The sequence below is a fragment of the Pagrus pagrus genome, assembly GCF_965226575.1.
Source record: "Pagrus pagrus genome assembly, chromosome: 12".
In the NCBI taxonomy this organism is placed as follows: Eukaryota; Metazoa; Chordata; class Actinopteri; order Spariformes; family Sparidae; genus Pagrus; species Pagrus pagrus.
The window spans coordinates 21,104,591-21,248,769 of record NC_140196.1 but is presented as its reverse complement, the minus strand read 5'-3'; the positions used below and the strand labels follow the sequence as shown (position 1 = coordinate 21,248,769).

General features: G+C 41.3%; 4 protein-coding genes and 1 long non-coding RNA gene across 14 annotated transcripts in view; 3 read left to right on the top strand and 2 right to left on the bottom strand.

Annotated features, from left to right (window-relative positions):
• Positions 1 to 10,309, bottom strand: part of rgs11 (regulator of G protein signaling 11) — an 11,245-nt gene extending 936 nt beyond the window's left edge. The window contains exons 1-16 of the mRNA XM_084369174.1: positions 10,221 to 10,309; positions 9,335 to 9,517; positions 8,957 to 9,053; positions 8,690 to 8,740; positions 7,743 to 7,849; positions 6,905 to 6,956; positions 6,562 to 6,620; positions 6,292 to 6,368; positions 6,126 to 6,207; positions 4,489 to 4,557; positions 3,957 to 3,980; positions 3,791 to 3,852; positions 3,428 to 3,541; positions 3,133 to 3,248; positions 1,758 to 1,845; positions 1,535 to 1,673 (exon numbers count right to left, since the gene is read on the bottom strand). Coding sequence (XP_084225300.1) covers positions 1,535 to 1,673; positions 1,758 to 1,845; positions 3,133 to 3,248; positions 3,428 to 3,541; positions 3,791 to 3,852; positions 3,957 to 3,980; positions 4,489 to 4,557; positions 6,126 to 6,207; positions 6,292 to 6,368; positions 6,562 to 6,620; positions 6,905 to 6,956; positions 7,743 to 7,849; positions 8,690 to 8,740; positions 8,957 to 9,053; positions 9,335 to 9,397 — 1,200 coding nt within the window. The 5' untranslated portion in view covers positions 9,398 to 9,517; positions 10,221 to 10,309. The remainder of the gene's footprint in view (positions 1 to 1,534; positions 1,674 to 1,757; positions 1,846 to 3,132; positions 3,249 to 3,427; positions 3,542 to 3,790; positions 3,853 to 3,956; positions 3,981 to 4,488; positions 4,558 to 6,125; positions 6,208 to 6,291; positions 6,369 to 6,561; positions 6,621 to 6,904; positions 6,957 to 7,742; positions 7,850 to 8,689; positions 8,741 to 8,956; positions 9,054 to 9,334; positions 9,518 to 10,220) is intronic.
• Positions 10,310 to 10,382: 73 nt separating this feature from the next.
• ints15 (integrator complex subunit 15) lies at positions 10,383 to 16,014 on the top strand. Its single transcript, XM_084369175.1, has 8 exons — positions 10,383 to 10,482; positions 11,059 to 11,259; positions 11,356 to 11,577; positions 12,027 to 12,192; positions 12,310 to 12,587; positions 12,701 to 12,938; positions 14,102 to 14,141; positions 15,567 to 16,014. Exons 2-8 carry the CDS (start codon positions 11,065 to 11,067, stop codon positions 15,817 to 15,819), a joined length of 1,392 nt encoding a protein of 463 aa, XP_084225301.1. The 5' UTR covers positions 10,383 to 10,482; positions 11,059 to 11,064; the 3' UTR covers positions 15,820 to 16,014.
• A 7,466-nt stretch (positions 16,015 to 23,480) lies between these two features.
• On the top strand, positions 23,481 to 41,711 carry LOC311266832 (transferrin receptor protein 1-like). Its single transcript, XM_084369423.1, has 17 exons — positions 23,481 to 23,626; positions 30,536 to 30,585; positions 31,879 to 32,116; positions 32,825 to 33,008; positions 33,160 to 33,505; positions 33,659 to 33,754; positions 34,932 to 35,071; positions 35,233 to 35,384; positions 35,474 to 35,593; positions 35,772 to 35,857; positions 35,983 to 36,046; positions 36,508 to 36,575; positions 36,722 to 36,789; positions 37,007 to 37,100; positions 37,252 to 37,473; positions 37,698 to 37,856; positions 39,020 to 41,711. Exons 2-17 carry the CDS (start codon positions 30,553 to 30,555, stop codon positions 39,263 to 39,265), a joined length of 2,316 nt encoding a protein of 771 aa, XP_084225549.1. The 5' UTR covers positions 23,481 to 23,626; positions 30,536 to 30,552; the 3' UTR covers positions 39,266 to 41,711.
• Positions 41,712 to 44,139: 2,428 nt separating this feature from the next.
• On the top strand, positions 44,140 to 109,224 carry tnk2b (tyrosine kinase, non-receptor, 2b). 10 transcript variants are annotated; one of them, XM_084369865.1, is made up of 20 exons: positions 44,140 to 44,361; positions 54,521 to 54,727; positions 71,720 to 71,935; positions 87,244 to 87,421; positions 89,003 to 89,073; positions 92,844 to 93,113; positions 93,374 to 93,526; positions 94,062 to 94,225; positions 95,334 to 95,453; positions 95,883 to 96,009; positions 96,144 to 96,290; positions 96,619 to 96,713; positions 96,987 to 97,181; positions 97,475 to 97,566; positions 98,179 to 98,223; positions 98,593 to 99,032; positions 99,255 to 100,469; positions 102,184 to 102,279; positions 104,890 to 105,020; positions 105,620 to 109,224. In XM_084369865.1, exons 3-20 carry the CDS (start codon positions 71,855 to 71,857, stop codon positions 105,624 to 105,626), a joined length of 3,627 nt encoding a protein of 1,208 aa, XP_084225991.1. In that variant the 5' UTR covers positions 44,140 to 44,361; positions 54,521 to 54,727; positions 71,720 to 71,854; the 3' UTR covers positions 105,627 to 109,224. The 10 variants fall into 10 exon arrangements, with proteins under 10 accessions (XP_084225991.1, XP_084225988.1, XP_084225990.1 ...); XM_084369862.1 differs by having other exon boundaries at positions 98,179 to 98,301; XM_084369864.1 differs by having other exon boundaries at positions 92,844 to 93,116.
• A 2,514-nt stretch (positions 109,225 to 111,738) lies between these two features.
• LOC311266416 lies at positions 111,739 to 143,849 on the bottom strand. Its single transcript, XR_014623708.1, has 3 exons — positions 143,186 to 143,849; positions 112,204 to 112,367; positions 111,739 to 111,956 (listed from the first exon to the last, which is right to left on the bottom strand). It is a non-coding gene; the product is annotated as an uncharacterized lncRNA (long non-coding RNA).
• Between the last annotated feature and the right edge of the window lie 330 nt (positions 143,850 to 144,179).

Below are 144,179 nucleotides of genomic sequence, written 5' to 3'. Positions count from 1 at the left end.
AACCCCAATAACTGTGGGTTAACATTAAAGTACCTATGAAGTCAAAATAGCTTTTTTCACATATATCTTGCTCCCTATCTCACCTACACACCAGTATCAGGCCCAACAGTGGCAAAAAAAGCTGTTTTGATGGTATTTTAGAGTTCCTGGAAAATCATTAAAAATGTTGATGACTCATCCTGCACTCAGGGGCCTTATATTCATTTTTCATCCAATAAACGCTTTCTTTATTTTATGACGCTGCCATGGATGTATAAAAAGAAGAACGCTCCAGACGAGCGTGTTGCTTGGGACTGGATCTCACCAATTACTGTACAAAAACACTTTATTCAGTCATTTTTCAGGTCATGTTTCATGGAGAAAATATTTTTCTGGTTTTCCCTCAGGCTGCTGGACAGATAGCTTTACTTGTTGCTCAAGTAGCTGCTAACAAACTGATAACCAGCAGCTTCTCAATGAACAGCTCCAGACTGGGACTGTAAGCGGCCTCCGAGAATGATGATGGAGGCCCGTTGGAGTACCAAGGTGATTTATGGAGTTTCCTGGTAGACAGATACCAGTAGCTTTGTTGCTAAAGTAAGCACTAACTGCTGCTAAATGTAGTTTGCTGCCATCAGCTCCATAAACGGTCCTTGCTGACTCAGCCCCTTTTTGCCAGAAAACCACCTTGGTACTGCATTCCCTTCCCTTCCCTTCCCTTCAAACTAGCCTCCATCTTTTCGGAGGCGGAGTTTTAACGTCCTGGTCCGACCGTATTCACTGAGAGCTGCCAGTGCATGGAGAGAGAGAGCGTCAGAGACTCAGCGGTTAGGGGATGGGGTGGGGCATTCTGTGCTATTAGCTACTGCCTGTTTTTACAGGAAACACGCAACTATGCCAAAGCAACTAGCATTCTATGAGCCGTTTCATGGGGAAAAGTTGCCATTTTGATGTGTCTGCTTTAGTTTTTGGTTAACATATGAATAAATTCTCCCTAAAACTGATAGACATGGGGCAATGACCAAATAAAAGGTGCTCGGTTTGCACTGTATATGAGGAATCTTGGGAATCATAAGATTAGAAAAGCACATTATATGTGGCGTCCCTCTAGGGTCAATACTAAGCCCACTGCTGTTCACAAAATTGCAAAACACAATTCAAGTTAACATAATTACGCTGATGACACACAGTTATACCTGAAAGCTAAACTCTCTTTGATCACTTAACAAATGCATCATAGACACAAACAACTGGACCACAACTTCCTGCTGAAAGAAAAAATATCTTGTTATTGGTGCAAAAAACATCTTTGGAAAGTACCGCACAGGTTCGCTTTCGTGTTTCCTTGAGTCTGACTTTTCTCTTCCAGAGCCACATCACCAACATCACAAAAACATCCTTATATCATCTTAAAATCTCATCTCATACTGATGAAGACATGCTTTCATTTCTTGACAGTTGGATTTTTGAACTTCTCTCCCACTGATTGGCCTAAAAAAAACATTAGAAATAATAGAAATAATTAGCTATAATGCAAAGTATAATGGGTTCAGACCTTCTTCATGAGAAAGTAGATGTGCATTTGTGCATCGTCCATGACAAATCGATGCGGGTGTCTGATCCCATCGAGGGTTTTATCCATTGTCTTACTGTCGATGTTGACCCAACGAGCTGCTCCAGGAGCCAGGAAATTTCTGAGTCACACACAGAAGAGTGGATGTCATCTGACAGTAGATATAAGTATGTATTTTTGCATGTTTTTGTGCTTGTACACTCACTTGTAGATATCCTCCACTTTCTCTATGATCCTGGAACTTTCTCCGTGTCTAACATCCTCACAGGCCTGCCAGAAACACAGGTTCTCCGCTGGCAGAGAGATGGACAGTGAGGTGAACGAAACAACAATGATGCAGGAAAAAGTGACACATAATTTGGCCTCTGTGGATAACCTTGGCCTCTGGCAGTATTTCATTTATCTGCATAGAGCAACAAACGAATCCCGTCTTATGCCTTTAACCTTCCTCTACTGTATATCTCACTCTTAAATTTTTCCTGGACTTACCTCTCTCCTGTTTACTCTTCATCCTGATCTACTCTTTCCATCCTCACAAATAACACTGTCATGAAATTAATCTTCTTTTCCACTACCTCAATCCTTCCATCTCTCACCGCTGGGATTGGAAAATGTCATGTGGGAAGATAATTATAATATATTAATGTGAATAACAATTAAAATTTATTTTCCTCCATTTATTATTGCAATAAGCCTCTCCATATGAGACCTTAGGCCTCCTCTTAGACAAAGCTTGGAAAAAGGTGCCCCTTCCCTTTAGTTTGGTGTATCTGATATTGCCTTGTTGGTGTTGTTTCTAGAACATTATAATCAATGTTGTTCCAGGATCATCACTGCCACTGACCAATCACGCTGTGATAATTCATAGCTGTGCGACGGGTGCTAGTGGTGTTCCTGGAACATGAAAATTAATTTCACTCGTGGACCATTATTTGGCAAGCCGTCATGGCTGAGTGAGTTAAATATAAGACTCTTATTCAGGAGACCGGGTTTCTCATTTATCCCGTTTGGAGCATTTCATTGTACTGTTCACGTCACTTTGACTCTAGTTCACTTTTTATTTTCCGTGTCTTAAAATGTCTAAAAAATACTTGGTCAGATTTAGAAAAACATGGTCTGGATTAAAATAATCACAACGTTAAACACATGTTTGAAAGGATAACTTCTCTCATGAGCATATTTTTCCAGTCTTTTTCCCCCCAAGGTGCTAATTTATGACATCACAAAAACATGTCTAGTCAGTTTCAATGATGGTCCAGGATTAACACTGATTATGATGTTCCAGGAACACAAACAATGGCGATATCAGAACACTTGCTTAATTTCCCTTAAATCCCAGATACCTTTGTGATCACGATTACATTATTTCATTCGATAGATACTCCACAATTGGACCTAGATAGCCTTATACTGCTGTTTGACATAACTTCAGACTGAAAAAAGGTCTGTCCTAATGCATTCATTATATTTCTGACTCTGGGGAAGTGCTAAATCAAACACAGGCTCGGCTATTCTACGTGATCTCCTTTTGGAGTGCATACACAGGCGTATGCAAGTGCATTCCTGTCACTCTTCCTTACCACTAAACTCTTTCTCCAGGTAGGTCATGAACTCTCGCCTCCCCATGGAGTCTTCGAGGAGCTCCATGAAGCTGAAGCTCCAACGTTCCACTCGGAGACGTGTCGGTGTCGGCACCCTGCTCACAGAAACACACCAATGACACACATCCAGCCACATTCAGATGGCAAACTACTGTCACTTGACATCACTGACATGTCAATAGATGCTTCAGAAGCAAAACCAGCTAAACCACATTACAATATGGTGGTCTGTAGGTTGGACCTGTACGGTGTGTGTATATGTATATTCTCTCACACTTCTGCATTCATTGTCCAGTGTGCAGTGTCATCAGAGATCCAGGGGTTACTGGGGAGGCAGCCTTGCATGATGGGATCGTGGTTCAGGTACTGCTCGCTGTATTTCACAAAACTGCACATCCACACATCCACAAATGCAGCGGCATGCACACACACAGGAAGACACACACGGTATTATTGTATTAGTGCTGCAGATCATGAGAGTTAATGGCCAGTAATTCCAACTTCCCTCAGGAAGAATCCATTAGTGGCTCTTACAGTGGACACACTAAGCCTTATATATGAGACGTAGAGTTCGGGTCAGGCAACATCAAGTCCATTAGTCCTTGTGTATGTGTGTGTGTGTGTGTGTGTGCCCTACCCTTCTAGACAGATGGATGACTTTACACGGTTTCTTCCAAGGGCCCTTCTACTGGTTTCAATCTGTAAACAAAGGCACAAAGAACACGTAAACACACCCAAAGTGAGGTATAATATACACTCAATGTACTTAAAGTGAGAGTTTACAAGTCATATATGATGTTTACCTCATTTTTGTAGTAGTCACTGTTCTAAATCTGTGAAGAGAAACACATCGTCATCACTTAAATTCACAGTGACTGGGTTATTATACATTTATATATTCAATTCAATAGCAGGCAGCTTCCCTGTGTCTATGAGTTCACCCACAATCAGTGTCTATGAGTAATGAATTATGACAAATGAAGAATGTTGATTATTTACTGGTCATAACAATATGTAATTAATTATCATCACAGATGGATGTTTCTCTTGACTGCTGCTAATTAGCCATAATTTCCATGTGGCACAGAGGAAATGGGGAACATGTCATGTCAGCACCTCACATTTTTACCCTCTGTTTATATTTATAAAAACATTGTAACACAATGTAATTGTCCATAGTATAGCACAGCTCGCTTAGAGACTTACTTTGAAACATTCCCATCAGCAAGAAAGAGAGAAAGCAATCAAACAAGGAGAGAAGAACGTGTTATCACATTTTTCAGAGGGGAGTAAACAGTAAAACAGGAAGTAAATAAATGTGATAATGCCACTGACCAGTGTAACTCGTGCACTGAAGTTATTTGGTCTGTCTAGACCCACGTCCAACACATTATGCACCCCAGGCTGAAAAAAATACACATACACACTCTAATGACCATGTACAGTAAAGCATGTTTGTGTGTGTGTGTGTGTGTGTGTGTGTGTGTGTGTGTCTCTGATGACGATATGTGCGAGTGAGCACTTATCCTTCCTTGAGCTTTCCACTCCACTAGCTCTGACTTTTACTCTCCAGTTTCTCTTTCTTTTTCTCCATGCCCTCGTCCCTAATTCATAAGAGGCAAGACAAGATGGAGTCTCTCCTTCAAACCCTTGTCCTCTGCCTTCCCCGCCCCTCTCCCCCACAGCACATGTACACTTCCCATCATCCCTCTCCTCCTTCCCTTCCCCCCACCCCCACTTTATCTTCCTCTTGTTCCTTCTCTCTGTCTGTCTCTGTCTAAGAATCAGATGGATGCAGTGGTGTGCAGGCAACATAAAGAAAGTAGAATGTAATTTTTTTTCTCTCTCTCCGTTTCTCTTCCTCTCTCTCTCACTCACTGTCCCTCTCTCTCTCTCTCTCTTGCCCCTGTTGTCAGCTGAGGCTTTTACCAGATGGGTTGAATATTTTATGTTGGCTGCAGAAGGGACTGTGAGTGAACATTAGTGGGACCTCTGACTGTTTTTAATATTCTATATTCTTTATTTTTATAGTTGTGTAGTATGGTTAAACAAAGTATAGAACAGACATCTATTGCATGTCTGTCCATCCTGGGAGATTCCCCCTCTTACTAAGGGTCTAAAGACAGAGGATGCCGTTCACTGTACAAATTGTAAAGCCCACTGAGGCAATGTGATTGTGATTTTTTAATGCATAAATACATTTGATTTGATTTGATTTTAGAATAGCATAGCTTAGATCTACATAGTATTGTATAATATAGTGTGGAGCAATATGGTATAGTATCATAAAATAGTATATTTTAATCTACCACAGTAGAGAACGTGTAGCGAACACTGTGTAGAGTGATGTAGTATAGTAAAGCATGGCATACTATGGTATAGCATAGCATAGTATAGTATAGCATTTGAAGTATAATATAACATAGCATAGTATAGTATTGTATAGTATTGTATAGTATGGCATAACATAGTGTAGTATAGCATAGCATAGGATAGTATACTATCGCATAGCGTATTAAAATATAGCATAGCATAGCATAGTATAATGTACTATGCTATAATTTCTTAGTATATAGAATACTGTAGCATAGTATAGCATAGTATATCATAGCATAGTATAGCATAGCATAGCATAGCATAGTATAGTATATTCTTATACATCACAGTACAGAACAGTATAGTGTAGAGTTATATAGTATATTATAGCATATTGTAGTGAAGCATAAAGTACTGTATAGTTAGATAAGTGTTGTGTAGTCTAGCATAGTATACTTTGGTCAAGTATAGCACAGCATAGTAGAAAGTAATGTTTAGTACTGTAATACTGTTGTGCAGTATAGTATATAATAGTATAGTGTAGAGTATAGTATAGTATAGCATAGTATTGCATAGAGTAGTGTAGTGTAGTGTCGTGTAGTATAATACACAGCCTAATGCATTACAGTGGAGTACAGTAATAACAGTGAACGTACCGGGGGTCTGTTGATGAGCCAGTAAGCCTGCTCCTGACACTCTAAGACAATGCGGTCAGCCTTCCTCCTCTGTTTGGATGCTCTAAACATAAATCACACTGTAAGTTTGTGTGTTTGTGTGCGTCTTTGTGTGTAATGGTGCATGTGAGTGTATGTGTGTGTGTACCTGAGTTGCTCTCTGGCTTGCATGACCACAAAGTCCCAGGTGTGGTTGATTCTCTTGTGCAACACACTGTACCTCTCCTAAAGAGGAAGAGAAAAAAATAACGAGCTGAATAAGAAAAAAAAAAAAGAAATCACAGAGAGGAAAGAGGAGTGGAATGTTTGAAAGGTACTGATACTGCAGACCTTTCACCCTGGAGTCACTACTGCATAATTCATGACATGCACTCACTTTTCTGCCTTACTTACACACACAGACACACACTTCCCTCACCTTTTCATATTCCATGAGTTCTCCTTGTTTTCTTATGTTCTTTTTAGCCAAATAGATTGCTGTTGGGAAAACAAAAAGAGTAAAGATAGAAATGAAAATAAGAGATTTGTGCCATGATCTATTTATTTTGTTTTGCCCAAAGCTCATCTAAATGCTAATGGGGTTCCTTGTAAGAGGAAATGGAAGCATTTTTGGTAGTTTGTCACACTTTATAGTGTGTTACTGAGTGGAAAACGGTTGTTTTTCCTTACACTTAAATATAAAATATATAAAGTAGATTTACTCATTTTCCTTCACCTCACTGAGCTCCCCTCTTACCCCTTCAGTTTGTGTTTGGCATTACCATAGTCCAGCTCTGAGGCAGGCCACCGGGTGCTTGTCCAGAAGTAAGGAGTCTGAGAAAAAACAAGTGACACTTTTATGACATTTGTGATGGAGGTTAATAGTGCGGGGGGTGATGATAAAGTGGCAGCGGAGAGAGGCAGATGGATGGGGGATTAGGAAGTGGGCTAATGGACTGAGAGGGAGAAAGGGAGATAGACAGTGGTGGAGAGAAGGTGGTGGTTTAGTAAAAAGTGCTAAAGGATGGCAATATAAGGAGAATGAGAGGGGATGTCATCCCCCTTGTTGGCAAAATGACCAAAATGCTACCTCTCTGTCCCCCTTGTGGCAGACCAGGTGAAGAATATGTTGGTCTAGTTGGTCTGACTGAGGTTTGTGCAAGTTAGATTTTGGGATAAGGACAGCAAAGCATCCATGATTTCCTCTATTTTTGCACGATTTCTTCTTGATTTTTCACCTCTGCCTCTTCGCAAGTTCCATTTGCATGTTTTTATCAGATATATTCATGAAAGTGGCAATATTATCAAGAGTGCTGTCCTGAATCTGAGCCCTTTTTGAACAACGAATACAGACTACCTCCACCTGGCAGTATGGAGAGGTATTTGCCCTCACACAGGCACAGAACGTACAAGCTACTTAGCCATCAACTGGATCCTTTCTGGTGTGTTCAAGTGCAGCTTTTTGGCCGACACAGGTGACGTGAGGCGACACAAAACTCGGACTTCGTCACCACTAGTTCTTTGATGTTGGTTTAGAGTGTCTGGGCTCTCAGGGTCTCATTCGGCTATCCCTTCTATTAAAAAAGGGGAAACATACTGAATGGGGGATGATCGACTTACCTGGAAGCGGTAGGGTGACTCATCAGGCCGTAGCACAAGAGATCTTGGCTCCTTGAGGGGGTATATATACCCGTATTTCACCAGCATGCCACCAACGTGCAGCGCCTCTGTTAAAAACACCACAGAAGAAACTACTCATGAAGACTGTTTCAGCTTCTTTAGGGGATTGTCAGGGCTGTAAACTTTGAGAAGGTCATCTAGGACTTCATTCAACCTTACACACATTATATTACCATACATGTTTTCGATGTATATTCATAATCATTTGTGGTGAATGATAAGCTACCCTAAGTGAGAGCAAATTGTATTAATTGGCCAAAGGATATAAAATGAGTATGAATTGCGGTGGACCTAATTCTTCATACATTTTTTATCAAACGCCTGCACCCTGTCTGCAACCTCTCTCAAATCAAGGCTCAGTTCCAGTGATGAAATGCATCATCAATCTTCAGTCTCTTCTCATTTGTTAAAGAGCCCTACTTTTATGACTGACAGCTACCAAAAAAAGCTGTGCGATGCATTTTAATCAGCCTTTACCACCCTCTCTCTCTCTCTCTCTCTGTCTCTCTCTCCCTCCCTTGCTGACTGACTCCACTCTCTCTTACTTCAGCCTGCTCTTAGACTTCTACTTTTTTTTTTCCAACCTCTAATTTAGTTCAGGTACGGTAAAATCTCCTGAGGTGAGATCCTCCACAGGGAGGCTAATCAAACCCAGATGATCGGGTGAGTTAATCACACTCGGATCCTCTGGGGCTCACCCCGTTCCTGTTTACTGGAAACAGCCACCCCGACAATACACACATATCACTAGCACGTCAGCTTGAGAGAAAACACCATATCCTGGCAACGCGCTAGCAACGACACACAACAAGCCAGTCACCCTGAAACAGAGAATCACAGCAAATATTCTCGTCATCACACCGAAAATGTACTTATCAGCCACTTACCCTCCTCACAGATATTGTATTTCTGGATCAACCACTCGATGATGTCGCGGCCTGAAGAAAAAATAAAGAGACGGAGAGGAAGGAGTCAAGAAAGGAGGACAAACTTCCTCCCTCTGCTCTGCAAAGCACACAGTATTCTCCAAAAATCACTGCTGCATTATGCATGACCACTGGGACAAACATAAGCTGCAGTGTGCCTGTTCGCACATGCACATACACACCGATGCTGATGCACACTGACATAAGGAGTCACACGGACATACACACCTGTCATGGCGTGTGGGATGACAGTGATGAGGAGCCTCTGGTTTCTCATCTTCATGCCCATGTCAGGGTCCTGCATGGCCACGATCACTTTCTCCATCTGACACACACACACGCACACACACACACACACACACACAGAGTGACACACCGAGCATGCAGACACCCATACACAATAAACAATAAAACAACAAAAACAAATGCATGAATCGGAAATGGAGAAATAAAATGCAGATATTAAATGTTGCACCCCTTCATAACTTGTTCCCATCCTGCCTCCCGCTCACATCGCATGTTCTCAGATTCACACAGGCTTATAACTACAGTGAAACATATCAGATTATGAAATAAACCAACACAGACAGAATTATACTGTCTTACCTTTCGAAAGCATGTCATTTGCTCCCGGTGCCAGCCTCCTTTAGCCAGGGTGTTGATGGTCATCTTGCGGGATGCTTGGGATCACTCGACGGGACAGCAAAGTGCAACACCGAAGTGGTGCCGGGAGCGCGCGGCAGAGAGAGAGTGCACCATCAGGCGGTCCGCTGCCCGGCGGGCACGCCCCTGTGTAGATAAGAAGGGATTACAGTGTGCCACAGTCATTTTCAATATGATATTATAGTTTCTGAAAACAACAACTCCTGTACGTGCTGCATGTTTACATCAGATGCATTTAGAGGCACAATTGTGTGAATTAGTCGACTGTATACGAAATATGACAAGGTTGACTGTTAAATGAGGCATTTTTGTGTCATGATACAAAATGTAAATACAGGTTTGTATCACAATGACACTTAAAAGTCAAGTGCGTAGGCTAACGGTCAGCCAGCAGGGCTAGTCACATACAAGACTACACACCAGCTGCTTCACCGCAAACTCTTAGCTAGTTTTGTGTAAACTTCACAAAAACAAATCCAGGTGTAAATATATAAGCCCGATAAACAGGAATGTAAATGAAAGTAAACTAAGGGACAATAACAAAAGTCCTAATTTCGACGGTAAAATAGGCTAATTTACAATATATTCTCCAAATGGAATAAGTAATATTAACCCTTTTAATAAACAAATAAACGTTTTTTTCCTTTCATGTAATTCTAAGATATGAAAAAGGTCCGTTTTAAATGAGCTAATAGGCTAAATTGTAAATATCTAAATTTTCTAACAGAAATTAAGAGGCCACATTGTTTTTCCTTCAATGTAATTCTGTATGAAGATATTTTTGTTAAATATTTGAAAAATACGGCTTTGTTGGGTAAAGTTGACTTACAGCAACTTGAGTTCCACCGCTTTTTTGTTTGTTTAAGTTTTTTGCCGCTAGCATAAATGTATGCTAGCAAACAATGAAAGGAGTCTTTGTTGACATAATCAAACAGCACATGCACCGACTTCGCTACGACAATGGCAGTAGTTGTATCCCACGCAGGCTTCCGTAGAAGCAGGAAGTGGATCCGTCGTCGTTTAGAGACCATTCACTACTCTCATCATCGGCTAATTTGTATCAAGAGTATATCAAGAGCTGTATTTCACAGGTAAGAGCTTCACTAGATGTATATTTTCTCTTAGAAAGGCTGCTCCGATGATGACTAAGGCACGTGAGATTCGTCGCAGTATAGTAAATAGTCTTCTAGCTAACCTTGCTAACATTAGCTGTAGCAGGATGGAGGAGACCGACTGACTGTGGAGCTGCTCCACTTGAAAAGTGTGGAGTAACAGCTGTGACCTACAGTTTGAAACAGTTATATAAAAAAGTAGCGGTAAACTGTACGTTGTTGTTACTATTGTTGTATCAGAGTTCATTCTACAGCTGTATTTCTTCTTTGTTATAGGGACAAGCGAACATATGCTGAGATTCAGTGCATTGTTGTGACATATTTAGGTGCACTTAGTTTATTGAAGTTTTTCTCTGCAGCATATCATACATCTCCGACAAATTACTTCAAGACTATGTCTACAACATCATGTCCATGTTGCATTTATTGAATTTTGAAAACAAAAGTTAACTAATTTACAGTTAAATCACCTATTTTGTAACATGTCACTCTTGAACACTCAACACCTTTTGCTTGTAATCCATAAGTTTGCTGTATGGGTATTGATCTTTATAGGTGGTGATGGGTGACATCCGTCAGTCGTTGCTGCCTCGCGATGTGCTGAGTGCAGCCAAGGAGCTGCTGTACCACCTGGACATCTACATCTGTAACCTGGTGCAGTCGGGGAGGCAGCCTCCTCAGGTCGACTCCAAAACCCTGGAGCTGGTGGAGGAGTTCATTCTGCATGCACCCAAAGACAGAAACACCCCAGCCAGGGTAAACAGCATGACCCTGAAATGCTTTTAAACCAATATACAGAATATAAGCACATGAATGTGGACAGCCGATAAATTGTCTTTCTTTCTCCTTCAGAGGATGAGTGCCCTCCAGGAGCTCCAGCTGTTGGAGATCATGTGCAGCTGTTTCCAGGAACAGAGCCGCGATACTGTACGTCAGCTGATGTTCTCGGCCCTCTTCAGTCTCCAAGGCAACCAGGCAGACGAAAGTCGCATGGCACTGTTGGGCAAGCTCGTCTCTATGGCTATTGCTGTGGGCAGGGTCCCTATCTTGGAATGCGCAGCTACCTGGTTACAGGTGAGGATTCAAACAGATGTGCATCCAGATGTGTGTTTTTATGTTCCTGTTCAGGCTGACTTTAATACCCTATGTACACCTGGCGTCAAAATGCAATGTTTATCCAGACATGGTGTCCAGATAACTATGGATACCTGTTAATGCAAGGTGTATGGTGATCTAAACTGCCTGACACATCTGGAGGTTGTTCGGTTCACAATGTGTTCGGATCTTTGGTCGGTGTAAATGCAATCTGTAAAAACACGCTGGCAGTCATCCACAGCATAACAGTGATACCGATATGTTTATAGCTAAAATGAAATAAAGTTTGTTGTTGAAATTTAGAGAGTGTAAGATTAATTGAGAACTTCTGTGTGATGTATTTCAACTCCTTAGTGCTTCTCTCCATGTGTGGATTTGTGTTTGTGTATTACTGAACATCTGCCTCTGGGTGTGTTTGTGTCCTGCAGAGAACACACCGTGTGTACTGTGTGCGCCTGGCTCAGGTGCTGGTAGACGACTACTGTAGTATGGTGCCAGGCTCGGTGCCCACCCTGCAGAACATCCACAGCGCCAGTCCACGCTTCTGCTGCCAGTTCATCACTGCTGTCACCACGCTCTATGACCTCACCTCAGGTAGGTGGTGGGATTACACAAAGATCCAAAAACATCTATAAAGTGTGAATTGAAACATTTAATTTGGGCAAAAAATCCTCATAGACAAGTTGAAAATCTTTGTCCATGTCTTTTTAGAGGAGCTCACGCCTCCTTCAGAACTCCTTCAGATGATTGTGTCGTGGATCCAAGATGACCCTCGTCTAGTTCTAATCACCTTCCTGAACACGCCCCTCTCTGGCAGCCAGCCAATCAGCTCACTCGATGTCACACCTTTAGGAGGTTTGGTACGCTGGTGTGTCAAAGCGCCGCTGGCCTACAGGAGAGACAAAAAGCTGCCGATGATCAATGGCACTTCTGAGAGCGAGACAGAGGTTGGGCCTCTGTTCTCTGCTCTCCATCTGAGTGTCCTACAGGTGTGTGCTATGTTTGCTTACATCATACATTTACATTCAGGATACAAAACACATCCGAGACGAAGATAACAAAGCTATTTTCCCCTGTTGTTGTCAATCTTCTTCCACATCAGGTCTTCATGCTTTTACCAAACATATTAAATGAGAAGGGGCTGTTTGGTCGCCTGGCACTCCTCCAGATGGAGTCCCTGGCAACACTGACCTCTGACCTCTCCAGGCTGTTGGACCAGGCCGACAAGCACACACACACGTCATCTGCCGACACACAGGCTCTGTCCCAGCTGACCCTGGACCGGCTTGCACAGGCCTTGCAGGTGGCCATGGCCAATGGAGCCCTGCTCTGCGCGAGAGGTAAGAGTGAAAAAGTGAAAGGCTGGAAAGATAAGAGCGATGCAGAAGTAGAGGCTAGAAAAGTGGATGGAGGAGAGGAATTGGATTTACATTTTAGGTAAAATTCCTGCTTTGTCATGGATTTACGCAAGTCCTCAGTAGCTTTGCTAATCTTTGTACAAGGGGGACTTGAGGTTGAGTTTAGTTTAAAAAAATAAAAATAAATAGGCATTCAAAACAGAACCAATATGCTTGAAGATATACATTTTACTTCCTGTTAGTATTTTCTTGAATGAAAGCTAAAGCTTTTCCAATTTTAAAAGGGAGAAATCAGTTTTTCACATAAGCTTCAACATTTCCACGTTTTGTTTTAGACCTGCAAAGAACAGCAACTTGTGAAACGTTACAGATTTGAGGTGCACTATGCAGTTCTGGGGAAGAAATTTTAAGGCACACTCACTCTAGGCAATCTGTACCGTGCCCAAGTATGTTTGACCCCCAAAGTCCAGTTTGTTTGACTAGTGTGAGCGCTCCGTACTCTGCTCAAGCACAGGACATTTTCTTAGCCCTGGCATGATTGGAAGAGTTATCAAGGTTATCATGCACGGGTACGCAACGTGGACGCATATGTACAAGAGGTAACCGTGCTCAAGGCCCAGTTGGGGCCGGAGCAATGTCAATGGAGGCCAGCGGGGGAGACTGGGGAGGAAGGACAATCATGCTTCAGCATGGTACGGAGTGAGTGCGCCCTTATTTGGAAGAGAAAAATGATCTTCATTGAGTGAATCTAAAAAAACTAAATTAACAAACTCTCTTTGTTTTCATGACTGAACTAAACAAACTGACCTTAAAGGACAACACCGTTTTCATACTTTGTTTATTTGTGGCAGACCCCGCCACCTTTCTAGCTTCAAACAGTGTTCTGGGGACCTCATTTTCCTCCGAGAACAGCTTGTTTATTCAGATATGGAAAAAAAAAAAAATTTTTGAGTTTGTATTATTACCTCACTAATGTTGTAAATATTAAAATTCTGAGTTTGAATTTCTTCTTCAAAACTACATAGTGCCCCTTTAATTGATGACTAAATAACTGATTACTTTGTTTGATTGCTTGTCACATGGATTGTCTCATGATGCTGTGGTGTGATGTTTGGTGCTTATTTAATGCCGCTTCATCTCTACAGAGGACCTGAGAGCCATCTGTTCCCGCCTCCCACACAACAAGTAAGAACTGTTTATTTTCCTTTACCTTGTCACAATTTCCAAAGCCTACATGGTTTCAGCTGGAACTATTTCATTCATTCAACCGTTATTCAAATCTTGAAGAACCACTGAGGCCGTGCCCTGGTTTTCAATCATGTGAGAGTCCACTTAAAACTGAATAAGCACAACAGGAGAACACGGTTAAAAATAGTTGCATTCAGGAGCAGAGTAGTTTGATCATGGTTTTAAACTGACCTGCAGGTAAATTGTGAGAAAAATTGAAGCAATAGTTAACCCAAAAACCAAGATTCAGTCATTGCTACTACTACAGCTGCTACTCACCCCCATGCCCATGGAAAGTTAGGTGAAGATTCACAGTACACAAAACATTTCTGGAGCTTTACAGCACAAGAGATTATCCCGCATTTAGCCTAAAACTTTCACACCCTGTCTGTCTGTGTGTGCAGCACAAGAAGAAAAAACACTAAAATGCGGTTTTCCCAAATGCAGGACTTTTTTTTTTGTAAACTCACCAGATAGTTTACAGATAAAAATAAAACCATTTTAGTTTAACACTGCAACTTTCATTCAAATACAGATTGAATTCCTGTAATTTAAGTTGGGGAAATGAAAGGTTGAGACATATCTGATGACATACGAGGCTCTTTGTCCTTTAAACATAGTGCTGTACTCACCCTGTTGTATACTGAATGTGCTGACAAGACATGCGCCTTTTCTACCAACACGAAACTGGTTCTGTTTCACTTCACTCAACTAATTTTGAACTGTTCCGAGCATTGTGACTAAAAATAAATTGGTTTGGAGCCCAAATAGTTGGTGCTGAGCGGGAACCAAAAAAAACAGCAGGTCATCCATTATCTGAAGCAAGATGCCCTCCGTTGATGACGCAGGTTTTGAGCAGGACCATTCTTATCAATGATGCGTCATCCTTGATAAGAATGGTCCTGTTCAAAACTGTTGGAAACACCTGCTGGTTTGTTAGATAGCAGCAAGTTTGCAAGATTCTTGAATGGAGCCAGTTCAAGAACCAGAGCCAATGAGGTGGTCGATTTTAAAACCTCCACATTGCTGTAGTGAGCACACTGGCAAAGGTTGTCGCACAGTCAGGTTGATCCCACAAAGGCCTACTTTTGTTTACGTTTAGTTAATGTAAAGTATATATCACTATAAAAACACACATTCTGAATTATTTTACTTGCATAAAGAGGCGTGTTTAAGAACAGTAATCCAGTATTGAAGCTCAAAAAAATCATAATCAGACTACAACTGTGCAGATGCTCACTGATAAAAGAATCTCTAGTTGAACCTAAGTGTAGTTTTGTTGGGGCCTTTGTATTTTGGATGTGTCTCAGATTGTTGTTGAGACGTGCACAACATTTGCTTAAACATTTCTCTTTCCTCCTCTTCATCTCTTTCCATCTCCAGTTTGCTCCAGCTGGTGTTGTCAGGCCCGGTGATGTACTACAACAACATCCACACGCCTCCGCTGGCCTTCAGCCCGCACGCGGCTCACTCGCCCATCGCCTCGCACCCCCCACACCCAGCACACCCAGCACACCCTGCACACCCTGCACATGCCCCACACACACCTCTGGCCGCCCACCCATCCTCTCACCCTCAGTACCCCGCTCAGCCTTTCATGACGGGGATGCCGTTCCCCTTCAGACCCAGCCACTAAAGGAAACTCATTCGCAGATGTGAAGCTGTGTGTGTGCGTGTGTGTGTGTGTGTGGATGTTGGTCAATGAGGTTTGTTGTCTGCGTGTTGGAGTGTGTGAGTGATGTATTATGTATTATGGTGTTAATAAGCAGATTTTTCTGTGCAGCAGACTGTGAGGCTAACATGTCTGTCCAATAAATATTTTTTTATCTCACTCCGGGTGTTGTTCTCTGTACTGACCACATGTGGTCACTGTCATCCTACTCCCAGCTGCACACACAGCCTTCAAATGTCACAGGTACAAATTTCAGGGCTTTATTTGGAAACTGGCATGGATAGAGAACTCTGCCACAGGCTTAAGTATGCTTAATGCAAATTATTATGTGCTCTGCTCTATTTTTACACTATGAACAAGAGATAAAGATCTGTTTAATGTGGAAAAATTATGCTTGCGTGGGTAGAAACAGAATATTCATTAGTGCTCTTAACCAAACTGCTTGTTACAATCAGCACCATGAATGACAGTTAAAGTTAGAAAATAAAGTGGAACAGGGAGATACAGAAAAAGGCCTAGCATGATTTGAGCCATGTGCGTGCAGGTACACCCACTGCCACGAGGCTACATGACTCATACTGAAAACAAAAGCATTAAATAAATATCTAAAGGTAGACTGTTTGCCTCTGTACAAACCAACGTGTGTTGTTATATAACCAAAGATGTCAGAGCCAAGCCCTGTGTGCATAAGCTTGGCCCCTGTTATTGGAAAGATAGCATATCGTTCGTCAGCAGCACACCAGAAGATGCTTGACCCTCCCTGGGACCCTGTCTGTCTTCATCCAGGATGAGAATTGCATCATCCATAGTAGTCGTCAGAGCGTCATTCATGGCCGCCTTTTACTTTATATTTATCTATTTAAGTACACTGCACAAAGGTTTAAAACAAGTAGGCACTGGAGATTTAGAAAGGCTATTTGGGAATCCACAGGTTTTTTTTTAACCTTTAACTACTTCCTCATAATCTTTTATGCATCTCTGCGCGTGCTGAGAAGGAAATAAAGATTCTGAGAGATGCCTTTGTTGGCTTTCACATGCTATTGTTCTCATTAAAGATCATCACTTCCTTCTTGTTTTACTAGAAGTGTCTCAGGATGGTGCAGCTGTAAATGCTTAAAGTAGAACTGTGCCAAGATCATCTCAGATCAACATCTACATGCCGTACCATCTTTGGATTCCAGCTGTCACTTCACTTTGTTTCAGCTACTGTTTAAGGCTGATTGTTCACACACTGTAGATTGTACTGTCCATGGTGTCCCCCCCTGCAGAGCTCATGGGTGGGACAGCGATAAAGATATCTGTTCCGGGACAGAGATGTGCTACTGTTAGGTTGACGGAGGGTGACAGGAGATAATATTCGAATGAAGAAGGCAGGATCGAAGAGCGAGTGTGTTCATACTGAAGAGTGTGTGAGGTTTGGTCCTAGAAATCATACAGGAGCTGCCAGTGGTGGAATGTAACTAAGTACATTCACTCAGTTACAGATTACAACATTTAAGGTACCTACACTCTACCTGAGTGTTTCCATTTTATCATCTCAGAGGCAAATATCATACCTTTAACTGAATGTTAAAGCTGAAGCTAATTAATCCATTTGAAAACCTTGTTGGATTAGCTGGAAAATGAATTGTCACAAAGCTGAATACAGGCCTGTGTTTCTGAAAGGAAGTTGCCTTTATGATTCTCAGAGATACGTGGTTTTTCTCAGGACAGCCACGCTACAAACATCTGATGATCTTATAGAATATGATCAAACTGCTGTAGATCAAACTAGCCAACAGTATACAAAGCAGTTAAATGAGCTCAACATTAAAGGTGCTATATGTAAGTTTACTCTCTGTCTCCACCTGTTATTTGCACTCTTGACACACAATCTAGCTTGTGCACCCACTTCCGATAGAATGCCTGCTAAGTGAAGTGTAGTAATCTGAAGTGAAGGTTTCGGCTTTAAAAGGTTGTAGATAACATCTTTCAAATCAATTTGGGATCTCAGGGCTTCCTGCAACACTGTTTTGCTGCAGAGCTTCAGACAGTTTCGTGTTTGTGGACATTGAAACTTCACCCGACTTCTCATCCACATGGGGGTGAGAAGATAATGACTGATTTTTAATGTGACAGTAATATCAATCCAAAAGCATCAAATATAATAGTAACACACTGACAGGGACCATTTTACTGCACAATTAGTACTTTTTTCTACTTTAAGTACTTGCATTCTTCTATTCAAGTGAGCTTTTTTAATGCAAGACTTTTATTAGCTTTTCACAGTGTGGTTCTTTCACCTCAAAATGATCTTTGACTTTCAACCTAATATATCTGGAAACTGTATGAACAGACGTGGCTCTGACAGCGTGAACACAGTTCACAGTACCTCCTTTTGTCTTCTGCACCTTGTAAATGATTTTGCCAGAGCACCATGACACCATATGTGCAGACAACAACCGGTTTTGTCTGCACAGTTACATGGAGTTCTAAGTGGGGTTCAGTAGAAAACTTGGATTGGGTTGGTCCACGTCGCCCTTGCAGGTGTGTGTTGTGGTTGTCTGTCTGGATTAGCAGCTGCAGAAACATGGTTTCCTGTGGCAACCCCCCCTCCACCCCCACCCCCCCAAAATAACAACCTCTGAAGGCCAAACACCAAACCAGAGTCACAAGAACTCTTCAAGCCAACCATAAACCAGATGGGTGAAGTTGGATTTTGAGTCACTCTGAATTGAGCCCATGAATATCTGCTCTGCTCTGGCATTTATCAGATGAATGTCACAGTGAGGTTTTAAGCTTCAAGTTCAAAGCCCTGAAACAGATTAATGCTTGAAATAACATGAAGCAGAAATAGAGACGAGTGCAAAACGGATTTTCACTCACTCCTTCCCCTCTTTATTGTGATTTTGCATAGCTACAGCACAGGTGTCCAGTGGTTCATCTTTACACTTCCTCATCATCAACACAAGAGCAGGAAACAGTCTAAAAGTACCTGCAGTTTCAGAATCAACTGAGCACATGATGATCCAAAAGTATAATTCAATTTTGCAAATGAGAAGACACGAAAAAGACAAAGAATAAAAACACATTTATTTCACCTGACTGCTTTGATTCATGTAAATATGCGAATATGTACAGTATACAGCATGAGGTATCATTAACAGGCTTGTTTTGTCAGATCCTACAATGTAAGACTCTAAAAGATTATAGGTCCAGCTGTGGTCGACGTAGAGACTGGCCTCATTTACTTTTCTCAAAGAAAGGATCACCACTGCTGAGTTTACATCCTGGAAAGCCTGATCTCATAATTGACTTCACCTAAACAAAAAGATCTCTGAGTGTTAGCTGTTTTCTGAGAGGACATAAAACAGTTTTTAAATGGGATTTAGCAGCATTATGGGAAACGGAAGATGTTTTTCTCTCATACGGTCCTGACCGCCCTGCGTCTTTTGGTGTAATCAGTCATGGTTCATGACGTGTGTTTATGTGTTTTGCAAAGGAACAACTCTGCCTCTTACAGAGACTTAAAAAGGCCCATTCCTCTGGCTTGGTTCTTACATGGTCCAGGACGGGAAGGCTCTGCAGCAGGTGAGTGAAATCGCCCAGAACATCACTGGTACCCATCTACTGAGCATCAGTGATATCGGTGAGTTGAGGTGCCTACACAGACCCTAAAGGATTTTAAAAGACAACACCCACCCCAGCCACACTCTGTTCACCTTGCTGCCATCTGGCAAAAGATATGGAATTATCCACTGTCACACCACCAGACTGCTACTCCTCAGGCTGTGAGACTCCTCAATTCATCCTCCGCACTCCACATATATGACTTATTATTTAGTCATCCATTTATATAATCTTAATTAGTTAGTAGCATAAAGGAAAAACTAATATTTCATTGCACAACCTTGTATTGTATAATAACCAGTAGTGGATGTTTGAGGGGCAGGGGAAAAAATAAATAAAAAGGGCACCCGTTGTATGTTGTGGGGCGACAGTGTGTAGAAAGAGAGGACACTAGATCATGTTTTAATTTGCAAGTCCACCAGTGATAATGACTAATGAATAAATCTTGTATCTTGAACAAGAAGTAGGCACATGCTAACATGCTAATACTAAAAAGGCTAAAATGCTAATGTTCAGCAGGTAATATTTAAAACGTCACACATTTGCTAATTAGCACTAAACACAATTCACAGGGGCGGCTAGTGGGAATGTAAACATGTAATGTAAATAACAATAAACCAAAGTCTTGGGCTAACCGAAAATTAATCTGATGATGGTGTTAGAGGAAAAATCTTGGCTTTTCTCAAGTCTGTACAACTTACCCTATATAGACTTTGCTGTAAAGATATTTCACTCTAAAATGAAAATGTAAATCTCAAAGTGGCGCTAGCTTGAGGATCATAAAATGTATTAGGATACATCACATGTTGTGCTAATCACTAGTAGATAACAAGCTTTTTTACCGATACTGGTTCCCTAAGAGTGGCCAAATCCATTCTGCTATTATACAACTCAGGAGGAAGTGAAGATGTTAATAGTTAACAATATAATCTCTTATCTAACGTCTCTTTGTCAGAGTGAGATAAGTCTAATTAGTCGGTTAACTGTTAACATTCTGGCTTCCTCCTGAGCTGTATAATGGCAGAATGGATTTAGCCTCTCTTGTGTCATTACTTCAGAGAGCCAGTATCACTCATCTAGCCACCACTTAAATATTTCATTTGATTTGTGCTTCTGCTTTGGACTACACTTAATGTTTCATTGCTTATATATATATATATATATATATATATATATATTGTGAATTATACACATTATGAAAATGACTCACTAAAGAGGAAGAGAAGGGAGCTAAACTGTTGCATGAGGTGTTTCTAAATCATTTGGTCTTGCAGCCTCCTGAGTCTGTGTGTGCATATCGAAGGCGACATACTGTGTTTCTTAGTACATTCTTAAAAAAGGCCACAAATTTCCAGTTAAAGTTCATGACCACCTTCACCTTGCATTTCTATTATCTTTTTAAGAAAACATTTCCTCTTCTGTTTTTGCACAGTTGGAGTATTGTTACAGTGTCCTGAGTGGCAGCTACAGATATTGTGGAAATCTGTTGGCTTGCTGTGCTGCTCACCTCTCACACATTTACCCCAGTTAACAATTCAGCCAAACAACAGGTTGGGGCATTATTACATGTTGCTCAACAGCAGCATGATCTCGTTGGTGTCAAGTAATGATCACACAGAAAATAAGAGACAGTGAAATCTGCAGACAGTCTCTATGGTGACTTTACATTCTTGGCCTGCGACCACATGAAACTACAACAACGACTCGCTGTGAAAAATGCTGTTGAACTTTAAGAGCTCTAAATCGATGCCGCCGTTTCTAAGAGAGGACAGAAATGAATTCCCATCACGTCCACTGTTTTGTTTAGCAGGAGATATACAGTAGCTTTATAAGTGAATCTTGGGAAACAAACCTGCATGTTCTTGGACTTTAATGTGGTTTTCGTTGAATATAGAAAATATAGGTCTTCTGAGTCACATCGGCCCCCACCTGAAATGTCAAAGCAATGATAGAAAGTGACCCGCAATGTGGGAAAAGTATGCTGTGGGAAAATTATTAAAAGGTGAGCTCACACCCCCCAATGACTGGTTTGCACAAATTACACGTTAGCAGCCTGGCACTGGGCATAAACATGTGATTACTGCAGATACCCAAAAGAGCAATTACAGGGTCAGTTACACAACCTTACTAAGGCTGTTTTGGTTAAATAATCAATAATTAAGAGTGCTGGTAAATAAATGGAATTGCAAAACCAGCTATTAAAAAAACTAAAAGGAACCAGCTGTTTACAAAGATTTACTAATAATTTACCACCACTGGCGACAGCTTTGCCCCTACCCACCGCAGATGCCCAATCACAGGGCTGTAGATTTGTCAACCCTGTCTGTATGAACAAAACATTAGTTTAATAATAACCAAACTATCAATATTGTCTCAATTTGAAGCTGTTGGAATAAGAGTTTTGTTTTTCTGTTATGTAGAGGCAAATCAAACGACCTCTGTCTTTGCAGTAAGTTACCAGTGTTGGCTTCAGCAGGTTTCAAAGTCTTGTACTTAAAGCCTCAGTTGTATAATACTGCATTACTTCTGCATAGTAGAAGAAGTGAGTTGGAATGTTCCCAGACAACTTAACTGGAAAAAATATGTGCGTCTGACTTAGTCAGCACACTGGTGACCAAACTAAATAGGCCTGCACTTCCTTTCCATTCCTAGAGCTGATATTTTCACAGCTGCAGCACAAAGAAAACACTATTTTGCACAGACTGTGGGGTCTGAAACATTAACATTCGTAGGCACACTGGTGTTACGTTTGTTCACATTTCAAGGCCAGCAGCAGATGGAAGTCGCCGATTTGTCTGTGACACACTGGGGGTCATTTAAGGTAATCCATGACTGACATGAACCGGAGGATTCTTCCTAAAACAAATAATGGTAACATGAATGTTAAAAAAATAACTGAAATTATTAACAGAATGTGAAGACACAACATTTAAGACGTTACAGTATGTCGAAGACGTCTTTGTATTGTATTGCAGAGATATCTATGAAAGTTAGCATGCTAACCAGCTAGTCCCGAGCTAGTTAACCTCAAGTGGCGATAGTCTAGTAGTAAAAGAGTCCGCTAATACGGCAGCTGGCTTCAAGGTTAACTGGGTTTACTAGCTAACGCCAGCTACAGTTTGCAGCAGTTAGCGGATACTTTGTTGATATGTCACCCTCTATTTTTTTGGAGTATGAATTTGACAGGTGGTCAATTCTTACATAGTGCACCTTTAATGGTTATTTCAGTGTTAACAAACACCATTTATTAAGCAATTGTTTATTGTAAATTTGAATGTAATCCTTTACAATTGCTTAATAAATGGGTTTTAAAGCATTTCCTTGTTTGTTCAAATAACTATTAACTAAAGTTTAATTAACATTACAATTACCATCTATTCATGATGGTGCTTATAAAGTGTTACCATCTCAGTATTTATTACTTTGTGATTGATTTAATGTATCCCTCTTGGTATAGCTATAATATTTGTGTAGGCCTGGTAGACAATTATTCCTATGGCCACATTGAAATAAAGGTGTCAAATAAATGTAGTGCAGTCCAAAGTGCAATATTTTCCTAAGAAATGTAGTTCACTAGAGGTATTCAGTTGTATAAAATGGAGATTCTTGTAAATAGTACCTTGAAATTGTTGTTCAAAGTAAACTGTTAGTTGTGAAAGTAAACTGTTAATTATGACTCATTTCCAGAGAAAAGATAGCCCACACGGGTACTTTCCACCACTGACAGTGACCTTATTTCATTCCTTTGTGATGTATGTTTTATCTCACATACAGAGCAGTGCAGTTTTAATCAAAACGTTGCTGCTATAGTTTAGCTAAGTATAATGTCCTTACAATAGCTTACCTTCTCATTTAAATGAATGCAGACACCTATGCTCAGTCACAAAAAGGCACGTGTAGCCCTCGCCCACAACCACTAGGACAGACATGATCTCGCGATGATTCGATTTCATTTGGCGCGAATAGGCGAGACCAGGGTGCAAGGGAAGTGACGTTGAGCTACGTCGTCTACGCTGGCTCGTAGCCAATCCGATAGAAGCAGCATGGTCAAGGGCACCCGGCTGAACGAGAGCAGATAACAAGGAAACAGCAGGGAGAGGTACCTCGTGTCAAGGGCTGTCACTGAAGAAGTGAGTCGGTTTGAGCCGTGTCGAAGAGAAAGGTGAGCGTTTTATCCAAACGGCTAGTACAGTCAGCATGGCTCAGTCTGAGCCGGAGAGGCGTTTAAGATTATTGTACTGTAGTGACTACTTCAAAGCGTGCTCTGTGGACGGATATAGAGACTGAGGGAGTGTGCTAATAAATGCCAAATGTATTATATTGAATACACTGCTTTTGTGTAACTTAAACTTCGGTTACCGTTATGGGTGAACTGCTAACGTTGTCTTGCCCGAGCACGTTTAGCGACGCATACGGGAGCCGAGGCGGATACGCCACCTGTCACTTGTTTTACACATTTCCTCATGAGGTGATAGGAATCACTATTCACTTTGTACGCTGTCACGCTGCCAACGAGGGCGCCATAACGAGTGCAGGCTGCAGTCACGTCCAGCCTGTCCTGCCTGATCTTGGCTGAGTGGAGTGCTCTCTGTGCTGGTGTTAAACACAGCTAGCTTCCCTTGGGTGACCCTTCTGCCCAGGGGTAACCGTGTCACTAGGTAGACATTACACTGTCCCTGTTTACTGACCTTGACAGGCAGCAATGGGCTGCTGCATAGATAAGTTATCTTTACTACTATATTTATGGTTATAACCTCCAGTCTAGACAGCTTTCAATGAACCCAGCTTGCTTTTCTACATTTAAGTGCTAAAAGGCGATTTGAAGGCAGTTATGTTAACACATGGGCAGGACAGGAACTGGATATGGTTATGGATGAGTTGGCCCTAAGGCAGTTCAGTGTGGTGTTAGTCATAACTGAAACATTAAACACACTGTTCAGACTAGCAGCAGGTGAACTTCGCGAGCTCTTTATTTTCCCGAGAAAAGCAATTAGTCATCATCTGTTATTGCATTTTGTGTTATTTAGTGTTGGGTGATGGGATGATCTGAGATCTGCTTGCAGTTTTAGTAGTGTCTGTAGTAGTGTAAGTTATTTGAATTGAAATTTGAATTTAATGTTGATAAGCCTCTGCCATAAATACATGCACACACCACGGTGCCACCTGGTGGGCCCCTGTCTATAAGGATATAATCCTCTCTGGCGAAAGTGACCACCAGGACCTGTTATAGTAAAAAGAAAAAGTCTTATTATAGCTGACAAGAGGTCATTGTTTCTCCTCTGCATAGACTTGAACTGCATCTTGTGTTGCTGCTCGTGTCTATAATACAGAATGTGCTGCTGTTATCAGGATACTTGTGCAGACCTTAAAAAAAAAAAATGAAAGAAAGTGGGATTTGCCTTTTCTCACTGTTCCACCTCATTTTTTCCCATGAGCTACTTGGAGCTTTTCCCCCAGTGTGACTCTCACATGATTTGCCACTGCAACAATGACTCCTACGCACCCCTGACCCCTCTCCCCTTCTCCTCTCCTGCTCCCCCTACCGTTGTCCTCTTTTTCTCAGTCTCTTTTCCCTCGAGTATGATTGCTAGAAATCTTTAAGACTAGATCCAATTCTGTTGTAGTGTTTCTCATTTTGTAATGTTGCTGATAGCCGGGGATTGTGGCCAAAGAAGATTTCAATTTAAATTCCTAGATAAAGAAAATGATCAAGGTCTAAATTCAACTATATCAAGTGTAGTTGTGGATGAATGTATTTAAAGTAAAGAGCTAATTAGATATATGATTAACTTTCATATGTTTGGGCAGTGCACCACAGTCTAGTGGGTTTCAAAGTATCAATGTATTGATAATGATTTGGTGGTTTTCCGTAGAATATTTTTTAACATAGAATATCTGTAGCAACATCTATGAATACCATGAATTGGAGATTGTCTCTCTGCATCTGCAGTTTCTCGAATCATTTAACATAATCTCATCCATTTGGTATCTGAACTAGGGTGCATATTATGCTCCCAAAAAAAAAATTTCATTATTTCTTAATGTCTTCACTTCCTTATGCGCTCTGCATGTTTCCAGTTAAGGTTCAGCCACTAGTTGGACAGGATTTTCCCTTAATTGCATGGTATTTAGATGTGTAACTGACTCCAGGAACACCTTCAAAGCTCTGACTGGAACAGGAAGACTTTTTTGAAATCGGTAAAATCACTTCATACCATTTTATGGAATGTGATGATGAATTGTTCTTTCATGAGTTGAAGTGCTTCTACGTTGCTAGATTAGCCGGCAGTTTGTCTTTCGCAACAATTAGGAGCCTGATCATTTTCTGATTGTAGAGCCCTTTTAGAAGCTTGGACTAGGTCTTGAGCACCATAATGATTGAAAATATGTTAGTATTGTTATGGCTGATGTATTTAAGGTTGCTTTCTAGTAATAATTTTCTAATGTTTAAAATACATAGCCACATTTTACTGCTTACAGTAGAATATGTGAAGAATAAGTGCATGTTCGCACCTGTCCTGTTGGACCGATTACTTCAGTGAATGCGTGCGATTGATTCAGTTATTGCATGAGGAAAGGGCCTTTTTACCTCCAATGTCTTCATCCTCTCCCAATACTTCTCAACTGAGTTCACAATAGTGCTGTTGTAATGTTACAACAGCACCTCTTTCCACAACTCCTGTAACCTGTTTATGAAGCAATAGTTCCTTTTCTTTCAAAGGGATTAGCTCAGTTACTAAGAACACTGTGAGTAAGCTACCTTTGCCACATTTTACCTGGGAATCAGAGGAATTCACGCGTCACACACTGACAGTGATATTTAATCCATCTGCAGGACCATGCAGTCCTTGAGGATGATCTTGAATAGTGCTTTGCGATAAAATATGACCTGGTAACAGGTGAAACTGGCAGGCTGTTCCACACATTTAACTTTTTGGGCCTTGACTTCATGTGCTCGGTGTGCAGATGACCTCCGCCCAACAGTGTCTTGTTGAAGCTCAGGGGACCATGCTATTCTGTCCTCATCTAGCATGACTAACAGGTCATGCCTGTGAGTGCAGTTCTCGGAAGGGCGTGTCTCAAGTTCACTCTTACTATCTCTTGCAGACACGTGTCTAAAAATTATTCAATGTAGATGCAAGTCGTGCTTTGGCGCACAGAGACCCCAAACTCTACAAGCATATGAAACCTTCAAGGACATTGTCACAAGCCGGCTCAAAGGTTGCAACGCATGCTACACATAGCACATGCTATCATATTTTAGTGGAGGTGTTAGAGTAGTATTTGTAGTTGTCTGCTTGTTATGTAAGTATGCGTTCTTAATTTGTGTTCTGTTTTTTTTTTGTATTCAATAGCCACAGTAGTGATCGACCAATACATTTCAGAGTTTATTCCGATTATTAGTAATCAAGAAGACTGATGTACATTTGCAGGAAAAACAAAAATCTTAAAAGCAAAATTAAGACAAATCATTGTTGGAATGTAACTACATGAATTTACTCAAGTACTGTACTTGAATACAATTTTGAGATACTTGTACTTGAGTATTTCCAGTCCTGTTGAGTGTTTCCTATTTCTGTCACTTAATACACACTTTGACTCACAAACACACTAAAATCTATTCTGAGGCAAATGATATCACTGGTAAAGGAAATGTAAGGTAACTATTTAGTAATCCCTGAGAATTAACGTGCAACCCCCAGGTTGAGATTGAATAGTTTAAGATACCCTGATAGTTTTGTGGGTGCGATATTGAGTGAGATCATAGGTCAGTGATACTGCATAAAAGCCAAAGAAGTGCATTTTAAATTAGATTTTATTGGCAAGCAAATAAAAAAAATAAAAAAGCACACATTCAGATAATCGAAAAAATGCTGAATATCAGATCCTACAATGGGTCGACCCCTAATCCATAGGTCTCTTAACTGAAAGAGTAGCTAATCTGCTTAAAGTATTAAGGCCCGGTATGTTTGGTATGTAAGATTATTGCCATATCTCTGCCCACCTTTAGAGAGCATTAGTTTTACAAAGCAGCTAAGCCTGGTCTAATTCAATTTTTTAACATCCATATTTGTCAAGTGTCTTCAGGTTGTGTTTGCAAAATGGGCTATGAGTAAGAAAAGCGTGAGGTGACTCATTTTAAAGAACAGTTTAGTTTATTACCTGTAGGTCTAATGCACTGTGTTTTTAGAGGGTTGTATCAGCCCTTCAGGTTATAAAGTCAATGAAGTCCTTGGGTTGTCTAAGGCCAAGCCATGTGCTAAAGTTAGCTGTGCTTCATAATGCCTCTAATAGTCAAAGTGTTTGAGCTAAATTAATGTATGGCTGGCTTCCAATATGTCTGAACCCTCGTGCTTTATTCAAATGCACTTGAAGTACAAGGCTAGGCTTTTTATCTATGCACTCTTGGACGCATGCTGTTGGAGTGAAGCAAGGCCATGCTTTGGAGCTGCAAATTAGGGCAGGCCTGTCTGCCTGCTGGTTTCTGTCCCCCTGGCATTTGCCCACAGCTCTCCTCACGCAATGTCCAGTTTGGGATCTCCCTCCAGTGAAGCTTGTAAATTGAGCCTGTAGGGGTCATTAAGAGTTTTTCCTCTGTTGTCTAGCAGCGCAGCACACACCACAACTCCAGGCAAGCTCAAAGTCTTTTTGTCTTTTTATTTTCAGTTACTGCTGTTTGATTACTTTGTAAACACTGAACAGGCAGTTACAGAATATATTGAACGGATGGTGCGGAAAGTAAAGTGAGCTAAAACTGACCATGTTTGGGATTAAACCTATTGTCAACAGATCTGTGTGTTTTTCAGTCCAAAGTTCAGTCAGTGTGGTAATGGTTTAACCCCTGAAGCCATATACCTCTCACTTGAAATTTGATTAGAAGCTGTTGGATTACCTCAGTGCTTGATAAGACGAGGTTGTTGAGAAGCTTTGGTCTGTTTATTCTTCTCTGAAGGTCAGACAGGGTAGGAGAGGTCATGGGGACTCGTTCAGTCAAATCATCCTGTCTGCTTAGTTAAGACTCGCTTTGCTTATGGCTTAAGAAGTTCTTTGGTTCAAGGTGCAACTGGGTCAAGTGCTGCTAGCTCTTCATGGATATACCTTTTAATTAGATGCTTTCACTGTCATATGGTTACCTACAAAAGTAATGTGCAAAGGCTTTGATAGCATAGGTCTCCTTTGGTTTACATTAGTGAAAATGATTACTGCACGTGAGAGTTTGGAAATAGCTTAGCAAGTCGTTGTGCTGCAAGCACTGATAACCCTGTCCAACGCATATATATTTGCTTTGATGGAGGTATCCTGCCATCCATGCCAATTTATGAAGAAATTCTTTGATCTGGACAACCCAGGAGACTTGGTGGCCTACGTTGAAGTATTTAATGAAGCTTGCTTGAGGAGAAATGGCGAGACAGTACATGTAGTGTAATGCCACAGCAGTTCTGAAAGACACTTCCCTGTCCCTAGGTATTTAACCCTCCTCTATGAAGTGCCATTATAGTTAAAAATGTATTTTTAAAAAGTGAGTTGCTCCATGCGAACAAAGAAATGGAGACAAGGAAAAACGGCACAATTCTCTAACCTGTTTATACGGCTTATTGTTGTCTGTAGTGATGGGCTGTTAACTAGAAGACAGCCTTGCTCCAACCCCATTGTGTTTTCTACATGTACATTGTTCAGTGTCTATTGTTGTAGAAACCTGGTGTACCTTTGTACTGCCTCTATTTTTAACACCCGTTTGTATGAGCCGAATTTGAACAAAAAACCATTGTGCTTTTAATAGTGAAAAAGGAAGTGATGCCTCTTATTTTTATTTAGCAGTTGTTGTTCGTTGGGTGACTTCTCACAGGGAAATACATTACACTGGAGTAGAATAGTTGCAATGTTGTTTTTGCAGACCAGAATTACATTTGCAGTGGAGAAGAGCTCAGCTTTTTTAAGTGAATATATGGCAAGCCAGATTGGTCAAAACTAGAGCTGCCACAATTGGTTATCAATAAGTCAATCGAAACAATTAATTGACAACTCTGACAACTACTAAACCATAGCTGAATGAAGTTAAAAATAATAATTGCATTGTATATGTTTGTTAATCATTGAATAGTATTGTGAATCAGGCTATATAGTCGGTTGGATTCATGAAATTGTCACTGGTGTTACACAAAGGCAATCCATAGCCAGCTTTCAAAAACAGCAGCAGAGGGCCATAAGATGACTGCAGTGTCCAAGTGTCAAATATCAGTGAATCAATAAAAATTTCACTGAGTGGTCAGAAATCCTATACTGTCACACTGTCTCCCTCATATATTAATGTGTATTTATAATGGAGATTATGCTTCTTTTGATATGTTTGATAAGATGTATCAGAAGTGTACAGAAAAGCGTCATGATATGAAAGCAAAAAGGTTATTGTGTTAAATGCATCAAGAGATGCTTGACCCATCTGACCTTCCATAGCTAAAGCACCTTACTGAGAAGGCCTCTCCCCTGAGGACGATCACATGCATGGCTCTTATTCCACTAGTGGTGCTTTTCATTATTCAAGAAAATATACAGAAGAGTTGCATTTCAGGTCCTGTTCCTCTGTTAAATTAAAAACTTGCTTTGTTTGGCTCGCCTATTGCATCAAAGCTAGTGGGAATCTAGTTATTCTGTAATTGTATTCTTCTGGCAATGGAGTTCACACGGAGGCATGGAGTCTGTTTTGACCTGTACTGGACACTGGTCTTTTGTGCCCAGAAACAGTGCTGCCTTTCTAGTTAGCAGCGGAGGAAACCCCGTGGATGTTTTGACAAGAGGTGGGACGTGTTCTGTGGACACCCCAATATTCCCAGAAGTGAAACAGTAACACACTGTTCAGAAATGAAACCTTGAAATATGTTATAATCCATCTAAAAGCTTGTCTGTTGAGTATAAACTACTCATCACTTATTGGACTTGAAATGTGGCGGTTCATAAAAAGAAAAAGTATTGTATTTATAACCACTCTGTCTTCATGGGATGATGACAAACGGTGAAAAAGACAACCATCAATCTTTAGGCCTAATGTGTCCTTGTTTTTTTCCCTTTTTAGACTCCTGTGAAGCAGCAATGGACCAGGCAAGGTCAACGATATCCAAAATTGTGAGTATTGTAACTAAATATTGCAACCTAAATCCTTAAATAGCAGGCTTTGCTGTGAGGAATTATCCTCCTGTCATTACCACTTCAGAAAAGAGTGTGATGATTACTATCTGTGTTCCATAATTGAATGTTTTTCTTCTCATGTTGAAAACAAATACCTATTACTTGTCATTTAATTTCATCAACACCATGCTGAGTGATTATTAGGCAGAAGAACCTGAGTAGAATATTTTTAGTGCAGTTATTTTTCTAATCACGTTGAAATAAGAGACTACAACTTATTGTTGTTAAATCACTGAATGCAGTGTGCATTTTTAGCCACTAGAGGTTATTACACTTTAATGTTAAGTTTAATCACATTCGCTCACTAACTTCCTCTCTCGCTGACCTATCATCTGGTGTTTACCCAGAAGGTCTTATAGTGTTTTATGAAACTGAAGCAGTGTGCAAAGACAAAGCTGCATATCATACACTCGGTGCTTAACCTTTAACGAAGATAAAGGCACATCTCAGAAAGCAACTATTGTAAGTTTGTTTGATTTATATACTTTTTCACATTCTTTTTTAATGCATATTATTTATTAATATGAAATTTGATTGTATTGGCATATGATGAGGCTGTGCCTTTCTAGATTGTGTGCTTTGTTGGAACCAGTAGTCCTTTTGCCAGTTGTATGGTCTTATCACACTAGTGTACTTATTTAATTTAGGATAAGTTACATTTGCTACTTTGTTTGAACACTGACAGAGAGGGGGTTTCGAAAGGACAGTTGATCATAGAAGTGAAACGAAACTGATCACTTTGGTTCCTAAAAGTTTCAACAAACTTCTTTTCTGTGGGGTGTCTTCCCAAAGCTCTTAGGCCTTTTAAAGATGGTAAGTGGTCCAGGGGTCCACCAGGGGTACTTAACATAAATTACATAAACTACATAAATTTAAGTGTGAGTTAAAAGAATAAAGCAGACGAAGTGGGGGTTTCCATAACCCGTTAGCCCTAAAAGGTGGTCTTTATTACTGATCAAGTAAGCATTAGAAAGGATTTATTAACTGTAGTAATCTCTAAAGTATGGCTTAATAAAAAGGGGTACAAAAACTGTAATGTAAAGCATTTAAAAATGAACTTTCATGCATTCACATCCACAATTCCTTATTCTGTGTAATCTCAAGCAAGTCATAACTTTACAAAAATTCCATTGATTCCATTTTTTGTCCTGCTTTAATAGGTTCCAAAAATAGATGTTCTTAACTAAAAAAATGATCCTTTTCTTTTTCTGCATTGTTCTGTCAATACAGTTTAATGGGGAGCCACACTCCTACACTCGTTTCAACCTGACCCAGAACATGGAAGGCGATAACAGCCAGGTGGAGATGAAGCTGTCATCCGACATGGATGAGGAGGTTGGAGGAAATGGCGTGGGTGACCACCTCAATCACAACTCCAACCGTAAACCCTACGTGGCTCAGAAGCTCGGACGCACCCCCAAGAATCTCTGCTTCATGGCAGCCGCCACCCTCCTAATCTTCATCATCGGTAAGAGGGGGTCGTTGAATGGAAAAGCTGGCTTTGTATTAAGTCTGCATCACGCAGACTTAATACAAAGGGATCAATCTTAGGACCACTACTTCTTGATCTGTATTTGTGGGCTTTTTATTAGTATGTCTTTCCCCACGTACCTTAGATGTATTTTAGATAAGTAACAGATCAACCAAGATAAAACTGAAACATTTGTAACAGCTTCTGAAAAAGAGAAACTGAATTCTGTAAAACTTTCCACTAGCCATGAAAGAAACCTTGTGTTTCTTATGAAATTATCTTAAAGGCTCATGTGGTTAATTGTCACCACCTCTTCCTTTTTATAGAATCATTTTCCCTTTTTTATTTATTTTTTCATGACCAGAATTATAGTTCCACTTTTATCCGAGGGTCCGATGGCGTAGATTGTGGGGTTTTCCGACACTGTGCGTGCGTGCGTGTGCACACACTCTTGGTTCTAGGCACTGTAATTATAATCTAGTAGCCATGCATAGTAGAAGTATCTCGGGTGCTGTCAGGTATGCATACTGTACGGCACAGTCTTTGTCACTTGATGGTATAGCATTTCAAAATGCTGATTGTGTGTTTCAGGCTGTAACTTGATGCCTTTTAGTCCTTGGTTGTGTCCCCTCTACCTCTCTGTCAGTGCAATTGTTCCTCTATGCCTCTGGTTATTCCTCATTTAAAAACCACTGCTAATTTCAGGGTACTTGATTGGCTTCCTGGTTCATCGCAAGAAGGATTTGGCTCCAAACTGTGCAGCCTCCGTGAGCACTATTCAAGGACCTGTTGTCCACGAGACAGGCGCTGCCCCCATCATGGACTGGGACGATGTGAAGAAGCTCTTCGCTGGAAAACTCTCTCCCTCTCAATTTGAATCTGTGTTCAGGTCAGTTTTAACCCCAAACAGAAGCTGCAGTAAGGCATTTCTTTCCAAAATGACAAGTCTTGGAAAATATTCAAGTGTGTTTTATTTTTATTACAAAAGTGAGTCAATTTCTCCTGTTTCTTGCCTCCCTTTTATTTCCCCCCTACCATAGTGATTTTGCCATGGCCGAGCACCGAGCTGGTTCACCAGGTGATAAAGCTCTGGCTAACAAAGTGATCAATAAGTTTAAAACGTACGGCATGGACACCTGGAGTGATGAGCATTTTGTGAAGGTTCAGGACCCCCCGGCTTCTGGCTACAACACATTCGTTTTCAAGGGGAATGAGCAGCGTCCTACAGGATTCCTGTCCTACAGTGCAACTGGAAAAGTGAATGGTACTGTCTTGTACGCATACTACGGGGAGGAAAATGACTTGAGACTGCTGCGGGACAAGAGTATCAACCTGACTGGCAGGGTCCTGCTGGTCAGAGCTGGTAGAATCAGCTTTGCTGAGAAGGTGGGTAGTTTCAGTAAGGATCCCAGCATAAACTGAATATTACTGTTGCATTTCTTCAAGTATGTGACTTCTTACAAATTCTTTTGTTATTAACAGTAATTGAGAAGTGATTTCCCTGACTCTTTTTTTTTTCTTTTTGCTTTTCTCTTACAGGTAGCCAATGCTGCCAAAATGAATGCTGCTGCTGTGTTGATCTACCCAGACCCCTCTGATTACACTTTTGAAAGCAACACTGAGCTTTATGGACATGTGAGTGTGGACTGTTTAGAGGCATAATGCTGGAACACTAGGTCGACATTTAGTTTGTGCAGTGTACTGATGAGCTGTTCAACCAACAAAATTATCTTAATCCACAATGGGCTTCAACCAAAAATGGGTGGGGCTAACTGGAAGGTGTTAATTTAAGCCTGAAATTGATATGGTTTGATCGGAAGTTGCTATATTTATTAATTATGATACTATTCCAGAAACAGCCAAAACTGCCATCTTTGTTCCCCTTAAGACAAAGGTAACTATGACAAAACACAGTAAACTTTGTTTCAGTGCTGCACTGTACCTCCAGACTACAGGGCAGCTTTCTTTCCTCAGGCTGTGAGAACCCTCAATACATCCTTACAGTCCTTAGTACATTATATGTACCTGATATTTGTTTCAGACGAGTACTTGCTCACCCCTATTATTAAAGCAGTATGTAAGAATTGACTACCTGTTGAATTCATACTGCCAACAAATAGGTTCAGCATATCACCAGAATAACTGCTAACTGTATAACTGTTGCTTAGTTAGCAGTGCAGCTAGCTGAAGTTCCAGTGGAGTGTTGGTGTTTACACTCCTTGCACAGGAGCTTTGACATAATGTATAAACTGTTGTGTCTTCACATTCTGTTGATGATTCTGTTGTATGTTTTTGAATGTTTTAAACTTCTTCATATTGCACTTTTTTTAAATACATCAAACAACTTTAAAGGTACCTTGGAGGAAGTTGTTGGTACCATGGAGGAATTTATTGTTGAGTAGTTCCCTGTTTGGTTCGTTTTGTTCTTGTTAAGCCTGCATAGGACAAACAAATTCCTGCAGATAGTTAAACGTTTTTCTGTCTGCGGTGGTGGTAATGTGTGCCCAGGAATCTAGCAGTGCGACAGCGAAAATTAGGCAAGAGGAAGACTGCTAGCTGTTGAAAACATGGGGTTAAACAATGCAGGTCTTCATAAAAGAAAAAAAACTTTGCAAGTGTTTTATGAGTAAGAAAATGTGTTCAGCATATATGCTACTAACTTAGACTTTAAACTGAGCTTGAGGGTGAGGCTGCAGGGAGGAAATGCACAGGAACACAAACACATTCCAAATGTCACCGTTGAATCAACGCTCTTCTGCAAATGTTGTAAAACTTCATCTTTGAATCTTACCCTCCCGTTTGTTTCCCATAGGTCCACATGGGTTCAGGGGATCCCTACACCCCAGGCTTCCCCTCCTTCAACCACACCCAGTTTCCACCTGTCAAGTCTTCAGGCCTGCCAAAAATCTTGGCTCAGACCATCACAGCAGCCATGGGTGCCAACATGCTGAGGTAAGGCTCACAGACGCTGCAGATCAACTGAAACACTGCAGATTATGACAAACTAATGGCCTTTTCTGTCACTTTCAAATCTTCCTCTTGCACTGCGATTGTCTACAGTTGGCTTTGTAGTAGCTCACATAGTGTTGATGTGTATTGTCTGCATCCCACAGGGAGCTGGGGGGTCAGAATATCCCAGAAGGTTGGGAAGGAATCAACAGACTGGGAGACGAGAACGATCTTATAACTTTGGAAGTCAACAACGTTCTCGCTGAGAAGGAGATACATAATGTCTTTGGGGTCATTAAAGGCTTTGTGGATGCAGGTACAACAAAATGTTTGTTACACAAGAGACACTGCGAGCAACTCGTGGTGAAAAGAATATGAGTGAATGGCTTTCTCGTTTTATTTTAGATCGATATGTGGTCATCGGTGCCCAGAGGGATGCTTGGGGTCCAGGTTTTGCTTCGTCCACTGTCGGCACCAGCATCCTTGTCGAGCTGGCCCGGTCTATCTCTGACATGGTGAAGAACGGTGAGTCTAAGGTGGCAGCTGATGATTAGTTTTAAATACAAATTGACAAAAGTAATAATGAAGTCATTATATAGTCATTGGACGCAAAAGGTTGTGGTAACAGGGTATGCTCAGTCTTCTCTATTTAGTGAGGGCACTGCTCTTTTTTGTTAAAATGCATTTGTCATCCCCTTGTCAGATGGATTCAAACCAAGGAGAAGCATTGTGTTTGCCAGCTGGAGCGCTGGAGAATATGGGAGTGTTGGCGCCACCGAGTGGCTGGAGGTGAGAGTAGCACAATGAAGTTTATGCTCTGTTTACACGCTGCTGTTTAAGAAAAACCCAGATAGGAAAACTTTGGTTTCAGCACTCTTCCTTAATTTTGTTAATGTACCTTTTTGTTTATCCAGGGTTATCTTACTTCTCTGAACATGAAGGCCTTCTCCTACATCGACCTGGATGGAGTTGTTGGAGGTATTTACTTCAGGTTTCATGCAAAACTCTAAATCAGGCTCTTAAATATTTAATATTTTTATGTCTACTAGGCCTGTCACTACTTTTTCTTGGACAACATATCGCATTTTAAGAACATTTTATGACACTGATGTAATGATAATATGATAGCATAACAATGCCAGCACATCATGTCAAAGAGCAATGAACTTTTAATTCTTAATAGTCAGATAGTTACGCAAGTCAATCCGCTTTGTGTTCTTTCTTTTTGTAAACCTACTATATTTTATTTTACACACACATACACCATCACCTGCGTACTGCCATAAAGTTTCTCCAGTCTTTATAATCCTAGGCATCATGTTAGCTAAAATGTTGGTGACATGCTTCTGTAAACGGACGGCATGTTAGCATAACAACTAATGCCTTAATATGGCATTATGTGATTTTCATAATAACTCAATAGAAATCTTCTTTTGCAGGTCAAAGTGGATTTAAAGTCGCAGCCAGTCCGATGATGCATAGCCTGATCGAGGGCGCTCTGAAGAAGGTAAATCCACAGCTGGGGGACTCAGTCAGTCAGACTTTAAAGCACATTTAATACAAACCTGCAGTGTTGTCATAAGTAAAATGCTAGAAAAGGCATGTTTGTGAAAGTTACAGTGTAACGTACATATACAATTGTCTTCTCCTTAGGTGAGGACCCTCAACAAAGCTCTCTCTCTCTCTGATCAGTTTGGAAAGAACGACTGGGAATCAACTATGTAAGTCTGACCGGGCTGTTGTGTCTAGTCTGTGTGTATACGTCACCATGACAACCAAGCTTTTCTCCCCAGTATCACAGCCACAGCTGGAATCTATAGGATAGCTGTTACTTTCATGTTTGGCGAAAGCTCACAACCTAATCTTGTCTTCCCAAATATTTACCTCCGGTGAGGAAAACGCAGCTAAAGCTCCATCTTTTATGCGTTTGTTTTCCAGGTTGGAGGATCTGAAGATGGATAACGCTGCGTATCCTTTCCTCGCCTTCTCTGGCATCCCCTCAGTCTCCTTTAGGTTCACCCCTGGTATTTCAGTAAGTAATCTCGTTGTATTTTCAATAACATAAATCTTTATTCGAGCCAGTATTCATAACCCAGGACAACGATGTACATTGAGCCATTAAAGCTCGTTTCATCCTGGGACCATCCTTCCTCTCTGTAACACACCTCGGTTTTCCTTCTCAGGAGTACTCGTACTTTGGCACAATGTTGGACACGCGGGAGAAGCTAAACTTTGCCACGTCCAGTAATGTTGCGCGACTGGCTGAAGTAGCATCCCAGTTCGCAGGTCACATAGCACTGAGGCTGGTCCACGATCACGTACTGTTGATGAACCTGACGAAGTACAACGACAGGATCCGTACCCAGGTGTACCACATCAACAGGAGAGTGAAGGACGTGAAGAGGGTGAGTTTCCAGTGTTTTTCGCGCTGATTCGGATTGACTGTGGCAGTGTTAGGTTTGTTTCCTCGGAACCTGCATGTTCATGAAGTGTACAGCTTACCTGTGTTCAATAGATTTGTCCATGTTTTTGTCTAATTTCTGCTTTGAGTTTGTAACCCAGATGTTCTGAGAAGAGTTGTTTATTCAGAACACTTATTGACCTCTGTGGATTCTATTTTTGCTTCCAGATGCAGCCCCAGCTGCTTCCCAGTGACCTGACTATGCAGTGGTTGTTCTCGGCCACCGGTGAGTACGGCCGCGCTGCTCGGCAGCTGGCAGAAGACGTCAAGAACAGCAACCTGGAAGACATCGAGATGTGCCGCATCATTAATGACCGCATCATGACGGTAAGTCCGCCTCAACTTTGCACATTTTTGAGATGATTTATTGATGCACATTCTGTGGTTCTGCACTCCAGTTGAACTCTAAGTATCCCAGAATTGTAGTGGTATGAATCTTTAGCAATCTCAAGATTCAATGCAATTATTGGGTGTTGGCTTTGATCCACAGTTGATTCTCATTTCGAAATGATTCTTGATTCTTATTTTCCATTGCTCACTCTAGCATACTGTGTGCCAAACAGGTGTTCTCTATCCATTGAAATACAATATGAAACGCAGCTGGAGATTAAAATAAAATGATCCACATCCTTTTCATTTTCAAAGTTAACAGCCTTAATGAATGAAAGAATTAATTTGAAAGCATCTTACAGTCATGCCTCTATGTGAATAACAGAATGAGGGGGTCGAGTTTTAAAAACAAATAATTTACTTCTGTCAGCCAATCTCTGTGAATGATGCCCTTTTACATTTAAGGAGTTTGGTCTGACGATTTCAGAGAAGAGCAAGTCAGGATTTTGGTTGGAATGCACTAAATAAAATTTCAGTTTTTATTTAAGCTTTTACAAAAATCTGCTAAGATTAATACGACACAAAAGTTCAATGAACAAGTTACAAAATGTCACGTCCATGCTTTTCTATCCAGAGCCTTGAAGCTTCTCTCATCTCCAAGTGCTAATTGGTGAACCAAGTATATTCGGTTCACCAATTAAAACATCATCAGCCTAATTCTCATCTTGTTTTGCGTCTCACATCACAATTCATAGAATTCTTGAAGATGAGAGCAGATTAGTCATATACAGATAACCACAGCTCACTGTGCAGGAAGGAAACCACACACTTCCTGTGGTTCTCCTTCTATGTCTAATGTTTCAAAAATGAAACATTACATAATTTATAAGAGAGGTAAGTTTGTCAGTGTGTGACTTAGCCAGAGATAAAGATGGACATCTCAACAGATGTGTTTAGTCTCATCAGAATGCACTTGAAGTAGCCTTTCTGGCTTTGTAAATTAACAGCAGGTTGCACTTTATTAAGTTCCAAAGGGCACCTTTAAATATCTCACTTTTTTTAAACCAGAGTTAGTTTAAGAAAAAACTCACTTTATCTGAATCATCAAAGCAAAACAGATAGCAAATTTACTTCTTTCCATCATCATCTTGTTTCTTTAGGTGGAAAGGAACTTCCTGTCTCCCTACGTGTCCCCCAAAGAGAGTCCTTTCCGCCACATCCTGCTGGGCTCGGGCCCTCACACTCTCAAGGCTCTGTCCAGCCACCTCGACGCCCTCCGAGCCGTCAACTCTGAGGGAGATGCCAACCTGTTCCGCAACCAGTTCGCCCTGGCCACCTGGACCATTCAGGGCTGTGCCAACTCACTAGCAGGGGACATCTGGTCTTTGTCTTTAAAGGAAAACTAAATAGTAATTTTCCCCCTTCTCCCATGTTCATGATTTGGCCCTCTTATCACAACCGGCAGTATGAAAACCAGTAGGCTGTGGTGATTAACCAGAAGTCACCGTTGCAGTTTTTAATTATTTTTTTTTTTTTTTGAGGAGATGATGAAAGTGGAGCTGTTTCTAAACATATACCAACATCGGTCATCACCTTCAATCAATCAAGTCCCCTCATCTCTTTTCTTTCAGAAATTCTCCATAAAGCCAAACATTCACGATAATATGTACTTAAACCTTCTGCCTTAACAAAAAGAAAGTTTAAAAGGTCATTCTCTTTTATTCCCACTTGATAAGAGAACTGATTGAATAGTTTTAACATGTGGTACATACCACATCTTGAATACCTTGGTGCTAGAAACGACTACCTTCAAACAGCCATGCTATGTGGCAGCACTACTTAATTACCCTATGACTGAGTTGAATGTAGTGAAAGTGATGCTTTTTCAGCACAGTATCAGGTCATTATTACAGAGAATGCTGTGTCCGCCAGCTCAGATTAACACATCACAAAAGGCCAGTATATGAGGTGTTAAGCTGACGACTTTGCATTTGTGTACCAGAATTATTACAAATTGGAACTGGTGGTGTTTCCGCTGCTGCTGGAGCCTAATGTTCAAACCTGAGCTGTTTACGTTGGTAGCTATAATTTTATACTGTGCTGAAATCAGCTGCTCAACTCATTGTCAGATATTCAGGAGTTGCTGAAAATGACTCGGGCTACATTAATCTTATAAGAAAGGTCCTAATTACACGCAACAAAAATACAAAACAAAACTGAAGAAGTTAATGATCTGACTCGTCCACTTCCTGACATGTGAGCAAATCTCTGTTGGCCTTTCGAAAACCGAGGGAGAACGTCTCCAACCATGTGGCACTGAAACAAACCGTACGTCTATTTATTGTGTTATTTATTTATCAGTGGCAGGGTTCACTATAAATAGTTTTTTTATTGCCTTTTATAAAAAAAATGTATAATTATCGGGAGCAGTGCCTTCCATAATTATGACAGTTATACTGTCGAAATGACAAAAGCAGCATCTGCTTATAGAAGTGTACACGGACCGACGGCTGGTGCTGAACACAGAACACATCAGTCAAACCACACAACTCTGAAGTCGTTCTTTTTCTACTTAACTGACACTGGATTGGTCTTTGAGCGAAGACCATTTCACATATCACACCTTGGAAAATGTTCCCAGAACACCTGTGTCAGCAGCGGTCCCTTGGTCCATGCACACTCCTCGTCCTGAAGCAATTATCGGGAGCAGTGTCTTCCATAATGTGAAACAAGAAGAAGGTAGTTTTTGCCTACCAGTGTGTGTCCGTATCGGAGGCAGTGCCCTCCATATTTCACTGTAGGAGTGGTTGTTTTTATTATCGGGAACAGTGTTTCCCATAATGTGTAAATATACAGTACATTGCTGCACCATGCACATGTTGTCTGCATCTTTTTGACCCTTCTATGACGTTTCCATGCTGATATATCCTCTGTAGTTTCCTCTGAGGCCTGCAGACATCTGAACGATAGGGATGAGCTTTAACATCAGCTCTGAGAAATGAGGTGAAGAAGCTGCAGGTCTGGGTTTCTTTTGAGCTGTTTGTCATTTTAATCAAACACTGATAATGTGTTGTCTTTTCTTTGGGCTTCATATGGAACTGATGTTGGCAGTCTTTTGCTTTAAAGAAAAAAGAAAAGTCACAAACATGTTTGGGACCACTGGTTACAGCAGCGTGGTCCAGGATTTCCAGTGAAGACCACCACTCTGCAAAATGTTTTAATGAAAGTACATTCTGCTTTCTATTTCGATGTGTTCATTCATTCTTAAAGAGATTTTCTTGTGCCTTTTTTTTGTTTCATGGCTGCTTCATAGAGCTGAGTTTGTATGTGCAGTACAGTGCTGAAAGAGGTTTCAGATGTATATTTGGCTTGTTTTTAGTTGTAATGTTTCTGATCTGTTAGAACCTGAAGTTACTGGTTCAAAAGTAATGTAATGCTACAATACCCTGTAGAAGAAGTTACCACAAGATGAAAATTGTTAAAAAAATCTGGTCACCTGTTTTCAATATTTTTGTTACGAAAAACCTCCTGATGTTACGCCTCAGTGGAGTGAATTTTAGCCTTGCATGAGCGATCGAACCGATCTGTTGAGCTATAATGAGGCCGGAGATGGAAGACGCTTTTCTGATATTGGCATCTTGCCAAGAACTCGCAAAAATCTGTCTTTACTGATTGGACGTAGACGAAGTAAATGACCAGCAAAATTGGTCGTTTCGAAATTCTGACAATGTGGATAACCAATGTGTTTGGAAATTGTTAAAAAAAAAAAAAACTATGTATTTTTTTCTCAAACTGTACACATGTTTGCTTAGCTTTACATTTTTTGTTGCTGCAATAAACAATCACATCACAGCTGCTGAGTCGTGGTATGATTATTATTTCCCAGTATCTGCATTTTGCTTTTAGAATGACATGACTTTAGGTTATAAATAATAATCGATGTGGAGGGTTGTTGTATTCTATAACACTAAATGAAAGGCTCATATGGAAAATAAGTCATTTAGTCACATGTTACAAGTGACAGTTCTATTACTCTCCAAGCAATAATCTGTCACATTGGAGCATTACTGCTGCATAAGATGATTTATTTATTTATTTTTTACATCTGGATGTGTAAATAATGTCTAAATTCAACTGGATGTTCTGTGCAGTTTGGCACTTTTTCACATTCACCTCCTGAGGGGGGAAAAAATAAATTCTCAGTTATAGAAGTGTGACAACATAACTAGTTATGAGGCCAGTCATGGTTCAATATGCAACTTCCTCAAGTGTGAAGTGTGAAGCCTCCAGTGCACATACAGTGAGACAGGACCTTTCAGTGAAGGAGACATCTTTTATCTTTTCTTCTAAACAACTGAAGTAGATGGGGACAACAACAGAAAAAAAAAAACCAGCTCTGTTGTTATCCAAGTCAGCGAAAACCCTTGAAAAGACATTATTTACACCCTTTTGGAAGCCGAAATCTGCTCTGGGAGACTTGGGATTGTGATGGACGAGTTGTAAGAGGCTATTTTATATTTATTTTTCGGCTGCTCAGGAGAATGCTGCAACACTGTTTTTCTGTGAATGTTTTTTTGAGTACGAGACTTCAACTGACTTTCCATCTGCATGGGGGTGAGTTGATAATTCCTGAATTAAATTTTTGGGTGAATTTGTCCTTTAAGTGTCATAATACACATGCAGGGAGCACTTTTAATATCCCTTCCTATCTTCCACCTGTGATACCAGCGAAGACCCCTCTATTAAAGGACAGACACAGTCCAGAGTTGTTGTGACAACCTTTGACCAGATGAGGGAGGCAAAGTAAATAATATGTTTTATTTAATTCTGAGCTTCCCAACTGAAGTCTTATAACAAAAAGTGGTATTCATGAAGTGAACTGGAGGCGGCTCTAAACTCTCAAAACTCTAAAAGGGATTTCTAGAGAATTATTTATCATAGAATCTCATCACTTGTTTTAATTTAGCTTAAACTTGAGTAATAACTTTAAGATTTTAGTCTTTTTTGGATACTTTACTGCTTGTGATTGAAACAATAACCATTATTTTAAATCAAATGTCTGAGTACATGTTCCAAACCAAAGCACTAAACTTGTCTGTAGGTGCTGTGGTCACCAAGTGTGGTAATATTGCAGCATGTTCCTTTAAGAGTGGGCTGACAGCCTGAATGTGTAGCAGAGAGATGAGAAAAACAAAGAGCTCTCACTTCGCTAGTGATTTATGTTGCAGCACATCATCGCCAAGAGTGGTGGAGGAAATGCAGAGGGCAGTCATAGATTAAATGAAATGAGAAGAAACATATGAACATCGAATCGAAATAAATGTTGAATATATCAGTGTTAACAGCTGAACACTCGTAGTCTATGGAGTCACCAGTCCACGATGACGAACTGACGCATCTGTTAAGTGTTTGCTTACAGATGTTTTAATACAAAAAGTGCATAAACCACATGATTAAAATGGTCATTTGTTATGTTGTGTCGCTTGTGGATCAAATTATAATAAAAAATACATGATTCCCCTTTTTACTGGGCCCCCCATGAACCCCCTCAAACACCCCTTTTCCCTTTTAAGTGCTGGTTTTGGGCTGGTGCTAGTGCTGGCTCAAAGTCGGTTCAACATGTGAACCTTTAAAGAACCGGTTTGCTTTTCCACAGGCACGAGAGCCACTGTAGAGCCACATCATTCACTCACTGTAAACGTCTCCAACGCACTGTCAGGAACAGCTATGGAACAAATATGCCTACACTGACTCTTTACAAGTGCTGCTCCTGACTTTGCAGTCCTACATTGCCATCAGTGGATTAATCAGAACACACTGGTTTTTAAAAATGGCGGTCATAAGCAGTTTTAGTTGGTTTTCTTGGTCACAATAACCATGACATAAGCAGTTCTTTGTTCAAGACCATCAAAGTGTTGGTGCCACTCCAGATCCAGAGTAGGCCCTGGCTCCGAACCGGCACCTGAACCACCTTGGTTGAAATGTGGTAACAGAGGTCCCCTGACCCCACCTTGAGAACCACTTCAGTAAAATACACAAAGCAAGGACGCTTTTACACCGTTTTTTATTAATTACGCTCAGATATGTCACAATAAAAGTTAAATAAAAGCTAAGGAATCAAGCCAAGTAAATAATCTAACTAACTACAGGAACAAGCGCACAGACAAAAACCCGGTTCGTTTTCCCTGGAGTGATCCATCCTCAGACACACAGACGATCTTCGCGCAGTACAAAGACAGCAGAGACGTGACGTCAGCCGCCACACAGCTCAAACCACCGCCGTATGTTTTTTTTTGGACCGGGCTGCTGCGCAAAGTGAACCATTCAGCACGGACTGCGCCAAACTTCACTCACTTTTTTTCGGTCTCATTTCACGCCACGGTCGCGGCTCTTGGACGCGGTACAGTTGTCAGGACTTGTGGACTTGTAGCCGGTTTGTTGGAGAAGCCAAAACCCGCCGGAACAGGAGGTGACAGCTAGTGACAGGAGCTGAGATTGACAGGTAGGAGCTCTCGCTGCACACACGACTGGAGGCTAACACACAGCGAGCTGCACTTTTATTATTAATGCTCGTTTCAAAGAGTTAGCCCTGCAGTTTAAAAGCTAGCTAACAATTCACTGACCGCACTGTAAAAAAAGTTAAAAATACAATGAAACAAAGGATGACTTTGTGGTGGTCCTCCATCATGAGACTGAAATAAATCAATAATACTGCGCAGGTGTCCTGATGAAATAAGCTAGTTTCAAAACGCGGGTGTTTAAAGCACTTTAACATTGTACACCGACTTGTCCTCTCATTCTGTTATTAATTTTTATGTAATTATAAGGTTCAGTGGATTTAATGGGTCAACCACTCACATGAATAGCAAGACACACACGTTTCCCCCTCAAACTGAATGGTGGAGGAGACGTCTAAACATCTCATACATGAAAAACACAGAGAAGAGGGGAACAACACTGAGCACTTTCTACCTGGGTGTCAATAAAGTGGACAAGATGTTTATCTGGTCCATTAGGCGTCCATTTTTTTTAACTGACCTATCAGGTTCCACGTTTGCTCCCGGGTCGTCCAGAAACAGCCAATGGCGTGAAACTTCATTACAAGGCAGGTGTTTTCAAAAAGTCCCTGTTGCAAGTTGGCTTGAATTTCTTGTATTTCCCAAAGGATGCCTTCATCTCAGCAGCATTCATCAAACAGACCCTTCAATAAAGTGACGGTAAGTTCCTGCATCATCTTTCTTTATTGCTACATGTAGGCGGCATCATTTTTTTATAGCGGACCTAAAGAGTTCAGCTTACCTGTAAATCAAGCTAGCTCGGCTAATGTTAGCCTGGCCTCCTGTTTGTGTTTGTTTACGTCTGTGAACTGGTCCCTGCAGCCGTCAGAACCAGAGATTCTGAGGGACTCTAAGAAGACCATTTTTTGAAGGTTCCTTTTTGTATTGTGACAGATTTTTAACCACTGCTTTCTTGTCTGCAACTCAGTCTGAAGGACCTCAACTCAAAGATGGCAACACTTCAGTCTCGTGGGCCGTGGCAGGTCAAATTTTTTTCCCCCTTATTTTCCCCCCTGCACATTAGTGCCGGTGGCTTTTACGGCCCACCTGCCAGAATTGCCAGATTGCCAGTCTGAGCCCGACCTCACCTCAGTGGATTTGACCCCCTGCTATGGACACTGAGAGGATGATTTCACCCGACTGGACAGCTGCTTTGATAGCGAAGCCTTTTGGATGGAACTGGATATTTGTGATGCTGTGAGATGGTTGCAGAAATAAAGTGACTGATGTTTGAAGCAGAAGTGGCCTTTGAATAGCTGGAGTAAAAAAAACACAGTAAGTACGCAAGTGATGCAGAGGAAATGCACATCTTTCAATTTCTCATAGTTGGATAATTAATGAAATGGTTCCTTAATTATCTTTGAAGGAGAGAGAAGGTGAAAACCCAAGATTGAAGGTGATCACCGTAGAGGATCTACAAATACTTGCTTGGAGACTCAGATCAGTAACGTCCCTACACCTGCCTCTGACTTGTCCTTTGGCGTTCTGCTTGTACGGACTATCAGCTCATGTCGTATCCCCTCACTGTTTCACTGCTGGACACCTCTGTCTTTGCTGCTTCCAGCCTTCCAGTTATGCTGTTTGATGCTGATTTGCAATACCTGTACTGACTTGTATGATCTGTATATGTAGTGTATGTATATGTTTTTTTCAGATTAAATAAAAATATAATCATCTATGTGCCTGTTCCCCTTTTTAAACCCTCAAAGACCCAGACAGCTGCTTGGGGCTAAAAATAGCTTTTGCTCTAAAAAGTCCCTTTCGAACTGCTAATCCTATCCATATGCTATAACATTCATGTAAAGCAAATTTCTCAACTTTAGATAAACATTCTGCAACATTCATTTGTCAGGTAAACCCACGTAGTGTTCCTCTGGGCCAATGAGCAATGATTGTAGTCAAGCTACTCTTGTTTTTCATGTTCAATGGATGATATTTTCTTCTGGGAAGAAAAAATAACTTTTCTTTCAGTGTCCTCTGTTATGATGGGAAATGCAAGTAACACCTAGGATGATATCATAAGTTCTGTAACTTGCTCAGGAAAGGTCAGATGTAGACAATAATTCATATGAAAGTCTAAAATATCCAAGTACATCTTTTTAAATTAAAAAAATAACTTTCTAAGGTTCTGTCTAAGTTTACCGTAAATAACAAAACAGCAAATTTTGAGTGTCGATTTAAAAATTCTGGTAAATTCATCCCAATGTAAAATTTGTGTCACAGCGTTCTCTGACCTGCTAAAACAGGTAGCTGGGAATAGACAAGGATACCTTGTGCCTTTTTTTCATTGGAGACACTTTGACGTCACATGTAATACATTAATTAATGGGAATTTCCATACCCGCTACCTGTCATGCCGTACTGCAGTGTTTTTCAATCCTGTTTCCAACAACAGAGGTTTTCTGTTTATTTTCGCTAAATAGCTAATATATAGCACATCTGACCAGTGAAGGTATACTGTAATTACATATATTAAAACACTTGCATAAGACAAAGGAGGGAATAAATACGAATGCAAAGACTTCAGAAGTTTTGTTATGACTGGTGCAAAATTATCTACATCACGAGGAAACTTGTAATGGGGAATTCTTTCACGAAATTGAATTAGTTAAATAAGATCAGCAAGCATCCTCTGACCCTTGAATTTGAACCTCAGTGTCTTTTTTCAGTTGTTTTCTCCCAAATGTTGTTAAACTACAGTATATAAAGTTCTCGTCCAAGTAATCAGATCACCCAGGATGAATGAAATAGCCACACATTCAGAAAGACAAAATATGCAGCTTAGCTCCATGGGGGTTTTTCTTGTTCCTACTCGCTGTCTTATCTCTCTCTCTTTCTCTCTCTCTGTCTTTCTCTCTTGCTCTCTCACACGCACGCACGCACACACACACACACACACACACACACACACACACACACACACACACACACACACACACACACACACATTCCCGTGACACACCTGGTGTCAGATACGAGGCCTGAGGGCCAGCAGAGCTCTCTACCAGCTTCTCTGTAGATTAATCACCTGAGCTGGGCCCAGCCTCTCTAAATCCCACAACACACACACACACACACACACACACACACACACACACACACACACACACACACACACACACACACGTCACATCATACACACACTACCAACTTGCCGTAATAGCCCTCATTATCAGTAGATCTATGAGTAATGCTCATAGTTTTATGCTTGGCATTATGTAAGCCATTCGCACATAACTGATGTTTTATTGGTACAATTTACCTTTAATGGTTGCTGGTGTTTGACAGGTTAAAGTCCAGGAATGTCTGATTTTGAAAACCTTGTAGCGTAATAATTATTGGCTTCCAGTTTGACATATAGGTCAATGGAAACTTCAGACTGACTTGATGATTTAACGCAGGATATTCTAAACCTCTTTCATTATTCCACATGAAACGCTACTGGATAACTCTGCGTACATGACACCACACATAACCTTTCCACCCTCTGGCTAAAGCAATTTCAGTTTAGAGTAATTTTCCACCTGTTTCTCCACCCTAGCATTACCTGTTTCTGTTACACACTCTGGAGAAAAGACAAAGACAGTAGATAATGCTAGAAGATGCAAGATGTGACGTTTCTGTGATGTGGTTGAAGTGTTGCATGGTCCACGCACACTTATGTCTGCTATGGTAGATGGTAGTTGTAGTATTTTGATGAAAATCAGGGGTCACCTGCTGTAGTTTTTGTCAGTATGGCTTTCTTTATCTCCTGTCCTGACTTTGAACCCCTCACATCATCACAGAATCCGATTTGGCTTTAACTACTTCCACTTTTCACATGCTGGAGCTTGTTAATGTCTCACTGAGATTTTACCATGTTTGAAGTGGATACAATCCAGTTTTCTTGCTTCCTCTCATTCTATTACATTGTTGGTCTGTGGTGATAGTGGGAGCGCTCACATAAATACTGAGAGCGGCAGTGATAGTGCTGGATTGTGGAGAGCTCTGTTGAATGAGCAGATTCTTGAGAAACACCAAAATCTTGATTGAGGTGCTACTGTATCTCCAACCTTCCTGTGAGGTGATACTGTGATGTAATCTATAACTATATTGTGCAGCCCACACGTCCTGTACTGTTAAAGCAGTGAACTTCAAACTGGCTTTTTGAGTGGTTCTGGACAAGAGATTCAAGTACTGAAAAAGGCAACATAGCATAGCAGATTTTTCCCTTACATTATAAGGTGCAGCACCCAAGTTGTTTTGGCAAAGTCTAAGCAAAATATATGTAAAATCAATGTGGAGAGCAAAACTAACTAAATGCTAAATAATGGTTGTAGTTAGGTTGTAGGTAGTTAGTCCCCAGAGGCCTTCTTTAGCATGTTTAACCATTAAGCTTTTTGGGTGTTGATTATTTATTATTTACTCTATTTAATCTTTTTCCAACAATTTGTACAGAGATATGTCATTGATAATGGTCTAAAATCATGTGAAACTGCACATTTGCAAGGAAACCTCCTGCATGTGCACCTAAGCCTTCCACAACCCTAGTGAAAACACTGCATACCACTGACAGAGTAATGGTTTGTTTTCTCTTGTAATCTCTTCGGTTTCTATCGCTGTACTCCAGTCAGAATCCAGCTCTGATCTTTTTACTTGCAGGATGTTCCATTAGTTAGTGAGCCAGTAGGATGAGGCTGACAGTCATATGACATAAATGCAGTTAGACACATTTACTGACACAAAGTCAGTCATGCTGTTCTCACTTGAGACTGATTTAGTGACAGACAGACAGACAGGCCATGATTGCATGACTGGTACTGATTTAATGCTGGGGTCTACAGTTTGGTTCTGTTGTTCATTTGGGAGATAAGACAGGTACACAGGTGCAGTAGAGACAAAGGCTTCTATGTTTTTAATTATTCTGTTAGGTCGAATGTTATTTCAGGACTATAAAGCTTGACGTCTTGGTTTTATTTTGCCATATTCAGTCCAAGCCTTCTAATTATACCTTAACTTAGACCTGTATATAATTGACAGATGTTTACTAGAATTAAACAGGAAAATTGCTTATTTGAAGTGCAGCCACAGTTAACACATTGTTGTTGCTCCTTGCTTTTACGTTGAGCCTGACTAAATTAGAGCCATTAAAGACAAACGTGAGACTTATCATTAGAAAGGATGTAAGCTTGATCAGCATCAGCTTTTATTACACAATTAGCTGTGGTGGATTTTGTTAATATTTTATTTGCCACAATTTTAAAAAATGAGTTCTACCTATATAACCACAGCTCCTTTTCTGTGTCACTGTAATGCTGAATGCACTGAATCAACGTGGAAACCAAGGTGTTGACTCCTCCTTAAAAGGACCTTTGAAAATGAAAGGAACCACAGTCTGACATGTTTAAACACATACAGCATCTCCAAACTATTATTTCTGCTCTGACAGAATGATTACACGTGATTGGACATATAAGATTGATTGAGTGAAAACTGTCAATACTGGCTCGATGCTCAGAGAGCAGTTAGTAACATGGAAGAGTGCCAAATGTGGCCAGTGCCAACTCCCCAACAGGATGTCACAATCTGCGGGAGTGTTGCACCACCTTCCTGCATGAGTGAAAAAAGCTTGAAAACACTCGATGCTTCAGAGCAATTCAATCAGCTCTGGTTTATACTACAAATAAAGAAATTAGGAATGACAGCCAGAGATAAGTGTGTAAAGTTTTCCAGTGCTGCTTCCAACCAGCGTGACTGTTCAGTAGTTTTATGAGCAGCATGTGAACAGTAATATAATATAAAGTCTTTCAGGACCATGTACAAAAAACATTCATCTAAATCAATGAATTATGCTGTCCTAAGAGTTGGCAATACAACATTAGATTGATATCACAGTATTTTGAAGAAAGAGAGTAAATATTTTGAGAGAGTTTTTATTGTCTTCAAATAGAAATAGAAACAAGGTATTGGCCTGTCTGATAATGTAGGTTAATTAGTAAATGTAATGTTATTCTCAGAGTTAGACAAGGGGCAGGACTTGGCATCTCAACAGCATTTGATTAGCAGAAGACCAAAAGTATATTTATGTAAGTAAGAACAATGGTCAGTGCACCACGGGGCGTGACTATCAAGCACATTTACATACAGGAGTAACAGACATACTGGCGAGGATCTTGAAGCAGAAGGAGCTTTCGTGTAACGACAGAGCCAGCTGAGCATGCCTTGCAGTAATAAGTTCAACACAGATCAACGTGACAAAACAGTTCCCACATCTAACCAATTACTGTGGTTATTTAATCAGCTTCAAATTCAATTTAACGTTTACACAACTTCTTTTGACTGTCCCTTAATACTAAGTACTCCAACACTGCTTCAGTGTGCCACAGTAGACTGGAACGTGCCAAGTTCAACAAGTTAACTGGTCAATAAACTGTAAGGCTACATAATAAATGGCAAAATGTGCAGGTCCAAAGTTTGAACTCTATAACAACCTGTCAGTCTGGAGTTTTCCAGTTGTTGTGGGGATGTTTACATCATAAATAAAGATCTCCTCGGATGATGGGAGTATTTGAAGACGTTTGTGTTGGTTGTTGCAGACAACAACAGAGAAACTGGGGCGCTCTGCTCGCCCCTTCCACATGTTTGTGCTACCAAAGTCGACATTAGCGAGGAAAACAGTAACTAGATGTAAGACAAGTTCTGAGAGTACATTTCAAGCCTACATGTGATCATGTCTAAATGTTTTATTAATCACGGAAAACTCTGTATTGTGACGTCTATTCTGTCCATGTATGTGTGTGGCTGTCGGGGGGGACGGCATTAGAGTACTGGGTTTCCCTTACTGTTACTTTTTTGTTGGTGGTGAGAGAAGATTGTGTTTCCCTCCCCTTACCTCTTCATAGTGTTTTGTCTTCCTCACTGCAGCTTTGCTTTGTCCTCAGGAGACATTATAGTCCACCTGGCCTCTATTTGTTCATCTCTTATTACCATAGTAGCCTGATCACAGGAGTATCATCAGTGTCCATAGAAACATAACCAAAACAAGATTATAATTATGAAAGTTATTAAGACTTAATTGTATTACACACAAATATTTGGTTTTAATTTTGTGGTGAAGCTAGTGTCATGACTACCTGATATGGTGCTGGTATAAACATTATTTACTGTACAAACAGTTAGCTTACACATTTAAAACACAGTACAGTGTAAGACAGAGATCATTGTCAGGGTTCAAGAGGTCCTGGTACACTGAAGATGATGCAGTTCAAAACACTTTTTGCTGAGTGGTGCCATGTGGACTTCATCAGTGGGGGGAGGCAGCGTGAATGAAAGACTTTTCTGTTGACAGCGGAGTGCATGAATCAGCAGTGACTGCAATGGAAAAGACAGGAGAGGCAGGCTTTCTATTCAGCCTGACCAATCCTGGTTAATTATAAGCTTGTTTAAAAAGACAAAGGACGAGAACACAGGATGAAGAGCTTTATGTACTAATATTGTTTTAGTAATGCTGTATAACATGCACAGATGGCCTTTTTACATTTTAGAATCCAGTATCCCTATCACAAGCTTCCTACTGTGGGTCAGATTTTGCTCTGTTACAGATCCAATTTGCATCATGAAGATATGTAAATGTTGACTGCAACAGACATTTAAGTTGGCACCTGAACATGAGTTCCAAATGGAGCTGCCCAGTTACCAACATTAAGCAGCAAAATGAAACTATCTGGAGAAAAGAAGGTTGTCAGATACTGAATACCGACCCAAAATGGTATCTGGGAATTAGACTCAACAATCAACTATGACTGATATTTCATTTAAAAAATGCACAGCGGTGAGTTTAAGGCTAACTTCAGCATGTTAATGTGCTCACAGTGGTAATGCTAATATGCTGATGGTTAGCAACTAATGTTTACATTGTTCACCATCTTCTGTGTTACCATGATTATATTTGCTAATTAGCGCTGAACATAAATGGAGTGGGGATGTCATTGTTTTCTCAGGTATTTGGTTATAAACCAAAGTAATGGCAAATTAAACGATTTGGCCTGGTGATGTCGCAAGATGAAACGTTGTCATACAGTTGTCATAACCTTTGTCTTAAAAACCACAAGTGTCAACCTTCTGGTGGTGCTCTGAGGACCATTAACAAGATTTCATGGCAATTTATCTATTTGTAAAGATATTTCAGAAGACTGAAGTGTTAGACTGAGAACAATTTTTGCTTCATAAAGTCATATTAGTAAATAAACAGTAAACACCATGTTTTGCTGACGCAGGTGGCTACTTAGTTCCACTGACCTCAGCTGAGTGGCTTCTCTTGAAAATATGTAGTGTTTAAAGTGGCCTCATTCCCGTGTTTGTCCAGTTTATTTCTGGCCTTTCTTACACTCTCCAGAGACTGGGTGGTGTTTGTGTTTCCTTATGTGCCAGGGTGGGGGCTTCTCCAGCCATAAACTACCTTCTCCTCCCTGCCCTGCCCACTGACAGAGTTGCGTAACAAAAATGTGAAAAGCGTTGGGGTCGTGTGATGTCGCCCTCTGGCATGTTATGATGGTTGTCAATAGAAAAAGTTGCAGCTTACTGTTTCAGCATGAGCCACTAATAGTGCATGTGTCATTAAATGAATGACATCCCAGTGGCAATTTGTCTTAAAAGCTGCCAGATTGTTGAGTGTGTGTTAGTTTAGAGTTCACCCCTGTATGTGACTGGTGTTACTGTCCAGCGTGCTCGTGTTTCACCGTGCACAGTTACATACGTAGTCTCTTCTCCTCACAAACAAAGGAGTCATTTGTGGAGCGTATGCAGGGAGGAAGAATAGCTTGGTGTTTCTCCTTGTTGTGAGCTTCTCCTCTGACACTGTAGGCTCCAGTCAGCTACTTTACTAGGTGGTGGGTGGACTGTGTCCTCGTGTGTCCGTGTGAATTGCATTGATTCATTCATGCTGCCCTCTCCTGCACTGGGCCCCTCAGGCATTCCTACCACAGCCCCCAGACCTGGTTTGGAACAATGTCAAGTCGTTTCACATCAAGCATTAGACGTTGCTTCCGGTTGTAGCCTACTGTAGGATATTGATTCAGCAGACGACTGAAAGTGAATGTTCGTGTTCTTGTTAAACGTGTGTTGTAAGGATTTATATCAAATTATGTTTGATCTTGATTCTGCTGTAGATTTTCAAAAATATGAAATTCATCCGACCAGAGTGGTTTTACTTTTAAGTTTTGCAATGGTGTCTTTGTGAAATAAATTACTCATATCTGTGGTTTACTCAGTCCAGGTGTTGCCAGCACTCTGTTTGGTCATGTGTGTTAAGTGTGAGTGGGTGGATGGTGGTTTGCTGAAATCTTGGCTTTCGCTTCAGCTCGCTAGCTGTGAAGTTTCATTTGCCTGGAAATAGGAAGAAAATAAGAACAAAGACGAGCAAACGTTAAAAACCAAAATATAAAGGTGGTTAAAAAAACATACACAAATTTCAGTCATACTTCATCGTAAGGCTGTTTTCTGAACAACTTGTGCTTGTTTATACAGAATTACGACTCAAGACAGTGGACGTTTTATACTGACGTTTCGGACATTTTTCAGAACCATTACTCTGAAAGAATCATTTACATGAAGATAATAATTAGGTAAAGTATCTCGACAAGTATCCTTTCAAACAGGGAATGGACCTATTGTCATTTCAATCATTTATCTTTCCAGTTTTTTTACTAGTACACACTTCTGTCTTGTTTCTGAAGAACAAACTGTGCTGATTAGCAGCCTGTCAGTTCTAACTGTGTCTGTGTGTCTGCAGGGGGCCCTCCAGGGCAGTCGTGCCCTGTTCAGTTGAAACCCTGTAAACCTCCCCAGGGTCCTGGCTCTGACTCATTCTCTCATCACAATATTAGGTCTCTTTGCAGGTGCACCATTGGTGCTCACTTTCAGTTACTCAGGACAGGGGAGAGAGACAGTGTGCTTGTAGAGGTTTTTATCTGCTTCCTGTTGGCATCTGCACAGGAGATACAGCAGGTCTGCACTTAGAGGTGATGAGGCAAGCTCTCTGTAATGCTTAACAGAAGGGAATTGGATGATATTTCAACCCTGTCAGACTGCAGCGTAACTTTTTTTTTTTGTTGCTTTTTCACACAGGACCTGAAACGTACTCCTGGGTTTGTGTTGACCAATGGATGAGGATGAAATCATGTAAACGTGTGCTAGCCTCGCAGTGCCATGGACTAATAGCAGAGCAAAATCTCATCTCAATGGACTGGGGGCCTCGCCTGCACGTGGTTGACCTTCTGTCATCAACCTGAGAGGAGTATCTACTGTGAGAGCAGACGCTGGAAAGAAAACCAGGTAAGAAGATCCCAATCACATGTTTAGTATCTCAGAGAATAGGGCTCTATCAACGCAATTCTTGGGCGTGACTGCTGTGCATGTGTTTGTCTTAGTGTACACTGTTTAAACACACAGACGAGTTGGTTGTGTATTTGAAAGTTTATCTGCGACGCTTTCTGTTTGCCCTGTGTGTGTGTGTGTGTGTGTGTGTGTGTGTGTCTGTGTGTGTGTGTGTATGAGAGCTATGCAGACATGAGATCATGCCAAACAGTGACTGTGCTCTCCTCAGAGCGGGGAGGTCCACTGACCAGCTCATTGTGTGTCTGAATGGGAACTATTCACCTTTGAAATGAGGAGCAAATACCAGGGATGATGTCATTTTGGATCATACTGTTGGTTTTTCGTGCGTTTGTGAGTTAAAGATAGCGAGGCAGGATGATGAAGAAAAGCACGTTTTAATGTTCTCCAGATACACATTCAGAAGCAGGAGATGGATGCGGCTGACCATTTCCTGTTTCATCAGAATTGTCACGTCTCAGATTAATTTATGTTCTGTTTGTGGGACACAGTCACTGAGCAACAATCCTGAGCTGATGAGGTAGAGTAGGAGGAAGTGAGAGTCACACTCGTGGCTTCAATAGAAAGCCCTCTGTTCTTCAGACACAAACAGACCCACACACAGGATGCCAGCCAACCACACAATCCCGAACAGGTGTCTGCAAACTGAGTCAGTACAAAGACAAATAATCAAGTGAGTGTGTTTAAGAGCAGAGATGGAGGGAAAAGTTAGAGGAACAGACCGCGTGAGTGTGTACAGTCTGTGTGCCTGTGAATGTAGGAATTGAGCCAACATGCCTTTGTGTGTGAGTGGGTGCACTCACTGACACTTTGTATATGCTTTTGTTTTGTCAAACGCCACACGAATGGCTGAATTCTCCGCCAGGCCGGTTGTTTACTTGTCAGAGGCAGATCGTCAGTGTTTAGCTGTCTAAGTGGCAGGGGGAGTGGTAGCCAAGTTAAATATGCTTATCACCCAGCACTGTGCAGGTCAGGCCAGCCATGTCTGAGTGAAACATTGCATTTTTTATCTTACAAATAAAAGATGTTTTCAGTAATGTGTGAAGGTTAGTAGTGGAAGTGATGGCTGACAGTCATCGACTGTTTACTGAGCGCTCTGCCAGCGCAACATTGTTACGTTTGGGGAGTAAAATCTTGTTATTGAATATAGCTGTTAGTGGATGTAACTCCATTTCTACGAGTATGTTCGTAACCTTCAAAAGGAATTAGCGTGGTTGTGTGGGGATGGAGGGGTTGTGTGCTAGTGCAGTAAAATATAATCTAATAATATGATAGTCAGAGGTGCAATTTATCGCCCTAAGGAGTACTTTTAATTTTGATATTTCCTGTACATTCTCATGCTGGTATTTCTGTACTTTTGACAAAGTAGATTATGAAAGCAGTACAAAGTAGTTTTACATCGAGGTTTTGATAAGGTATTGGTAATTGTCAATATTGTCAGTTCTCCTTCCACTGATGAAGCTGCTGGTTTGTTACTGGTGTTACTTAAGAATGCTTCAATTGATCATCATTGATCATTGATTGACGCCGATCGTTAGCAGCCAATAATCATTTCAAGAAGTTTGATTAATGGTCTCTTTAAAGCCCGATCAGAAGAGCCGATCAGATTAACACATGAGACGGTTGCCAAACTACCACACTGCAGGACTCACAGTACTGCTCACAGCTAGCAGGCATCAAGTTCTCCTCCTGCCAGTATCAATGCAGACTTTCAGTGCCCTCTTGGTTTAACATATTTGTACAACATATTTGCAGAGGTCCTGCCAGCAAGCCGTTTGTGACAGAGGGGATTGATGGACCAGTAACAGGGAACAATTAGGTCTCGCGCTGAATAATGTGCCACTGATTGCAACTAAAGACATAACTATGGTAACAGCATGAGAAGATGCAACATAGTTTGTTTTGAGCCCTGCAACATGAGAGCTAACAGTGGAGCTAAACACACAGCAGGAGTGAGAGTTTCAGTTCAGAGGAACAGGAGTGTGAAATGCAGCTTAATGTAACAACACAAGTTTATACTAAATACATGCACTGAATTACTTGAGCTGAGTTCAGTTTGGAGGTTTGAATTTTTCCCAAATTCTGTGTTTTGGAAAATGTGTGCAGCACCCTCAGTGTTACTGAAAGACATGGTCCTTTACAATAGCATAGTTCCAGTGTATTATCCCATAGAAAAGTTAATCAAATACTTTAGAATATTTTAAAAGTACTTCTTAAAACATTCTAGTTTAACATACAATATAAAGCACAGATAGTCGCAGCAAAAATCTCTACATAGCTACTCTCCATGTATTCAGCCTGCTGGATGTGACAAAGCAGTCAGTTTAACTTCCTAACCCTTTCTGATAAGCTGCACTCAACGACACAATTAGCACAAACAGGAAGTTGTGCAGTTTTTGTTTATATGACCAGAAATGATACAATCAGCGTTGTTACTGTTTCATGTGTGTTGGGTGATCCACTGCTCGCACCATGAAGAATAACATTCACCATACATATCAGAATATCTACTTATGAAAGAGTTCCTAGAAATCTAGGCCACAGGTAAAATAGTGGAGAGAATTTTTAGGTTCCACCTAGGGTCGGGCGATGTCTGACAGATTGGCATATGACGATGTCTCCAGTGAAAGATCGTGATGGACGTTTATGAATTTGAGGCAGCATGTCCCCTCAGTGTTGTCCTAAGGCAGCAGTTACGCATTAGCTCACCACTGTAGCCGCCGCTGTTTCCCATTGTTGCTCCAACATGAATCTCTAACTGTCTCACCCTGCAGAGGAAACTATCTCCCGTTACCACCGACATACATCCCTGTGCCAGGTTTAAAAGCATCCTTGTTTCCGCACTGCACGCCTGTAACTTAGCGTTGTTCTGCGTCATATACATAAAACAACTTTGGCCGACTAGCCAAGGAGCTAAGCTAAGAAAAGAGTGTCTTGGGCTCTCCTAACTGAGCTGGTTTAATAATAAAATAATAAAATGGGACACAGAGACGTAATGTTGGTGCACTGAGCCGCAACATACTTCTTTTCATTTCCTCTCCCCACATGTCACAAACAACAACAACTCTTGCCCTACGGCAACTCTGAGGGGACACGCCTCTTGATTGTGCTCTCTGGTGGGGAGCCTTTTAAGTCACGGTGTTACGATGGTCAGGGATTAGTAGTCCATGGCTGTCAGCCATCAGCCCAACCCTAGTTCCACCAGCTGTTATGACCTGAAGGTAAAAGTAGTTTGTGTCCCTTAAAAAGATGGTGGGAAAGAAAATTTCTTCCATCATCGCCTGCGATGCTCCAATAATGAATCCATGCTTGCGAGAAAACTAGTGTTTGAGTCACTTGTTACTCAGGATTTAAATAAAAAATAAAAGTGGGAGGAAAGGTAGATGGAGAAAGTATGAGGATGGAGGTACAGGCACTAAAAGGGAGCCGGGGAGCGGAGAGGAAGCTCCCAGAATAGCAGCGAGTGTGCTTTTTGTGGAGAGTGTCTCTGAATGCTTGGAGGGCCTCGGGGGCCCAGACTGACAGAGGAGAACTCGGAGGAAAGGGAGCCTCTGGAAGTCAAGTGTGTGTGTGTGTGTGTGTGTGTGTGTGTGTGTGTGAGAGAGAGAGAGAGAGACGACAGTGTTATTTTAACCCTGAACTTACATCCGGCTGTTCCACCACCCCCCCCGCTGCTGCTCCAGTCTGCTGACTCCTCAATCAATCTACCTGCAGAGCAGTTGTCACAATGTCATTTTCACTCCCCCAGCTCTCCTCTCCTCTCCTTTCACCTTCAGCTGTGTTTTTCTCCATTATCCTTTCTCTTTTTTTCTCTCGCTCCACACAGATACACAGGTGTAGCGTTGCCAGCCCCCCTGAGGGCTGGCGTGCTGTCTGACACTTCCGGATGTATTGTATGTTGGCCGTGTTGTTCACGCATCAGGTTTCCTGATGAAGTGGCCCTGTAATAGATCACCTTGTGACACTGACTACTCACAGCTACAGGCTAGAACTCCAGAGCTTCCCAGAGTTTTATAGTCAAGCTCTACTTTTTCATCTGAAAGATAAACCCTCAGAATAATAACCATTATTTATATAAATTAGCTACTTTCTGTTTCCTTTTGGTCTGAATCAAAGAGAATTGCTTGACATTTCTATTGAATTTACGTATTTTGGAAAGCTACAGGAGGCTAATGCTCCAGAATATCCCTTTAGTCAATACATGGTTCACACTGTAAACAGTGAGAGGCTTTACATAGAAGTTCAGGGTTCACTCACAGTTTAACACCATGCAGCACAGTCTCATATCTGTCTGTGTTTGCCTGATAATGTTGAGAAACAAATCACGATGTAGGCAGATGAGTCTCACTGATAGCACTTGTGTATCGAGTTAGTCTAAGCACCGGGTTTCCTGTGTGTGTCTGAGAGAAGTGACTGAACTCAGTTTGCTGTTTTCCTTCATGATCTTCTTTTCATTGTGTTTGTTCTGTAGTAAAGGAATGCTTTAGTTTTAGTGATAAGCTGCATTTTATGTCCTTATCCTTTGAGTCTCTCTCTCTGTTTCACACACACATACACACTCCGGGTATAGTGTGTATTGTTATCTCTCTTATCTGTTGTTACTCACTGCTCAATCACTTGCTCCATGTGGGCAGAGGGGACCGGAAGAGCAGCTTACATATTGACCAGGCACACTTACAAACACACACACACACACACACACACACACACACACACACACACACACACACACACACACACACACACACACCTATACACTGATATAGAGAGGGGTGATTTAAGGCAGGTACAGTGAATAGCAATCGGACAAGTTTTTTGACTTACAACAGAGGTAGATATGATCAGTATTTTCATTTTAACGTTTGTACCTGCCACACAGAGTTTGTCACTGATGTTTTATCGCTCCAGTCCTTTCTGTCATCTGCTCTGAGGCCATGGGGAGTGTATGGGTGGAAATCATTAAGCTGGCATTTCACTTTTTTCTCATTGCCAAGCTGAAGGATAAACAACACACTTCTGCACATAGATATCAGTCCAAGGGTGGGACGTCTGCTTTTTTCCAAAAATAGAAAGGATTACGTCCCAGGAAGCTGCTGCCAGACATTATGGAGAATTATTAACATCTAAGCTGGCATCAGTGAGTAGCAGCGTTTTCTCATCTCTGCTGATTAACCTCACTTCCACAGCTTTCTTAAAAATGATGGAGAATCTATTATGTTTCCAAAATGATTTCAAACACACACTGAAGGATCACAAACACAAAAAATTAACACCTCCATCACAGCTGCCCTCCACCTTCCCTCCAGGAGTCCAGAGCATCTTTGGGACATTTCAGACTGCATACTAAAGAACCACATATAAGTTGTTCAATGAAGAAACTCAGATTTGTGCCTTTCATGTCTTTCATCTGCCTTTTAAACAGCATTGAAAACTGCTTTGAATGAGATTGTTTCCTCTGCTTGCCTCACGCTGCCCCCATGTGGCCAGATGGAAAAATTATGACAGAGGCGGGGAAGACACGCAACAAAGGGCCACAGGTTGACAAGGCCTTTGTATGTTGAACATGCGCTCTACTGACTGAGCCACAGGTGGTAAACACCGTGGTTTAGAAACTGCTACCTGTCCTCTGACAGCTACGGAAGCCCTAAAGGGCCATGCGTTCATACATTTTATTTCCTCCGTTTTCCCGTAATAACAAGTTAATTTCATTTGTTTTCTCGAGATCTCGAGTTATTATCTCGAAATAACAACTGCTGTTTTCCCGAGATAACAGGATGATTTTCTCAAGATCTCGAGATAACGAAACTTTGTTTTCCCGAGATAATTATATAATTAATTCGAGATCTCGAGATAAAAACTGTGATATGATAGGCCTGAGATTATGGAGACGCCCGGGACCTCGTAGCTGGTCAGCTATGTAGTTAACGACAACATCAGGCTCACTTAGATTGCGCCGCAGATATAGCTGAAGCCTTGCTAACCGTCTTTGCTACACTGAATGATGTTTCCCGCAATGATTTAATATACTACACTATCGTTTTGTTTTCTCAAGATCTTGAATTAATTATATCGTTATCTCGGGAAAACAAAGTTTCGTTATCTCGAGATCTCGAGAAAATTATCCCGTTATTTGGGAAAACGGAGGAAATAAAATGTATGAATGCATGGCCCTTTAGGGCTTCCGTAGAGACCACTAAAAGACATTCAATTTACTGTCTGAATCCAAACTTTCTGATTATATCCAGGTGAGTGTGACAGTATTAGAGATTTTATGGGTGGTCTCAGACTTTTGGACCCCACTGTATATACAGTGTTTATATAATGCAGTGACCTCAGCTGCATATATAAAACCACAACTTCAATAACAAGATGAGTTAGTTTATTGTTAAAATTTGCACTAAAACCATAGCACAATATGTCCATATCATCATGATAAGAAAATTGATCGATAAGAACATTGATTGATATTATAGTATTGCTCTCAGTCATTGTACACTGTTTAGACTGAAGAAACCACTTGTTGGATCTAGAGTTGGGATCGATCTGATCCAATATTGGTATCGGGATATGATACGATACGGTACCGATCCAGAATCCATAGTTTGATTGATTGATTATCAATTTATCTTTGGAATCAGTAACATTTATTGCATTTTTGTTAGTGTTTTGCTCTAAGAGCTGCTCTGTTTTTACTACAGCCTGATGTAGCCACTTAATACCAAGGACAACAACAACAAGAATTATAATTATATTGTTCTGCTCTGGAATCAGCAAATCAGCATCACTATCGCCACCAGCAGATATCCAAATTTAGGTATTGGAATCAGATCTGATCTATTAAAAAAAAAGAAATGGATGGGTGCATCCCTAGTTGGATCCCCCTTGATTCCAGGTCAGCAGGGTTGGCACGTGAGCAGAGGGTGTGAATGAGTTAGTATGTTCTGTGAGCTACTTCAATGTCAACCCACACACACACACACACACACACACACACACACACACACACACACAAACAGACACATACACACAGCCCTTGGCATGATGTATGAACAGGCACCCAGATGGCGGTGAAACATTTCAGCTTGTGCTGATTTGCATACCTCCTCACCTGTGACCTTGGCACCAACGCACACACACAGATTAAGTCAGACAGTGAGACCCTCAGCCATTCTCCTGCTCCCCTAATCCTGTCCTCTGCCACCCTGCATGGTCCGGTGTTGGCCCGCAGGCTTTAGAACACCCTCTTAAATCCCACCTGTTTAGCCTGCGGGGACAGAGGAAAGCCAACACCACACACACTCACGTGCCCCTTCAACACTTCCCAGAAAGATGGCATGAGAGCTGAGGATTATATGGCATGGAGGTCTATCTATCTCTCACTCTGTCACATCACACCAACACACACACATGTATCCGCTCTTTGTCTCTTCATCTCTCTGTCACACACCTCTGTCCACAGTGGATTTGTTCAGCGTGCCTGTCCACCTCCGATTCAGCCGAAGTGGAAATCTTTCTGGGAAAGGGGTGATGAGAGAGGATTTGTTGAGGATAATATTTCTCCTGACAACAAGAATGAAATACTGTGTGCTCTACAGTAAATGGAAGCCATTAGGAGGTTTGACTCTGTGCCCGACCATGATTGATCCAAAATAAGCCTGCGGGGTTGGGGACAAGCCATCTTTCAACCGCATCCTTTTCATCAGGTTTACTGCCTCAGAGCTGGACATCGTGCTTTTTACTGTTGATAAAATGGCAACCATATGACGCAAAGTCAGAATGTGATACTATTGTCTTTATGCTCACCTCCCATCAAAGGGCAGTCAGACTTAGTTAAACTTAATCATAATTAAATGAATAGATATAGTAATAAAATGATAAAAGCATCGCTCTTTATGTGCCCGGCTGAGATCTGGTATGTTATTTTTTTTAACATTTGGAGTAGCCTGGAAGAAGAAATACAAATTTGTCCAATGTTGCATCTCAGTGATATGGAAACTGCAAAACCAAAAACATTGTCAGAATGTGGGGGGATTTATTTCTTTCTCAGATGGAAGTGAGTGAGATGGGCAAAGGTTTCCAGCTGGATTGAACTGGGGATGTTGCAGTTCATGGTCAGGGTCTTAACCCCTCAGTCATGGGGCAACCGCTTAAGTTGATCATTAATATGTGAGTCAGCAGCACATTAACCCCCTTCCCCAACCAGGAAGCCCCACAGAGACAGCCTTTATACAGAATTAATTAATCAGTGAGTAAACAAACAAAATAATTCTCAACAGTTTTTATTACTTTTCTCCACTCTGAGGATTCGAGAGTTTTCTATGTTATGTGTCATAAATTGAATTATTTTAAGTTTTGAGCTGTTGGTTCAGCTCTGTGTTTTTCTGATGTACATTTTTCCAAGTATTTCCTAACATTTTAAAGACTAATTGAATAATGGTATAAATAACCAACATTTTATTGACAGTGAAAACAGTTTGGGCTGAATTTAAATATTCTGTTGATCATTATTTCTCCCAATGAATTGTTTACAGTAGAAAATATATGAAAATATGAAAAATGGCATCACAATTTTCTGGAGCCCAAAGACGTCAAATTAAATTGCATTTTTTATTTGTCCAGCCAACCCAAAATAATGAATTTACAATGATAAACAAGAAAAGCAGCTAATCTTCACATTTTGGAAGTGTTTGCCATTTGAGCTGGTTAAATACTGAAACTATTAATTAACTTCAAAAGATAATAAATCAATAAATAAAATGGAAAATCGAGAGAAAGTAAATAAATAAGGCAATAAATGCAAAGAAATAATAAAAGAAATGCAAAAAATACAGAAGTAAGTTAAAACAAAAAGTATTGATTCATGTCAGATTTAATAATTTAATTTATGCTTACATTTATTTTTGAAATCATTTTGGATGCATTTAATGGCTTATATATTTATTTATTTATTTTATTCAGTTTTTTCAATCCTCCATACATAAAATGCCTTTAAAGATCAATACTGAAATAGTTTCCATGACCTGTCTCCACTTTTTCACAACAAGACAATGACGATTCTCTGATATGCATTATTTTCCAGAAATGTGGCAGCAGAAACATCATATTCGTACTTGAAAATCTTATTAAGCTTTTTCAGCATATGGTGAGGATTTAGGGAGAGAAAAGAGGTTTAGTCTTGAATGACAACACGTGTACAGAGTCAGGTCAGGTCAGGTTTCAGCACACTGATGTTGAAGGTAAAATCCAAACAGAACAGAAATGCTGAAGGAGCTGCTGCACCACATGTCCACAGTCCACACCCTGTCCACAGCTACATCAGCTTCCCCACTGGCAGAACTTTTTCAACATTTCACTGACCTCAGCACAGTAGCAGAGTCGTTGGTCAATCTAAACTTCCCTTTTCATATCGTAGAGTAGTGAATCATCTGGTAGGATGTCCGGTTTTCACCCTCGGTGAGGTGAAGTCATCGCCTAAGTCAACAAGATTTGATCTCTGACTAGAGGTTGTGGGTGGGTCTTCCTACTATGACCTATAAGGAGAAATAGCATCTTTGACATGGGTGCTTTGTGTTGGGGGGCCAGATTGAGCAAGGATTCTTGTGGAGTCCCACCAGAAACAGGTCTGTTAGCCAATTTAAATTCACCCACTGCTCAAGAAGCAGACTTAATTTTTTAAGATTGACTGCTGTATGGTTCTGAGTGAATTGTCAGTTTTGTTTTACCAGGCAAGATGCTATTAGGCAAAGTGACAATATTTTGTGTGAGGTGGATGTACAGGTTGGGTTGGAAAAGACTTATACTCGGGTCAGTGTGATGATTTTTTAGATTTTTTTTTAGGTTTTTTTTAATTTAATGTGTTACGAATCAACTTCAGAATAATGGGGGAACTCCAGATTTAACTCCTGAATGTCAGTCTACTTATTATTGAGATTACTGGGTGCTTGTGAAAACAGTTGTATACTCTTCTGTGGTTGTGGAGGACTAATATGAGTGAGTCAAATATGAGAATATGACCTTGATAATGTCATTAGGATTATCTGGGCTCGGACAATAAGCTTGAAGTTCACATTTTCAACAGAAATTTTGCATTACAAACTTTGACCATTTTTTACGGCTACAAATAATCATTATTTTTTATTATCAGGTAATTAATATAAAATTAATGAATTGTTTGTCCTAAAAAAAGTAAAAAAAAAAAAAAAAAGTCCATCCCAGTTTTCTAGAGGTGATGACTTGTCAGAACTGGAGGATATTCAGTTGATAATGATATAAAAGAGAGAAAAGCAGTAAGTCCTCTCATTTGAGGGGCTGGAACCAGACAATACTGTGCTTAAAAAATGAATCGATTATGAAAACAATTGCTGATTAATTTTCTGTTGATTGATCATCGCAGCTCCACCATTCTTCCTATAATCTGTCTCTTTATGGAAGTGCAATTCTGGATATATACAGAAAGTGTATTTAGTGTGTGTGTGTGTGTGTGTGTGTGCGTATGTGTGTATAAATGTGATTGTAGAGTCTTAAATGGCAACATTTAGAAACCAGTATTATATAATACTGTATTTTTTGCATGGGAATTAAATGATTAAGCAGTTTATTAAATTGCTTATTAAATATATCAAAATAAAATACGAGATACTGATATAAGAAATTGTATTTAATGAATCATACAAGTATTTTTTTAAACAGATACATTTAAGCCATTAAGTCGCCTCAATATGGGTTGGATTATGTTGAGTACCGACAGACAGGAGCTGCGTAACCAAAATGAAGTTATTATTTTCCCATATGAGTGGTTAAAATTAATGGAAGAAAGTCAACCATTTAATATATTATTAGTGATTAACCGATTGATAAGGCAGCCAAGTGTGAATTAATGACACTTCTTAGAATTAGCAGCCCCAACATGGACGACTTGATAGATAAATTTAAAGAACGAAAGAAAATGATTTACTTCCCACATAGGTATGACACTCAAGAATGTACACACACACACACACACACACACACACACACACACACACACTACACCATTGCTGGAGAAGAGCCTGTACTGTCCAGTTACTTCTCTGATTATATTTCCACCCTACGAGTCCCACATCAGTAGTAGACATCAGGGATTTCATCCAGCTCCTGTTCAAAAGCTTACTGCTGCCCCCAGAGCCTGCAGTCTGCCCACCAACGGTCGTAAAGAGGCAGGAGGGACTCCGGGGTCCCAGTCTGTTTAGTCTTTAAGGACTCTGAACTGTCTGTAAAAAGGGAGGGTTTGAACGGCCTGCGTTGTCGGGGCTGGGAACGCTGCGCTGTTACACCCACAACCTGTCTGCTCTGCTTCTCCTCACTCTCCATCACGAGGACAGAGAAGGCGTTTACATGTTTAACAGGCTCGGCTTTACCTCCCCCCTGACACAAGATGGCTGACAAATGAAGCCTCTGGGGTCAAAGGTCAAAGCCCTAGTGTGTGGTTATTAAAGGGCTTTTCCAGGTTTCTGGAGAAGAGTGTGTGAAATGTTGTCTTTAAAGGAAGCAGAGAGGTCAGAGGTGGAGGTGTGATGCTCTCTGAGGAAGTGATATCATATGTTTAAAGACAGATGATTAAATGAATAAGAAAAAAAAGTTTGCTTAAATTAAAAAAAAAATCGATCTATAAAATAAGAAAATGAAAAGAAATAATTGCACATTCCTACTGAACGCCATTATGCCTGTAGTTTGCTGACCAAGTAGAAGGTAATATAATACAAATACACATTTTTCTGTCCATAATATGATGAATTATAATATAAAAAATTGGCAGGTTTTATGTAAGAAATATTTATACACAGTGTATTTCACTTGAACTGTAATATTTTTGCTCTTCAGGCCTAACTAGAAAGATTAAGGATCAGATTAAAACACTGGTAAATAAATGTGAATTTCAGTAAAAAAGTTTTTTTAAAGGTGTTCCACTAAATTTCCATTGAAGTTTTGTGGCAGTAACTTGAGTCTGTTGTCCATGTAAAGATAGAAGATTAGAACTAAAAGGCAGAAATATAGTTCAGACAACTCTGTATGCAAAATGTGGAAGGAAGTTATGCAATATATAAAAAAATATGCCACCATACTTCCTGTGACTCCATAGTGTCCACATATTATTGCATCTTGTTGTCCTCATTTGCCTTTAACATACATATTAAACCTCTCTACTTCTGATTTATTGAATGATCACATGACTATTTTATACTATTCATCCCTGCCCCTGTAGTCTTACCATACAGTCTGTAATGGAGCGTGTTAAGTTCATCAGGGGGAGGTAGTGGGGAGCAGTGACCCCACATGACCTCACAGCTCAGCCCTGCTCCATTTATCACAGCCTCCACTCGTCAGGATGTCTCCTCTGTCTTTCTGTCTCCTCTGTCTTTCTTTCTATCTCTCTTCTCCTTCTCCTTCCTCTTCCACTGCCTGACTCTGTGTAGCTTTACTCCTCTATCTTATGCATTTCATATTTTATACTTTACTGTTAGATTGTGTAAACTGTTTTTATTTGTGTTTATAAGTGTATTCAGTATTGAGGTCACAGTTTGTGATGTTGCATATTATATTTCGGGATGCAGCGATTAACTGACTTCACTATAAACTGTGTTTCAAAATGTGACAGTTTTGTAACTATAATGGATCAGCTACACAAACTGTTTCTCATCTCACTCTCAAAAAAGGGATATTATGGTACATTGCTTTTCCAAGTAGTGGTGAGTAAAGAGTTGAGCAATGTGAGCCAATAGCAACCAAACAGGAAAAGGAGCATTGCACCATCTATAAATTACACCCACAAAAACGGAATGAATCCCCTCAGGGACATAACACTTGCTCGAAAGATGTCCTCACTTTCTTTCTTTCATTTTTGCTAAAACTGCACTCCGACCTGACTTTTTGTTTTATTCTTTTATTTTTTACTGTATAAATTAGCAACTATTGAAAACAAAAGCCAATGAAGAAATGTTGTGAGGACAAAATACACTCAAAAACTTTCATTAAAAATTACCTTGTGATTTTATACATTCATTTTGTTGTTAAAGGTGCACTATGTTATTTAGGATAATCTTCATTGAATGATTTTTTTATGCCTGAGCGAACTAAATAAACGAACTCTCTTTGTTTTCATGACTGAATAAACAAACTGACCTTAAAGGACAACACAGTTTCATACTGTGTTACTTTGTTTATATGTGGCGGGCCCTGCCACCTTTCTAGCTTCAAACAGTGTTCTGGGGACCTTATACTCCTCTGAGAACAGCTTGTTTATTCAGTTATGGAAAGAATAAATATTTCTGAGTTTGTATTATTACCTCATTATCTGGTGAATCGTAAAATTCTGAGTTTGAATTTCTTCTCCAAAACTACATAGTGCCCCAATTAAAATTATACATGAACGCATTATTATCGTGAAACCGGGATTTATCCTCAAAATATAATTGTAGCATCAAAATATGTAATTGTTGCATCCCTCATTACAGTAAATTCCCCTCTGTACATGTTGTATTAATTGCCCAAACCAAGATGTGTATCAAACAAATGCATCTGTAGTAGTGATGTTCCTAATGAATATATTCCCTGACATTTCAACGTAAGTTTAACCCTTGTGCCCTCCTCGGGCATTTTTGTACATTTTTCTCTTTTCTTTTTTTCATTTGGTGATCATTTTGGCTCATTTTGGTGATCATTTGGCCAAACATTCAATCATTTTCAGGATTTAAAATCCTGAAAATGATTGAATGTTTGGTAGTTTTGAATAAGTGTGAAGTTGTTTAAGAGATTTATGGAAAAAAAATATTGATGTATGATGATTTAAGAGCAGTTTCTTTGTGCGTGTACATTTTTGCCACGAAGGTGTCCAGAGGGTGGTAAATTTTAGGAGGGCACAATGGTTAAACTTTGACTAATAATCGGGTATTCTTAAAGTAATTAAACACAGCAGAATTTAATCTATAACATTGTCCCAAACATATTGTGTATATTATGAAAGATATTTGAAACCATTACTGTTAGTCTTCAATAGCCAAATCTTATTTTAAACGCCACTAAAATGTGTGACACTTTGCACCATGCATTATGAACATTACACATGTTCCTACAAAACATGACAACAACTGGAACTACCTGCAGAGCTCAGAGACAGGATTGTGTCAAGGCACGAATCTGGGGAAGGCTACAAAAAAAATGTGGCACTTTTTTATGCAGGACCAAATAATTTCTAGATGTGAAAGAACTGAAAATGCAAGATTCTTATTTTAACTCTTTATTAATAACTCTGATTACTGCAAACATTCTGAAACTACTACTTAGATGAATACAAGTTTTCTAAGCCCTAATTTGTAGTATGTGTGATGACGGCTCTGACTGGCAGAGGGACTGGACTGAGACAAGTGAGTGTGATGAGCCCTTGTTTGTTGATACTGCCTGCATGTCAGTTCATTTTCTACGAGAGTGGACGTGGAGACATGGATGGAAGGATAAACTGAACCAGCGTGTAGGGAATGCAAGAAGTAGGATGTAAAGGTGATGAAAAAATGAGGTTTTAAGCCTTTGAGGTTTGTTGTCAGATAGGCTGAAAAATAAGGGTCGTTGATTTTGGATTCAGTTGTAAGAAAGGAAGGGGGAAAACAGAGTATAAATCCATAAACAGAGAGCGTGAAGGAGAGGTCAGCCAATAAAAATGTATTGTGAGGCTCATTTATGGCAGGAGGAATTTTAACTGCCATTACTGACAATGCCCTTCATATGTATAGATTGAATCAGTGTTGTGTCCAGTGCTTAGTGCAGACATGCAGGCCTCTGTGTTACTCTTTGTATGGTGTCTGCGTGCAGGCACAGTGCTGTTCCAGTTTTGTAGAAATATTTGTGCACTGATGCGTGCTCATGTGCCTTTGTGTGGAGGTGAGCGCACGTTTGTGTGTTTACAGTGCGATGTTGCGTGCGGCTCACGTGTGCGATTGGACAGCCGGCCTCCTGAGGAGCAGATTCAACAACAGAGCGAGAGGAGAGGAAAAGGAGGAACGAGAGCAAGAGGCGAATGTTGCTCAGCGGGCTGCAAATAACCGGCCTGAGGACATCAACAGGACTGGAATGGACTCGGAGAGAGAGGGAGAGAAGAAAGGAGAGGCAGGAATGAGATGAGAGAAAGCGAAAGGACAGAAGTGTTTAGGATGGAAAGAGGAAACAAGAACGACAGAGTGATATGGACTGAGGGTTGGAGAAGAAGACGTATGAGTCAACGAGCAGTGTTTACTGCTGTCATTTACACGTGTTAAAGATTTGTTCAGTGGCACCAGGGACTGCTGCTAGTCACACTACCAGTCACGCACACACATTCACACAAACACACACACACACACACACAAACACACATTGTTCTTTTATTCTATTTTCCCCTCCATCCAGATGTCCACTCAGCAAGGATCCAGATGGCCTGGATACCCTCCCTGTAGTGGAGAGGTGCTTTTGATACACACACACACACACACACACACACACACACACACACACACAAAGCAGCATGACCGTGTTTTTCTCAGAGGGAGGATTAACTCTCCTCATTAGGGCTCCCCCGCCTCTCGCCATCGTCTCTCCTCCCCCTCGCCTCCCCATATCAGCACGCCTCGCCACCATTGGCCGCTTCTATCAGGACCACCGCTGACTGGATCGCTGCGACTGCAGGACACAGGGGAGTGGGGAGGAGGTGGGATGGGTTGATGTTGCCACGGTAATAGAGGAGGGCGACCACTCACCAAATCATCGAGCTGGGGCTGAAATGGAAAAAAAAAAAAAAAAAATCAAGTGGAGGGGTGTGGAAAGCGGGTTAGAGGGTTAGAGGGTGAGAGACTGTATGGAGGGGGGGGGGGGGGCACAATAATAACAACAGCGAGGGATTAGGCATCGACCGAGCAATCAGGAAGTCCATTTAGGACAAAGCAACATTAAAAATCCTCCCAGATTTCAGGCGTGATCGTCAGAGCTGAGCTGCCAGTCCGATTGGACAGCTGCTCAAGATCTGTGGAGGGGAGAAAAAAAACAGATGCACACACAAAGGAGGGATGAAATGAAAACAGGTGAAAAATGAAAAACAGCTCCTGTGCGATCTCTCCCCTCGGCTGCTGTGATAATTCAGCAATGAGAGGAGGTAGGCTGGCTGGAGTGATGCCTGAGGCACAGGAATAGAAAGAGAGAGCGAGAGAGGGAGAGAGAGGATATGAAGAGCATGCGTCAGCACTAAGGCAGGGCGAACAAGAGAGAGAGAGTGTGTGACAGCAGAGATGAGCGAGGTGGAGGGCGAGGTGGAGCGAGAGAGATCGGGGGTAGGGTCGAGCACCGCGGCGTGAGAGGGGACGACAGAAATAGAGCCTGCCGGATTTGTCACCTCCAGTGCCACACCTTGGCTGCTTCATCCCACTGCTCCATCCTGACTGCAACAGCTCCCACACAGGGGGTTTCCTCATCCGGGAGGACAATAACAATCAATAGGTGATCACTTTTACACCTCGGATGCTTCCTGAAGATTTAAGACACTGGCGTGTGAAAGGGACAAACAAGCGGATTGTCTGTTTTTCTTCAGAAGAAGAAGAATCTCTGCCTGCACGGATGAATGCAAATATAGGGATTATGTTCATTGTGCATCTTGCCGGAGGAAGGTATTACTAAAACCTATTTCCAAAAAGATAAGCACCTGTGTGTTTACAGACTGAACACAGCCTTGTTATCACTGTGTGAACATGAGGAACTCATTGTCCGGACATTTTCAAGGAAAGCTGACTCTCCCTAAATGACGAAGACAATGAAGGTGGGAGTAGTGGAGGTGTAGTTAGTTGAATTATTAGAAACAATGCGTTCAGCTGTCTGAAATAATGCATAGCTGTGCTGTGAATGACATGCAGAATACTGTACTCTTCTGCCTAATGACAGCACGGACCTTGCAGCGGGCTGACTGACTGACCGACTGACTGACAAAGTGAGTGGGTTTGCTCACTGACTGGAGCTGTGGCTGTCGGAGGACTTTGAGGACACGTAGCCCCGGGCAGGTACCGGTCAGGCCCCACAATGGGGGAGACGGCAGAATACCAGAGGCTGCAGGAGACGTCAGAGTCTGACTACCAACGGCTGCCCAGCGATGATGAAGAGGTAGACCACTACACTTTCCTTTATTATAGTTATGGTAGTACCACACAGCTACAGACAAACATGGATGACACACAAACAATGAGCAGCAGTTTCAGCAGGTATTATGGTTTCTGGTGAGGGAAAATTAAAGGGTGTGAGATGATGTAAGGCTGTGGTATGACTCACTAAAAGAAAGAAAAATATTTTATTCAGTAAATTGTTGTTTTATACATCTATACATGCATCTTTGTTGGAAAAAGGGTGCCATTATTTTCCTCGCTAAGGAAACTACGCAACAATGTTACACCTTTAATCACGTGTGCAAATGTTACACGCCTCAGTCAGGGTTATGGATTTTATATTTTCCCTCAATATTCTTATAGTCTTTTTCACAGAAGCTATTTTGTCATCTCACAGCAGGACAAACACAACACATGTAAATAATAAAAATAATGGCGAGTATCGTCATACCTCAACGACTGAATAGGTCAATTGCCAGTGACTCCCAAAACAACATAAGCTTTCCTTAAACAATAGGATTGTTGCAGTGTATCAGTGACAGACATAATTTTGGGTTGAGGCGAAGAAACTACTTGGTTAGGTTTCAGAAAACAAACAGCGATCTCCTGGGTGAAAGTCCTGAGCTTGTTTAACTCCATCCCCGACCTCCTCCCTATGCAGATGTGTTGCTCTTTGCTTGACTTCCTCCTTTACTGCCATAATTATTATGACATCCACCAGAGGTTGCCACCTTAAACGAAATGTAAATATAGGTATAATAAGCTGCTTTCACAGCCGAACTTAATGGTTATTTTTCTGTTGCCTGTTGTTACACAGAACCATCTGATAAGGCACCGCAAAGTTCAGGCACTTTCAAAAAATATCTGGGCAGGTGATTGGACCTGCGATCTGTCTATCGCCATCTATCGTTGGTTAACTCCGATCAATCAGATCAACATTAGAAAAGACTTAAGAAAAGACTTCAGTGTCATTCTTCGCTTTGCTTTTAATGATATATATTCTCTAGTCCTGATATAACTGATGCTATTGTAGCATCTACGCTAATCCCTTGAAGAGATTTTTAGATTTTATTGTTATTTTCTAACAAACAGTAACATCTCTCACTGGTCATCACACCTAAACCACGCTGCCCGAAGTTCCTCATGGGATGCCGATTGGTTAAATGCCTGCGTGTTCGGCTACAAGCGCATAGCTTGAAGCCTGGCAAGATGGATTTGCGGGATAACATGATCACGTGATCTTGCGAATCTGCTTCGGAAGGTGATTCATTTTCAGGGTCCTGGGGTGGTGCATGCTTACTTACTGTCATGACTAGCAGGACATGTAACAGATCCGAATCATTATTGATGGCATTAGTAACACCTGTGCTTGTCCTACGTTACAATTTAAAATATCCACCATGAAATAGACCGAATGTGTAGATGTCATTGTGTGTCACAGATCTATATGACATATGGCAGAAGCAGCTCATTTGCACCTGAATGTCACCATCACCCTCCTTTGCCTCCACACATAGCACTTCTCACTCACACACAAGGCCAGCCCGTGTGTGTCATGAGTTACTGAATGCAGGATCATGAGGTCATTGATGAAGTGCTGCTGAATAACTCGGTGACAGGCAAAGTATGACATTTTATAGCCTCCCACCTCTTCCTCAAGCCCCCAAGTCCTCTAACAAACCCTGTGATCTACTGACAGGCCTGACCGTTCTTTTGGTTTGGATGATGAGGCCGGCAATGCCGCTACGCTGTCAGTGTTTTTGTCTTTTTAAAATCTGTTTGAAGGTTGAAGATTTTTTTTTTTTTTTACTTTAGAAAGTTCGAGTCATATCTTGGCTACAATAATTAGACAAACAAAAAGAAGGGATCCATGCAAAACAAGTGTGTGTTAATCACGTGTGTTTGTGTTAGAAAAAAAGTATAGTTGGTCAATATATCACTATCAGCTTTTTGAAACTCACAAATACTGATATCAGTATCAAAAATCCACTATCAGTTTAGTTATAATATTATATATTATACATTTTGTTTAATTTTCACAAGATTCCTGAATAAACTGGAGTGAAAATGGAATGAACAGCAGTTGCCATGTTGTGTGTGAGTAACAATAATAACCAAGCCTGCAAGATATGGAAAAAAAAAAAAAAAAAGCAGCCCAAAATTACATGATGATCCACCGCTGTGCTGGAGGTGTGTTCACAATTAAATGTAACAGCTCATTAAATCAAGATCGCCGTGGGTTAGCAAAGTTATGCAATAGATACCAGTCTGTACTACCTGACATGAGGGAGAACATCCTTCACCTCTAGCACTATGCACACACAACAATTGTGATGGCAATATAATCATTTTTGCATCACAATTAACAGTCTGTACAGTCATGTTTTATTATTCTGCACCACTTTCTCAATACTTTTTTGCCGCTGACCAAAATGTGTCTGTAACAATTAGTATTGAAAACTTTCAAGTACACAAAACTGAATTGAATTCTTGCCTGAACTCATATAATTGGACTGCTTCTGATTTAATTCTGAATTTTCTCATTTTTGGTCGTATTTATCAGGGGTTGCAGAAAAACATATTTACTAACACTTCACCATAACCATCATTAATAATCTGTGATTTAATTTAAAGTTAATTAAACTTTAGTTAATAGTTATTACACGGTTAGCAAACAATGACATGCTTTCTAAACCATTTGTTAAACAATAATAATGGTTTATAGACATCAGTTGCAACTTTATAATGTCCATCAAAATAATATTTAAAGATGAATTACACAGTATTAACCATTTACAATATTATATATTAGCAACACCACTTGCAACTTGACAACAAACAAAAGATTAATAAATGGTTTATGAAGATTTTTTACATTTGTTAACAGTGACATAAACTATTTACTTTAGTTAAATTAACTTTAAAAGTACAACTTGTTAATGATGGTTATTATAAAGTGTGACAAAATACTTATTTTCCCTCAATGTAAGAATCTAAAAAACTTGCTTTTGTACCACTACCAAAACTCGACACCACTATCAAAAGATCTCAAACGACACGCAGCTCTTCTCTCACCCAGTGTGAACTGGGATAGCCTCCAGAGCCTTCCGTGACCCTGCACAGGATAAGCTGGTATAAAAAATAGGGTGGATGAATGTGTAGATCTGTGCTACAGTTTAAATATCATGAATGTGGACTGTGTACAGGGTTCATGGTCTAGTTCAGCAGAGTTAAGCCGCTGGCCGCTGCAGCTGTCCTGGCTGCTGGGGTCTGAATCAGATCACTCTCTTCCTACAGCTGCAGCTTCGTGCTGAATACAGCGGTTTTCTGAATACACACAACCACCTTCTCAGTCAGAAATACAGAGATGGAGAGAGATTTGTAAGAAGACACTAAGAGAGAGGAGAGGAGTACTCAGAGGGAGAACGAGAATTAGGTTAGAGTTTACATATACACATTGTTTTATGAGGGCAGCCATTTTATCCCTCATACAGATCTATTTCTGATACGTTTTTCCCCTCTGGAGCTTGAGGGGATTAGTTAGGATCAACCAGTGCTACATTGTTGAGCATCTGCTATATTTCTTAAAATGAGGACAATCAATCAAACCTTTTTTTATCTAAACTCAAAGAACAATTGAGGTTGCCCTCATTTGCAATGATGCCGAGTTACAGACCAGTTAAAAATAGATGGACAAAACACATATGAATAGCCTTAAAGGGGACCTTAAGCATGAGCCAGTCATTTGAACGAGTTTGACAGGAAGTTCCGCTCCAGCATCACTGATATGTTCGATGAAAGCTGTCCAACAACGATATTGAATTTCTATAATAAAATTTCTGTTTTTCTCACTGTAGCAGCCACTGTGCTAAATTATTCCGCTGTTGTCTCATTTGACCAACATTTTTCTCTCACACCCTCCTTTCCCCTCTTAACCAGCTGTAAGGGATCAAAGGAGAGGTGCCTGAGGACTGAGGCGATGGTAGGAAGCATTAGTGGGGGTTGTTTTGGTAGTCTGGCATTATGCATATTAGGCCAAGCTACCAAAAGGGGACACATATGTTGTGTGTTGGTCTGTTTGTGTCCAGAACTCCTTGTTGATGTCCACCACCTCACAGCGTAGGCTCTCCCCCTCCGACTTTGTGAATGATGAGGTGCTGTGGATGGTGGAGGGATTTAAGGAGAACGTAAAAGCCAGTCTTTGGCAGGGGGTTACTGAGATCTGAGATCAGGAATCAGGAATCAGGAATGACGCATCTCTGTCTGTCTGTGCATGCTCCATCAGAGCCATCGACTGTCTGTGTGTGTAGATATTTTGCTTGTAAGGGGGATTAGTGATGTTTACTTTACTACTCCTTCACACTACTCTGCCGGTTTTTGGCACCCTACACCGAACCACAGATTGATGCTTTGCCGCCAAAAGGTTGCGACTTATTTTAGAAATGCACAGGCAGCGCGTTCTCCCCGATCCACTAAGCCATCTTAATTCCCAACACTGTACGTCAGTGTGAATCCAGCCGATGTGAGCACATGCCTCTGCGTGCCTGTGTCTGTGTACAGTGAGCATCATATTACAGAATCAAGCTTAATGTGTGTGCGTGTGTGTGTGTGTTGCAGTGCTCAGGCAGAATACAGACCTCACACAGCGCTTTGTTCTGCCTAATCTTATTAGCCAGCGAGCCACTAATTTGATGTCAATTCACGATAATGCAATCTACACGGTTAGACATTTAACTCAGGCTTTACATTGTTAGCATCCTTTTCATATTCCAGTTGAACAGCCACCTAGTCATGCTACTGTGTGTGTGTGTGTGTGTGTGTGTGTGTGTGTGTGTGTGTGTGTGTGAGAGATTGTGTACATAGGCAAAAATGAAATGAGGGCCAGAATGGAGCAGCTGGACGGACCATCATTAGCTGCTTCGTTGTTAGTGTAGGGACCAAGCTAATCAGGCACAAGAGACACAGTTCAGAACTAAAACAAACCTCAAGTTTTACCTGGTTATGAAACACTCTCAGTTTATTACTGATACCTTTAAATGACCTACATGACTAAACCTATAGACCATCAGCGTGACGATTGGCTATTTCTATATAGTTATTCTGGGTTGGATTCCCTGCGAATTCAGGACATTACAAGGGAACGTCAATAACCTTCTCAACAAAATTTCCATTACCGAGCAGCCGAATCTGTCAGTTGTAGGCTACGTGTAGGCTAACCAAGGTGTATGAACGGCACTACAACAAAGTTCACTTTGTTTCACCATCGTCATTTTATGGTTGACGCAAACAGCTGTGTTTAAAATATGTTGCGTCTTTCTTTCACGCACCTCTAAAACAAATGCACACGCTAGCTATATAGCTAGACATCTTTATTATAGGAGGCAATCGTGCTCATACTGCTTTTGTCCACAGGGGGAGCCAATCAACACAGAATGAAAGCTCCTTGCTTTAAATATGAGCTTGTTTAATAATTGACACGGCAAAGTAGCGCAGCTCTCTCCACATCTACATGCACATTAGCTTTTCATACTCATTTCGGTTTTGGTCCTTTTTGGAAAATGTCATTTACATGGAACTTGAGGAACCTGTTCTTTCATGTCTTTGTATACATCATCCAGTATCCAGGTTGTCTTTATTCCTGGACATCTCAGCACATCTCTCAGACATTTCTGCACTGACTGAGTTACCTCAGCAGTGGAAAAAGAAAAGTTTGGTTTCTGGCTGTTTGAACTCTTCTGCATTTGCCACTCTGCTGGCTTCTCTGTCTGATGACAGTAAGCTAATGGAAAACAAGAGCCACAATACAATTCATGATCTGCTTTATGGAAATCAGACTTTCCTGCGAAAAAAACAACAGCAATACTTACAACATGTCCCTGACACCAATATATTGAGTTTATCCGGCAGCTCTTATCTGGGATACTCCAAAAACCTGATCATGACCAGGCCAATCGTGCACATGTAAACACAGTCAGTCATGTCAGTGTGCTCAACAAAGAGGAAAACATGGGAAACATTTAACCTGTCTCTCACACAATGAACAGGACATACTGTACATTACATTACAGTGAAGTGAGGGCATAACCTTAAAAATAGCTTCATTTGAACAACACTCTAGTTTATTACTTCCCCTCCACACATGTATTGAGGCATACATACACATTCTCTAATGTGTTTCTGACATTAAAAAAAGCATAATTACCATATTAAAGTCCTTGAAGTGGCACCTACTTCTTCTCCCTTATTAAAATGAATAGTATATATAAATATTTAAATACTTTTCATTTCACAAGTTTAACTGCTGGACACAAGATGACTCCTACTTGACTGTGAAGTCCATTCTCAGTGCATGTGCACTGGAGGCTTCAAGTTTACACTTGCTGAATATTGGACTAGTCCTGGCTTCCAAACTAGTCAGGATGCTCTGAGGCCCGTAGAAATCATAGCAGATTAAAGTTTGAACATTTTACAGTGTTTAGGTTTAATCCTGATTCTCCTCCACGTCACTTTGAATACAGTTCAATCTACACAGCAATCCTCATAACTTGGCCTAATGCTGAGATCACTCATCCACCTGGCTGAACGCTGAACATCGTCAGACTGCTACCTAGTGGTGTCACAGTGGAGCTGCAGGTCAACTCGCACACTATTAATCGTATTGGTCTAATCTTCTTAGTTAGGAGGCAGCTGACAGCACCGTGGCACATTCCTTCCACTGATTTAAAACCACCAAGCATCAGTGTAACTTCTGTATCTGATGCTGTACATGCACTTTTTGGTAAACACCGTCACACATTCATTGAACACACCTTCCACTGTCACCGTCAAGTCCCGCCGCTTTCACCACAAGTGTTTACTTGCCCATGTTCTTCACTGTCAGCTCCTTCCTTTTTTACTGTGTTAGATTTTCTTTCTGGAAAAGGCTTATTTTCTCTTTTTGTTAATCACATTTTAAACTCAGCAGTTCATAAATCAGTTGCAGGCTCTTTGTCCAGCTGCCGATTTGCAGGAATGTGTGCTATTTTAAATCATCTGTTTCATAGTCATGTGAGTTACATAAGTGCGCCTATACTTAAGCAAACATTATTTTCCTACTTGTCAAAGCAATAAAGTTCACTTCACTGTGACCTAATCCTTCCCGAGCCAACTAATGGTTAAAAAGAGCAGAGACCATACGGACTTGGGGGAATTTTTATGCCTTTAATGGCATAACTCACTTCAGGGAGTTGTGTTTCCAGCCCCTGTGTGAGAGTGTGTGCGGTTGCAAAGCGGGAGGAGAGGCAGGGAGGGGAAGGGTCTTTGCTTTTTCCCCCTCTAATGTCCTATCACATCCTGTGTGCTTGGTGATTTAGAGCCAGATTGATGACGTCACCTCTGCGTCTGAGCGACTGTGAGAATGAGACAAGTGATGGCTGAACGAGTCCAGGAGGAATCCACAATGAAATAATGGACAGTTGGGCAGCTGGCGACTCAGCTATTTCTCATAAAACATTTGTGAACGCACGAGAAGAATAAAAGGTAGTGCGGAGGCTGACGCTGCAACATAGTGTATGTGAGGTGGTGTTAGAGCAGTGTAGCAGTGTGTCTGTTTGTGGTTTAACCTCATCACACTTTGTGGTCGTGGATAACGTGGTGTCTTGGATATTAGGGCAGTTACCTTCGTATTTCCTTACTTGTTACTTTTTGCTGGGAACCATTCACATCGGTCACATTGTGTGTTAGCCCGTGTACAGTGATATGTTTTGTCACCTGAAACAGATTGCTTGAAGATTCTTGTTTTTCCTTTTTACTACATAATTTAAACCAATTTATTTGTTTGTTTTTTCTTTTGTTTTGTTTGCGATATATATCATGTAGCAGGAGAAAAGCGTTGCAAATAGGGGTTTCACAATTTTGATTCTAAATCGGAAAATGATCGATCAAAACTAGCCTACTGGTTACCTGTAGCGTCTCTTCCAAGCACTAATCCTACAAAGTCTGACAGTGTCTGAGATGTTTTAGAGATCCTTTATTGGTCTGCTTGGTAGGATGATTTACTTGGGACAGGTTTGACAAACCAAACTTTGTAACAAACCAAACTTCTCTCTTTTTTCGTCCATCGTTGAATCCCTGGAGGATGGTATTTATTTGTTGAACTCTGGAATCTTTTATTATCCATATCTATATCATTTATCTATTTGAACTTAACCCAAACCTGCAAAAAAGCAACCAGGATTCAAGCTGTTGTTGTAAAATTCCCACATATTTTTAAGGAAGAATCTGAAAATGTAACTGACAGTTGTCAGGGCATAAAACCAATAATCTGTGAACTTTAGGATGTGCTTAGGATTGTCTGACAGATATTTTGAGAAATACCACCCTAAAACCTTCTGAATGACTAAAAGCACAATGCTGGTGTTTTTGTGAATGGAGGCACACAGACACGAACTGACACACCAACATACCCATAAACAAAACCCTCGTACATAGCACCACATGTCCGCTGCCCTGCCTTTAATTAAAGTCAGACGTTTTATGACCACATCACTGTTTTGTTGTTGTTGTTTTCTCTTTCCTTCCCCTCCGTGACTCCAGCGCCTGCTCACCTCCCTTCCTTCCTCCAGTAAACTCAAACCTTCCTAATTAAAAGCAGAGGAGAGTGACGTGAATGAGAGAGAAAGAGAGATGGGGAATAACATCCAAAGTGAAAAGCAGAAGGCCAAGTCAAACGCTGAATGGATTGATTGAGTAGCAGAGGGCAAAGAAAAGCAACAAGGAGAGAGAACAAAAAGCTGTGAAATTAGAAAACCAAAAAGCTTAATGGCGTTTGGCAAGAGAGTGAATAAGAGGCCGGCTCGCTGCTACTGACGGTCTGAAAAGCAGCTGGTAAGGGTTTGTTTATAGTCAGCAGAGGGGGAGAGAGATAACATTTTTGGAGGATTAGAGGCAGGAAATAAAAGGCAGCACCAAATAAAGAAGAAAATGCAACGGGCTGGCCAGACCCTGGGGAGAGAGGGAGGGAGGGAGGGTGAAAGAGAAGGGATTAATGAAGAAGCAAAGGATAGGAAGGAGAAGGCGGAGGTTAGAGACTTTTCTGCTGCAATGATAAAAGACAGAATAGACGTCACTGAGAGAGAGGAGGAGTGAGGGAGATGACTGAAGTCAGAGGGTCAGGTCCTGTTAAGATAATTGGTTTTTATTTCAGCTGTAACTTTAAGTATTAGTCACCCACTGACAGACATCTGCTGCCTCTGTGATTTATCCTCAGCAGCAACAGGCTTCTGTTTGTGTGACTGTAAACAGGAGTTAAGTGGATTCAGTCTGAAAAGCTACTGCTGCCTTTAAAACACATCAAGTTTGGCATTACACGTAAAGATGTAGATTGTAGGGCTGCAACTATTGTCACTATTGATTATTTTTTTCTATTAACTGAGTAATCATTTATTAAAATGTAAGAAAAAGTTCACAAAAAAGGCTCTTTTACTATTCTAAGGCCCAAATCGATGTCTTCAGATAGCTTGTTCTGTCTGATCATTAGTTCAAATCCCACTTTCCCATTAGACTAAAGTAATATTGCATTAGATTGGGACCTCTAGTATTTTGTAATAATTGCGGAGAATGTTACCTTAATCTCATGCGAAGCATGTCCATACGTAAAGTGAAAAATTCAACACAAACTGCCAAAAATATTTCTTCAAACATGAGTTTGTGTAATAATAATAATTATAATAATTATAATAATAATAATGATAATAAACATTGTCATATGTCATGTGTATTCCGATAGAAAGTTATCTTTCTGTTTCAGTGACTGAAATTTCTCCACTATGGCGAACTTTAAGAGAAGCCAGCAGCGATATGAGCCGAGATCAAGTAGTGGAGAGGGGGAATAAGTGGTTGGTGGTGGTTGTGTGCGTGCGTGTGTATGTGTGTGTGTGTGTGTGTGTGTGTGTGTGTTTGGGGGGTTGCATCACAGGAAACAAGCTCTCCATCCTGCAGTTGAATGTGACCCTTTGGCCCTGGATCAAATGCTCCTCCGGGCTGAATACCATGAAGCCTCTGTCCTCTGCACCACGCACTGCTCTGCACTGCACGGACCGTCTGACTGACTGACTGACTGCAGGAGGGAACTGGGGGGGGGGCAGAAAGATAGAGTGAGGAGTAGATAAGGGAAAGGAACAGCAAGAAGAAAGGTAGGAAGAAGAATAGGAGACAATGTCAGATGATTCAAACGCACATTATCGTTGTCTGAAACCACCTAGACACACATCGTGTTGTACCCTGATATGTGAAACCAGAGACGCTCACTCACTCTGGCTCTCGCGTCTCTGCTGCCTGCCCGACTGGCGAGCGACTGAATCGGGGAGAAGCCGCTCCTATTTTTAGCCCCACGCTCGATGGAAGGATGGAAAAGCAAACAGACAGTAGCTGCACGCGCAAAGACAGAGAGAATCACAGAGAGAGAGGGAGTCTGTGAGAGAGAGAGAGAGAGGGAGAGAAAGGAAGGGAGGAAGGAGGAGTGACTTATTTGTGAAGTTCTGTAAGTTTGGATGACTGGCTCAGTGCTGTGTGAGGACACATGGCTGGACTGGGCACAGGGCAGAGCTGGGTGGCGTTTTCTCCTGCAAACAGCAGCTCCTAATCACTCTTCAGCCTTTTTTTCCCACAAATTCTAACACCGTTTAAGTTTCCTTTTGCACACTGGAGTGCTCCATGAATGCCTCTTTGCCTTCTTGAGGGAGCTGAAGCTAAAGCAGGGGCTTACAGGACGAACTGCCCCGCCATGGAATGCAGTAGATTTGTGTATTGGATCGTAGGAAGCTTTTCTTCCCCCTCTCGGGTTCGGTGCTGCGGGTCCGGATCCGAGGAGTGCGTGCGCTTACTAGAATTCCCTCAGAGACTGGGGTCGTCATACTGGGAGGACTGTGGCTCTGGTAATGGTTTAAAAGACAAGCAGCCACCTCTGGCCATTTAAAAAGCACACACGCACATTTTATTTTTTTGCACCTACACTCGTCTGGACGAAGGAATTCAGGATGCGACGCTTTGACAAGCTGAAAAAGTCATTCCCCTTCCTGGCACACTTTCACGTGTATCGAGTAAGTCTGGTGTCTGTCTGGTGTCTGGCTGCTCCTCTGAGGGGTGAAATTATTTGGAAATATGACATGAGAGTTGTAACTATAGTCAGGATCATGTGGTCTGAACAGATGTTTGAATATAGAGTTTGTATCATGAATATGGTATGGTATGGTGTGTGTGTGTGCGTTTGTGCGTGTGTGTGTGTGTGCGTGCACTGTCCAGCTGGACTGAGGCCGTCCTCTGGGAGGGTTGTTGTTATTGCAGCAGGATGTTAGAGCAGAACAGATCTGATACAGGACATGGCTTTGGCCAGGAGATGTGTGTGTGTGGTGTGTGTGTGCGCATTTCTCCACCACCATGAGGAATGAGTTCAGGCCAGAGGCATTTCTCAGCAGGGACATCATGTTGTTTCTCTGCATCTGAGTTCCTTCATCCCTCTTTCCCCTCCCTCTGTCACACTTGCTGTTTCTGTCTATCTTTTGACGATGTTTACCACATGTAATAAGAGAAAATGTTATCTTTTAATGGTTTATTTACATGTCTTAGAAATGTGGGAACACTATTTAGAGTCCTTATACTCGGGTTGTTCTGATAGCCATGTCAGTATTTGAAAAGCCTCAGATATTGCCTACAATGCTGGATTGTGTATCTGGTGAGAACACAAGTCTAATAATTTCTTTACTAGAGATGGAACCTCGTTATTTCCCTGCAGCGTCTCGCACACTTGTTTGCAACTTAACAGATTTGTTGCTGCACAAGTAGCCAGTGATGGCATGTAACATTCAAAAGTACATTTACTCAAGTACTGAACTTAAGTACAATTTTAAGATACTTGTACTTGACTTGAGTATTTCCATTTCCATCAGAGCCAAAGCAGCACATTTTTCAAATGAATTTACCCACTGATGTTACTCAGTGGCTAAATTGCATTGTGGGTAATGTAGGCACTATGTTTGAATAGCAGTCCACTGGTCTAGCTTTGCACTCCTGTAACGCTGTTTGACTCATTATGGGCAGTTTAAAAACAAATGATCAAAATACACATCGCCTTCTTATTCCATTCATTCTTCTTCCTTTTTAAAACCCGTTGCCTACATTACCCACAATGCAATTTAGCTACTGAGTGACATCACTGGAGGCAATTTTATCAGATTACATGCAGCTGCCTCTGGAGCTACAAAAGGGTTTATACTACTTATACTTCTACCACATAGCAGTAGTACTCCTCAAGATACTAGAGTACTAGTCAAATGGGTGACTTTTACACAATATCTTTATTTTTAATCAAGAATGACTCTTGGGTGGTTTTTACGACACTGCCTGTAGCCAATATCCAAGAACAGCAAGCAGCTTGTGTAACTCACACCTCACCATAACATAACAATCCACCATCCTATCTAATACTGGACTTGTGGCCTTGGTTGGATTCCTCAGACTCCTGTCACAAGTCACACCTAAAGGTTTGAACGTAGTGTTCCTCCTGCTGACCTCACACCTATGCAACGTGCTTCATCCTCTTCATCCCATTACAGGAGAAGTCAAGATAAGCACCTGGTGGAAAGAAGATATTTTACACATCATAACATGACAAAAGAACGAAAAACAGCTCACTATTTTTCTCCGAGTGACAACATATGAACCTCCTCCATTAATCACCTTATTTCTGTACAACACCTGTGTCCAGAAACATGTAAAACATAATATATATGTGTGTGTTTAATGAGTTTTGTAAATTAGGTAGCAAGCTGACAGAGAAATCTGATATAAGCACCTTGATTTTGACCCCTCATGCCTCAGATGTGACACTGTCATGGAAAGAGGCCCAAGAGGAAGCTGCCTTACGTCTTTGGCACAGTGCAGTGAAATAACACTTACATGTTGACTGCCAAAGAAGATCAGACTTGGTGGATGATGTTGGACATGATGCGTGCTCCATACAGGAGTATGTTGTGCCTTTTTCATGAAAACATGTCTTTCATGGTTGCAAAAGGAAAAGTTGGCTTAAATGCCGTGAGAGAAATCTAAACTCTGCAGATCAAATCAACATGCCACATGGTAGGAGAGCATTCAGCACAGCTTAGCACAGGAGTGGACCAGCCCGACAGGCCGCTGTATCGTCTTTCTCTGGGTAAGGGTCAGGCATGATGCAGCAAAATGCAAAATATGGAGATGGATTCAGATGACTGCAGCTAAAGCCACAGGCACCGCAGGCATTCAGTGTCGCCTGCATCTCTGTAATCATACAGGTCATTTTATTATACTGGGTTAAGTTAATAACCGGCTTGTTATACCTGCTTCTATAGCTGCAACAATTAGTCAGATAATAATAATTGCCAACTATTCTAAAAATGTTTTAATTGTTCTATTAATTCTCAGACAGAAACGTTATAAAATGCTCTTTTCAGCTCGTCAAATGTGTACATTTGCTCTGTTTGTCTGTTTTATATCATATGACAGGGCTCCAGGGTGCGACTATTTTGGTCGTACATGCACCCAAAAGTCTGCATGTCACAAAAAACAAAGCAGATCCACAAATACTACACATGCAGCCAGTATCACAGTAAGGCAGAAGAAGACACTAAACATTTAACACTGAGTTTTAACCTAATTTACTTTTTTGTCAGTTTTTGTAACTTTACTATTTAGACATTTAAGGTTGTTGCGATTCCTTGTGGGTTTGCTGTGATTAAAATGGACGAAAACATTTATCTGCACCAAACCATTAATCTGGAAAATATTCATCAGATTAATCGATAATGAAAATGCAGTAAGTGTTAGTCGCAGCCCGGCCTGCTTCACTCACAGCGTGCATTTGAACAAAAACAGCTCAGAATTCGGTGAGAGAGGACGGAGTCTGCCGCTGAGGCCAAAGCTGCATGTTTGGACGTCGCTGAAGAGATATCAGCTGACCCACTTTTATGTGCATCGCTATGAATTTGTATCAGGATACAGACATCTGGCATAACCATCGGGGGATTGAGCCCTCTTAGCAGACCACACATCAGATATTCATAGAAATGCAGGACCACTCACTTGTTGTTGAAAAGGAACCATAGATACATGTCGTCAGTGTTTGTTTAAACATGTATTTGTGCGAGACAGAAAGACGCTCAGGTCGCAGTCATTGAGCAATAGGACGTGACCTATCACCAGGCCCATTAAGAAGTTTCAGTGACAGAGAGGAAGCTGTGAGCCCTCTGACACTTTCCTCTGGACCTTGTAACCTTCCACAGGAAGTTCCTCATTCACAGAGTCTAATTACCGCTCAGTGCAGTGACCCCCACCCCCCCAAGCATCCACCCTAAAGGTCTCCCTGTCAGTCTCTGCAGATTAGGAATGTTTGTCATTTCTTTGTGTTGATTCGGTTGATTTACAGGCTCACTGTGAATAATACTGTGTGAGCGGCAGGTGTAATGGAGGAGTAGATGAACTCTTGTAGAGGTTTTTCTACCTTAAATTGAACTCCATCATCATGACTAACAGCCCGATGAAGAAGCCCAAGCTGAATTTTAGGTACATTTTGTGCTACTTACAGCTTGTTGGATTAAATAGACAGTGATGGATGGTGTTTTCAGCTGTGATGGTGTGTTATGACATTGAAGATTGATGGTCTCACTCAGAGTCTTATGAAGGGACGTAGTTTACATATTGCGGTCTGATTGTTTAGGAGCCAACCGTTTGGCTCCACTGACACTTACAGACCCCAGATGTGAATCATTCATATCAAGTATCTGCCCAAAATACTACTACTCTTTTTCCAGAGTATATATGAATCTATTTGTCACTGAAATATTTTGAAGAAGATAAACTGCTGACCAAGTGGTGTATTAACACTACAATGACACAGGATCTGTGTAATCAATGTCTCCATGACTTGTGAACTAAAATGAGTGCACAGTTAGTTTTTAGCACATGCTAAATTTGGCCCCCTTCCCTTCATGTCCTTGTTTATGTGATGTCAATTTGGGCAACGCAGTGTGCAACGTGTGTGTGTTTTTGAGTGTATACATGTATTTATAACCACCCATGCACTATGTGATGTGAATGTCTGAGCCTCTAAGCAGGTATTGCAGTGTGCTGTAAACAGCACACAATGGATCTGAGCTCAGTTTCCTCTCTTTTTCACAGAGAAGAATGGTTTGATTGTTGCTCACTGACTTTCTATGTGGCTGTATTTTGCAGGTTTGAGACCAAGCGTTGAGAAAACTGTTTCAAACTTAATTTCCTGTATTATTTGTGCGTGTTTTGCAGAAACTGGGCAGTAGCATGCAGTGTGAGGAAGGCACAGAATGGCTGCTGGAGCTGCTGATGGAGGTGCAGCTGCAGCAGTACTTCCTACGGATCCGAGATGACCTCAATGTCACGCGGCTGTCACACTTCGACTACGTCAAGAACGAAGACCTGGAGAAGATTGGCATGGGTCGACCTGGTGAGAAACTCTATGTGTGTGTGTGTGTGTGTGTGTGTGTGTGTTTGTGTGGATTTTCTTTTACTTAAGACAAAAATGAGACTTTGTTTGCATAGTCTTGGTTAAAATAACGTCAAATTAGACTAAACATAATAAATGGATCGTGTGCAGTGGTAGCTGTACGATCCAAACGTCCATTTGCTTTTCATCGCACCTAAAAGACAGTCACTTTTTTTTCTTGCTGCACATTGATTCCTCGCTCCTTTCTAGCAGCATGGCTTTAAGTATGGCGATGTTTGTTTGTCAAGTTTGTACATGGTTCCCAGAGGAAAAATCCTATCGATGCTTATAATGACTTAAAAGTGTTTTTTGGGTTCAACATTATAAGTTTAAACACTTTTTGGTTTATGATCTGATCAAATACCTGCAACACAAGTGACGTTCCCATCAGCCTCAGCTGTGTAGCAACTGTTAGTGTGCTATCCCACTAAAAAAGATGGTGCACATGGTTATCATTATTCCTGCTTACGTTAGCATGTTAGCATTTTCATTGCGAGTAAGTCAGCATTATCACCAAAGACTGTCTGAATGTCTATTTTAGCATTTAGCTCAAAGTACAACACAACATAGCTGCTAGCTGTAGACTCGTCATTCCTTCAGATGAGACAGTACTAATCTTCAACTGTGACTTGGTTTCTTCAATAGTCACTCTTTCTAGATAAGCAAGGGGATTTTATGATTAAAATGCAGTCAGCCAGATCAGAGAGTGAATTTTGGAAGCTGTCAGGCTGCCTGGCTTGTTTCCCCTGTTTTTGCTCCTCTTGCTCATTCTTGAATAATCATAACCAGGCAGCATTTGTCTCCTCAGCTCCTCTCTTTTATCAAGTACACATCGAGACAGGCATTCCCCTGATCTTTCCTTATGAAGTGATATTCTCTTCACCTATGCGTCATTTTCATCTGTTAATTATACACTGCAGAGAGATTCAAAGCTAAGTTAATGTCCTCCCAATGTTGTCTTTGCTTTTGTCTGACTATATAAGGGGGATATTCCACATCTAAATATAGCCTCAAGTGTTACTTTTGTCTGCAGTAATGGCCGTGTGTCATTTGGCTCACCCTGAGCATAGCTTGAGCAAATCCTCCATCACTAATACCCCTAATATCATTTCAAAGCCACAGCTGGTAATTAGGCACAATAGGAAGGACACTTAAGTGCCAAGTCTTTTGTGTGTACTGCTTGTATGTGTGTGTGTTTGAAATCCAGTTACTGAAGCCCTCAGGGCCTCGGCTACCGAGCCGCTTAAGACTAATTACACCCCCTTCTCCTGCTCATATATTCATTCACATCTTTCTCCTCCACTCAGCTCTCTGTTCTCTGCACCCTCCATCTTTTTTTACTTTCTTGTATTCGCTGTTCCCAATTTTTCGATCTCTCCAATCTCTTCTCACATAATGTGCGCCCTCGATCTTCTCTCTTCCCTCTCCAGTGTTAGTTTTTTTTCTGTATTTCCTCTTTCTGATGCAGACCCGTAAGCCTCCTTTCATGTTTACCGCTGACCTTTACTGCGTTTCTCTTTTCTTTGATATTTTTTGATAAAGGACAGAGACGACTGTGGGAGGCTGTGAAAAGGAGGAAAGCCATGTGCAAGCGCAAGTCCTGGATGAGCAAGGTGACAGACATAGACAGACATACCACACAAACACACAAACACACACACACACACACACACACAGGACTCATTTAGTATGGTATATGGTATGCTTGACATTATGTCGCCACAGTGGCGTCCGTCTGTCTGTCGGCCGGCCGCAGTGTGGACACAATAACTTATGAACAATACATAGTAGGAACCTTACACTTACCCCCTATACAGATGATACGATTACACATATGAATACAGAAGTAAGGCTGTAAAAGAAGCTTTCTGGGGTATCGGCAAATGGTTCCTTAATAGAATAGATGCGAGGATGTGAAAGTAAAATGACTTTTATTTTGTCTGAAAGTCATAGCTAAATGTAAAGTAAATAAAAAACATAAAAAATATGCAAAAAAGTGATAAAAATCCCAAATTAGTAAAATACGCGTATTTGTTCTCAAGACTGCTTCATGTATTTAATCCTAACAAATGTACATTTAAAAGTTATTAAAAAATCCAAGAAATCTGGAAGCGTATATCTCTAAGTTTCATCAATTTTCAGTGGTAAACTGAGCAGAGGAATTGTAACACACATCAGGCAGAGTCATTTGCTCATGCCCACCTCTCCCTCTGGGCCGGGTTGCCAGGTACCATCACATATAACCCCGCCAGATAGGGAGATAAATAGGGAGACCCCCTGATGGATGGATGGATGGATAGATAGTATAGTAAATATTGTATATTAACATAAATATCTTAAAATGCAGATGCCAGTCTGCTGTTAAGGGGAGTCATCAGCCAGATATATATCGTGAATCCTTAATGACGGTTGTGTGGTGCTACAAAAACTATGCACAATACTGCTTTTCTCAGTATTTATGGATCAACAAGTCTCACGGCAGGCGAATCCAAGTTGAGTCACAAGTCGGCATTTTCGTGACTAGATTCCAGGTATTTAGTTCTGCAGCTTTGGTGATCGGTCACAGTGTTTACAAAATGTCAAGGTGAAGCTTCTGAAGTACTGACTGGACTGCATGTGTGCGAAGGTCTGTGGTCATTAAAGAGGAGGTCTCGGTGTGCTCTGTGACTTACTTATATAAAACAACTACACATCTGTAGGGGACATTCCATTGCATGACAACAAGCACGTCCACACTTGAGTCAAGTCACAAGAGTTGGTGACACACAGATTCAGAGCATGCTGCATTCACAGAAATGTTGTCTCGTGAAGCATAAAGTTTCTCTCTTAAAGAGACAGAACCACGTCTTTTACTTGTGTACATTCTTTATATAAAGGCTGAAAAATGAAAGGTAGATCATTTAAAATGAACCTTAGACACACGATCTAATACTGAGTCTGATACACACACAAGGCGTGGAGGAATGAAGTGTGTGAGGGAATACTGAGCAGACATTGCCTGTGTGTGTGTGTGTGTGTGTGTGTGTGTGTGTGTGTGTGTGTGTGTGTGTGTGTGTGTGTGTGTGTGTGTGTGTGTGTGTGTGTGTGTGTGTGTGTGTGTTTGTGTGTGTGTGTGTTGGCTGTTCTCAGTGGAAGTCGTCGTGCTTGTCTTCTATAATTACACCTGTCTGTTTCCCCCCCTGGCACCATCCTCAGCTTGAGTAATCTGCTTCCTCAGCCCCCTGTGTGTGTGGGCGTGCGTGCGCACATTTGTGTATGTGCTGTGCTGCCATAGCCAGGATCTTTTGAATGTCGAGCCTCCTATTTGAAACCCACTCGCCACAGAGACGTGGTGTTTTTTAAAAAAAGGTCTGCAGCATTATGTCATGTCTGTCTGGTCCAGTGTGAATGTGAAACCACACACCTCTCGCTACTGTTTATATCGGGCCAGTCAAATATGTCTGGCACTGGGGATTCACTGACACCTCTTTTTCACTGACGATGGCGTTTCTGAGTACTGACCTTTGTTTACGAGCCAATAATTCACTTCATGAATGTGACACTTGGCTTTAGATTCAAGAGAAAGTTATGTGTATGTGATGTGTTGCATGTAAGTCAGTGGTGGATGGTACCTTCTTTCCCCTCGTATGTTATATGATATGTAGCTTGATATTGTTCCCCTGAGTATCAGCACCAGTGTCTGTGCATTCCTATTTTGGTAAACAGTCACTTTTAGGGCCTCAACAAAACAAAGGTTTCCCTTAATGGCTCTGCACAGCACACACATTGTACGGGTTCAAATTTAGGGGAATGGGAAGCTCTTAAGCAAGCACACACACACAGACACACGCACACACACACACACACACAGACACACGCACACACACAGAAACAGTCAGTTGACTTAATCTAATAGTGCTTCTTAATGAGTACTTCCTAACAGCTAAGTCATTCCTGCTGTGTTGTCAGTGCTTAAGCTAAGAGACAGGAAATTTCTCTCTGTCCCATTATTGTAAGTATGTGTGTGTTTGTGTCTGTGTGTCTGTGGGTGTGTGTGGACATTACTCATCTTGTGGGGACATAAATCTTTTCACACAGTCACATTATGGTAACTTTCAAGTTAATGCAAGTCCCCATAATGTACCATAATCATTCAGTTTTAGGGTTTAGTGTTAGGTTAAGGTCAGCTTAAGGGTTAGGAAAGTAATGATTAGAGTGAAGTCAAGTTTCCTGTGAATGTAAGTCAATGATCTCATCTAAAGCGTTATGTGGTGGTGATTAAAAGATACTGATAGGTCAATATCTGCTGATAATATCAGCTATCACAGATATATCAGTATTAGCATATATGTTGTCGCATTATAACACATTATTTACGTACCTGAAATGTGTTATAATGCAACTTAAGAGCTGTATAATCATAGTTATAAGCAGTCCTAAATATTCAGAGTGCAGTATAATCACTATTATACTGCAGTTATATGGGCAAATATCAGCATATATATCGATATTTGAAGAAATCCAGTATCAGTCAGTGATTAAAGTCGTCTGACTGCTGGCCATAGCTTGACTCTGCTTTCTGACCACAGTCTCCTCACATCACACAACACACACAACACGTTGGCTAGACATGCATGTACAGTGGCTCTGTTGGTATGTAGAGAGGCCGGTTGCCCGTGCACTTCCATTAAGACTATAGCTACACAGAGGGGCTACATTGAGACTGTCATTGGTCTGCTTGTGCTGCTTTAAATGTTCGGTTACCTCTTGTTGTGCCAGTACTGCTGGTTGGTTGTGTAAATATTATGCAGAAAGTTAAGGAAAAGATATCTTCAAGGAAAACCTCCCCTCTGCTGCCATTGTTGCTAACAAGGGCGCAAGAGAATGTTGAACTGTTATCACTTCCATTTGGTGTCGTCTGTGGGTGCATGGGTCAGTCCCGGTGTGGGAGGGAAGTTTTCAGTGAGGCTGACAGATATGTAGAAGAGTTGGAGATAGACTTCATAATTGAAACAAGTGTCTGGCGTCTACCCTCCATCTCCAACCCCACTCTCCAGCCTGGTGCAAAGTGACCAGGCAGAGAGCTCAGACCAATAAAGTCACATGTTAAACTCAGATGTAGAGCTTCATGAGTGATATTTCAACTCCTCAGGCAGCTGTTGACACTTCGTTTATCCCTTGTTAGGGTTCATACTATTACAAGGAGTTCAGTTAATTTTGAATGTATTGTTGTTATACTTGTAAACCAAGAAACATGGCCTTTTCACTAGATAATGTATATGAACATAAATGGCTAGAAGGATGCTCCCACACAAACTTTTACACTCTTAGTCTCTCTGTACTGTAGGTGTTTAGTTCCCCACTCTTGCTCACCTTGTTCTTCTCCTCTTCTGTTCCTCACTAGGTGTTTAGCGGTAAGCGTCCAGACGGAGGAGACTTCCCCCAGCAGGGCCAGCCGGCCTCCTCTTTTCGTAAGCTGTCTCCCACACCTCCGCTTGGCCTTGGGGAGGGAGTCCTGCCCACACAGCCTGGCAGCGGTGGTGCTCCTCTTGACGAGCAGCAGCAGGCGCTGACCTGCCTCATCCCAGAGAAGGACCTGACGCTGTTTGAGAAGCTGGGGGACGGCTCGTTCGGTGTGGTGAAGAGAGGAGAGTGGCTGACACCTGCAGGAAAGGTGGTGAGGAGACTTGCACTTCACATTTATCTTACATGATAGGTTTACCACTCTTTGTTAAAGAGAGTAGCTGGTCACACAGCTACAGTTGTTTTGCTAAAACACGCATCTTGTTTGCTTTTTGTGCTGATGTAGGAATAAATAAAAGCATGACTCAGTGTGCTCCGGGTGCTGTCTTTATGATGAGTCTATGTGTATCTTTTAGAAGTGCTTCTGCCATATAAATCGTACTTAAAGGCTGAAATCTCTCTTTTTTCCAGCTGAATGTAGCTGTCAAGTGTCTGAAGACAGACGTGTTCAGCCAGCCCGACGCTCTGGAGGACTTCATCTGTGAGGTCAACGCCATGCACTCCCTGGACCACCAGAACCTCATTCGCCTCTACGGTGTGGTGCTCACACACCCAATGAAGATGGTAGTGGACTCGCAGAAACGCACACACACAGGGAGGACAAATCAATAGAAACACACATTCACACACACACAGACACACACACACACACACACACACACAGGTGTACGTCAGTCACTTCCCTCTCACGTCCACCCACACATACTCAGCACAGATGTCCCTCAGGCATTCTCTCAGCTGGCTTCACGACCTTACAGTGTGTTAAAATCAGGTCGAGCACCTTTAGGCCTTTGTCATGAGTGGAGAGAGAGAAGAAGGGAGACAGGAAGCGAGGAGAGCTAAGATAAAGGCTGACATTTCAGCCTTGTTGTTTTCATCCCACTATGACCCTCCAGTTATTTGCTCTGGTGTATTTTTGTTATGATGACATTCTCCTTTTTCTTCTACATACTTCTTCCTCCTATTCTCCTCCTCTCCAACTCAAATCACTCCTCTCTTCTCTTCTACATCATCTGTTTCTCTTTCCTTTTTGCTGGTGATTTCCACGTTCCTCTTTTCACCCACCCTCTCCCCCGCTCTCTCTCTCCATGTTATGAAGGTGACTGAGCTGGCTCCTCTCGGCTCTCTGCTGGAGCGTCTGCGATGTGTGCGTCCTCAGGGCCCCGTGTTGATCCACACTCTGTGTCAGTATGCGGTGCAGGTGGCCTGTGGCATGGCCTACCTGGAGCAGAGGAGGTTCATCCACAGGGACCTGGCAGCCAGGTAGACAGAAAACTTTGATTTAATAAGTTTTAGCAGCTATAAAAACCTGTTTTTGAAGAGGGTGTATTCTTTTCACATCCTCTATGAAACCTGTTTTTCTTTACAGGCATGTTAAATTATTTATATTCCTTCTCCGTCTCCTCCACCCAGAAATTTATAGGCCATTACGGAGAGGTTTGGCCCAACAGCACGATGAGTCACTGGTTGGCCAGCTGTGCTGGGTGGTCTAAGCTCTTGGCCTTGTCCAAATTCGTCACTTTTCACTTTACTTTTGACATGCTGTGGATGCTTGAGAAAATCTTAATAGCTGGTAAAAATGAGTCATTTTCCCACTTAAAGCTGTGATAAAATGGTAAAGACTTCATGCGGCTGTTACGGTAGATTTCTCAAGCTGTGGTTTTAAATGCTGGACCGCTGAAGTGACAGTCTGCTGATTTTATAAGCTGCAGTACCAGATGGTGAATTGTATTGTTAATACATCACAGGTTTATTAGATGCTTTCAATTAAAACCTGCAGTAGGTCCTGAGTTGTAGGGCTGCGTTCAGACATTACTCACCATGGACAACATTCTTAGTGTATATTTTTACACGGATGGATCATACTCTGAACATTCGGCAGCATTTAGTTGGATGAAGTAGTTTGTCTCCTGCTAGAGCTGTGACCATTCACCAAAGCGATAATTGGATTTAAATTTCATGTTTTGGGTCAAATCCAAGTTAAATAATTCTTTGGACTTCTGGTCAAAAATGTAATATCTCCCACATTTTCCCACGAAAAAACCCTTATGTATAAAACCTTTAGATTCCTATTACTCATCTTTGTGGCTGCCACTATATTTGGAGAGTTTTGAGAGCATTTGTGAACATGAGTGTGTTGTTGGCATCAGTAGTAGGCCACCTAAGCCAAACTTTGAGTTCAAATCAAACGGCAAAAATCCTAAATTGTAGGTACAGTTGAAGATTATGATGAAAAGCTGCACCCCAATTGTGCATATACTCTAGTACAGTGACTTTTTCTGAGGTTATTACAGAACTCTGTAACAGTCTTGGGTGTTAAAATTAAAAATGCACAGAAAGTTAAGTTGAACATTTGACCCTCTGTCTTCAGGAACATCCTGCTGGCCTCAGCTCACAGAGTGAAGATAGGTGACTTCGGCCTGATGAGAGCGCTGCCGAACAACCACGAGCACTATGTCATGCAGGAGCATCGAAAGGTCCCCTTTGCATGGTGGGTGGACAGAGAGAGCAACATAATCACCAAAGCTGTGCTTGGATGTAGTCCAGGCATGGATACGAGTGGTTTTAGTGGTTAGGACGGGAGCGAGATTTATTTTATTGCAGAAAATTTTCACAGATAAATCTGATTGGTCACAGCTGCATTCCAGGGTCAGATTCTGAGTCAGTCAAATACTTAGCTACCACTTTATCATTCTTTCTACTGTTTTCCATGCATACACTGCACAATGTTTCATTTTATATAGCCTCAATTCATAACAAGACCATACTCCTTAGTTAATTTACACAGACCAAACATTCCCTCATGAGCAAACACTTGCCAACAGTGGCGAGAAATAACTACCTTAAAAGTAAGCATGGTCAGACTTAATAATTGATTCACTGCACTGTCCATGTTGAAGTTTGTTGTCCGTTCATCCAGGTGCGCCCCAGAGAGCCTGAAAACCAGAACATTCTCCCATGCTACAGACACGTGGATGTTTGGAGTGACTCTATGGGAGATGTTCACACATGGCCAGGAGCCTTGGCTGGGCCTTAATGGGAGCCAGGTAAATACAGGATGTATGGAAAAATATCATGAGGCTGGATTAACAGTGGGAGAACTCTCGGTTCTACACTGATATATTCTGCTTTTGTCATCTTTCCTCTTCCAATTTGTTTCTCCCTTGTGAAAAAAACTTAGATCCTGCACAAGATTGATAAAGAAGGTGAACGCCTCCCTAAGCCTGAAGACTGTCCGCAAGATATCTATAACGTCATGCTGCAGTGTTGGGCTCAGAAACCAGATGACAGACCCACGTTTGTCGCCCTGCGCGAGTTCCTGCTTGAGGTAGGAGGGCTGTCTTTTAGGTATCCAAAGAAGTTTTAAGGTTTTATTTGAAAAAGCTTTATTTTTTCAACTCCAAGTTTTTCCTTAGCTCTCTATTTGCAAAAGACACTTGATGGTAATGTTGACACCTCTGGTGCCGAGAGGCCAGTGTTCCCTCAGAAATCCAGCACCCTATAAATGGACATTTAGCTCCACCTGGTGGAGTTACTGCAAAGTAGAAACTGAAACATCCCGTCACCTGGAAGGACTTTGACAACCAGTCTACAACATCGCCCACTCATAAAAGTTTACTTTGGTGTTTCATGTGTCACTTTTGTGTGTTTTTCAGACCATGCCCACAGACATGTGCGCTCTGCAGGACTTTGACGAGCCTGACAAACTCCACATCCAGATCAATGATGTCATCACCATCATAGAGGGGAGGTGGGTGTTCAGAAGTGTTTCACTTTTACTTAACAGACCCACCAGCTAATCTCATTACTGAGACTTAGTGTTTAAAGCAGCCACAGGTCTCTACAGTGATCTTTAAGTTGTTTAAGCCATAAGTGACTCATCAATACTCACCAATTCAAAGCTCTTGGATTTCTACTAGCTGTATGTATTATTAGTTATTAATGTTAAATGTCCCTGCAGATGACTCCCCATGTCAACAGCTGTGGTTCCTCCTGTTTCATCCTCAGTATTTCTGTCTTTCAGGGCGGAGAACTACTGGTGGCGAGGTCAAAACAAACGGACCCTGAAGGTCGGACAGTTCCCCAGAAACGTGGTGACATCTGTCGCAGGTTTGTCAGCTCATGACATCAGCCGGCCGCTCAAGAACAGCTTCATCCACACAGGACACGGAGACAGCAACCCTCATCGCTGCTGGGGCTTCCCTGACAGGATTGACGAGTAAGGAGCAGCTTCTGTTTGTTGGCTTCTAGTCTTAGTGCCCAAATGTACCACAAAGTTTTTACATGGTCTAAATGTCTCTTCATCACTTTATGAATGTGTCTCCTGATGAGGAAGTTTGTGGTAAAAGTCTGACTTTTTGCTGAGTTGTAGTATCGATTCTCACCAATAGATGACAGTAGCACAATATTCTACATGACCATCAACCTTTTCCAACATAATAACACTCAGATTAGTTACATTCAGTACTGTGACATTTACTGTTATTAAGTCTGTTCCTCTTCTCCCTTCAGTCTGTACCTCGGGAATCCCATGGATCCTCCTGATGTCCTTGGTGTAGACCTCAGCGGTGCTCGGCCCACGCAGCTACCAGGACGATCTAGAAGTGAGTAAAAGAGCTGTAAATTAGGACGCATCCCACGCCATGATGATAGACATTCTGATTCACAAATACCAAGGAGAAAAAAAAAACCTCTCACAACACCATTATTAAATAATATCCACCATCTTTGGGTTTAACTCCTTTGGTTGGCACCACTGATCAGGACTCATTTTAAACGTCCATTCTGTAGTTGTTTTGATTATTTATGTCAAGTATAATATATATTAATTTAACTGACCATAATGAAAACTATAGAGCTGAGCCATACAGTCACATCTGTGACTATAAAGGTACATTAACTGACTAATGTAAGCAACATAAAACGTAATAACTTAACATTTAGTTGTCGAACATGTTCTGTTGTGAAATGATAAGACTGCACGTTTAAAAGGTGCAACTACATTGTTCTATTAACATTTGTACCACAGCTTGTGGGAAAAATGGCCACCACACCCATTGCTTTTCCTTTTTCTTAACACTTGTTTGCAAAACTAACATATGCAATCTGACATTTGCTTCCTGCTTCTTTTCCCTGACTTTTCTTTCTTTGTTGCTTTCTTTTTGTTTTTCTCTGTTTCTCCTTTGCGATGGCGGGATTTGCTTTAAATTATCCAGAGGAGCCTCCTCCCCGCCCTCCTCAACCAGCAGTGTTAATCAAGAGTAAGTCTGGTTTCCCTCAGCAGCTCCTCACCCATTGCTCCTGCCCCCTCTGTTCCCTCCTAGCTCCACTCCTCAGAGGTACATCCCATACTTTGTCTTTTCTTTGCTTGTCTTTGCAGTGATTCTGTCGTCTACTTTTATTTCCCCTTTTAACATAATAGTTCACCCATCTTTCCACCTCTGTGTCCCTCTAACAGGTGTGCAGTGTCCTTGCTGTGCACTATAGGACTAACTTCAAACCTGCCGACTTTTTTTGGAGTGGTGTGTTTTGTATTTTGGGGTGTGAAGTGACCTGAAAGAACGTCGGTGTCATCACCCTCTTAAGTTTTTTTCAGTTAGTAATAATGCATTATGTGTTTGTGTCCCTAGAGCCTTGTTATGACCCTGTTAACAATGATGAGGATCTGACCTCGGCAGGACTGAAGAGATTATCGCTTCGGAAAACAGGTTCTGTCAAAGGCTTAAAACTGAAACCCGCTGCGTGGGTCTCTGCTTCACGACAGGGGAGTGGCCGCACTTCAGGCTCAGGCTACAACCCCAACAGTGAAGTGTCCCTCATTGACTTTGGGGAGGAGTTCCCCCCGCCCACACCCACACCCTCCCCCTCCCCGGTGGTTGAAATGCAGATTCCTTCACTGGCAAAGCTAGCTTTGGAAGCAGACAACATCCTGGACCGGACTCCGCCTCAGAGCCCGTGTAGGTCGTTACCCCGCCCCCTTCACCCTACGCCAGTCGTGGACTGGGACGCCCGGCCATTACCCCCACCCCCGGCCTATGATGATGTAGCCCAAGATGAAGACGATATGGAGGTACGGTAGGAGGTGATACAGCACATTTTACATGATTAGTCAATTAATTGCTAACTTTTTTGATAATCAAGCATTTCAAGCAAAACTGTTGATAATTTGCTATTTCCAGCTTATTAAATGTGAAGATAAACTGCTTTCATTTACCATTTATGATAGTTAAATAAGATTTGTTTGGTTTTGTAATTGATAAGCTGTAAATCTCTTGTAAATCTCTCCACGAAGGTGAGCTCCATCAACAGCTCAGAGCAGCAGCATGAAGAGGAGTATAGTGAAGTCAGTCACCCAGATGAGGCTCTCTGTCCTGGACAGAAGGTGGAGGGTGAGGCTCTTGTCTCTAGGGGTCTAGACAGACCAGGCCTCGAGGACAACCTCTTCCTCCCCAGCAAGCAGAGCCAGGGCCTGTCCACCTCCTTCTCCCAGTCAGCTGAGATCTTCCAAGAACTCCAGCAAGAGTGCATGAGGAGGCTCAATGTGCCCACGGGAAGTGCTGCCCGGTCAGGCTCACCGTCCCATAGCTCGGCCTCGTGTCCCCAGACTCCACAGAGCCAGGAGGGGCCGCAGCAGACTGTCCTCTCCTCCGAGGACAAACCCCAGATTCCCCCCCGGGTCCCTATACCCCCTCGCCCTATAAAAAAGGGGGACTACACATCTGCTCGCTGGTCAAGGGATCTCTCGCTGTCTCCGACGCTGGCTGACACCACAGAGGACATTTCAGGCCCAGGCAAGGACCGACCACCTCAGATCCCTCCCAGGGACCCTTTGTCCCAGCCGGGCTCCAGGACTCCCAGCCCCATGGGCCTGGTGGTGGGCTCCCCCCAGCAGAGAGTCTACTCTGTCAGCCCCTCCATCATGCAGGCTCCCCTTGCCTCCTGCTCCTCCACACACACACACGGCTCCTACCTCTCCACCTCTCCAGGTAAACTCATGCCCACCACACACAGCTTCGCCTCAGATCCTAAATATGCTGCACCCAAAGTGATCCAAGCGCAGGGGAAGGACGCCGCCAACAAGGGCCCCTGTATCCTCCCCATCGTCCGTGATGGCCGTAAAGTCAGCAACACCCACTATTACCTTCTCCCAGAGAGGCCCCCGTACCTCGACCGCTACGACCGCTTCTTCAGGGAGGCGGAGAGCCTGTCTGCCAGCAGTGTGGAGGAAAGACATTTACGGCAGGCCAACACGGCCACTGTCAGACCCATGGTGGTCAGCAGCCAGACTCTGCAGGGACACGCCCAGGGACAGGGGCTTGTCCAGCCAGGCGATCTGAAGGCTAATTTCTCCTCCAACAATAACAGCAGTCTGGGTGGGCCAAGGTCAGGGATGAAGACATCAGTTAGTCTCCCTCGCGTCTGTTCAGACGGGCTGACAGCGCCAATGGTCACTGCTTCCTGCACCAGGACAGACGGAGGAGGGAACTCAGCTGACAGGGTGAAAATGGTAAGGCCAGAGATGTTTGGATTTTCTTTTTAATGCTTCAGGAATTAAAGTGCTGACCGTTGTTACTCTCTCTTTCACGATGGATGTTAAACCACTGCAGTTGAATAGTTTACTTGCAAAAGATAGTTGACTTCGTGTCCTCCTTAATGCTTCTTTGATGCTTTTGTAAACTAGATAAAAAGTCCTTACACTAGACTACAGCTATCTGTTCTGAGTTTCTGCTGTCATTATCACACAGCTAAGTGCTGAAATATCAGTGCAGCAGAACTGTTTAAATAAGTAATAAGAAGACTTTAAATGAAATATAATAGTGTTTGGTGCTTATTCAATGTATGACTTGCTAATCTTCTCTTAGCTTAAACTCGTACTACGGTTAATGTAGCTTTTGAATGCAACCTAACATTTTATTTTATATAACCATTAAGGTGTACTGTACAGTACATTTGCCCATACACTGAACACAAGGGGGCAACAGAAGGTAATTTTTATGGGTGGTCCGCTTGGGCCAGAGCTCGTAGGGGAAATGTGTGTGTGTGTGTGTGTGTGTGTGTGTGTGTGTGTGTGTGTGAATGTGTGTTCGCCTTTCTGTGAGAGACTGAGAGTCAGAGTGAGCAATCTGCCATTTTTCTCACAGTAACAGCTTTTAACTAACTATAATTAATCAGATTACCTCCCAATTCAACTTCAAATCATTATCAGAACTGAATTATGATTGATGTTTGAGAACAAAACAAAGTTTTCAAACTGGAGCTGAAGCCAGTGAATCAGACTAATTAAACTGTAAATTGCATCTGAACATCTTTCCTGTACGAAACTTTTTCTCTCACAATTAAAAAGCATAAAATGTTATAACTTCTCATAACTAATTAAAAAAAATATGCGAGCGCTCTTTTGAGACAAAGGCCACGTTCATTTTTGCTGTGAATTGAACATGAAAGACGTGGAACCAGAGTTTGATTGTTTTTTTTCCGAGCAATTGATTCTGACACCGATTAAACCTGATCGAACCAGAGCCAGAGTCACTGCAATGGTCTTTACATCGATCAGCCACTTGGCATTTTGCAATGGATACTGGATCCGTGGCCACACACGAGCTGCGTTGAGAATGTGGGATCACGTATAAACTGAACTGCAGAGGAGGAGTTCAAAGCAGGATGAAGGCGTGCACCGCACATTTATTAGCTGTAGTAGTTTAAAAAGCACAGTAGTATAAATAAAGACACAAAATGAACGACTATGCTGCTAGAAAGTCCCGTCACATGCAGGAACACAGTGTCAGTGTGATTTTGTTGAAACCAGTTAGCTTAAGGGAGGTTTGGATAAACATAATTAGTCAAACTCAGACAAATATAATTCAGTTTGTGATGAGATAGGGGACTGTTTGAAAAAAGCCTCATCAAATCCAGTGATGCTTAAATCTCAGCACTCAGATTCCCATCATCAACTTTTTCAGGTGTAGCTAAAAGTGAACAAAAGAGCTTCAATCAGTGCCAAAAACAGGTATAAAATCTTTTCAAGTAGAAGAATCTTACTTGGCTGTCAGATTTGGAGGTTTGTACATGAGGGATTAATGCTGAATTGAGAAAGCTCTCAGTCTCCTGTTGTAAGTGTTGAAGGCGCTACCGAGGTCAAGTGAGGAATGAGATGCAGGGGAACGTAAGTGTTGTTGGATGCTGCAGAGACTAACGCTGTTGATTGTCGTTGTGTTATTCAGGTGCAGGAGGCAGTTCATGGGGTGACACTAGAGGAGTGCCAAGCCGCCCTCCAGAACCACAACTGGAATGTGCAGAAAGCTGTGCATTATCTAAAGGTGAGAGCATTTATTAGCACACCATGAGAAGGCTTGATGCACTGAAGACAGTTGTTGAATACTGTATGTTTCCAATATCTGTTGTTCATACTGTGATTCTGTAGCAATTGCATTAATAAAAAGTCAGAAATATAATTGAATAAATCAATAAATGATAGTAAAAAAAAGAAAAATAAGGTATTAAAAAGAATATAAAACTTGTTACCATTAGCATATTTTTTCCTTAACCTTCAATCAGTTTGTAAAAAAGAGAAAATCTCAAATTAGTTTTAGTATATAAATGTCTAAAAACAAATAGAACTTAAATAACTATAAATTTTGTTGAGGTGTGTTCTAACATTATCCCAAATCTTTCCAAGAAATGGTCTGAGAAACAGGAAGGAGGTAGAGGTAAAAGAAAACGATGATAAAATGCTTATTTACTTTACCACCTGGTTTAATGTTAAAGGAGAAGAAACAAGCTTCATACTTCTTATTCTCAACTTATTTAAATTATTTAATTAAGTATTATTTATAGATGCACCCAGTTATATTGTTGACATTTAATTCCCTTTTACTGCCTTTATTTGTTTTTTACTGCATAGCATCAAAGTACCATATAAACAAACCGGTTCACAAACAACATTGCAGACATAAAATAAATAGTTAGATACAAAGCCTGGGGCAGATAAAAATGATATTAGTTTCATAGAAGAAAGGCAAAGTGAGTTAGTAAAACAAAACTTCCTACAAAGTACGAGCAACAGACAGTTCATGGTTCTAGTCCATCAAACTAAAGACCCTACGAAGGGCACACTTATGTTGCAGCGATGCAATTACTAAAAGAGAAGCTCAGTGGTCCTCAGTGGTAAACACTGCTGTGGTGCTGAGGGGTCCTCAGAGATCCAGCTCAGCGTCTCTCAGGTCAGCCTCGAGTCCTTTTCTGTAATAACCTGTTTTTACACAGGACATAACTGTAAACACAGTCATTTCAAGTTGCTGAATGTCATGTTTTACTTTATAGCTTCATATTACATGATAAGAGCAGCTATGTTGAACCTTAAGGGAAATTCAAGTCATTGCCGCTGCAATGAGCCGGCTGTAGATAAAAAAAAGCTTATAGATGCTCTGATGTGTCTGCAGCACCCTCCTCGCTGCCCGTGGTTGGGGCCACTGTGAAAAGATGGAGGATGTGTTTGGATGGCAGTGGGCCACAGGGAGCACTTGACTGCTCCTTAATAGTGGCTCCAACGTTAAAGAAAAATGCAATCCAAAGGTCTCAGATTCAATTGGAGCAACAGAAGTATCTTTGCCCAAGACACTGAGCTGCATTAAGGCTGAAATCATGTCACAACATGCTCACTGGTGCTGCAGACACGCTCACCTGAAGGAGTGGAAAAGATGATTTCACCTTCTGCAGTTCTCTCCTATAGACAAATCCACCAACCGATTTGCATTTTCCTCCATCTTGCGTCGCCACCGTTACTGCGGTGGTCACTCTGCCCGCTTGCCAATAGCGACATCAGCATAGGTAGTTGGATTAAAGATGTTAGACAGTTGCCCCAGTTACCGATTAATGCCTTGAACACACTACACAACTTTGTGTCTTGTAATTGGGAGTCTCGCTGTCCTGGTGTTTTGCACACTACACGACTGTTCAGGATTCACACACTATGATGACACATGAGATGTGTCACAGGAATAATGTGCTTCAAGCAGTCTAAGTTGTTTGTGCGCTGAAAAAACAAGGAAGAAAGAGAGTGTGTGTGTGAGAATGGATTAGGAGGATGAGCAGAAAGCAAGGACGACACAGTTACAAATACTGAACAGTTTGTGTATATATATTCTTATAGAAACTATGAGCGATCATTGAGCCCACTTCATAAGAATAGATGCATTAGAAGACTGGGTTCAGCGAGCTACTGTGGATGCATCAGAGGAGGGAGGGAGAGAGGAGTGTCTGCGGTCACTGGCTGCAGCTCGTTTCGGGCCCGTCTGCAACTCGACCAGATATTTAGCCAGGTAGATATCCAGCAGATGTAAGGTTCATGTCAGCGAGCTGTCCCCGAGCACCTGGATCGGGTCTTTGAACAGCTCACACATACTGATGGTCCTCCTTCTGATCCGGGGCTTTTTGTGGGTGATCTCCCAAAAACTGTCTGCCACGGCAAGATCAGGACTAAAATCCTGTAGTGGGAACTTGGCATAAGGTACCTTACGTGGGTGGTTGCCTTTAACATTATTCAGATTTTACATGTTAGAGATTTCCACACAGTAGCCTGAATAGAAAATGGAGAACTAGAGAAAAAACGTGGCTATCCGTCACATTTGAAGTGATTTTTTTGCTCAAGATTATTGAATTGCCTGATGGTGAACAAAAACATGCCAGCAAGTCCTACAGGGGACTCACAGAGGGTCAACATTACAATAATAATATTAACTAATCAGTAGTAATTATAATATTCTTGATCCACATCTGGTGAAGTGGAACAAGAAACAGTGTTTCTCTGGATTCCTGTTTAGAGTAGCCGACCCTGTGACTCTGCTACACAGTAATATCCCATCTCATCTGCTCTCTTTGTACTTTCTTTGTAAGGCTGTTCTCATCTCTGTTTTTCTGTGGTTCTGCAGGTGGAGCAGCTGTTCTGTTTGGGTCTGAGGAGCAGGTCAGAGTGTCTTAAGCTGCTGGAGATGTGTGACTGGAACCTGGAGGTGGCCAGCACTCAGATGTTAGATAACTATGGATCCACAACCAGACAGAGGTACTGCTATACATTTGAATGGACTGTACTCTCATATTACTATCCATCTATCCCAACTTATTTAATACTTCAGTGCTGTCAGCACCCAGAGCCTCTGCATTTAAACATTTATTTCATCTAGCATGTGTGGCACTTGAATTCAGTCACTTATGACCTGGCTCCACATGCTCACATGAGGTCACTTTGGTCACATCTGTCTTTGGAAAACATTAAAATCTGCTTCCTCGCTGGGTTTAACTGCTGGAAGTTTTCCGTCCTCTTAATATGAATAAATGTGAGTTACCTGGGAAAGTTAGGAGCAGACGTATACAGAAGGGAAACAGGCAGCGGTATGACGCAATCAGAACGCTGCTGTTCTCTGTCAGTGAGGCTAAGAGTCATATTTAACTGCTAGACTGGGAAAGTTTTCTGCTTTTTTGCTCTTTCTATAGAGAAATGTATATATTTGAGCGATTTAATGAGCATCTCACCTTAAAAGTCTCACAAGTGGAAGTCTCTCTTGCAAGACAATGTAAATATCATTCAAGTTAATTTAAGAGGATTCAGCATTTCATCTCATGATTCTCTCAATCTAATCTAAAGCCTCTTTCTATTTGCAGACGATGACAGGAATCTCAAGCTGCTGAGCTCTGATTGGAACTTCATCCTCAGTAAAACATCATCAGAGGAGGTGAATCTGCTCCTGACCTGTTTACGCTTCAGACACGCCTCCAATCAGAAGACCGTTATTTGACTATGGAAGGATCAAGCACATTTTCTCTGAACTAGCACAAAATGCCAAACTCTATTACGGCTCCATTCGTACTTAACATGGACAAAGGAACTAAGCCTGAGGGCGAGAAGAAGACTGTGGGTCACAAAGATATGAGATTGCTGCACTTATTAAGAAAATGTAGACCGCCATCTACCTTTTATTCTTCTTTTTTTTTTTTTAAAGCTGTTCAAAGACAAAAAACGACACTGTTCTTCAATTTCATTTGGTCAGCCTGAAATGTGTCATCAACAGTAACAGATCCCCACAGTGTCACAGATCCTTCGTGCTACAATACTCAGATCCACTTAAATGTGTCGTCAGCGCCGCGGTTACACTGGTGAAGCACTGCAGAAACACAATTTAAAGACTATTTCAAACAAATCTTAATGGTGGGCCACGAGCCAAAACCAAACACCTATTGTGTTGTGATGCAAAATGTTCCTCAGTGTCCGCTGCTCTCAGCTTGTGAAAAATAATTATTTATCATCACAGATCCGACCTGTTTGAAGAGCATTTTGCCTCACAAAAATAGATTAGATCTTTTTTTTTCCTTCTTTTCAAACATCTGATGGGACAAATTGAACCTTGTTGTGGGCTAACTTTGACCCCTGGGCCCCACTTTGGGCAGCCCTGCTTTAAAGGATAAGTTCACCCAAAGATTAATACTCATCCCCATGCCGATGGAAAGCCGGCCAACGTTTTGTAGTACACAAAACATTTCTGGAGCTTCACAGCAAAACAGTGTTGCAGCATTCTCCTAAACAACTGAAGTAGACAGGGACTTTGGGGATGGGGACAATTAAAAATGTAAAAAACACAATGTAGAAATATTAAATAAAATGACTCCATGCATCCAGCATAATCCAAGTCTCCGGAAGCCCACGAGCTGTATGGAGCCATATCATGGTTTGTGTGTTTTATTTTACTTCTTAAAACAAGTCCCCATCTACCTCAGTTGTTTCGGAGAATCCTGCAATGCTGTTTTGCTGTGAAACTCCAGGAATGTTGTTGAGTAGATAATGACTGGATGAACTTGTCCTTCAATCTTTTCTCTTGTTAACAGCACCAAAAAGTTTGAGAGTCTATCTGAAGAGGCCTCGAGTTAAACAGCTCAATATCAAGGTCCATTCTTTGCCTCAAGCTCATTGTATGTTGTCAGAATATGCCAAGAACTCGCTCAGTTTGACTGAAAACTGGTCTCTCATTCGGTGAATCTAAATACTTTAATGTGTATGTGCAGACAGTCTAGTAAGCGTAAACATCTCCTGAATTGCCGACTGCAGTGCCACTTGAAAACAATTGTTTCGATGACCAATTGGAAAAACAAACTAACGTAGTTTACCTCGACCACACATAAGCACAACAAAGCTAATATTGAATTGGCTGTCCAGGCCTCATTGTGCAGGAAATAATTTGGCCTGTTTACAGTTGTGAAGAGGAGGGATGTGATGATGCTGCTGAAAGGCTGTGGTGTCGAGGAAAAATGTGCCGAGGAAGTGCTGTTGCAAAAAAAAAACAATGCTCGTCTCCTCAATAATTTGTGTAATACATTTTAAAGTTACGAGAGGGACGGTAGTCAGCACTGACGCAGTGCTGCAGTCTCTGCTCAGAGTTACTGGTTGAGCTGTTCAGAGAAGCAGTTTGTCCAGGATTCACTTCTTTTAAAGACCTACTAAACTGTCTAATTTATACTCAAAGGGTATAAGTAGTATACTCTTTATATTGAGACATTTGTGTATTTGTGAACAAAGTATTGATATATAATGTTAATATATTTTGAACACCATCTCAGAGACAAGAGAAGACTGTTATGTCCATTACTGGGCAGGCGATTAGTTAATTTAAATGCGTCACTCCCTGAGTTAATCGACCATGTATGACCATTAGCACACGTGGCTGGACAACAAAGGGCCACCCACTCAGTGGAAACTTCCTTCACCCCTGATATAGTCTTTCCTTATTCCTTCCCTCTAAGCACTTTGCCCACACAGAACCCCCGTGCATCAGCTGAAAACTGCTGCCAGGCTGTTATTTTCTGTACGCACCCAGACTACACTGCCAGCTTATAACAGCAACGTAGTGAAATTTGCCCCAAGGCGCACATCCTGTCCCATAATCATCACTAAAACCACGACTGTGATATTTTGGTCAGCAGCTTTGGGGGCAATAATTTAAAACTGGGAGGACGTGTCAGCTCTGGGTGAACTCAGTCACTGCTGGATGGGACGATACATCTTGTGACCGGGCATTGACAGAGTGGAGCCCTCAGCAAGGAATGGTTCATAACTTGGTTAATGTAAGAACTTTTGGGCCTGTCCGCCTTTTGTTCTCTTGGCGTGTGGACTTTACTAAAAAGAAAGGACATAAAAGGCTTAAAAGTCCCTTTTACGTGGTCAACAAGATGTCAAAAAGACTTTTTATGGTAAACACAGAGGATCCCTTTGGTGCTTCTCTCTGTAGAGAAAAAAGATCCTTCTTTGCCAACTGGTACCCATCTATTTAAACTACAATATCAGTGTGTATGTCAACATGTAGACACAGACACCAGCCCCTCCGTATGTCCACAAACAGCCCGGTATGACAGGTCTGAACACAATCTGTTTGTGCAGAAACTTCAAATGGCCTCTGAAAAAAGCTAATACACAACCACAACAAGCCTGCTATCAGCCTGGGCACATTAAGAGGCTTAACAGAAAATAAAACGTTTGGAATATATTTATAAAGGACTGATTTTTGGACGACAACCTCCAGTGAAACCTTTCTCCCGTGTGCAATAAGGCTGCTGTAGAACCTGTAACCTCCCATCCTGTCCGTCTGTCAGTGCCATGCAGTCGTGTAAAAAGAGCTTTCATATCTGTCATGATGTATCCGAGTCACTGAATGCACAGGAAACAGTGTGAAATGTTTGGTGACTCACTTTTCCTCCCCAGAGTAGGATGAAGTTGTCCTTAAACACTGATCCAGAGTCAGTTCTGCCACTCTGATGCGTCGTGGTAAAGCTGATTGTTAACCGGTGCAGAAGCACAGCTTGATGCGAGCGGTGCCTCCACACTCAGTTCATGTGTTGTTCGTCTTATACCAAGCTGCTGTAGTTGTATTGAAGGACTTAAGTGTGAACCTCGTGGTGTTATGATCAACCTAAAGCAACATTCTCCCGTTGTGGTGTTGAGACTCCGATGTTAGAGAACTCTTCTGTTTAGTCTGCGTTTCTTCAGACACCGTCTGCTATTTTAAGTCATTTTTTATCATTTTTGCTGTTTCTCCTTCAATCCAACTCGCCATTTTCTTCCTCATTTATGTGTATTTGCTTCCCAGAATGTGTTTTGAATGCCTGATGTACAGTTGGTTTTCATTGTTTCTCTCCTCCTGGGTTCATGGATATGTTCAAGAGAAGTTCATGCTGCCGAATTTATAAATGTATTTTTTATTAAAGAATTAATTATTTTTTAACCTCTTCTGTTCGTTAATCTTTTTTCGGTCACTTAAGTCATCTTTATCTTTGAAGTAGACGAGATTTTGTTTTCACTAAATTAAGATACGTTCCACTCCGTGCTCAGATGCAGATGAGCTAATTACGACGATGAGACAAATACTGCAGTAATTAGCATTTACAAAGTATTTACAAGAATCATTGGAAACCTCTGTGTTTACATGGTGCTCATCAGTTTTGTCAGTTTTACTTTGTATTGTTTAAGTGCTGAGACAGTTCTTCAGTTAATGGATTGATCAATCAACCGAAAATGATTCAACAATTCAATGATAGATTAATTTGTGAATTGATTTGACTCATTTATCACAGAACAGCACTAAAGAATCTGCAGACACGCTAGTGGGCCTTGTCCTTAAGCTTAGCATCGCTTTGAGCTAAGAGCTAATGCAAGGACAAAGTTCAGCTACTGATGGTACGAAGAGACAGTTCACCCAAAAATCCAAAATGCACATTTTCCCTCTTACTGCTATGCATCCAACTAGAAAGTTTTGTTGCCAGTTGCAGAGTTCTGGAGATATGAGACGTAGAGATGTCTGCCTTTTCTCAAATATAATGAAACTAGATGGCACTCTGTGTCACATTGTGTGCAGGGCTCCAAAAAAATACATTTGAAAAACTCAGCAGCAACGTCTCTTTAAAGAAATCATGACTCAAGATAATCCACAGAAGATCCAGACATGGTCGTGAGCAGTTTCATGTCGGAACTATAGGAACTATTTTCTTTCTCCCGAAGTACACCCACCAACCGTATCACCACACAGAAGGAAGCATACGTCTACTCAAGGACGAGAGGCTCGTGACGGTGTGGGATGTAAACGTTAATGACGTCCTCCAAGGTTAAGCTGTAACTTTGGCCAATTGCTGCATTCATCTGCTTCTCTGATGGCCCCCCTCCCGGAGTTCAGAGGTCATTCTTCTGACCTTGGTGTGTTCATGTGCGTCAAGTAGGAATGTGGGAGCGATGGATTTGCATTTCATCACGGTATTTGAGTGACAAGAACAAAAGAAATCGATCCTGTCATGAAGTATATTCACAAATTTACAACCTGATGTTTACTTTCGTCTGCCATGTCATGTTGCCATATGATGGCGACTTGGCAACTGCTGTACCAACATTTTCTCTGAATTTCCGAGTTGTTACTTTGGTTGGACTTGAGCGGGCGTTGACATTAATTTTCCCAGTCAGGAATACGTTCTTCGAGTTATTCCAGCAGCACATGAATGCACTATAAGCGGATGGTGATGGATGCTGTGAGCACCACAAGCCAAGTCCAATCTAGTTTCTACAATATTTGAGAGAAGGGAGACATTTCTACGACCAGTAAGAGATTTGAGGAGGGACGAGGCGGTACGCCACCCCAAAATGGCCGCTGTCTGGGTACGAACCCAGATGCCATCTTTTCTGGACCCAGACCTAAAATTAAATTTTAATTATTTCGGCTAATTACGTTTTGACAGAGCGTTTCTATCTGTGTACACGTACGCAGCCGTGCTCTGTTGTGCAGTGGATTGTGTAACACAGTGAGTTACTACATAAGTAAGCAAGCAGTTGCCCGGCTCTCCCTCCAGCAGCCCTCGAGGCCTTGCCTTGTGTGTGATGTGACAGATCAATCTGAATCAATTAGGCTGTGTTTGTGTTTGTGATCATCGACGTTCCGACGATGTGAGACCTCGCTCCCCGTGAGAAAATAAAACCCAGACCTTGCATGTGTCAACCGTATTGATCCTCGCAGCACACATATCAATTGACCTCATATTGTTATTTCATATCGGCTGCTGCGACAACAAACTCTAATGGTTCATAGTTCATAAATTGTTCCAGACGTGTTAGGACCTAAGTAAGCATATCACAGACTCATTTGTTTATCGATGACACGGCTGGAATCCTAATGATGAAAAATGTCTTTGAGTCAATAAAACATAAAACTTTACAACAGACTCAAATTGGACAATGAGGCTGGCAAAGATTGCAAAGACGGAGGAGCTGCTCAACCTTCAGTCACACAAACACAAATTATCTTTGATCTTTTTTGTCCTTCCAGCACCATTGACCATCTTTCCATTCTTACACACAACCTGTTATACTGACGGACCTAAGGAACTTCTTCTTGCTAATGAGAGACCCAGTAGGCCCTTCATTCATCTTCGTGGTGCGTTCGTGTATGAACAATATCATTACTCAGTCCCAGGGCAAATTATTAATGCTGTTGTGCTGTTGGTTCGGGGATTGGGTTCACAGGAACCCCCAGAGAAATTATTGTCGCTTTCACCAAAGAGAATAGGGTAAATAGAGAGGGAAGGGAGACAAGGCAAAGCAGGACGAGAGCTGCCAAGAAAGTGCCGAGGAGCTGATAAGAGCCTACCTTGTGCCGTCTGGGAAAGAACTCCTGCGGCATGTGTGTACGTGTCTACTGTTTGCTTTATAGAATTCGATTTCCGTATCCCCCTTTGCTCTTTTCAGCTTTTCTTTCTTTTTAAAAATTTTTTTAGTCGAAGTGCGAAGGTATATTTTTCCCCAAGACTGTCTTTTTCTTCCTCGCCATCTCCTTTGTTGTTCAGAGTTGAAACCTTAGCTCGGAGCAGAGCTTATAGCACAGGCACAAACCCTCAGTATGCGACGGAGCAGATGAAGACGGACTGATGACAGGGTGACGGTAGAGATGAGGCGAGACGGGAGACATTTTGAAGAGGTCTGCGAGGAGAACAGAAAGAAAAGAAATCACAAAAGAAAGGTATGGATTGGTGACATGACTGAGAGGAAAATTGTGCTGTGCTACGAGACATGGATCTCCTTAAGCTCTCCTCACTTCCTTTCGTCTCCCCTTTGCCGAATACCTTTATCAGTATAATCGCTGTAATAAACGTTATTTGGTAACACTACATAAAACAGCCAGTGATTTAGAGATAGTTACATATATATATACATATAATATACTAACCAGTTTCTACTGGTGCTTCAATGTAGGTACAGCAGACAGTAACGACCTCAGGACCGTGGAGTGCTGGAAGCATCAACGTTTACACCGATAGCAGAGGAACTTTGGACCACAGGCTGCAGGCTGTATAAATGTAGGTAGTCTGGCAAACTGTTGTCATGTGTCAACTGAAAAGAAAGAAAAGAATATCAAATATTGACTCCATCCCCCATTATGCATCGGGTTGCATATTTGTGAGATATACATCATGTTTCATGTCACTAATGTGCCAGAAACAGTTGTAACAGAAGAGAAAACAACAATAGGCCCATTGTGAAAGAGGCATCTGTAAGACAGTGGATAAATTCTTTTGAGCATCACAGCCCCTGCAAAATGATTTGAGCCATGCGGTCCAATAACATTTGGAAAGTATAGAAAAGCCACATGATTAAATTATTTTATCCCCCTTCAAGTTAGCCAGGCGCTTAACTGGAAGTTAGCCGGCTAGGTCGGCGATCCAGGTGTTTTCATAGCTGGGACGTCGAGCTTTTTTGGCTTCAAAACACCACTGAGCAGCTTTCATAGAAATGAACGGGCCTCCAACTCCAACACTGTCCAGTGATAAAATGTCCCAAATACCTTCTTTATTTCCACGCCACCACCAGATGTTGATAACACGTCATCACTTTGCGCACCGTAATTTAGCATGTAAACCCGTGTCTGCTGCAGAGTCAATTGACCCGGGTGTAAATGCAGTTTACACATTCCCATTGCACAAAAAAGCCTGATCTCAGCGGGTTTAAGTGGGATCTTTGACAAGTGGAGAAAGAAAGAGAACTGAAGTGAGTAGAAGTAAAGTTACAACTCAACTGATGAGCAGTCGCATTTTGTTCAGTGTCCCATGTACTCGTGTTATTTTAGAATAATCTAACCTTACTGTTAGGTAACCCCTAACAAATGAACTCCCTCTTGATCCACTTAATTATTTATTGCCTTATTTCCATGGTGTCCAAACCTCCTCCTTATAACCCACAACATTAACTTACATACCCATAGGGCCTTAAAACATGATATGATGTAGTCATATATGTATGCTGCCGAGCATGTCCTATCATTTGAGATAATGAGACATGAACGTGTGGACGTCAGCTGTGAGCCCGACAAAATATTGGGCTTCTGAATTGCAGTGAATGTTATAATGGTACATTATGGGCATGTTCCCTCTGCCGACCTCCACTCATGGATATAATTGGATTTCTGGAGTGCCGATACACGTGCGTAACTAGAGATGTTGTACAGAGCAGGTGCACGTGTGAAATGTGCAGGCTGTTGGTTTATGGGTGAAGAAAGACAAGTAGGTGTGTGATTTTTATTACCGTAAGACAGGTGCAGGACCAGAAAAGTAAAGAAAACATAGTCTAAGAAGAAGTCTGTTAATGCAAATTAAACAGGAGCTGATAAAACACTGATTTATAAGGGCATTACAGTTCTTTTGTCTTAAAAACCTCATTGATTTTGGAGTATTTCCAGATGGTAAACATCAACTGTATCTTATACTTAGAAAAGATTGCCTCCTCTTCATTAAAGCTCGACAACCTCTTTGAGTCTACTGAGAAAAAGGATGCCAAAAATTTTAGAGACACAAGCACAGAGGCAATTTTGGGGCATATGACAGGAAAGTGACTGAAGACATTATGGCTCCTATAGGGTAAGAAAATAAACCGTAACTCTTTAAAAAAGCTTCAAGTAATGACTCTAAACCTCACAGATCTTGAACCCTGAAGTGAGTCGTGGAGAAACAAACACAGAGAGCTGCAGCACAAACACAAACTTCCAACAATTTTAAGTTTCGAGGAAGACAGCAGGAGAGAGACCTCGAGCTCCTGTGTGTGAGCCTTTCGAGGAGGGCGTCTCTCATGTCTGCCTCTGGCCGTCGCTCTCTGGGTTGCTGCAGTTACATTTAAGATACTGCATGGCTGCTGCTGTCCCGGTGGTCACCTGGTGGGAATACACCTACGTGCATCCCCTTCAGGTTGATTCCCCCATAGCCAGCCTCTGGCCCAGTGCCATAATTACTGTAATGCCAGTTTAAACGTCTCTAACAATCACATTACAAACCTATCTCCCTGCTCACTCTTAAAGGAAAAGTTCACCCAAAAATGTAAATTCGGTCAGTATCTACTCACCCTCAGGCTGATGGAAAGTCAGGCGGAGTTTTGAAAAATGACTCCATGCAGCTCGTCCTGTGTAATCCAAGTGTCTGCAAGCTCCAAGATCCCAAACTGATTCAAAAGACTTTGTTTACTCCCTTTTTTAAGCCGGAATCTTCACTGTAGCCGCTAAGCTAAAAGCATTAGCGTGTACCCAGACTGAAGTGGGTGCACAAGCTTGATAGTGCCAATAAATAACATCTTTTCCAATCAATTGGGGAACTTGGGGCTTCTGGAAACATGGATTACGTCAGATAATCTGTATGGAGTCGTTGTTGTTAGTCTTTATTTTAACAGTCCCCTCTACTTCAGATGCTATAGAGATAATGACTGGATTTTCTTTATATTCTTTTTCTTTAAAGCTGCCCTGTTTCTGCTCAGTAAATTACAGTGTATCATTAAAAAGCAAGACATGGTTATAATCCCAGTAAATGAAATAGCAAAAGTTAAGCTTGAATTTGGATGGAAACGCTTCCTTCCTCATAAAATGACAAATTGCAAAACCAATTTCTGTAATATTTCTAAGTCTGCATTGGCAGTGAAGGAATGTACTAAGTACATTTACACAAATACAAGTACAATTTTGAAGTACTTTACTTGAGTATTTCCATTTTCTGCTACTTAATACTCCCACTCCTGAAGTCTAATTTTGTACTTTTTATTCAACACATTAATTTAATAACTTTAGTTACTAGTTACTTTTCAGATTACATGCTGCTTCAGAGCCAAATGAGTGCATATTTAAATTACCTTATTTTATTGACAATCAGATGAAAAAAACAAAATACTGATTCCAATAATCAGAAAAATGCTGAATATGAGATCTGATAACCGGGCAGATCATCAACGTAAATATACGTACAATTTACTTTCACTTGTACTTTTGATTCATGTGTTACTCTTTACTCTTTACTTTTCACACTTAAGTACATCAAATGGCAGATACTTTTACTCAAGTACTATTCACTTTAACTGAAGTAATATTTTAATATGGTACCTTTATTTTACTAAAGTATGACTTTTGGGTACTTTATTCAAAACAGTGCATTAGTTATATCCATTGTTGCTAATGTCGAGTCTTATTTTCCCCTTGCCTTTGCTGGCACATTTCTTGTAATGTTTCAACCACCAGCTGTCTGTGGAATAATGTCAAACTGCTGTCCGGATTTTGTATCGTTTTATCTGTAAGAATGTGCACATAGGTGTGAAAAAGCATGAGATACAGAAGAATTGGGGTCCGCTCATCAAAACATGATCAGAGCATGAAGGTCAAAAAGTTCCTGGAGCACTTTGAACCTTTCAGTTGTAATAAAAGGCCACAACAGAGGAAACTTTTTAATTAAGAACCTGCATCTGATTTGCAACAGTATCCACAGGTATGGTGAATTGGGTTTAAATCTTCACATTATTAACAAAATAATTGGATTCTGGTCAGGGGACCAGTTATTTCTTACATATCTAAAGTATTAATGATGTCTTTGATTATCATACTTATTATGGTAATTGGTCAGGACCAATAAAAACAGAAAATGACAGACTATACTTGTGTTTTCAAAAACGGACCTTTAAATATTCATGATGCTTAATACACTGAATAATGAGACAATTAAGCAGAAATGTTTTGTATGAACTCAATGCCGACTGTCTGCTCACGTACCCTTTCAAACTTTTGTGCATTTTTGATACCTGTACTGCTCTATTAATAAAATAAACCCTGGAAACAAAAGAATAATGCCCAGACACCCCAGTTATGAATCACACTGAATCACTGATGTGAAAACATTTAAACGTGATTTGTATTCCAGCGTTTGCTGTCTGCATTCGGTGCTCGCTGCCAGCACAGGCAGGTGAGCAAACTGATTTGTTTGGAGACTGAATGTGTGTGTGGGAAAGTGTGTGTCGAGGAAGTAACTGCTGTCCATCATCCCTTGTTCCCTTCTGCCTTTTTCATCTTTAAACTTTCACAGAATCCCTTCTTTTCCCGTCTCACTCCTCATTACTCCCTCCTCTGTCATCTTTAAACAGGACCACACACACACACACACACACACACACACACACACACACACACACACACACACACACACACACACACACACACACACACACACACACACACACACACACACACACACACACACACACACACACACACACACACACACACACAATGCCATGCTAACTCCCCGTCTTTCTTATTCCTCCTTTTGCTGGAATGAGCTTGTTGCTTTACAACATGGTGTTGTAAAGATTGTTGGTTGTTAGACACTCACGCAGTAACACACACACACTGACGCAGTGATCATTATTTTAAAGAAATGTGATATTTATTAGTATTTGAGGAAATAGGCTTATTTGCTTTCTTATGATGTATTCAGACCAAACACAAAGTTTGGTCCCGGGATCTTTTGTTTTATGTTAATTTGCACCCAACAGCCAGAACACTGCATCGAGGGTGTGTCTTTAAATTCAGCTGGGCTTCTCATCTCTGCAGTCACAGACGACCTAAACACTCAGCAGTGGAGGTCACTTCCACCAATCAGGAGTGAAGATAAATCCACTTTTCAATCCCATAAGTTAAAAAGTCATCTCCTCCCGTCGGTAAATGGCTCATGATCAGAACAGAATCTGATGTAACTCCAGGGCCAAATGTATAAACCATGCGTATACACAAATGTACTTACGCCACTTTCCGCTGCGAGTTGGCAAGAAATGGTGTTAGGATTAAATCTATAGTTTGAAAATAACTTTGTTATGTTTAGACAGTGATGCACGAGTTGTTTCCCTTGTTTTTACTGTCTTCTGCAGATATGTTTGACAGTGTATATTATGACAACTTTAACAATAATGATCTTTATATAAATAAAGATTATTTTCTTGTATTATTCATGAGAACACATTCAGGTGTAACCTCTTTTTTTGTCAATCAGTTTGAGCAATCATTACTTCAAGTTCACAGTGCGCTAAAATGCGCTTCCTCTTCTTCAACTGCTTTTTTGCTTCTGGCATTTCGCCTCAAAACTCAACTCAATTCTGGCCCTTTATATGCAAACCAGGTAATTGGAGGTGTGTTTAAATCCATTTATAGTACACTGAACAAAAATATAAATGCAACACTTGTTTTTGCTCCCATTTTTCATGAGCTGAACTCAAAGATCTAAAACATTTTCTATATACACAAAAGACCATTGCTGTCAAATATTGTTCACAAATCTGTCTAAATCTGTGTTAGTGAGCACTTCTCCTTCGCCGAGATAATCCATCCCACCTCACAGGTGTGGCATATCAAGATGCTGATTAGACAGCATGATTATTGCACAGGTGTGCCTTAGGCTGGCCGGAATAAAAAGCCACTCTGAAATGTTCAGTTTTATCACACAGCACAATGCCACAGATGTCGCAAGTTTTGAGGGAGCGTGCAATTGCTGTTGCCCGTGAATTGAATGTTCATTTCTCTACCATAAGCCGTCTCCAAAGGCGTTTCAGACAATTTGGCAGTACATCCAACTGGCCTCACAACCTCAGACCACGTGTAACCACACCAGCCCAGGACCTCCACATCCAGCATGTTCACCTCCAAGATCGTCTGAGACCAGCCACCCGGACAGCTGCTGCAACAATCGGTTTGCATAACCAAAGAATTTCTGCAACTGTCAGAAACCGTCTCAGGGAAGCTCATTTGCATGCTTGTCATCCTCATCGGGGTCTCGACCTGACTGCAGTTTGTCGTCGTAACCGACTTGAGTGGGCAAATGCTTACATTCGATGGCGTCTGGCACGTTGGAGAGGTGTTCTCTTCACGGATGAATCCTGGTTTTCACTGTTCAGGGCAGATGGCAGACAGCGTGTGTGGCGTTGTGTGGCTGAGCACTTTGCTGATATCAACGTTGTGGATCGAGTGGCCCATGGTGGCGGTGGGGTTATGGTATGGGCATTATGGACAACGAACACAGGTGCATTTTATTGATGGCATTTTGAATGCACAGAGATACCGTGACGAGATCCTGAGGACCACTGTTGTGCCATCCATCCACGACCATCACCTCATGTTGCAGCATGATAATGCACTGCCCCATGTTGCAAGGATCTGTACACAATTCCTGGAAGCTGAAAACATCCCAGTTCTGGCATGGCCAGCATACTCACCGGACACGTCACCCATTGAGCATGTTTGGGATGCTCTGGATCGGCGTATACGATAGTGTGATCCAGTTCCTGCCAATATCCAGCAACTTCGCACAGCTATTGAAGCGGAGTGGACCAACATCCCACAGGCCACAATCAACAACCTGGTCAACTCTATGTGAAGGAGATGTGTTGCACTGCGTGAGGCAAATGGTTGTCACACCAGATACTGACTGGTTTTCTGACCCCCCCCGCCCCCAATAAAGCAAAACTGCACATTTCAAAGTGGCCGTTTATTGTGGCCAGCCTAACACACACCTGTGCAATAATCATGCCGTCTAATCAGCATCTTGATATGCCACACCTGTGAGGTGGGATGGATTATCTCGGCAAAGGAGAAGTGCTCACTGACACAGATTTAGACAGATTTGTGAACAATATTTGACAGCAATGGTCTTTAGTGTATATAGAAAATGTTTTAGATCTTTGAGTTCAGCTCATGAAAAATGGGAGCAAAAACAAGTGTTGCATTTATATTTTTGTTCAGTGTAAATTGTGGGAGTAAAATATCAGGATGATTGAGACGTATGAGGAAAAGACATGTGGCAACAAACATACGTGGGGTTTTCTAAATCTGACGAAAAGACTCAAACAACAAACAACCGGAAAAGACCAGTGACAAACGCAAAGTTTTTGCTGAAAGTTCAGTATTTTCAGTTCAGGTGAATGACAGATTTCGTGTATTTATGCCATTTGCGCTGCCCGGCTTGTGTTTCTGAATTGACTTTGTATGTGATGCAGTCGCCCTTCGCTTCCTGTCAAACTGTATAAAAGTGAAAAGTCATCGGGCTCAGGAGTTGAAGTTGAAGTGGCACAATGAATGTTTGTGTTTGTTGTGAATGATGTCTTTATATATTTACCGTATTTTTTTGTTTTTTTAAGGGAGCCACTAGTCATTAGCTTGCACACTGGTCTCCTCTCCCAGACAATTTCACTCCTTAATTTCAGCTGGCATCTACATCTCACCCCCCGGCAACCAATGATGAAATAGGATGCTTATCAGAGGCACACATTGCAGAACTGGACACCAGAAATCCCAACTCTGCAATCTTCATTCTCGCTGATTTGTGCTGGAACTGGTTACCTTTCCAACCCGTGAGGACAAAATATTCAATCTAATTTTTTTCGTATTTTGTTATATTAAGGGTACATCTCGCCTGAAGCTGTCATGACCAGGCAGTTGTTCCGATTGTGCCGTCCGAATTTCAATCAAGCCAAACCGATGTAGACCCCAGAGGAAACTAAAAAAAGCTCGGAGACTGCAAAGTAGATAGACTTTACATTCCTGCACAGACACTCTCTGGGCTTTCTGTCCCCCCAGGACAGCCTTTCTTAATGTGCACCAAGCGTCGTCCATATACAGCTGCCATCTCGTCACCCTAATCATCACTGAGGAAGAGGAGATCCAGACAGAGACCCCTTCAACAGCACACAACAGGAATCCCGAAGACCTCAGAAGCTAAACCAACCAGCATCTCGTCTCAAGCTTCTTTTCAGTCCAACTTAAGTGTCTAACGAAAAATCAAGCTGACCTCAGTGAAAAAATACCACCTGTCTGGTGACACACACCTGCTCCTGTTTCCTACTGGAAGTCTTTCCAAATATGTCAGTAGATGCTTTCTGACAGATAGGAGACAATTTATCACCAGGACCTCGTCTGGCCCAGAAAGTTTTTGGAAATCATTTCCTCCAGACACAAAGGTCTGTATCGCCTGCCACTCTGGCAGTTTGATGGACTTTTGAGAGAAACAACTTGTCATCACAAAAAGATGAAAAATTTACACACACACACACACAGATATCTTTTATTCTACATCGCCCTGACAGTGTTTTGTCCTAAAGTCGTCTTCCTCAGGTCAAGGTGAGGATGTGAGCACAAATGGAGGTTTTATATAGATGAGCTATGATGACACATTGGACGTCGTCTGTGCATTTGGGAATTATTAATATGAATGTGAGGACAATATGCCCGATCAAAAAAGTGACCATGTCTGCTGAATGGGTTTAGTAAAGGACTCATATCTCGTGTGAGTAGACAGTCAGCACTGTTCACTTATTATATTTATTAGGGATGCAACAGTACAGTTTTCCCACGGTTCGGTATGCATCACGTTTTTTGGGCCACGGCAACGGTACGGTTTCCATATCTTAATATAAAACTACTCACACCAGCAAAGGCTATATTGTATGTAAAAATAATTAAAAGCAGATATAGTCAAACCACAAACCTTATTATAAAAATGTAACACTTATCTTAATTGCCTTTCATAAAAAACAGTGTAGTATTGTATTGTACTGTATTGTATTGTATTGTTTGCCTTTGTGTATTGAACCTAACAGGGCGTATTGAACAGTTCGATAAAATATTGAATATTATTGCATCCCTTATATTTATACTAAGTTCACTTATTTGTATTATTTTCAGGTTTTCTGTTGCTGTTTGGTTAGGTTTAGGGAACCAAAAAAAAACCTGGTCCAAAAGCATCCCATTCTTCTCTGATTTTGAAGGGTAACTACCGTTTTTTACAACCTGGACCTTATTTCTAGCATAAAATACGATCATTTACTCCACAGATAACTTTGGTGTCATTTGGAGTCGTTCGGACGACATTAGATCCAGTGTAGCGCCACTATATCCATACAATGCGAGTGATCCGGGCACCGAAGCGCAGCCTCTATGAGCATTATCTGCCGCTAAACTAGTTCATTTCACCAATATTTTGTCATGATACGCTAGTGCTATTTCCCCTCTGAGTCCGCCTGTTGCCTGTTATCAACATCCGGGGTCTGTAGGCTGATCTACTACCTCTGACCTGGATGATGTCATCTCTGAGCTGCGCGCGCACCCGCGACAACAGGCTTGTTTACCTGTAGCTGCTACTGCTAGTTTGACCCCGGATGATGATAACAGACAAGCCCGGACTGAAACCACACAGGTCGCAATTGCCTACAATTACCATGATATGCAGTCCATTTCTGCCCCAGTGAGGGCTGCCCAGTAATGTGGAAAAAGCAGACATTCAAACAAAATATACAAAAGCCATTCTGAAATCCTACAAGCTCATCAAAAGTGCTGCCTTATTTCCTGTGTAATGTGTATTAAACACTGTCAACAGCCTCATAAGTTATGTTTCCATCATTTTTTTATGTATCAAGCAAAAATATCAACTAAATAAGATGTGAATCAGTTCATGTTTCAATCACCTGCTGCACCTTTATGTAGTGCATTCAGAAAGTATTCAGACCCCTTCACTTTTTTCACATTTTGTTATGTTGCAGCCTTATACTAAAAGGGTTTCCCTTTCATCAATCTACACTCTGCCAGAGCTCAGAGCTTAAATTCTGTTTCCACTTTGTCATTATGGTGTATTGAGCGTAGATTGATGTGGGGAAAAAATAATTCAAACGATTTCAGCACAAGACTGCAACATAACAAAATGTGAAAGAAGTGAAGGGGTCGGAAAATCCAAAAGAAACCGAGAAAGAAAGAAATGGCTCAATAAACATTAAGTGCATCAAAAATAATATTGAAAATTAATGTATGATTTGCATAATGAAGCAGTAATATATACAGAAATGTAAAAAAGAAAATACAGAAATAAATATTTTTGATTAAATAAATTGGGGGGAAAATAATCTAATGATAGTAACACAGAAATGCAAATGTCAATAATTAAATACATTTGAAATTAACAAATGAATAAATAAAATTAATTAATACAAAGTTGAAAAAATACAAAAGCAAATGAGAACAAAAATATTAGTTCATGTCACATTTTATAAATTAATTGATGCCTGCATTTATTTCTAATATATGTTTTGGTGCATTTAATGATATATATTATTTTATTGATAGAACCATTAATGAATGAATCCATTCATTAATTTATTCATTCATTCACTCAGGCAGTTTCAGGCCTCCATAAACCTGAATGTGGCACTCTGAATCTAACGGAGAAATGCAGTAGTAAGCTAATGATATGCTGCATGCTTTGGGAGTAATGTTAGATTATATCTGTAAGTAGTAAGCTAGTGAGCCAGGTAGAGTGGATTATGACAGTGCAAGCTATGGCGGGACAATGGCTGCTCATGGTAAGTTACTTCCTCCCAATTGCAAAGAATTATTGATATGTGTGAGTGCCTCTTGATGATTGCCTAAAACAACTTATTATTAAGTGGATCAGCTGTGAAGCTAGTTATTCAGATACCAGCTTGGTTGTCACTGAGACCCTCTTTGCGGCAGTAAAGAAAAGGTTGTATGCTCTGCTTCAGGAATCAAAGACATCCAACCCTCTTCAGTCACTGTGTGGTTCTGTTCATCCTCCTCCTGCTCCAAAAATAACAACTTTTTGTGCTTTTGTTTGATTTCAATCTGCTGTCACTTTCCATCACCAGCAGGAAGGAAAAGTAAGAAAGATTGAGACTGTTCAGATCCTGCAAACTCATCTGACTGTCCCACCAACCTCACCGCACATCTAACACAATATTGTTACAACAGAAAAATCCTCAGCCAAATTCAGAAGAATGTGTACTTTAAACAAGTTCCTCCCCATTGTAAGCTCCAAAACAGATAGCTGTTTTCTGAAATGCAGTTATGGCCAAGTACGTGAGAACTATTTAAATGTTAGATTATTTCATGATTCGTGCAGTGGAGCCGTTTGTGAGTTTATTCCTGCTCTGAAAACATGAAGATGCACTGTGCTGCTGATCTCGGCTCTTAATGAAGTTTGTGACGTTGTTTTCGGAGGATCTCTTTGGAAATTATTCTCCTCAAAGTCTGACCAGGAGTGTGCCTTTAAAAAAATACATACCACCACCATCACGGAAGGAACCGTGCACCCTAACAAAGCTAGCTACCGTTACAGTTCTGCCAAGCAGGACATCATTCATGTTTACATGCAGTGCTGTCACAAGCATGAGAAAATAGTTCCTACAGTACATGCTACATGTTAAGTTTTTTATGTAAACAGACACCCCCGTAATTTTACTGTAAACATTGGAATTATTCTAACACTGTTTATACAGACTTTACATCAAGTTGATACACAAACTATTAAGTAGATGGCGCTCTGGTGTCGCCATGTTGAATATTCACTTTCTGTAAACTTCAGATTTGTAAGTGTAAGTAGCAGACATAAGCCTCTGGTAACGTAAGAAAATGTGTTTTAAAGAGTGTTAAGAGTATTAGCCTCCCAGTTGTAAGTAAATGGTGAAGAAGGACGCAATTTTCAAACTAGTTTCGCTTCTCCACTTGCTAACATGTGCGGGGTTAGAAGCTGGAACCAACCGTCTGATTTCTTACACAGAGATAAAGAAAACACAAACATTTTAAAACTATTGATCACAATCATAATAACATTTTTAAGGAAAACAGTATCTTTTATTCTGCACTGTTCTACGAGCTCTGTAGATGAAGCACGTCAAGACTTCTTGCTTTTCCAATAAGCTCTTTTCAGTGTTTAAGATATGGAAGACAACTGAACAGACCTTCATTAAAATGTAACTGCAACCTTGGATTCAGTCCATACATGGAAAAAGAAAAGCCACGTTGTTTTCTGTTCTGAACGTCTTTGTTCGTGTCTGTGTTTCTGTCTAATCTGATCAATTCGAGGTGACCCTCAAATGCTCTGCACCAGTCTGTATGTGTTCCAATATATCAACCACGTTATAGATGTCCCCATGTCTTATTGTGCTTTGGAGAGCACATATTGTGCTCACAAGGACACACACATGCACTCAGACATCCAATTGATCCGTGATGCTGATACTGTTGAAGCTTGTATATAGGATGAATGCTGCCGATACAGAATGAGCCTTTTTTTCCCTTCAAACTTAATCTTTATTGCCAAGTAATGACCAATATTGTCCTCTGTCAACAGCTCTGTCCCCTTGTTTAATGCGATATGTAAATTCTTATTATGTAGATGGCTCTTTGGGCTGCTGTATGGGAGTGAATGAAAGCCCCAAAATGAGAACAAAGCTAATAAAACATCCTGCCTCACTGCTGTAGCTGATCCTCACTGGCCTCTTTCTGCTCTGCCATCTGTCCATTTATTTCTGTCATGAACAGAGTACCAAAGAACAAAGCAGAGCCGTGCCGCCCGCAGACCCAGGCTGACCTGGGCCCAGTTTCTGATGTATAAGCACTCAGATCAAAGTTCCTCTAAAAGCACCAGATAAAGCAGATTTTAGCTCTCTCGAACAACTACACAAGAGGGCAACAGAACAGAAAGTAGTCAACACATTGCCTGCAGTACACTTCATGGTCAAACAGGACTGGTATTTAGTAAAAAGAAAGTAAATAGGAGCATGGTGCGTGGTGATTTTGCGCTTTAAATCAAATTCACTGATTTAAACAACATAGATTTTTTTCTCAGAATATAACCAGGACAGGAATAGCAATCGTTTTGCACGTGAAATGCTCCGCAGTCAAGTTTAGCAATACCTGGTTAGACTTTCAAAATAAAGCTAAAGATTAGGTCTTAATTTGGGTTACAGTAACTGCATTCAGTGTCTTAAAGTTACGTAACTCACGTAAGTAAGTTCCAATCTTTATGGACGTTAACTTACTTGTGTAACATGACTTAAAATCAAATCGCTCTTGATTCTTGGTCACAAACAGGACACAAACCCGTCTTTGCAAGGAAAGTCTAGTGCATGTCCCATCCAACCACCCCAGCTGCCCCTCCGACTTGGACCTTTCTTGCTCTTCATACTATAGTTGTACTGGAGGAGTAGCTACAGTGTTAAATTTAGAGGCGTTGTGCCGCTGACAAGGCTGCTGTATTTGACGCGTTTGGAGTTAGAATGGGCTGTGTATTGATCCTGATATTGGTGTGTTATGAATACTTTATACTATATTTTTATATGAGAGGCAGTCTTGTTTAATAATAAAACACATCCCTAGCTGCTTTAATACATAAAATAATCAATGTCAAATTTCACATTGAGGCTTATTGTTATTTTGTACAAATATGGAAATAGAAAAGAGTTAAAAAGCCAATTGATTATATTAGTTTGAGGGTGTGTGAGACACATTTTTTGATTTTATTTTTGTTAAGATGAGCATACAGAATGAGTGCACAGAACGAAGCGGATGGTAATTGTTAAGAGTATTGCTGCATCAGATATAATAGATTGCAGAGCAGATTTTCAGTGACAGCAAATGAAAATCCCGTGAACCAATCAACCAACTCCCCATCCAATGCAGTTAAAGTGAGCAAAACAGAGTACGACACACTGTAAAACTCATATCTGTAATCGCTCGTCTCAACACCATCCCTTTCTCATCTGAGACAAAAAAAACAATTTAACTTTCTCAAACAATTACTCTCTGGTAAACTTCTACAATAGCTAAGAGCGAGGAGAACAGAGCTGGAGGACCGATGCAGCAGTTTATGTTGTTTATCTGCCCTGTTCTTTATCACAGTTTACATCACATTGTTGCAGTGGTATTTCACTTTGGTTGCCTGCAGCACACATACAGTTGGACAAAATTATTGGCCGCCTGCGGCGATGTCATCGCTGTTAATTTGAAATAGCTCTGTAAGAGTCACAATACATTTCTCACATGCACATAAACTAAGCAGGTGTGGACTTCTGGTTTGATTGTTTTCTGTATTTATGGCTGGTATTTTGTAACTGATAACAACCCTGCCACACACTCACACTCTCACACACACACACACACACACACACACTGTGAGAGAGTAGTGCCTATAGATCACTTCTTTGACTCCTCTTGGAAGGCTATTATAAACATGTAGACTGCATATGAGACCGTAAAAATCCACCATAAAACTAAGGCAATCAATGCGTGGAATCAATAACAGTTACATTCACACTGCCTGGTTGATGGGCAATCAGGTACTTGACAAACTTGCAGGAAAAACTGAAGCCGACAGATATCACCTGCTGTGTGGCCGGCATGCTGCCTTGCCCATGGGGCTCTGGAATCGATCAGTCTCTCTGTTTTACCACACTACTCAAAACTCAATTGTCTCTCTTCTTCTCTCTGTGTGTGTGTCTCTCTCTCTTTCTCTCCCTCTGTCTCTCACTCTATCTCAATGCCCCATTAGTGCTGTGAACAGCCATCAGGGCTGCCCGGGGCTGCTGGGTAAAACACTGAACAGAGCTGACAGGAGAGAAGGTGGAGGGGCCAACAGAGAGGAATTGTGCCAGAGTGATGAGAGCAGAGAGAGAAGGCAGCTGAACTTGATGGGAGCTAGATCGTCTTGTGCTGTAGAAGAAATGTAAACACAAACACACTGTGCTCTACAGTATATACTGTATCTATAGGTAAAGATACAGAGTTGGTATTTTTTCTGGGAAATTTTGGACCTGAATGTACTTTCTCTGCAACTTTTTTCTGCCAGGTCACCTATATACTTTTCCTTTACTTAGCTCTTTTCACCACACAATGCACTCAGAAAATTTTAAAGTGGGTTGGACAAGTCAAAAAGATTGTTTTCCTGTAGAGCACTGCTTATATTCATATTTATTTATATTATTCAAATATTTATGTATGTTTTTAATTTGAATCTACTCTCCATGCAAACCAAAGCTTCATGGTAAAAGCATTTAACCGGCGAAGCCAAGTTGACTCTTATTTTGAAGTAGACTATCCACAGGAACTGCACTGTGTTCAGAGAGTCTAAAATGCATCTACAGAGCAAAACAATGGTCATTTTTGGCATCTGTTGATGGCAGGTCAGTTTAAAAGATGTCTGCGAGTAGTTTTCTACAGTCTGTGGGTGCGATGGAAAAAGAAGGAGCTGTTAGATGAAGAGCTGCAGGCGACAGGTTGCCCACCTCCAACTTCTCAGTGAGGTTACCTCTTTGAAGTTATCAGGTTCTCTATAAGTGTTTGGTTTAAATCCTAAGTATTGAGAAATGACATCAGCTCCAGCTCCGGCTGTATGTAGCCTTCAGACACCTTCAGTATATAATTGCAGCGTCTTTCGTCTGACTAAGTTTTGATTTTGTTTTTAAGTAAACCAACAGTTAAAGCAGTAGGCAAATAATGTATGCCGGTGTATGCCTAAACATGCTGTCACACTGGTAATGCCTACCACCAATGTGACCGCTTCTTGTAACAAGAGCCTAACTGATATGCAGGGACGATGTAGATATTTATATGACAGAGTAAAAATTTGAATATCGATATGTCAACTAATATACAAACATTTTTTGCAGTGATCCCTCAAATGTGGTTATTAAATATTTGACAAAATAAAATAGAGGCAGGATCATTTATAGTTTAACAATTAACTTTATTGTCTTAAATGAAAGCAGTGCACTGAAACAATAAACTTCCCTGACAATTTAATAATCGTAAATTACCCAAAGCATCTTTTTCTGCATTGTGCTCTTAAAAACGAAAAAGTTTTCATATTGGCCGATATCGACAACATATACACTGATACCGATATACCTGTGATAGGCCAATATTGGCCGATAATAACCAAAGGATATATCTTCGTGGTCAATTGAAGTTATCAAAAACAAGATTTCCAGCTACTGTTGAAAGTATGCTTTGGAGTTTTTGACCACTAGTAACATCATCTAGCACTGTTTCTTGTCATACGGAACAAGAGTGAGCTTAAAATACAGACCTCAATACACAAATCAAAAAGAAAGGAGAGCACAAAGAGAAGTGTATTTCAAAATAAAACAGGAAACAGACAAGAAAACCCCAGGACCGTCACATTTCTATGAGTTTGACCTGCCAAAAAATGCTGCAGTGCTCTATTGAGGGACAGAATGAGAATGTTAGCATTCAGTACAATTCAAAATACTTTATTTGTCCCCAGGGGGCAATTTAAGGCACATGGAGTAATTGTACACAGACACAAACAAGTCAGCATGTTAAAGCAAATCCGTACTTGGAAAAGATAAATGCAAATCAAATAAAGACAGAATAAAATAGACTAAACTAAATAAGATAATCACAGTGTTTACATGAGGTGTAAAGTAGCATTGAGGTAGGTTGTGTTGCGCATGAAGAAGCGGCAGCAAGTTAGTGCAAATGTGAAAAGCGTGGGAGGCAAGAAATGCAAGTTACAAGTATTTCAAAATATCAGCTCTGCACATGTTTTATGGGGGAGAAAATACATTGAATGTTTGTCAGACCTCAAGGATACACACATCCATCTGTATGTAAAGAAAATGTATGTTTGTTTACAAAAAACCCGCCGCACAGCACCTTTAAGTTGCCGCTTCAAGAATGGCATGAGCCTTGGACTGAAAAAATAAAGTTTCCGTTGAACATACTGTAATCCAGTCAACTGACTTTCTCGGAAAGTGTACTCGGTGAAATAAAGTGCAAATACATATTATACACATATACACATACTGTGTACACTGTGTTACCTTAAACATCATAAAAAATGTATAGAAACCACATGTGACATTTAATAACCTAGACCCTTCAGATGCAGTTGAATGTGTCTTCCTGCATGTGTGAGTTTTCTTCATGAACTGTATGTACAACTGCAGAGAGAGAGAGAGAGAGAGAGAGAGACAGTGAGTTGATTAATAGGGTTGGCTGTGAACTGATTAGGTCTGGCAGTATCCTACCCAGGTCTTAGGGGAATACCTCTCCTCTCCTCTTCTCTCCTTAGGTGCCCGATGTCAGTGATCAATCTGGAGTCAGCTGGACCGTCTCAGATGTAATGTCACATGTGCTATCATATGCCCATATCTAACTTTAAGTTTAACACACTGCGCTGGTATCTTGCGCCTTGAACAAAGAGAAAGTGATAAAGGTGATGACAAAGATAGCTGCTAAGATATAGGCACCAGAAACACAAAAGGACTGAGGTAATACAGGCTTGTTCAATAAAAAAAAGGGGTTTAGCAGATTAATCAGGCAATTTTCAAGGTTTGATAGCACCGACTGAATTAAAAGGAGCAGAAGGTCTTGCCGTGTCTCCATTAGATGGAGTTTGAAAAAAGCCTCAAACAAAGCTTAACGTTTTTGACACTTCAGTTTGTGCTCATTTGCAAGACGGACTGTACCATTCAATCTAAAGGGAGAACAGTAAAGTAAGTGATCTTTGTAATCTTCGTCTGTCTGTACTTTGTTTATCTCAGGAACCTTTTCTCCGGTCTACTTCACACTTGGCAGGTTTGCGGCTGAAGACCAAAGGAAGTGCAGTGTCAAATGTGGTGCAATTTGGGCACACAGCATGTTCAATATTCATATTTTGAATAAACAGCTGCTCTGTGTAGCAGTGGGGGCATGGCTTCAGCGCTCTGGCTTCATGGCTCTGCTGACTGAAGTTGGGCTCTGGATCCCACTCACGTGCTCTCATGGGGAAGCAGACATAAACAAAATGGAAATTAGCTTGGCGCAAAAAACTTGCCTTTGTAGCGCGGTAAGAAAAAACAAAAGCAGAAGGTTAAAGTTTTCTATTCTTCAGAAGGAACTGGAGGTGAGATTTTAAGTTTCTGTCAACAGTAGTATGCTAGCTAACGTTAGTCTCAAGGGCTAGAATGTTTACCGTTGTGCACCGTCAGCTGCTCCGAGATGCCTCCCTCATTAGTTATTGTCGTCCGGCTCAGAAAGTACAGATGTAATCAACCAGATTTTACATTTGAAATATCAAACATGTTTGATATTATCAGGGCGACCAAAATGAGTCAAAATTACTGTAGCTAACCACTAACATGTAGGCATGTTCAAGGCAGGCTAGCCTGTCAGAATCGCTGTTCTGGCTTCGCTTTTACGTTCTCTGTTCTTGGGACTGGTCGTAATTTCACTCAATAGAGAGTTATTCAAGAGGGGAAAGCTCTTCAAGCTATCAGACACATCTGAACCATCTACTGTCAAACTATTTCTCATTTGTGAAGCAGTTTCTATTCCAACAGGCGGAGGTTAGATAAAAGTGGATGTAATAGCTAATAGCTTCCTCCATTTTGAACTCTCAGGTTACTGAGTGCCGCAGTAATGAGTCCTAAAACTGGAAATCAGCTAGCCTTGTTGCACTTCTGGTTCCCCTTATATGCCTGAAATAAGGTCTGTGGCTACACCTAATAGCTTCCTCCATTTTGGACTCTGCAGCCATATACCTTCAAAGGTCATCAAAACAGCTTGCCATTAGGTAACGTGGCAAAGTTGGTTGTGAAAGTTCACTGAAGTTGAATTTGATGCAAAGATTTGATTTACTAACAAACCTCCATTTTAAATACTATTTCTACATCAATATCTCCAAATTATTATTGATTTTGTTTTTGAGGTTGGGATGGTGTTGCTACAGGACCTATAGACCCTTTCTGGGAGAGTAGAGACAAAATGACTCCCCAGCATTGATGCAAGACGCAAGTGTGTGTCCACGTGAGTGTATTCGCATGCAAGCAAGGCCTATATGCATAAGATGTGTAATCACGTAATCCAACCTTTTCACCTTTGAACGTTAATCTGTTTCACTGATATCGCTTCAAATGCAAATATAGTTTTTGCCACTCGCTGACTTTCATGTCCGGGAAAAAAGACGACTGGAGCTGAAAATAATTAAATAAATTCCAGTGAAACTTTGGTCTGACAGATTTCTTCCCCCTCTTTGGCCTTTTGCGTCCTCCGAACATGAAAGACTTCCATTTCACCCATGAAAGATCAACAATTTGAAAGAGATAGCTTACTCATTTTCCATTGCGTGGTTCAACATTCAGCGCAGACAGCTCACCTTTCCAATCAAAGGGGAATGGAAGCGCACAGTCACCTTTGACAAAAATCTGGCCAGTAATGAGTTCGCACATAAGAACAGACTGTCAGAGACAGAACTCTCCCAGCATTAAAGACAGACGCTGCACTGTCTGACCAAGACATAAAAATGTTCCTGGTTCTGTCCTCACAAACTGCAAGAGACTGATAAAGCCTCCACAACTAATCAAGTGCCCTTGAGCAAAACATGTTTCTACAGGTGTGTGTGTGTGTGTGTGCAGTAGTCCATGATGTACTCAGCATGTGTTGTGTTAGCAGACTGATAAACAAGTTTCATTTGCCAGGCTGACATGTAATGCTTTAATGTATTAGCAATACATCAGATTTGTTTTTTTCACTTGCTACCTCACTTTACGCTCACTGACAAATGCACAGTGGTGTCTTGGTGCATATTAACATATAAATACTGTTATTATTCAATCTCCTTATGTTCTGTCTATGACGTACACCTGCCGTTTAATAAAAACAGAAAAATGAAACAATACATCTTCTCTAAATATACGTTAGGTCTGCATAACCATGGGTGCTGTTGCCTTCCCCTGTGTACCTGAGTGAACAAACACATATGCTTTCATTGATTGACATCCAGGGCAACCTTTTCCCCCGGTGCAATGCATAAACGCCAGGGGCCAAATGTATAAACCATGCATACACACAAAAAATGTACTCACGCCACTTTCAACGCAGGTTTCCAAATGTATAAAAATCTATGGGCGGTGAGACTGTTCGTACTGGTACACATCTTTAACACCATGCGTATCATGCACGCTGTCTTCTCAGTCGCATTAGTGTGATGTTGCGAGTGGGCAAAAATAAAACTAAAAGTGAGAATTAGGTTGACATTTTATTTAGAGCAGTTTTTTTTCACTAAATTGTGTTAAGATTACATCAATAGTTTAAAAAAGCCTTCACTATGATTACACAGTGATGTGCGAGTTGTTACCCTTGTTTTTCTGTAAATATGTTTGTCAGTATGCATAATTATAATGATGACAAATAATTAAATGATATTTGTATATGTATAAAAAATAAAGATTATTTTCCTGTATTATTTGGGAGTAAGAATACATTCAGGTGTAACCAGCACTATATAAGGGCTGTAGCCGTGCGTAATGGCCGCGCCACATGATACAATAGCTGCTTTGGGTTGCGAGATGATACTGCCAATGCGCAATTTGGTCTAGAGCGACTTTTCAAGGTTGTGTGCTGATGTTCTGGCCCATGATGATAACTGCTCATCAATCAGAGAGAGCGTGGGGATCCCCTCTCCTCTTATAGTAGCTCTCTCACTCTCATTGTGCACAGAGATGCGCTTCTTGGCCCCTTGCTTTAAATTAGACCACTTTTTTAACCCCTCCAAAGTCATGGCTCTGAACTCACAACGTGTATCTGCCATTTCACTTGCTTCATTTTGTTGCTAAAGCCAGAACCGATGCCCCCAAGTAATACTCTTTATCGTCAGTCAGTTTGATCAATCATTACATCAAGTTCACGGTCTGCAAAATTACACTTCCTGTTCTTCAACTGCTTTTTTGCTTCTACCATTTCTCCTCAACACTAAACTATATTCTGGCCCATGTAATCAGGGGCCGTGTCTAGAGCCATTTCAAATAAATCGTGGTGATGGTCAGACAGCTCATGCGTAAAATTTCAGGATGATTGAGATGTATGAAGGAAAGACACGTGGGAACAGACAAACATGGGGTTTTTATAAATCTGACCAAAAGACTGCATTACATGTCTCCTGTTTTGTGTGTACACAGGTTTCTACACCTGAATGTACACAGAGATTTATACATTTGGATGCGCTGGAGCAGAAGACACCGCGCTCACAGATCTACCACCTGCTTCAACTCAGCAGCGGGAGCAGTGGGTTCATAATCCGCCCCGCAACACCGACATTCCCATACGTGCACGTCCATGTATTGCACATGCACCCCTATGGAGGCAGCTACTTTACAATGTTTCAAAGTCGCCCCTGACATCTGGAGGAGTATCCCCCGGGGTTCAGGTGTTTCAGACTCACTGAAATCTAACACACACATGCGTTTCATGCAAGCGCACATGGGAAAGTTTCACAGGTCGACATACTGTACATAGGAAGCTCCACACAACCCAAACCCAGATTAATGACATTCTGACATTGTATTGAATTAAACTGCCCTTTTAAAAGGGTGACCCCTTTATTGAGGAGGTAAATTACAACAAGCAGCAAAGAAAAGACAAGTTCATGGAAAGTCGTACAGACTGTAGTCAAGGATGCTCCTTAATCATGCCGGTGGTAAATAATGTGTCAGCCATCATTAAACAAAAATTCAATATCCACAGTGTTTATTAGTCCTTCAGGGGTGATTTTCTTCCCCTACTGCAGTGTCAATCAGGGGTGAGCTATATGCTAGTTTCATCACCCTCACTGGTGTCACGTTCTGCTCGGACGTGGTTTTTGCTAAACCACCACAGTTTTAAACTGTCCATAATGAGTCCAACAGTGGTATAGGAGTGCAATGTTACACCAATGGACTGCTTTTCAAAACCTAGTGCCTACATAACCCACAATACAACTTAACCACTGAGTAACATCACACAACTTTGACATTTAAGCTCTTATCCTAAAAGAAGAAAAAAACATTATTACATTTCCTTAAACGTTGCTCTGTAATGATAAGACCATAATAAATGTTCAGAAAGCGATGCCATCCATAACCTCTCTCCTTCAGCACTCCCTCCTGGAGTACAAACAATCCTTTATTATAGGGGAACAATATACGCTGAGTGACAAGCTTTGAGAGGGAATCACCTTTTCTTATATGAGAAAAAAAAATTGTTAGTGTACAGTAAGGGCACATTTCCATTTGAGACTCCCTGTACCGCTCGGGTATAAGCCGGGAGTGTAGTAATAAAAATGATAGAACTGCTGCAGTAAAGCGGCTGTTTGAAGAATAACTTTTGTATCTCCAACAATAACACGTCCCTGAAAATAAAGAAAGGATTTCAGTCGACTCAAGGCTGTGTGACTCTTAATCATGCATGTTCAGTTAATAAAATTTCTCTCTATACGATGTGAGTTGTTCCTGACACCTGGAGCACGTTTCCTTGGCTAATGCTTGGACAGCTGATGTGTGATTCAATATATTCACATCATATGAGATGTAATTTAAAAACCAAGTCGTTCTTGACTTCTCAGCCGCCCTGTGGAGAAATGTATGCAGTTAATGATCCCTTATGCGCTTTGCAATGCAGATAGGATCCTGCGAAAGGGGATATAATGAACATTTTGTTGTGTCAAGCCTTCTGCATGAGACAATGAAGCTCCGAGTTTATCACGGAGGCAGTGAATCCACGTTGTTAAAACTGTATCCTAATCATGTTACGCTGCCTCCCACCGCATGAAGGGCCTCTTCATCTCTCTCTCATACACACACTTAACCCAACAGTGCCAGACCTCACAAACAAGCGAGAGCAGAGTAAACATGTGAAATAGAATTCTAATTCGAGAGCTTTTTTACCCAGGAGTCCACCCCCCGGGCTTCCCACTGACACCATGATGAATGGCTTTGTGTTGGCGCGATGTTCGTGTCTATGTGTGTGTGTAGCAAGGTTCAAGGCACAGAGGTTGTCACCCCTCAGAAAAAAAAAAACACCCCTCCCGCTCCCATTAAGCCGCCTGTGGATAATTGAACCGAGTTTTGAAGAGCGGCCGCGCTATTATTTATTTACTTGTTTGTCTCACATGATACATGAGAAGAGGGAAAATAAGAGGGCGGCTCGGGGTGGATTCTGCCAAGCACGGCATATCCAGGGCCATGCTCCCAGTTAATGGAATGAGAAATCGTGCACTTTTCATACGTTTTGTGTGTGTGAGTTGCGTCTGCACCGTCTAGTTGTATGCGAACAATACCTGCTGGTGTGTTACAAAAGGATTTTTGGACATTGATTAATTCTGGTCTGTGAGTATTATTAAACCCTGCGACTCGCTGTTGTCCTGCGAAACAATGACGATGGCCTTGACTTAAGACTAAATCAGAAATAGATTTGGCTAGCAGGCCGGACTGCGGCAAAGACACTGCCAGCTTAGTGTTGTAAATCTCCTTTCTTCTCAGATATCAGAAACTGGCTCAGGTCTCTACACGATCCTCTACAGGAAGGATCAAGAGTCCAAGAATAGGAGTTTTAGCAAACAAGTCTGAAGTAGAAAAGCAATCAAATGCAACAATTTGTAGCCCAGATGACTAATGTACTCCTCTTTAGTATTATTTATCCAAATTTACAATAGGTCAGCTCTCTTGTTCCCACTGAAATTAGTTTTTGTAATTATAAACATCTGTATTTAGAAAACTACAAAAAACAAACAAACAAACAAACAAACAAACAAACAATACAAGTAAAATGCAGAAAAAGTGGTGAAGTGCCCTCTCTTCACTATTACAATATCACCACGTTTTATGCGCTGGTGAATTAATGCATACATTTTGAATAAACATATGCAGCAGCAGAAGCGTGGGTTTCAAACATATTTGATATTATCGGGGCAGCCCTGATGAGCCTTCGAGCAGTTCAGGAAGCTTAAGACTGGATCAGTAAACGCCTCACATTGACCTGCACTGAACTGGCAATTACAATATTGTGAGATTTTCCTCCAGAGATAAACACAGCATCACTTGTTTCAGCTCTGTAACATCTAGGCCGAGTTTCCAATGTTCACTGGCAGCATTTCACAAGTCATGCCTCTTCAAGCAGCCTCTGCCTTCGCAGTCAGAGTCTATAATTTTGTTCAGCGTGCTTCAAATATGCCCGTTACTGTACTTTGTCTCTCTCACCTTCACATTATGAGCAAACCATTTACTCTTAAGAGAGAGCGCACTCTAAAATAGAAAAAAGTGTATATGTCAGTGCTCTTTAAAGCAACATTATGTAACTTTTTCACCTTTAAAGTTACAGCTTCCAAATCATTTTGATGGTACAGTGTCTTGTAATAGGGTGAATAGTGTCTCTGTCACATCCACTTCAACATACAAGTTTCCAACACATATTACTGTTATGATGAAATGAGTTTTGTTTGTAGTTAGCACCTACATTACATCTGACAGTTGTTACAGATCTGGGATTTGTATTTACGACAGTGTTGTTGCACTCAGAAGCTGCAGGGGGTGCCAAAATGTGAAAAATGCAGATTTCTACATAATGTTGCTTTAAGTTTAGTTGAAGTTTACTGTATAGACCAAAAAGTCACTTAAACATGGATTTGTACTGGCAGATGTGCAGCAGGGTGCCATCACACTTGCTCAAAAGGTGAAGAACCACTGTCATATCACAGAACGTAACATGATGAACATGGAATGAAATATACAGCGTCTGAATCAAAGTGGCAATTATCTTTCTTGTCTTCCCACACAAAAAGCAACTTAAACAAACGCACCCACACACACATCACATTTGCTCAGAAATAACGACTCCATGACCAGTTAATTGGACGAGCACAATCCCGTCCTCCAATCACAACCCTTCTCAGAGCTGAGCCCCCAGACCAAAGGTCACGGTGCTGTCAGGGACATTGTCTTTGCCTTCTTGACTTTATCGACGTTCTTATGGACGCTCTTATTGACTTTTCTGAGATTACATAATAGCTTTGTTTTCCACAGAACATAGTATAGACAATAAAGCCAGCAGCTCATTATCAAAGCCATTACTGTATGCTCTAGAAACGCTATTATACAAACTGACTTTGATCCCTGGAGGCCAACATAAGATAGCCTCATCAATTCACTTGTCTCAGTTTCACAGAGTGTCTCCAACAGAAGCAGAAGTAATGATAAAACATACCGTAGAGTCATTATTGTGACCCCAGTCTGTTAATATGGTGTGATTACTTGATGATGCCTCCACAATGGGCGTCCATAAGGGACAGCCATGTAGCTCAGGTAGTGCTGAAGTGTTCCTTTGTGGCTCTCCTGAACTGTATGTGTAATGCACAGTTCCCATGGTAAACCATTAGCGTGTCTGCTGTTAGACACAGCACCCACCCCAGGGAGAGCTGCAACCAATTAAAAGAAAACCTGGAATGGGAGATGCTCTCGGGGAGGAGGACATGCCAGTCTGTGACAGGTGGACGAGGGTGCCATGTTGGGTTTCAGTACATGTGTGTGTGTAATATCTGATGGAGGAGAGCTATAAAGAGAGAGGTTATTGTGTCGGAGCGATTGCACATGGGATCTTTTGCTGCATCTGTGCCAGCTGTTCAGACAAAAGTGGCATGATCAGAGCTGGGGGTGGGGGTGAGAAACGCATGAAATGGGACGTCAACTTCAGGCTCTTGTCACTGTTATTTATAAATAGCTCGCTGTGTGCATTTTGAGCTGATGTACCTGTCACTCGCTCTGTGACAGTGAGTAATGAGCTCCACTCACCTCTGCATTTAATTTACTGGACAGACCCTCCTTCACTCCCAGTTGAAGTTTCACAGTTGTTTCATAACGATTTTATGCACAGTTAAAGCTAATGTTTCTACGCAACAGTAATGGCCACATGTGACTTAGCCATGGTTGTGCACATTTTCTTCTTGACTGGAGGTTACGTGCACGTTCTCAGGTTCGAAGCCCACAGGACATTCAGCAAAAACATTCCATCACGCACAGCAAAAAAAGGTGTTTGTCAACTGCCTCTTGCTGACCCCTTCCCCTAAACAGTGATTGTCCAATTATAGCTTAGCAATCTTAACTAGACTTGGCAAATGTATCACGCTTTGGATTTCTCCACATTATGAAGCTGTATGCTTGGGGCAACGGCAATACTATACTAGACATCGAAATAGTTTATATTTTTCAAGCCTTCCAAGACCAAGAAAGACAAAAGCATTGCTGTTATTAATGGATTAACCATCTTCTCTAATGTGATATACAATGATTAATGTGTCAACTTACTTATACCTACAGTAACAACCAAGGCCAAGCACATCCACCTGTGATGATGAAGACTGCCTGATTAGTATTAAGACTTTCAGGTGGAACCTAACCTGCTATCGCTAAATGCCGTTTTGAATAACACGCCAAAAAGCAATTTCGTTAACCCATCCCTAAATCATGGTTATTACAGTCTAGTTTCCAAATATAGGCCTAGGGCAACAGTATTAGACATACCAAACACATATAAACATTGGAAACTGTCCTGACAGCTGCACACAAGAACCCCTTGAATCGGGTTGTGAGTAGCCAGGTTGTGTTGACGGATGGGTTGAAATTCAGAATCAGAATCTTAAGTAAGTAAAGTAAAGTAAGCTTTCACATACGAGGACAGAACAAACAATACTAAAAACAAATAATAGACATTATAAATATATAAATAGAGATGAAAAATAGAAAAGGAAGAAACGGTTCATATGTTGAGAGGTTTTGGTCCAGATGGACCGAGGCCTCCTGCCACAGGGGAAAGTCTCAAAAAGTTTGTGTCTGGGATGGGAGGGGTCGACAACAATCTTACCTGCACGCCTCAGGGTCCTTGAGGCGTGCAGGTCCTGGAGGGATGGCAGATTGCAGTCCATCACCTCCTCAGCAGAGCGAATGATGCGCTGCAGTCTGCCCTTGTCTCTGGCATTGGCAGCGGAGTACCAGATGGTGATGGAGGAAGTGAGAATGGACTCGATGATGGCAGGATGAATTTCTTCAACTGCCGCAGGAAGTACATCCTCTGGTGGGCTTTTTTGATGAGAGAGCTCGTGCTCAGCTCGCACTTCAAATTGTGTGAAATGTGCAGATGGTGTTAGAAGATCCAGCATCTTATGGATGCATGTACTGTATGAAGATTATTTATTATTCATTATATTTGTTTCATTAAAACGTTATGTTTTCCAGGATAAACAACAGTCAGTCCAATGCTTTTTCCAGGAGTAATTAAATAAAAAAAGTATTAACCCTTTTTTTAAAAAACTACTATATACTATACACAAACACTACACGGCACGTACCGTGTAGTGTTTGTGTATAGCGTGAAAATGGGACACAGCTACAACGTGGTACAATACAGAAGTACACCACAGAGTTGGAACATGCTCGTGGTCACCATGTTAGAATAATGGCTGGGGGGGCTGAATTGGTTGGTCCCCCCGGACACTGCTATCAGCACAAACATACATCTTAAGTGCCTTATCAGACATCCCATTCTCTGCAGCATACATGCGTCATGTATCAGATCCCCTCAAGGCTGGCTGCAACTTCTTTATTTGACTGTGAGATTGGATTTTTCTCACCCAGATGGATGGTAATGGTGGATTGCCAGGAGTTGATCAATACCAGTGGTTATCAATATGCAACAGATCGATGGTTAGCAACACACACAAACACACATGAACATAAGATGATGATAGGCTTATATTCCTGAAGGCATCATGGTATTGTGGGGTCAGATTCTTTTCTGAATGTCATTTATCAGAAATCTTTTTTAATTGTCAAGCTGAATGATCAATTTTGTTCCAGGCGCCTAATTTTTTCTTACTGTTTTCCCCATGTGCCTCATGCAAAACAATAATTGATTTTATCATTCAGCCTAGTAGAGTTGAAATTTGGTTATCAGGATCAAGGTAAAGGAACAGTGAGGGATTTTATCAGTGATGCCGTGATAGTCTAGGAATCTATCTGTGAACAGACCCTTTTATTTGGAAGGAATCACAATTATTCCTTTAAATCTCCAACTATATTTTCTAGTGCAGAAATGAAAATCCAGTTAATTTTTACTTTTTTTAGACAGGCCTACTTAAAAAAATAGTTAAAAAGTAAAAGTTTGCCTTAAAGCAGCACTATGTAACGATATTAATGAGGTAATAATACAAATATTATTTGTTCCATAACTGAATAAACAAGCTGTTCTCAGTTAAAAATAAGGTCCCCATAACGAAGCTAGAAAGGTGGCAGGGTCCGCCACATACAAACAAAGTAAAACAGTATGAAATTGTGTTGTCCTTTAAGGTCAGTTTGTTTACGCAGTTTATTCAGTCATGAAAATGAAGAGTTTGTTTATTTAGTAAGTTTAAAAAAAAAAAAAATCAGTGAATGAAGATCCTTCTCTTCTGATTAAAATTTCTTCCCCAAAACTACATAGTGCACCTTTAAAAAGTGTAGCATAACCTCCTTGGTGGAGGTACTGAAAAAAACAATTTGTTTTTTGTGACACATTGAATACTCGGTTGGTGCTCACTGGGTGTATTTCTACTCGTTTCACTAGCATCTCTCCTCAAGCTGTTGCAAGTGATTGTGCTCTTTGAATGAGTTGCTTTGGTATGTTCTCAGACTCCAGGAGGCAATATGATACTTACTACACTTGCTAACAAAAAAAACATATCTTTCATACATATGTCAGTATTAGGGAGCCAGCAGCTTCAGGTCATTGCTGGCCTTTAATCTGGGATTTGGTGAGTGTAGAGACGTCAGCAGTGGACTAATGAAGCAAAGTGATTGTGACCTGTCAATCAAAAACTATGGATTTTTCCGGGGCTGTATTAATATATGGATGTCCATGTGCCAATGGGAGAGTAGATGTGACCTGCATGAGTGTTAGACAAGCTACCGATAATCATATATTATATGTATGTTACATTTCACATTAGCCTGTCGAAGCAGGTTCAGAAGTGTTTCTGAAGCTACATCTGAAAGGAGACTGGTCTGATGAGACAAAGCCTGGCACCTGGTCCCCGACAGGCCTCCGACTCTCTGCTGTATTTCTGCACAACAAGAGGCTTCAGAGAGCAGAATCACAAAGAGTGTGGGTGTATTGTTTGGCATAAGTTGACTGTGACCCAAAAACAGCACTTCTACTTTCCTTTTTATGTGTCCCTGTGTCGTACTCATACATATTTTTGTCACAGGACATCTGTTTCCCAAATAGAAACTGGGTCAAAAATCAGCACACTTCTCCATTATTATCGACAAGCTGGAACACTTGAAGGTCAACTTGATCGCAAAACACATATCCACAATGTACACAAACACACACCTAGACACCCAAAATCTCTATGTTGCTCAAACAATATTATAACACTATGAACAGATACTCCAACATATGTCAGCACAGATGTAGATACAAACAAACCGTGCTCCATAATACAGCAAAGTATGTCCAGAGACAAAACAACACTAACAGTTATATCATCCACTTGGAGACTACTACTTTCTGATTGGCCGGAGGGCATGTGTTATTTTCAGTATCATTACTACTACTTCTTACCTCATTATTGCTCTGCAAACAAACAACTTGTCTAATCGCCTTTTTTTAAAAAAAAAAAGGTGTAATATGTAAGATTTGTCCATTTGTTGAAATCCTAAACAAATAGCAGCATATTCCTATAGTAACCACTATCTGTAGCTGCTGTTAGCTCAGTTAGCAGTGCAGCTAGTGACTGACTTGGACTGAGAAGGGTCACGGCTAGCTGGTAAGCAGGCGGCACAATACATTGACGTCATAATGTCGTCACTTCCAGGCAGTGCTTAATTTGTAAATCATAAGGTGCCGGAACACAAAGTACATACGACAGCGCAGGGATGACAAGACGGGCACAGGTCCCGGAACGCATACAGAAAACGGTGCTGAAAACAACATGCAAAGGCCCACTTACCATGCTGTGGGACTTACAAGCCTCAATTTCAAATAATATCCTTGGTATAAATGTTATGACAGTAATTTACAATTATTTTAGGCTATACTCTGCACGGGAGCATGCCTATGTTCCCACAGCCCTATGCTCCTACCCTAACCACCTCCTCTTCCCTAACCCAAAAAGTGTGGCAACATAGGGCTGTGGGACCATTGGGCTGTGGGAACATACAGTAGGCATGACCCCCTCTGCACAGCACAGGCAAATGCCCACATCACCACAGGTGTTGTGGGCAGTATACAGTCAGCAATTCATTTCTCAACAGGTCTAACTTGTAAAACATAAAAAAATAAAAGTTCAGAGCTTACAATAAATCACACAAATCTTCCATTATTATTATTTAAAGATTGGCACGGCGGCCTATTAATAGACAGTATGCTTACCAGTGGCGAGCGGTGACCTTTTACTGTGGTCATGCTTAAGTGTCAATACCATGCGCGCCCGTAAGGGGGGTATTTATTTATTAATAAAAAATATAATATGGTTTTTAACTACTACAGTGGAAACCGCTTATAGTGATCACGTTGGTCCAGAGTACATTTGATCACTATAAGCGGTTGATTACTAAAACCGAATTGTTATTATTTCACTTATTTTTTTTCAGAACATCATCTAAATGCCAGTTGTATAGTTTTTCAATGAGAAAAATGTAACGAAACGGTCGTCAGCGCGATCCTCTCGTCAGCACCTCAATCACAGACCACAGCTGGTTTTCCACACAGCATTTACAGTAACTCACGTGACATGTCTCACTCTCACGTCTCACTCGTCCACTTGAAATTATAGTTTTCTTTTCCTCAAAAGTTCTCCGCGAAAACGGCACTGAACGCAAAGACTGAATAGAATTAATATTTTCACTCATTTTGACCAGGCTACACGATGAAATGAACCACTGAGTTTCCCGCTGAACAATTCGAACAAGTCAGTTTTGCGCATGCGCGTTGGCAGATAAGCTGCTTCACTGACAGCTTTTTTGCCATTCAAAATGCTCATCTACAGTACACACAGCCTCTAGCAGTAACTGTACTACTCGGTGTCACAGTGCGCATGCGCGAAACAAGCTGTCAGCTTTCCAGCTTTTCGCAAGCAAAACGGGACAGATTAGGCACGGATTTAAGACCAAAACAGTAGAACTACGGTATTGTATAATTGAACACACTGCCAGATTAATATTTTCAATTATTTTTATTGAAGGGCTTGGGCATGCACTGCATTTATAGCTTATTATGACCGCTCGCCCTTGATGCTTACCATATTTAGTTGTCCAAAACACCCCACATCACGACCATGTCCGGATTCTCCTCCTCCTCTCTGTTTCGGGTTTTACTGCGTGTGTCTGTGGCAGTTCTGTGTCCTTTGGCCACCCACGACCTCACGTATGGGACCGGATTGAATTTAGCCAGGGGGGGTCCAACAAGATTTAGGAAGAGAAAAGATGATATGGCGGATGTGAGCAGAGAGGCACGGTTGGGAGTGCAAATCAAGTTCATTTGAGAAAATCCGCGCTCACATTCAGCACTTGCAATAGGAATGCTGTTGACAGCAACAACTCCATCAGTTCACCGGGGATGTCTCCGTACTTTCTGTAGGCCGTAGGACTGCGTGCGGGTTGGCAACGTTAAAGCGCTGACACAGCGACTCAACCTCAGTCTCTCCATGCAGCGCACCTGCGTCCTCGGGCCAGTACTGTGCGTAAAGCACCTTCAACTCTTGCTCCGGCTCTTGTACCGGGCTAGCGGATGCCAGGGTACCCGCCTGTTGCTCTTGCTGTTGGTGGACCGCCTGGCCGACTGCTAGCGCTGTAGCTGGCTCCCGCTCCGGCTTGGCTAGCTGTCGGTGAACCGGGCTAGCTGCTGCGGCGCTAGCACGCTGCTGCAGCCGGTTTTGCAACTGCTCTCGTTGTCGCTTGTCGAGGCTTTTCTGACTCGTTTTGAAGCGTCATGCAACTCTTCCTGCTTTTTTAAAAAAGACAGTAAATTTAACTGTCTTTTGACATGTTTGCGTTGAAATAGTAACCTTTTGTTGCTCTCTGCTCGCTCCCCAGGTGCGGCACATTTCAAAAGTTTGTTTCTGTCAGAGGCGGGGTCTGATGACCCAGTAAGCTTTTCAGTGCAACAGATCTCCGACTCTTTCAAATGACGTTAAATCTTAATAAACAACATGAAATTCTTGGGATTTGTTCTGCATATTAATATATGAATATTATTATATTTTATACATTTTTAAAAACTTTTTTATTATATTA

Coding starts and splice junctions, on each gene's coding strand:
- tnk2b (XM_084369859.1), top strand. CDS start 71,855: ATGGGGGAGACGGCAGAATACCAGAGGCTGCAGGAGACGTCAGAGTCT. Junction 93,117..93,373: donor TGACACCTGCAGGAAAGGTG/GTGAGGAGACTT, acceptor TCTTTTTTCCAG/CTGAATGTAGCTGTCAAGTG. Junction 102,280..104,889: donor AAGCTGTGCATTATCTAAAG/GTGAGAGCATTT, acceptor GTGGTTCTGCAG/GTGGAGCAGCTGTTCTGTTT.
- LOC311266832 (XM_084369423.1), top strand. CDS start 30,553: ATGGACCAGGCAAGGTCAACGATATCCAAAATT. Junction 35,072..35,232: donor ATGGGTGCCAACATGCTGAG/GTAAGGCTCACA, acceptor TGCATCCCACAG/GGAGCTGGGGGGTCAGAATA. Junction 36,047..36,507: donor CCTGGATGGAGTTGTTGGAG/GTATTTACTTCA, acceptor CTTCTTTTGCAG/GTCAAAGTGGATTTAAAGTC.
- ints15 (XM_084369175.1), top strand. CDS start 11,065: ATGGGTGACATCCGTCAGTCGTTGCTGCCTCGCGATGTGCTGAGTGCA. Junction 11,578..12,026: donor GCGCAGCTACCTGGTTACAG/GTGAGGATTCAA, acceptor TGTGTCCTGCAG/AGAACACACCGTGTGTACTG. Junction 14,142..15,566: donor TCCCGCCTCCCACACAACAA/GTAAGAACTGTT, acceptor TTCCATCTCCAG/TTTGCTCCAGCTGGTGTTGT.